Below are 144,179 nucleotides of genomic sequence, written 5' to 3' on the forward strand. Positions count from 1 at the left end.
GACAAGGTATGGCTCTCCGCTAAATATGTCCGCTTCCGTGTCCCTAGCTATAAGTTGGGACCACGCTATCTTGGTCCTTTCAAAATTTTGTGCCAGATTAATCCTGTCTCTTACAAACTTCTTCTTCCTCCTTCTCTTCGTATTCCTAATGCCTTTCACGTTTCTCTTCTTAAACCACTTATGATTAACCGTTTCTCTCCCAAATCTGTTCCTCCCACTCCTGTTTCCGGCTCCTCGGACATCTTCTCCGTCAAAGAGATTCTGGCATCTAAAAAGGTCAGAGGGAAAACCTTTTTTTTAGTGGATTGGGAGGGTTGTGGTCCAGAAGAGAGATCCTGGGAACCTGAGGACAACATCCTAGACAAAAGTCTGCTCCTCAGGTTCTCAGGCTCTAAGAAGAGGGGGAGACCCAAGGGGGGGGGGTACTGTTACGCCAAGCGCTCCGGGTCCCCGCTCCTCCCCGGAGCGCTCGCTACACTCTCCTCACTGCAGCGCTCCGGTCAGATCCACTGACCCGGGGCGCTGCGATACCGCCTCCAGCCGGGATGCGATTCGCGATGCGGGTAGCGCCCGCTCGCGATGCGCACCCCGGCTCCCGTACCTGACTCGCTCTCCGTCAGTCCTGTCCCGGCGCGCGCGGCCCCGCTCCCTAGGGCGCGCGCGCGCCGGGTCTTTGCGATTTAAAGGGCCACTGCGCCGCTGATTGGCCCAGTGGTTCCAATTAGTGTTATCACCTGTGCACTTCCCTATATCACCTCACTTCCCCTGCACTTCCTTGCCGGATCTTGTTGCCATCGTGCCAGTGAAAGCGTTTCCTTGTATGTTCCTAGCCTGTGTTCCAGACCTCCTGCCGTTGCCCCTGACTACGATCCTTGCTGCCTGCCCCGACCTTCTGCTACGTCCGACCTTGCTTCTGTCTACTCCCTTGTACCGCGCCTATCTTCAGCAGCCAGAGAGGTTGAGCCGTTGCTAGTGGATACGACCTGGTCACTACCGCCGCAGCAAGACCATCCCGCTTTGCGGCGGGCTCTGGTGAAAACCAGTAGTGACTTAGAACCGATCCACTAGCACGGTCCACGCCAATCCCTCTCTGGCACAGAGGATCCACTACCTGCCAGCCGGCATCGTGACATATAGTGTTTACCACTTTACAGAGTTTAGTATCATCTGCAAAGATTGCTACTTTATTATTCAACCCCTCTACAAGTTAAATAGATTTGTAAATTACTTCCATTAAAAAAATCTTAATCCTTCTAGTACTAATTAGCTGCTGAATACTACAGAGGAAATTCTTTTCTTTTTGGAACACAGAGCGCTCTGCTGACTTCATGACTACAGTGCTAACTGCGGACACCTCTGTCCATTTTAGGAATTGTCCAGAGCAGCATATGTTTTCTATAGGGATTTTCTTCTACTCTGGACAGTTCTTAAAATGGACAGAAATGTCAGCAGAGAGCACTGTGCTTGTGATGTCAGCAGAGAGCTCTGTGTTGCAAAAAGAAAAGAATTTCCTCTGTAGTATTCAGCAGCTCTTAAGTACTGGAAGTATTATGATTTTTTAATAGAAGTAATTTACAAATCTGTTTAACTTTCCAACACAAGTTGATAAAAAAAAAAGTTTTCCACTTGAGTACCCCTTTAACACCAGCAGGCATCTACTGACAACCAGGGATACTTTATGCCGCTTTATTTTGAGTGAATAAGCCTTAAAAATGGGCGAGATGTAATAGTTACCGCATGTCGCCATGACTAAGCCTTAAAAACACTCCTAATAGTTTTAGACGGGGGTTTAGAGGTGGTAGGCAGTGCTATAAACGCATTTAGGGGCTTATTTTAATGCCGGATCGAGCCGAACCAGATAGGGAATAAGATGTCTAGCAGCGGAGTACACCTTTAAAGGCACTCATTAGGGATATAGGTTGAACTTGATGGACTCTGGTCTTTTTTCAACCTTATGAACTATTACTATATACTTTGTTACTATGACATACTGTGCCCGCAGGATGAACCAATAAAACAAAAATAGTGAAAAATAACAGAAATAATAACAAAGAAGCTTATACTTATAACTTTCCTTATGATGTTTATAGAAATTACATGTTTAAATTCCCAATGAATTCAACAATAATGGTGGTGATTATGAGACGGGTTGTGAAGGACAGGTAATTCATTGTGAGTGTGTCAATCTGTACAAGCTGCTCTTTCCCCTGGGGTGGGATCCTGGGTAGGACGGCTGCTAATTGAAATGTGTTGGTGGCTGTTTCACGTCTCAGCTCCTGTTTCAGGGCAATTTCAAACCGCAGAGCTGATTGCTGGTTTCACATGGCAAAGGGAAAAAAAATCAATTGCAAATGCAGAGAGCATTAACCCATCCCTTCCAAGGATCATTAACCTCTGGACCAACCTGAGCTAATCACTTCCAAATAAATATTTAACTCTTTATCCAAACTATTGAACCCTGCCAGGCGGGCCTATAACATTCCTCCCAAATATGGAAAAACACTAATCAACAGGCTCCCCATAAGGGTCCATGTATTAAAAAATTTGCAGTTCACAAATAAGTTTCGCAGAATTAGTCTGGATTGACATGGCATTAATGCATTCTATGATAGCTCTACATGGACATCCAGTCAAAAAAGGGGCACTGAACTGCAGTGGGCCCATTCAACTAGTTACTTTCCTGACTCCAAATATGGCAATCAGAAACAAAACCCTGGATCAATGTTTCATCCCTATAAATCTAGAATCCATAATCTATAATGTTATTATTGTCTAGAAATATATCCAGGCTCTTTAGAACTCTTTAATTGAGTTCACCATGACCACCTCCTCTGTCAGAGAGGTCCATAGTCTCACTGCTCTTACAGTAAAGAACCTCCGATTGTGTTGGTTTAGATCTACTATACATAGTGCCCTGTCCTGTATTGGGTTAACCTCTTTGCAGAGCTTACTGTGATCTGCAAAGATTGTTACTTTACTATATTTGTCTATTTTGATTTCTTTTTTTTACGAAGCACTGTAATTTTTCCTGGGTAGGACAGGTGACATGTACTGGGGAGTTTACTTGATCCTGCTGTATTTTACCTGGCATTTCATTTTCCTCTGGAGAAGAATTTGTTAAATATATTTATTATCACCATCTATATTTGCTCCCTCTTTACGTTTAAAGCCAACACTTAAATTTTGTAGTATTTTTACAATTTATATAGTGAGGGTCTATTCCCACGTACAGGATTTAAAGCTGTGTTCAGTCATTTAGTTTACATTGAAATCTGCAGCATTAAATCATGTGAATTCAATATGCGCAGAATATATCCGTATTAGGGTACATTCATTCATACAGTGTCCTGCGCAGATTTAATGCACAGGATTTTCTGCTGCAAATCTCAATGTAAACTAAATGACTGAGCACAGCTTCTAATCCGCAGTTACAAATCTTGTGCATCAAATCTGCACAGCAATCCGCTGCTACGAGCAGACACAATGTGTGTTGCTGCGCACATGCCCAATATACAAGCATGCATCGCGGCTGCTCTCGACCTAGCTCAGGGAGCCGGGGGAGCGGCCACGATGTGTGCTAGTGCACAGCGCATGCGCAGTGTCTCTCATATTGCATTGTGTCTGCTCGTAGTAACAGATTGCAGCTCTGAGCAGGCACATCTAGAGGCACACTGGAGGGTACATCGTCGGCAGATCCGCTGTGCAAAATGTGCAGGAGATCTGTCCATGGGAACAAGTCCTAAGGGTCTATTCACGCATATAGTATTCTGCACAGATTTGGTGATCAGAATTTGAAGCTGTGTTCAGTCATTTAGTTTATATTGAAATCTGCAGCAGAAAATCCTGCGCATCTAATCCGAGGCAGGACATCGCTGTCGATCGCCATACGCTTACTGCAGTGTGACAATCCGTGCACATGGAAGAAGAAAAAGAATACCGGACCGGAGCTATAGCGACGCAAAGGGGGAAATGAAGGAAGGTGAGTTAATATTTGTTTTGGTCTTTTTTTTGCAGCCCGGCACAATGGGATGAAGATAATTTTTAGTTTACTACTCCTTTAAATTTTTAAAATAGGGGTCTGTCTATTACGTTACTTAACTCCCTTAGAAGGCAGGGGTGAATGCCATCTGGACCTGGTAATTTGTCTATTTAGATTTCATTTTTTTTAGGGAACACTGTACTTCTTCCTGGGTTAGACAGGTGACATGTACTGGGGAGTTTACCTTATCCCACTGTATTTACCTGCCATTTCATTTTCCTCTGGAGAAGAATGTGTTAAATATGTTAGCTTTTTCCATTTTTTTACCATTTTAACTTTTATTTTTTATATTTATATATTTAAAGAACATTTTACTCTCTTTGGCAATGAGTCTTTCAACTGTTTTGATAATTTAAACTTTCAAGATATTTCAATAAAACTGGCTAGGTGTCCTTAATTAATATCATGTAATATTGCATCTATTATAATAAATTCAGCCATCTTGAGACTTAGCTACACACGAGGGTAAAACCTCTTTTAAATCATGTATGTACCTTGATATTTGTAAATATTTACTAATACTGTCTAATTCTTAGACCGTGTTCATGTAAAATTTAAACAGTGTAAAGATGCGCTATATTTATGACAGTGGATCTGTTGAATAAATATTGGTGCATCTTAAAGGGATTATCCAGGAATAGAAAAACGCTTTCCGTCTGTCTCCAGGTTGGGTGGGCTTCTCAGTTCCATTGAAGTGATGGAGCCAAGTTGTAATACCACACACTACCTGGGGACAGACGTGGAGCTGTTTTTAAAAGAAATTAGCTCTGTTTTTCTATTCCTGGATAACCCCTTTAACATGGTCTAGTCTACACAATGGCTTTCTTGACACCAAAAATTTTAAACAATTGTAAACAAAACGCACTGTTGCATATTTAAGCCTAGGCCCTTTCCAATAAGCCATGCTCACTAGTACAGTGAGGTGCATCTTACTATTCCGTTTTGTTGCACTGTATATACTGCACTGTATGTTGCAATCCCCATGCTCCACAATTCTAGCAGAACAGCAAAATTAAAACAGGGCAACTGCATCTGTTTTGCTTGAGTGTTTCATTATAGAGAGACTGAACTGTTCTTACTCATCTAGTAAATTTTATTGGTAGGTTAAAGGGGTATTCCACTGGAAATAAAAAAAATTTTAATCAACTGGTGCCAGAAAGTTAAACAGATTTGTAGATTACTTCTATTAAAAAATCTTAATCCTTCCAGTACTTATCAGCTACTTATGATCCACAGGAAGTTCTTTTCTTTTTGAATTTCCTTTTTGCCTGACCACAGTGCTCTCTGCTGACACCTCTGTCCATTTTAGGAATTGTCCTAGGAGCAAATCCCCATAGCAAACCGATCCTGCTCTGGACAGTTCCTAAAATGGACAAAGGTGTCAGCAGAGAGCACTGTGATCAGGCAAAAGGGAAATTCAAAAAGAAAAGAACTGTAGATCATAACAGCAGCTGATTTTTTAATAGAAGAAATTTACAAATCTGTTTAACTTTCTGGCACCAGTTGATTTAATTTTTTTTTTTTCCAGTGAAGTACCCCTTTAACTAAAGCTTAGAAGGTTTTATATCTATCTATCTACCCATCTATCTGTATGTGGCTGGCAAGGATCATTGTATTGCATAACTAAGAAATTAATAAATGTGATCACGTCAATTAGTGACAGCATGGGATGGGACAGAAGCTATTATTTTTTATCTGATGAACACCTAATTAACTTCTCTATACGACTAAGAAAATTGGTGAGGTGTGCATTGTCCTGAGGTTATTGGTTGTTCCCGCCTATCAGTGGAAAAGGCTCTATAAGAAGGGAGTTAATGCCACAGGGAAAGCCACGGCCAGCTGGGCCTCCAACGTCTGCAATGAAGCCGAGGCAGCATGAAAAATGCGTAGCCAAGCGATAAGAATGGAATAATTTATGTTCCAAGAACACATTCACGCTGGCAAGGAGGAGAGCGCTGTGTGCCAAGGAAGCCTGTGAACACGTAATCTTTTATTACACAAATTATTAACGACCAGGAAATAAATGACTATGAGATCACATCAGGCTGCCAGCTCCCTTATTCTCCCTTTATAAGTATATATCTCTTGAATCTTCCCCATGATTTTACTTCTCTCTACTTGAGATACAACATTTTACCTCACCCTCCTCCTTCCTTCCTTATTTGGCAGAAGGATTATGGATCCTGATTCACAAATCATAGCCTGGCTGTGCCACGTCCTTCGTCGCCCTACACGCTGCCAGTTATTGTTTGGAACACAAGTGACGAGTCGTATTACTGCGCAGTTCCCACTCAGATGACATTGGTAGTCTCAATTAGAGTCTTTTCTGAAGATAATGCAGCTTACAGAGGACACTGTCATCAGGATCCACAGAGCGGTAATAACGTGAAAATAGAAGAATAGGAGACGTCAAGGATCAAAAAGAGACATGGATGATCACACAATGCTCAAAAAAAAGCATTGGACTGCCCCATAAGACTAGTAAAAAACATTACACATATACACATATGTTGATTTAATCTGTCCCCTATGTGTAAATGCTATGCTACCACCGAAATGTGCAAAACTATAGTAAGTAGTGACATAAAAATCACAACCAGTAAGCTGTAAAAGTAAGTGTTTGTAGGTATCTTGGACCCCTAGTCAGAAGAGGTAGTACCTCTCTCATCATGGGCCACAAAGGCTGTTCCTGGGGGGAGGGGGGAATGATTCGGGGAATCCTGTTTTACGTACTGTGCTTTTAATGTATGCCAACTGATCCAGGGATCAGGTGTATTTCCTGACATACTCAGTTCTGCATAATGCCATGTTGTCCGGGCGTTTGTTCCGGTTGTTGACTTTTATTTTGTTATGTATTGAAAAACTTAATAAAGATATATTAAAAAAAAAAAAAACAATCTGTTTCTATTATCTGTAATTTAATTTTTTTTTTAAATACATTTTTGTGCATTATTATGGGAGTAGCCATCTTGCTGCTTTCTACACAACATCATTGGATATGCAACAACAATTTGACTGCTTGTAGACTCCACTTGAGGGATCATCGATCTTCGATCACGAGAAGTTTTTTCACATGGGTTCTGTTGTGGATTTTGAATTGAAATCCACATAAATTTTGCATTTGTATCTGTCAATTCTTGGATGTGGATTCTATGCAGATTGCATGCTGAGTAGCCTGGATGCAGGTTGGATCCGCTGAATGGGGCTTAACTGCATCCAAAACCGCATCCTAATGCACAGCAGATCTAAAAGGTTGGATTGCATTAAAGGGGTACTCCGTCCCTGAGACATCTTATCTGCTATCCAAAGGATAGGGGATAAGATGTCTCACCGCTGGGGACCCCCGGCAATCTTGTATTCGCCACCCACCTGTTTGAGCTGCACGCCACGGTGCCAGCTCACAAACAGCCGGGTGGCGACCACAGGGCCGAAGTATCGTGATGTCATGACTCCGCCCCCGTGTGATGTCTCCCCCCCACCCCCGCTATGCAAGTCTATGGGAGGGGGCGTGACAGCCGTCATGCCCCCTCCCATAGACTTGCATAGCGGGGGCGGGGGGTGATGTCACACGGGGGCAGAGTCGTGACATCACGATACTCCGGCCCCGTGGTCGCCACCTGGCTGTTTGTGAGCTGGCACCGCGGCGTGCAGCTCAAACAGGTGGGTGGCGAATACAAGATTGCCGGGGGTCCCCAGCGGTGAGACATCTTATCCCCTATCCTTTGGATAGGGGATAGGATGTCTTAGGGCCAGAGTACCCTTTTAAAGACTTTTCAGATGGAAATATATATTGGGTGAACAATCCCCACCTTAACCATCAAGATATACTGTATTTAGTGATCTACTATTCTACCACTACACTGCCACTTTGGCACGTTCATCCTTGGCTCCCGCTCTGCTTTCTTCTGAGTCAGTGACACACCTTAAACACTCACTGTTCATAGGTCCCTGTGTCTTCCCTGCACACGTGACCTAGGGCAGTTACTGTAAAGGAGTACTTTCACACTCACTTTTACACACATCTATCACAACAGGCCCTAAAAATTAGCTATACACACCCCAAAACCAGTCCACACGCCCACACACCAAACTCTGCCACCACCTGTCACTACAACAGACAGGACACTTCCGTTCATGCACAGTTCTTACACTCTGCGCTCTAAAACACAAAAACCACGATAACATGTAGGAGCCACACTATACGGCTAGGTTCATTTAGAGCACACAAGGCCAGTAAAGTTATTAGCTTTAATGTACAAAAGGTATAGCACTTAGTTACAAAGAAGAAATAAAGAAATATACATTATAAGCATACAAAATATGCAAAACAGTTATCAAAAATAAACAAAAGGGATAAAAATGGAATAGTAAATACTTAATGTGGGTTAGGTATAGTCCTTAATCTGGTCCTGGGGCAAGAAAAAAATAGCTGGTACAAGTCTATTCAGAACTTGTACCCATTAAATGATGCTGGACCATTCCAGACCAGTCCAGCAGGGGGTTGGGTTAGGAGGCGTTTCCACCTCCTTCTTAGATCTGCCTTCTTCTCAATCTGTATTTTCAGCACCCCGCCTCCAAAACCATATTGCCCCCCAAAATTATATCCCCTGCCTATATTGACTACACATATGTAAGTAAATGAATATAGTCAAACAATAACCAAGTAATGGTGCAGTAATTCTTACGCGGAATCATACATTCAAGATGCCTTTCACAAATAACGTGTTCTAAGACACTATTTTTCTTTTGAGGTAGTCAAGTATCTGATCTCTCGATATTAGCTGATCACTGTTCTGAGTTTTGTCACCAAACAATGTGTTATACTCATGGAAAGTGTTTAGAAGACCACCATCTTTTGGCTAGATCCTATCTATAAGCATCTCAGAGAATGATACATAGAAAGTCACTGAACCATTTAGAAAGCTTTTGTGATATTGTAAAGGAATAAGCAGGTCTAGACCACCTCAGAGACTTGCTACAGATTACAGACATGATTATTATTATGTTGTGGATTCCTCTCATTCCACTTGCCATAGACCACAAGTATAACAAATTTGCCTTGATAGATTTTTCTTAAAGTGCCACAGCTTTGCCCATATGGAACAAACACTAAAAATGGGTGACCCTTTACCTCCATGTTCTCCACAGTGAGCATTTTATGTGACTATAGGTTCAGTCTCTATGCTCACCAGTTTTTTCGTTAGGCAGTTAGACCGGACATTTTTATGTCCTCCAAAGATCTGTGGCATTGGCCAACTATGTTCATATAAATCAATAACATTAATGTGTGGCCTTGTATACTCAAAAGAAGCCCTTACGGTGTGGCTCGTGCATGTTACTGTTTTAGTGTTCTAGAGCGCAAAGTGTAAGAACCTGTGCGTGAACTGGAGGGTCCTATCTGCTGTAGTGACAGGTGGTGGCAGTGTTTGGTGTGTGGTTGAGTGGACTGGTTTTGACGTCATTTTAGGGCCTACTGCAATAAGTGTGTATGCAATAAGTGAGTGTGAAAGCAGAGTACTCCTTTACAGTAACCGCCCTAGGTCATGTGTGCAGAGAAGACACGGGACCTATGAATAGTGTGTGATCTGAGATGTGTCACTGGCTCAGAACTGAGCAGAGCATGCTTAAGGGAGCTGAGTGTGGACAGATGATGATGATGGGGACAGAAGGACCAGGAATTTTGGATTTCAAATGCCCAACTCTTTTGGTCTTCCAGAGATACAGTGGGGAGAACAAGTATTTTATACTGATTTTGCAGGTTTTCCTACTTACAAAACATGTATAAGGCTGTACTTTTATCATAGGTACTCTTCAACTGTGAGAGACGGAACCTAAAACAAAAATCCAGAAAATCACATTGTAGGATTTAAAAAAAAAAAAAAAAAATGTATCTGATCACATACCAACCAGTAAGAATTTCGTCTCTCACAAACCTGTAATTTTTTCTTTAAGAAGCCCTCCTGTCCCCCACTCATTACTGGTGTTAACTGCACCTGTATAAAATACACCTGTCCACAAACTCAAACAGGCTCCAACCTCTCCACAATGGCCAAGACGAGAGAGCTGTGTATGGACATTAAGTATAAAATTGTAGACCTGCACAAGGCTGAGATGGGCTACAGGACAATAGGCAAGCAGCTTTGTGAGAAGGCAACAACTGTTGACGCAATTATTAGAAAATTCAAGAAGTTCAAGATGACAGTCAATCTCCCTCGATCTAGGGCTTCATGCAATATCTCATCTCGTGGGGCATCAATGATCATGAGGAAGGTGAAGGATCAGCCCAGAACTACATGGCAGGATCTAGTCAATGACCTGATGAGAGCTGGGACCACAGTCTACAAGAAAACCATTAGTAACATACTACGCCGTCATGGATTAAAATCCTGCAGCGCACGCAAGGTCCCCCTGCTCAAGCCACTGCATGTCCAGGCCTGTCAGAAGTTTTCCAATGACCATCTGGATGATCCAGAGGAGGAATGGGAGAAGGTCATGTGGTCTGATGAGACAAAAATAGAGCGTTTTGGTCTAAACTCTACTCGCCATGTTTGGAGGAAGAAAAAGGATGAGTAAAATACCAAGGACACCATCCCAATCATAAAGCATGGAGATGGAAACATCATTCTTTGGGGCTGCATTTCTGCATAGGGGACAGGAAGACTGCACCGTATTAAGGGGAGGATGGATGGGGCCATGTATCATGAGATCTTGGCCAACAACCTCCTTCCCTCAGTAAGAGCATTGAAGATGGGTCAGGGCTGGGTCTTCCAGCATGACAACGACCCGAAACACACAGCCAGGGCAACTAAGGAGTGGCTCCGTAAGAAACATCTCAAGGTCCTGGAGTGGCCTAGCCAGTCTCCAGACCTGAACCCAATAGAAAATCTTTGGAGGGATCTGAAAGTCTGTATTGCCCAGCGACAGCCCCGAAACCTGAAGGATCTGGAGAAGGTCTGTATGGAGGAGTGGGCCAAAATCCCTGCTGCTGTATGTGCAATCCTGGTCAAGAACTACAGGAAATGTATGATCTCTGTAATTGCAAACAGAGGTTTCTGTACCAAATATTAAGTTATGCTTTTCTGATGTATCAAATACTTATTTAATGCAATAAAATGCAAATACATTTTTAAAAAATCCTAAAATGCGATTTTCTGGATTTTTGTTTTAGATTCTGTCTCTCACAGTTGAAGAGTACCTATGATACTCTACATGCTTTTTAAGTAGGAAAACCTGCAAAAACGGCAGTGTATGAAATACTTGTTTTTCCCACTGTAATCCACTGCCAAAATTTTCTGGAAGTAGCTTATCCTTCCTCTCACCATATAGAATACACAAACATTTGGCAGTGCTGAACATTCATGTGTATGAAGGGATTTGAAGAGGAAACATCTATTGAAAGGGTATAGACACCTTCTGACGACAACCCAATAAAGCATATGGATGCCTATGTCCCAGAGCACAGTGCCTCTCTGATAGTAAAGCTCCCACTGTTGGTAAATCCCGTGTGACCACACATTACATGAATTGCCATTTACTTGACCATGTAATGTTACAGTATGTTCCTGCCCGTGGTTTCCCCGATGATCACAGCCGAATGCCAGGGGGGAGAGAAGACAGACCTGCAGTGATCAGTCTTTGTCAGACAATCCCTTTAAGCTTTCTTTTAAGAAGCTTTGCTTGTCCCAACGCTCTTCACCATTACCTTTTTTTTTAGCTACAACAAAAAATCAAGGAGAAAAAAAAGAATTAAATAAGAGAAAAGTCTATTGCGGTAATGCATTGTGCTTACTCAGCCTGTCAATGGAGAGACCTTTGCTTTGATGATGGTAGGATGGGCTTACAAGCAGCAAGGATGCTTAGGATCATTTGCAGTGCATACAGTAAAACAAATGGCGTGGGAAATGCATGAATGCCAAAATGCTCATATTTGTTAGGGCATTTTATATATAACTTCTGTGGTGTCTCATTAAACATGGCCTTTAAAGGGAATGGGCCATCAGAGAAGGACTAATTGCTTAATTCAAGTTTTATGCTAAACATATTTTTATAAGAATTTTTGGTTATTTTTTGAATTTTTGTTAATTTAATATCTATATTTTAAAATAATCATCAAACCTTGTAGTTTTCATTATGGCCTTTAAGCCATAATGGGAATACACTGGACTTGGTCTTCTCTAGACTTTGCTCTGTCTCTGACTACAACCTTCTCTTCTACTTCTATTCTGGACATTCTTATACACTTACAAAAATATATGCACCAAAAACACTAATCAACCCATAAACACTTTACAGTCTTCGTTGTCTTTATTCTCTTCTCTCCTCTGCCCAAAGCAGCAGCCAAAATTCAAACCTCCAGACACAGACAGCAGCAACCCTAGCACACACAAAGAACTCACTTTCTTCGGCAGTGCTCTAAGTGTGCAAAACATCTGTGGAGAAAAACCAAGACGTCAATTCTACACTATAAATTCATACTCAAAACCTGTCACTCTGCTCTTCACCTTACCAAATAAACTTATTTCACCTCCCTCATCTACAATCTAATAACCCAAAACAACTCATCAACACATTTAACTCTCTCCTTAGGCCTCAAATGCAGTCGCCAATCAATGACCTCCTATGATTTCCCTAGGCGAAAGCTAATTTTACTGCCCACTTGACCCCTTAATCTCCTAACAACTGGGGTGACACACTATAACTAACACTGGGGGGCATCGGGGGGGGGGGGGGGAGGGGTACTGGCTGCGAGAGGGTGGTTTGGAGGCTGGCTAAGTTTCTTGCGGCCGGCAGAGCAGCGCCCCCCTCAGGAGGGCGCTCTAGGCGGCTGCCTATCTTGCCCTGAATAGTGCAGATTCTATTCATTGCTATACTTCTTCTTTATCACTCTCAGTTTTTGAGCCAGTAACTGAGGATGAAGTCTCCAGGCTCCTCTCTTCCTCCTGTCCCACTACCTGCACTAGTGACCCTATCCCCCCAGTCTCCCTCTCTTCTGCTATCACCAGTCACTTAACTTACATTTTTAACCTCTCCCTCTTCTCCAGTATATTTTCCATATCTTTTAAACATTCTGTTATAAGCCCATTACTGGAAAAAAGAAAACATCTCTGGACCCGTCCTGCAAAGCTAGCTAACAACTTGACTCTTAGAACTCTTCCCAACAGTCTTTTCCCGCCTTATCACTCCTTGACCCCTTAAAGTCTGGTTTCCACTCCCTACACTCCACAGAAAAGGCTCTAACTAACGTAACTAATGATCTCCTGATGGCCAAATCTAATTGTAATTTCTCCATATTGATTCCCCCAGATCTCTCTGCAGATTTTGACACAGTAGATCACCAACACCTCCTCTGTAGACTCTGCTTCATTGGTCTTAAGCACTCTGCTCTCTCCTGGTTTTCTTCCTACCTTTGTGACCGCTCCTTCAGTGTCTCATTTTGTCCAGTCCTGAGTCTTCTCCTCTTTTCTCTCTACGCATTTCCCATTGGACATACTATCATTAGATTTGGTTTCCAGTACCATCTCTATGCTTATGACACACAGCCTATACCTCTTCCAATAATTTTATCACCCCTGCACTCCCACAAAATAACAGTGAATGTCTCTCTGCTGTCTTAATCATCATGTCCTACCTAGATCTAAAACAAAATCTTTCTAAAACTGATCATCTTCTATTTTCTCTATCGATTCATTGTCCTTAATTAAACATTTCCATCTTGGTTTGAGGTTCTACCATAAATCCCAGGCAGCAAGCTTGCTGTCTTGAAGTCATTCTAGACTCAGATCTGACTTTCTATCAGTATATTCAATTCCTTTTACGTTCTGGTCACAGGTACCTCAAAAGTATCTCCAAAATCTGCTTGGTTCTTACTACTAAAAAAGCTAAAACTCTCATCGTTGCTTTGATTCATTCTCGCCTTGACTGTTGTAACTCTTTACTAATAGACCTTCCCTTCTCTAAATTCTCCCCTCTCTAGTCCATCCTAAATGCGGCAGCCAGACTCACCTGACTCACCAGCTGACACCGATGTCTACCCCTATGCCAGTTGCTACACTGGTTACTTATTCAGTCTAGAATAGAGTACAAAATCCTCACTGTCACACACAAAGCTCTCCCCAATGCTGCACCTCCCTACATCTCATCCTTTATCTCTGTCTACCATTCTACATGTGCTCTCAGCTCAGCTTATCATCTAAAACAAACATCTTCTATAATCTGCACCTCTTCCTACCCTCTCCAAGACTTTCCTTGTGCTGCACTAGTTTTCTGGAATGTGATACCCCAAACCCTCAGACTTATATCCAACATATTTAAACCTGCCAAAAAGACACATCTCTTCTTGCAGACGTTTCCCTATATACAAAAATAGAGAAAAAGAAACACAGTTTGTATTTTGATCTACTTGCTTCCCAGCATAAATTCAAACACTAACAGGTTGTTAGTAAACATTTTGATCAAAAAGTATAAGCCCACTCGCCACATCAAGGCCACCTATTTAGAGGGGGTCCCTAACCCAACATTGGCGCAGCGTCGGGCGGCAGCCACCACCACCGCAACACCATGCCCACAGGGGGAGCGACCCAGTGACCAGGCAGCCCCACTGCTGTCCGACCAAGCCCCTGGCTCCGGGCCACACCACCCCCAGACAAAGCATCACAGTAACAATGACCGGCGCAGTGCAACCACACCAATGTAAATACCTACCAAGTGCTCCTTGCTTCTCTGGTAGGAAGCACATGGTAAGTTTTCACACTGATGTGGTTCTCTGTGGCGGCCATTGTTTCTGTGATGCTTTGTCTGTGGGGTGGTGCGGCCCAAAGCCACTGGGTCGTTCTCCCTGTGGGCACTGTGTATCGGAGGCAGTGGTCGCCACCCGGGGCTACGCCAGTGTTAGGTTAGGGACCCACTCTGACTAGGTGGCTTTGATGTGGCGAATGGGCTTTTACTTTTTGATCAAAATGTATACAAACAACCTGTTAGTTTTTTAAATTATGCTGAGAAGCAAGTAGATCAAAATACAAATGATTGATGTGAGGCTATGTTTCTCTATTTGTGTTGTTTCCCTATATACCTTTCCCATTTCCTAATTGGTCTCCATACTTTCACTTTGCTTCTTTTTCAGACCTCTGGGTCTTGGAGATATCGTAAGTGCCATATTTAGCAGTCTCAGCCAGTTCCTGTTCTGTAGGTAAAATTTCCTCACAGTCTCCTTAATATCATCATAGGCAGAGTTGAAGTGAAAGATAACACCAGTATGTAGATATAAAAAAAATATTTGTGGGGCAAAATTGGAAAACAAACACCATTTTGCAAATCTTAGGGGCTTCCAATTCTATGCAGAGCACTTTTCGGTAAAAATGACACCATATATTTATTCTCTAGGTCCATACGGTTACAATGATACCCAATTTATATAGGTTTTCTTTATTTTACAACTTAAAAAAAATTATAACTACATGCACCAAAATTAGTATGTTTAAAATTGTCCTCTTTTGACCTCTATAATTTTTTTTTTCCGTATATGGGGTGGTATGAGGGCTCATTTTTTGCACCATGATAAGTTTTTAATGGTACCATGATTGTTTTGATCGGATTTTTTGATACATTTCTATACATTTTTTTAGGGTAAACAAAGTGACCAAAAATACACAATTGATAGTGCCGTTTAATTAACCTAATACTTTTATAGTTCAGACATTAATGCACGCGGCGATACCACATGTTTATTTTTATTATGTTTATATATTTTTTATATGGAATTTGGGAAAAGGGGGGTGATTTAAACTTTTAATAAGGAAGGGGTTAATGTGTGTGTTTTTAAACTTTTTTAAACTTTTTTTTTATACTTTTAGTCCCCTTAGGGGACTTTTAGGAGGAATCATTTGATTTCTCAGACAGATCAATGTGGTTCCATAGAACCACATTGATCTGTGTGCTATGCACTTGATTGATAAAGCCTGGCCCTGCCAGGCTTTATCATTCACAGAGCAGCAGCCAACACAGGAACAGAGGTAAGCCCTCTGGCTACCTCAGAAGTGGATCGCCCCCCGCGATCTTGCTGCGGAGGGGCGATCCACCCCACTGGACCACCAAGGAGTAGTTAAATGTACCTTTAGATGCCGCTTTCAGCTTTGACAGCTGCGATCTAAAGGGTTAATAGCCAGACACGTCGATAGCCGCATGTCGGCTATCAACACCGGCCCTCACCTACAAGAATCAGCTGAGGGCTGGCCAGTATGAGGCGGGCTCGAGTCGGGAGCCTGTACCATACCCCGTTAATGACACAAGGTCATGTATACACGTCCTTGGTCGTTAACCAATTAAGGGGTTCAACATGCTCTGACCTTGTTGTTTTTTTTTTTTTTTTGCATTTATAGACTTTAAAAAAAAGTTTTGCTGCTTTTATCAAATTTTTACAGATTTTAGTAAGCTAAAGGCTAAAGCTGACCCCTCTGAAATTTATTTAAAATGCTATTTTCTTGTTGGTTATTGCCCTATTAACATAATTTGTCAGTCATGCGGGATTTAATTTTGATCGTTTATACTTGTTCCCCAATATGAATACATTTAGCAGTATAGTATTCAGTGTTGAATTAAAGATCTCTCATTTATCATCTGTATCAGAATTTGACAACCTCTCCTCCTAATCTATGTTCTGAAGTGCAGACCTTATCCCAGGGAAATTTGCCTTTTTAAAAGTAAAATGTTTTTGCCCTCCCCACATAATATAAGATCAGGCATGTTGGATTAGTCCGTCAATGTCCTATAACTGATTATTTTCCTCATGAGAGAAATTTCTTCATTTAACCTCAATTATCTCACATGATAAAATGATATGTGATGATGATGATGATGATTATGGGCCTAAACTCAAATGACTTGTCACTGTCCCTATGTGTATCATGGGCTGTGGGTGCATTTAGTGTGTTTTTTGTGGTGTGTTTAAATTTCACTGCTCAATGCAGCTATGTAAGTAACCACAATGCACTTGTGTCCCACTTTTGCAGCCCACAATTTATTTCTAGTGCGGTTTTGTAAGTGTATCAGCTGTTAACCCTTCTCCAAAGATATTGCAGTTCTGTAGTGTTCCTTGGTACAAGGTGGAGAATAAATGGATGATTGGAACTGCATAGAGGGTGTAGTAGTGGTTTGAATGATAAGTATGTTGTAGGAAAACATAATCGCCACAGACCCCACATTTACATTGCTGTCTAAGGGAATAAGATTTGACCTGTCACTTTAAAAAAAAGTAAAGTTGTCTAGTATTTTCTGTATACTTTGATATACCAGAATATAGAAGATTAAAAAAAAAAAAAAAAAGCATCTAAACATGTAAAAAAAGTGATCAGGAAATAGTGCAATAAGTAATACCCTATGATTCGGGTAATATAAGTGCTATAAGATTTGACCGCATGCTCTTTGTTTATAGCTCTATGGGTTTCATTGAACCAAAAGATGTGGCACTTTTGGCTGACAGGTCCTTGTTGTCAACAGGAAAACATTGGAAACTTAATCTCAAATCTCCTTTAAAGGGGTTATCCCCCATAAGATGATTTTAATACGTACCTGGAAGACAGTAATGGACATGCTTAGGAAGGATCTGCACTTGTCTTGGGGCTAAATGGCTATGTTGTAAGATTACCATAACACTGTGGCTAGCTTTTGTGAACTGGTATTTCCTGTTTCAGTTTTTTTTTTTTTTTTACTACAAATCCCATAATTCCATTTTCCTCCCTCCCAAACATCAGCCACCCCACCGATTGAAACATAAATGAGCTGCATCCATTCAAAAGACCTGTGGTTTTCAATCAGGGTACCTACAGCTGTTGTATTAGTTGCAGATTGATCTCTCTCCCACCAAGGGATCGCTCCACCCATTGAAGCAGACAGGCTCCCTGTCATCAGCTGACTAGTGAAGTCAGGTCTCGGCCGCATTGCAACCTGGGAAAAATCTGAGACAACAGTCATTTTGTATGCTGTTAAAAATAAATATTGGGGTTAAAATCACAGAAGAATTGTGAGAAAACCGTCATACACAGGAACAGACACTATATTATGAACTACACTAACTTTACATCCCCTGTAGCATAGTCATATAAATAAAAATCCTGGAATACCCCTTTAATGTTGTAACATGCTTACCTTAGATATCCTTATGTTATTAGTGTGTTGGCGATGCAAAGGACTTAGAAACTTTGGTAAATGAAATGCGTACCAGTGGGCATTATGGGCTTACATTTTTAGTATATGGCTTATGTCTTTAACACATTTTAACACATTTAAATCACTGTTGTCAAGACAAAAATCTTTTGCAGGATTTCCTTATAAAACAATACCTTTATTCCAGCTCCTTCCATGGGGCAAATGTATGTAAAAAAAAAGCACCATTTATGGCTAATATTGCAATATTGGTTAAACATAAGATTTTAACTTAAAGGGGTACTCTGGCGCTTAGACATCTTATCCTCTATCCAAAGGATAGGGGATAAGATGCTTGATCGCGGGGATCCCACCGCTGGGGACCCCCGTGATCTTGCATGCAGCACCCCAGTTAAAATCAGTCCCTGGAGCATGTTCGCTCCGGGTCTGATTACCGGCGACAACAGAGTGACCCTCGTGTCAGATTTCCTTACCGAATGGCTGAACTGTGTAACAAGACAATTGTAAGAACAAATATATGAAAACACATATCAATGTAATACATACAAAAAGAAGTTTGCGGCACTAGGCAATCTCTTGCAATTAAAACTTCTTTATTCAGGCATAGCTGGACAACATGGGAGGTGGAAAGAAACGCTGACAAGCACTAGTTTCGCGTCATGTCAAAGCATATGTCACATATGCAGGGAACGCCAGCACGTCAGGACATACAGATGGACCGCAAACGTCATCAGGGGGCTGACTTGTGAATAAATACAAGAAATAGCCTTCTCATACCACCTGCCTCCTCGAGCCGCAAAAGATTGTGAGACGAACGTCATCAGAACCTGAATGGAAATGCTTGACCTGGGGGGACCATATAATTAGGAAAAAAAGACGACAGAGCGCTGTAGCAAGTAAATGTAAAACTAGCATAATTCTTCATAATAGGCAGGATAGTTAAAAGTTAGTTAAGCCCAGAATACCCCTTTAAGGCTCCCCATATGCTGCAGCTCATTCTGGCCCCCTATATGCTCATTCAGGCCCCCCATATCGAGACAGTGACAGACAGTCCCATCAGACCTCAGATCAGACTAATAATGAATAAATAAATAAAACTTACCTCCTGGGGGTGTCGGGGTGTCCCGAAGTGAGCGCCTTCTCTGCTGGACTCCAACAGCCTACGCTGACAGTCCCGTGACCTGACTGTGTACAGCATCAGGTCATAGTGCGCGCTGTACGCAGTCAGTCTGGAGAAGACCAGGGAGGAGGGGGAGGCCGGAGAGGGAATTAGCACTTCTCAGAGCTGTGGTTAGTTCCTTTTGGGCCCTAGGCAAGCCCAGAAAATTGTGGGGAAAAGTAGGGGAAGGTAGGTAGGTAGCTGTTCTGTGGAAATTCTAAGTTTTCCACTTTTTGCTGTTTAAATATCTATATGGTGGCACTGGCAGGTGGTAGAAAAAAAATAGAGGCCTAGCACCTCATGCAACATTCAGCAGCAGCACATGCAGTCAGACAGTTACACCACTATACAAGGGACAGATAATACTGCAACACTATGACCACTACCAATACCACCATATAATGACGGAATAATATTACCATACTGATACAGAATAAAATTACTATACAGAGACATCATCACCATTATACAAGGGATAAATAATTTCACCACACCATGACCACTATCATTACCACAAGAGGGGCTGATGCACTGTAAGGGTGCATTTACACCACATTTTGTACATACGGGTGCCGGATCCGGCGGGGGGAGAGGCAAACTGGGCGCTCCCCTACCGGCATCCGTATGAACAAAACGTGGTGTGAATGCACCCTAAACTATAAACACTGTTTACCAACCAGGGTGATAAAAAAGCACATTTTATCTTGTATCTTTGACGGAACCAGTGATGGAGGCGCTTGATACAAGTGTGAACCCAGCCTTGCAATTATAGTACCATGGATGTTCAAAAAACAATTACATGCTTTCTCAAAGTCTCAAAGACACACACATCCATGTGTATGTATGTATATATATATATATATATATATATATATATATACACATACACACACCTGTACACAAGATACACACACACCTATACACAAGATACACACACACACCTATACACAAGATACACACACCTATACACAAGACACACCCATTTACACAAATATACATACACTAGCTATACAGTGGGGATCAAAAGTTTGGGCACCCCAGGTAAAAATTTGTATTAATGTGCATAAAGAATCCATGGAAAGATGGAAAAATCTCCAAAAGGCATCAAATTACAGATTAGACATTCTTATAATATGTCAACAAAAGTTAGATTTTATTTCCATCATTTACACTTTCAAAATAACAGAAAACAAAAAAATGGTGTCTGCAAAAGTTTGGGCACCCTGCAGAATTTATAGCATGCACTGCCCCCTTTGCAAAGCTGAGACCTGCCAGTGTCATGGATTGTTCTCAATCATCATCTGGGAAGACCAGGTGATGTCAATCTTAAAGGTTTTAAATGCCCAGACTAATCTGGCTTTGCCCCAACAATCAGCACCATGGGTTCTTCTAAGCAGTTGTCTAGAAATCTGAAACTGAAAATAGTTGACGCTCACAAAGCTGGAGAAGGCTACAAGAAGATAGCAAAAGTTTTCAGATGTCAATATCCTCTGTTCGGAATGTATTTATGAAATGGCAGTCATCAGGAACAGTGAAAGTTAAAGCAAGATCTGGAAGACCAAGAAAAATAGACAGAACAGCTTGCAGGATTGTGAGAAAAACAATTCAAATCCCATGCTTGACTGCACAATCCCTCCAGAAAGATCTGACAGACACTGAAGTTGTGGTACACTATTCCACTATAAAGAGATACTTGTACAAATATGGTCTTCATGGAAGAGTCATCAGAAGAAAACCTCTTCTACGTCCTAACCACAAAAATCAGTGTTTGAACTTTGCAAATGAACATAAAGACAAGCCTGATGCATTTTGGAAACAAGTTCTGTGGACCGATGAGGTTAAAATTTTACTTTTTGGCCAGAATGTACGTTTGGAGAAGAAGGGGAACAGAATTTAATCAAAAGAACCTCTGTCCAACTGTTAAGCATGGGGTTGGATCAATCATGATTTGGGAATGTATTGCAGCCAGTGGCACAGGGAACATCTCACGTGTAAAAGGAAAAATGGATTCAATAAAATTTCAGCAAATTTTGGATGCTAACTTGATGCCATCTGTGAAAAAGCTGAAGTTAAAGAGAGGAGGGCTTCTTCAAATTGATAATGATCCTAAACACACCTCGAAATCCACGGAGGATTACATCAAGAGGCGTAAACTGAAGGTTTTGCCATGGCCTTCACAATCTCCTGACCTCAACATAATTGAAAATCTATGGATAGACCTTAAAAGAGCAGTGCATGACAGACCGCCCAGAAATCTCAAAGAACTGGAAGACTTTTGTAAGGAAGAATGGGCAAAGATACCTCAAACAAGAATTGAAAGACTCTTGGATGGCTATAAAAAGCGTTTACAAGCTGTGATACTTGCCAAAAGGGGCAGTACAAGATGTTAACTCTGCAGGGTGCCCAAACTTTTGCAGACACCATTGTTACGCCTAGCGCTCCGGGTCCCCGCTCCTCCCCGGAGCGCTCACGGCGTCTTTCTCCCTGCAGCGCCCCGGTCAGTCCCGCTGACCGGGAGCGCTGCACTGTCTTGGCCGTTGGGGATGCGATTCGCACAGCGGGACGCGCCCGCTCGCGAATCGCATCCCAGGTCACTTACCCGTCCCGGTCCCCTGCTGTCATGTGCTGGCGCGCGCGGCTCCGCTCTCTAGGGCGCGCGCGCGCCAGCTCTCTGAGACTTAAAGGGCCAGTGCACCAATGATTGGTGCCTGGCCCAATTAGCTTAATTGGCTTCCACCTGCTCCCTGCCTTTATCTGACCTCCTCCCATGCACTCCCTGGCCGGATCTTGTTGCCTTGTGCCAGTGAAAGCGTTTAGTGTGTCCAAAGCCTGTGTACCTGAACTTCTGCTACCCATCCTGACTACGAACCTTGCCGCCTGCCCCCGACCTTCTGCTACGTCTGACCTTGCCTCTGCCTAGTCCTTCTGTCCCACGCCTTCTCAGCAGTCAGCGAGGTAGAGCCGTTGCTAGTGGATACGACCTGGTTGCTACTGCCGCAGCAAGACCATCCCGCTTTGCGGCGGGCTCTGGTGAAAACCAGTAGCCTCTTAGAACCGGTCCACTAGCACGGTCCACGCCAATCCCTCGCTGACACAGAGGATCCACTACCTGGAAGCCGAATCGTGACAGTAGATCCGGCCATGGATCCCGCTGAGGTGCCGCTGCCAAGTCTCGCTGATCTTCCCACGGTGGTCGCTCAGCAATCGCAGCAGATTGCCCAACAAGGACAGCAGCTGTCGCAGTTGACCGCCATGTTACAGCAACTTCTGCCTCTGCTACAGCAGCAACCATCTCCTCCGCCAGCTCCTGCACCTCCTCCGCAGCGAGTGGCCGCTCCTAACCTACGCTTGTCCCTGCCGGACAAATTTGATGGGGACTCTAAACTCTGCCGTGGATTTTTGTCTCAGTGTTCCCTGCATATGGAGATGTTGTCGGACTTGTTTCCTACAGAACGGTCTAAGGTGGCGTTCGTAGTAAGCCTTCTTTCAGGAAAGGCCTTGTCTTGGGCCACACCGCTCTGGGACCGCAATGATCCTGCCACAGCCACAGTCCAGTCCTTCTTCGCTGAAGTCCGAAGTGTCTTCGAGGAACCTGCCCGAGCCTCTTCTGCTGAGACTGCCTTGCTGAACCTGGTCCAGGGTAATTCTTCCGTTGGCGAGTACGCCATCCAATTTCGTACTCTTGCCTCCGAGTTATCATGGAATAACGAGGCCCTCTGCGCGACCTTTAAAAAAGGCCTATCCAGTCGCATCAAGGATGTGCTGGCCGCACGAGAGATTCCTGCCAACCTCCAAGAACTCATCCATTTGGCTACCCGCATTGACATGCGTTTTTCTGAGCGACACCAAGAGCACCGCCAGGAAAAAGACTTAGATCTCTGGGCACCTCTCCCACAGCATCCTTTGCAGTCTTCGCCTGGGCCTCCCGCCGAGGAGGCCATGCAAGTGGATCGGTCTCGCCTGACCCAGGAAGAGAGGAATCGCCGTAGAGAAGAAAATCTCTGTCTGTACTGTGCCAGTACTGAGCATTTCTTGGTGGATTGCCCTATCCGTCCTCCACGCCTGGGAAACGCACGCACGCACCCAGCTCACGTGGGTGTTGCATCTTTTGGTTCTAAGTCTTCTTCTCCACGTCTCACGGTGCCCGTGCGGATTTCTTCTACAGCCAACTCCTCCCTCTCAGCCGTGGCCTGCTTGGACTCCGGTGCCTCTGGAAATTTTATTCTGGAGTCCTTTGTTAATAAATTCAGCATCCCGGTGACCCGTCTCGTCAAACCGCTCTATATTTCCGCGGTCAACGGAGCCAGATTGGACTGCACCGTGCGTTACCGCACAGAACCCCTCCTGATGTCTATCGGACCCCACCACGAAAGGATTGAGTTCTTCATTCTCCCCAACTGTACCTCTGAGGTCCTCCTCGGTCTGCCTTGGCTCCGGCTTCATTCCCCCACCATTGATTGGACCACCGGGGAGATCAGGAACTGGGACTCTGCCTGCCACAGGAAGTGCCTCTCCCCCCCTCCCAGTCCCGTCAGGCAAGCCTCTGTGCCTCCCCATGGCCCCCGTCCTGGTGTCACACTGCCCCGTGCCAGGCCTCGCCCTCTGCCCTCCCTCCCCATTCCCACTCCTGCTGTACTGCCTGCCGTTGAGGAAACCCTCCATTCTTTCCCGGTGTCCTCATCCCAGGGGAGGCAGTTACCGGACAAAGAGAAGGGGAGACCTAAGGGGGGGGGTACTGTTACGCCTAGCGCTCCGGGTCCCCGCTCCTCCCCGGAGCGCTCACGGCGTCTTTCTCCCTGCAGCGCCCCGGTCAGTCCCGCTGACCGGGAGCGCTGCACTGTCTTGGCCGTTGGGGATGCGATTCGCACAGCGGGACGCGCCCGCTCGCGAATCGCATCCCAGGTCACTTACCCGTCCCGGTCCCCTGCTGTCATGTGCTGGCGCGCGCGGCTCCGCTCTCTAGGGCGCGCGCGCGCCAGCTCTCTGAGACTTAAAGGGCCAGTGCACCAATGATTGGTGCCTGGCCCAATTAGCTTAATTGGCTTCCACCTGCTCCCTGCCTTTATCTGACCTCCTCCCATGCACTCCCTGGCCGGATCTTGTTGCCTTGTGCCAGTGAAAGCGTTTAGTGTGTCCAAAGCCTGTGTACCTGAACTTCTGCTACCCATCCTGACTACGAACCTTGCCGCCTGCCCCCGACCTTCTGCTACGTCTGACCTTGCCTCTGCCTAGTCCTTCTGTCCCACGCCTTCTCAGCAGTCAGCGAGGTAGAGCCGTTGCTAGTGGATACGACCTGGTTGCTACTGCCGCAGCAAGACCATCCCGCTTTGCGGCGGGCTCTGGTGAAAACCAGTAGCCTCTTAGAACCGGTCCACTAGCACGGTCCACGCCAATCCCTCGCTGACACAGAGGATCCACTACCTGGAAGCCGAATCGTGACAACCATTTTTTTGTTTTCTGTTATTTTGAAAGTGTAAATGATGGAAATAAAATCTAACTTTTGTTGACATATTATAAGAATGTCTAATCTGTAATTTGATGCCTTTTGGAGATTTTTCCATCTTTCCTTGGCTTCCATTACTCTGCATATACCTATGGGGAACAGGGGGAGGGGGGGTTACTCTGAATATATCTATGGGGAAGATGGGGGGGTGTTACTCTGCATATACCTATGGGGAAGAGGGGGGGTTACTCTGCATATACCTAGGGGGAAGAGGGGGGGTTACTCTGCATATACCTATGGGGAAGAGGGGGGGTTACTCTGCATATACCTATGGAGAAGGGGGGTGTAACACTGCATATACCTATGGGAAAGAGGGGGGGATGTAACTGCATATCCCTATGGGAAAGAGGGGAGGGGGGTAACTGCATATACCTATGGGAAAGAGGGGGGGGTAACTGCATATACCTATGGGAAAGTGGGTGATGTAACTGCATATATCTATGGGAAAGAGGGGGGTGCAACTACATATACCTATGGGAAAGAGGGGTGAGGGGGGTTACTCTGCATATACCTATGGGGAAGGGGGGGTTACTCTGCATATACCTATGGGAAGAGGGGGATTTACTCTGCATATACCTATGGGGAAGGGGGGTGTAACACTGCATATGCCTATGGAGAAGTGAGGGATGTAACTCTGCATATACCTATGGGAAAGAGGGGGGATGTAACTGCATATACCTATGGGAAAGAGGGGGAGGGTAACTGCATATATCTATGGGAAAGAGGGGGGGGGGGTAGCTGCATATACCCATGGGAAAGAGGGGGGGGGGTTTACAGTGCATATACCTTTGGGGAAGAGGGAAGGTGTAACTCTGCATTTACCTATGGGGAAGAGGGGGGTGTAACTCTGCATATACCTATAGGAAAGAGGGGGGATGTAACTGCATATACCTATGGGAAAGAGGGGGGGGGTAACTGCATATACCTATGGGAAAGAGGGGGGGTGTAACTGCATATACCTATGGGAAAGAGGGGGGTAACACTGCATATACCTATGGGAAAGAGGGGATGGTGTATCTGCTTATACCTATGGGAAAGAGGGGGGGGGGGGGGCGGTAACCCTGCCTATACCTATGGGGAAAGGGGAGGAAAGGGGGGGTAACTCTGCCTATACCAATGGGGAAGATGGGGGGGTGGTGGTAACTGCCTATACCAATGGGGAAAGGGGGGAACTCTGCCTATACCTATGGGGAAAGGAGGAGGGGGGGTAATTTTGCCTATACGTACGGGGAAAGGGTGGGGGGTGGGGGGACTCTGCTGCCTATACCTAAAGAGAAATGGGGGTTAACTCTGTTCCTATACCTATTGGGAAGGGGGTTTAACTCTGCTGCCTATACCTATGGGGAAGGGTGGGGGGCTAACTCTGCTTCCTATACCTTTGGGGGAGGGTGGTTAACTCTGCTGCCTATACCTACAGGGAAGGGGAGGGGTTAACTCTGCTGCCTATACCAACAGGGAAGGGGGGCTACCTAACTTTATACCTGGATGCCTAACTACTTACCTACATACCCAGCTACCTAACTATGTACATACCTGGCCTTCATACATGGCTGCCTAACTACCTAGCTAGCCCCATACCTACCTAACATGTCACCTACCTACATATCTGGCTTCCTGATCTACCTACCTAGTTACCTATTTACCTGGCTACCTAACTACATGCCCTTTTACTGGGCAGGACACCAAGGAGGGCATTATTACAGTTTGTGGGTCTATAGATGGGAAGATTGTGTAGAGGAGGGGAGAGCATTGGAAAAATGCAGAGTCTGACATGTTTTCCCTGCAGATGTTAAGAGATCCACATAGCGGTCTTATCCGGACGGAGAAGAAAAGGAAAGAGGACACCGCTGATCAGAAAAGATGTAATTGTGAGTCCCAAAATGTAACTGTAATCGCTTATATGGTGCACACAGGATGTGTATTCCATATAAGCGATTACAGTTACATTTTGTGCCAAACAAAGGGTCCGCCCCAGGTGCCAAATGCTCTAGGTATGCCCCTGTGCTGCACATCCTATAATGCCAGGCTGGGCAGCCAGGTAGCCCCCCTCCACTACCCTAGTTGTTTTCCTTTATGATATGACTAATAGTCTTACTCTGAGGACGTCTTCTGCCTTTGTTGTTGTTCCTCCTCCTCCTCACTGCTGCTGCCGCTCAGCACCAGGTTCTTCGGGGCTCCGTCTGTGTGCTGTAGTAAAGTGCAGCCTCTGCGCTCACTAGTATGAAAGGACAGTGGGCCCCTGTGCATCTGAACCAGCTGTACAAGCGATATGTCTGCTCTGATGGTGGGGTATGGCATAAACAAATGATGAAGATAGGATTCAGGAGTTGAAGCAATTGTGTGATGAACAGGAACAAACTTAAAAAACTGGCCATTGCCAGCTATCCTCAAACCTTTCCCTAGATCTATCTTTGAACACTGACCCTGACACCAGACACTACTGATCCAAAATGTCCCTGCAAATAATTGTAATAAAAAACCTTAATCTGCAAAACTGACTCTGATAAAAACAACAGGTGGATCCTAGAACCCGAAAAGCGAACCTGAATAAATAATGAAACTAAAGCAATAGGACAATTGGAATATGGACTACACAAGGATGAACCAGGACACACTGAACAGACTGGGAACAAAACCAGACTAGAATAAGGTACTAAAGGTATACAAGGAATACTGGGTTCAAATGTTCAAAAAAGAGGCTAACTAAACAGAATCTCCTACTTCAAACATGTTCGGAGCAGATCTGCACTAATAGCAAAGCTAATTCTCCAAACACGAACATTAAAAGCCAAGATTTAAAAAATAAAGCACAGGTTATAATGATTCTTTACCTACAAAAATGTATATAATTCAGCTTGGCTACTTTTACACTATAACATACTACTTGCAGACCAGTCTGCACATTCCATGTTACAGGTTACCTTTAACAATTAGTCATTGGTGTTTTTCAAAAACAGCTAAATTCTCCCTATTTTATTTTAAGTATAAAAAATACTATAAAAAAGTCTTTAATATAGACAAGAATAGTGACATATGGAACAAATAGCTTTATTAACCTTTTATGTTATTTAACACTTGGTTGTAAAATTAACCAGTTAAAGGGTACCTCTCATCAAAAAAACTTTTGATATATTATAGATTAATGTATGCAGAATAACTTTACAATTGCATGTTATTAAAAAAAATAGGCTTCTTTCTATTTAATTTTCCACTTTGAAGAAATGACCACTAGGGGTCTCCCTACCAGTCCTGGCAGCAAGCATTTCAGACTCATGCTGGAGTCCTAAACACTACGAGCTGCCAGTCTGCTTTGTTCACAAAGGAGAACACTCAGAGCTGCCAGCCTGCTTTGTTCACAGCCTGTTTGGCTGTGAACAAAGCAGGCTGGTAGCTCTGAGTGTTTAGGACTCCAGCATGAGTCAGAAATGCTTGCTGACAGGACTGATCTGGAAAAATACAATAGAAAGAAGCATATTTTTCATTAACATGCTATTGGAAAGTTATTCAACATTCATTAATCTAAAATATATCAAAAGTTTATTTGATGAGAGGTACCCTTTAAAAACAAAACAGTAAGTAAATGAATCCCATTAGAGTAATATGTAAGAAATTGAAGACTTAATGGCATTGTGAACTGTGTCTAAACTGTACAAAATGTCCTATAGTGTCAGTGTTAAAGGTAGAACATATTTTTTAACATCAGTGTTGAGGGTTAGCCAATGTCATTTTCTACATCTACCACAGTAGTGCACCTAAATTCCTGTAATATCCCCCACTGTAATGACTTCAGGTGGGGCTGCTAAGCATTCTTTGGGCAGACAGAAGGCCTGCTTCCGATGTCTTCTAGAAAGAATAACATAGGAGACAGAAGTTCATACAAAGGAGAGACAGGTCAGGTTCCAAGGGATGAGACAGAGACAAAGGCCCACATTTATCATTGCAGTGCAAGTGAAGCATTTTTTTACACCTTTTTTTGTGTGCTGGTAATGTGTAAGAACACCAAATTTATTAAAAGATAAAAGAGCTTTGATAAATTTTGTGCAGGTCCACATTTTCTGAAATTTCTGTCTACACATACACCAAAAAGCTACACCATGTCTGGGCTGGTGTAGTTTTAGAGACTTTTCAGTGGCTTTGCGCCTTTTTTTGCTACTTTTTACAAAAAGGCGCAATGATAAATCCCTTCCATATCATGTCTATTGCCAAAATCAGTGGATTGCAACTCAAAATCAGTGGATTGCAACTCAAAATCAGCAGAAATGTGTAAACAAAAAGGGGCAAAAAAGGCGCAAAAAACCCTGCTTGCGCCTTTTTTACCCCTTTTTTAGACACAAAAAACAGTCTAAAGACAATGGTAAATGTGGGCCAAAGTCCAGTAAACAGTCAGGGTCAGGAATGCAGAATCCGGAACACGGGATCAGCAGACAGACAGAGACCTTAGCAGAACTGAATAAACAACCCTGCTAAGGCATAAGGGCAACAGGTGGAGCAGGTTTATATAGGGAGTGCCAGGTAGGGATTGTAGGAGGATTTTTTTAGTAAGTGCACACTGTCTCTATAAGATCCAGCCAGTGCTCGTGCATGGACTCTAGAGGACAGAGCAGGAACTGCAGCAGGAGACACTACAGAGCAGCAAGACCAGGAAGCACGGCAGATACATTGCATGTCGGCTGATGCTGGTAAGGACCAGGACACATGGAACACTTGTGGTTGTCTACACTATCCAGTCTGTAGTGCAAGTAAGTCCTTTAAGTGGCAGACTTCATTGGCAGTGGTAGCAGTGTAGCATGCTGGCTGGCCAAGACAGAAGAAAAAAGTATTCTCCCAATAGCAAGCAACATCATGTCCTTCTTGTAGGTGTCCACAAAGTCTCTTATCTCCAGAGCTTATCTAAAATAAGAAGTCCATACTGCAGGGAGAGGTCTTTGCTTAGACGATAAGTAGGATCATGGTGGTTTTTTTTTTAGCTCTCCTGATTGGTAAAAAAAGGTGTACCATAAATGTGTGATTTAGACAGTATATATACTATACAGTACATCTTATGCACCAAGTCATTTTAAAAACCTTAACATAAAAAAATTACTGAGCATCTGATCTATGGAAGTCACATCACCAAAAACATAGAATTGAGCCCTACAATGTGATGACCGGGTCACTAAGTCATCAGGGAGATAGATTAGATATATTCATGCTTATAATTTCCTAAGATACAATATTAAATCTAATAACATTACTACTTACAGGCAGTAACTTTTTTTTTTATAATAAAAAATCACAATGTGGAGGCAGAATAATTATATCCGGACAGCAATACATACAACAATATAATAAATGGTTTAAAGTAAATTTTACTAAGTCAACAATTTTTTTTACTTCACAAAGAATGCTTGGCTAAATGATTCCTGTTTCCTTGCTTTTTGCAGTATATGAAAGATTGTTTTAATAGAAATTAAATTGAATTTTCTATTTTATTAATGATCATATAAAATGTATTGGGCAGGATGAATGTTAAATCCATCGTTGTAATGGCAACAAAACACCCCAGCTCTGTCCTTAAAAGAGTTATGAGGTGCAGGACACCTTATCCAAAGGAATCCCGGGGGAGAAGTCCCAGAGGTCCCCCCCCCCCCCCCCATGATCTCTTGCATAGTACCCCGCTCTCCTAGTGCATACTGCTCTGTGCTAGTAGACTGTCATCACCTGTGAAAAGCTGGGGAAAACAAGCCCCCTCCATGCATCTCAATGGAAGAGGTGGAGATAACCCCAACAGACCTCCCGCGATCAGACACATTGGGGGAGATTTATCAAAACCTGTGCAGAGGAAGAGTGGTGCAGTTACCCATAGCAACCAATCAGATCGCTTCTTTCATTTTCCACAGGCCTCTAAAGAGGCCTGTGGAAAATGAAAGAAGCAATCTGATTGGTTGCTATGGGCAACTGCACCACTCTTTCTCTGCACAGGTATCCTTTGTAAAGGGGTAACATGTCCTACACCCCACAACTCCTTCAAAGTGGGTTTTCTGGTGTCAATTTATTTTTTTTGCAGAGGAGTGACAGCGACCAGGGCTGTCCAGATGGTAGTAGCACTAGAACGGGGAGATCTGTATCAGTTCTTCTTTGTTTTTAAGCTTCCCTGTGACAAAAAACAACCTTTTTAAATGTTTTCTCAGGGTTAAATACATATACATATATATATATATATATATATACATATATATATATATATATATATATATATATGACTTTCTAAGGTGTAAAAACAGAAAACAATCAATACTGGCCTACTCCAGACCCGTGCCCCACCTCAGGCAGTGATTGTCTGAGCAAACAGTTCTTGTGAGGACAATCATTTTATGGTTTTGATGAACATTTCTTGGTAAAATGAAAGGTGTCATTACAATGTACAATTGGTCCAATTGTACATTGTAATGACACCTTTCATTTTACCAAGAAATGTTCATCAAAACCATACATTTATTTTTGGCATGACATTGAAAAAAATCCTGCAATGCACTTACATTTTATTTTTAATCTGTAGGTCAGACTGTTTTTTTTTTTGTTTTTGTTTTATTGTTTTTTTTTTTCATTGAGGGAGGAGCTACTTTAAATATTTTGAAAAGCATGCTGTAGAAAAATGTGGTCATAATGGGGAAGGTTCCTCCTCAGGATGACTTCATCAGCTTGCTAGACTCTTCTATCTTTTTACATTCTCCTCAGTCCCTAGAACAGGGTCCCATCTTGTTCTACATAACATGGTTCACTTATATTCTTTCAAGCCATGACTCCTTCAGCAAGATTTAGTAGCAGACTGTACTGCACCCTATGGCATGGGCTGGGCTCTATTGACATGAAGCATGACATCTGATGTACACAAAAGTTGACAACTTTCCTCCTTTGGCTCCTTTTACTCGAGTAATTACTCCTGAATTCTCCGCTACAAATTAATGCCCATCTCCTCTGCCCATTGACTTTAATGTTTTTTCCACTGTCCTGTTCACACTGCGGAAATTCTGCTAGCAGAATTACAACGCTGAATTCCGTTCCGCTTGAAGAATGAGCATGTTCATTCTTCGAGCGGAATCCGCTAGCAGAGATCAATAGAAGTCAATGGTAAAAAAAAGATTCCGCACGACATTGTTTTTGCACGGAATTTGCGTGCAATTTGCACAGAATTTGCGCACAATTTGCATGCAGAAATGGCTGAAAAACCCTTCACTTCTTTCTCCCCCATTTCCGCGTGCAATTCCGCGCAAATTCCGCGCAAATTTTGCGTTAGAAAATGTTTTTCCGCCCGTAAATTTTTCTGCGAGAATTACTCTTGATTTACTCAGTGTGAACATAACCTTTGGCTCCCTTCTTTCCTCCAGTGAGTGGCACATTGCTCCCCTGCCCTGTATTCAATCAGCAGATTCTCCAGCATTGTGAGAAAAGATCCACATATGGCAGCTACCCATATTTCTCTGGCTTCATCCTGTCCTCACATGACCACTGGAGTCAATCAGCGGCCTGCTCAAAAAGCTAGACACCAGTCAGAATGAGAGGCAGTCTATATAAAGAGGGTAACTGTACATATTTTAGGCTATGATGGCATTGCAAATCAGTCACAGAAAAACATGGTCTTTATGGGGTGTTCTCTCCAAGTAAGGGGGTTCTCCCCAAATAGATTGTCTTCTGGGGAGGCTTAAATGGGCACTCTCATTAAAACAAATTTTTGCTATTGCACTCCTTATGGTAAATAAAAAATATTTCTAATATACTTTGTTTAAAAAAAATGAAGTTTTCTATGTTTTATTTGTGCTTAAAAAAGCTCAAGAGCACATTTTCCCCCATCTCATACACAGACTTTCAAGTGAAGCCCAAACACAGGAAGTGCAGCCTGGAGTGCTGAGGGGGGTGTGTCCAACCAACAGCATATGGCAGTTAAGTGTGAGAGGAGCTATGATTGGATGCGGCTGGACACACCACCCTCAGCACTCTAGGCTGCATTTCCTGTGTTTGGACTTCGGTCCAAAATCTATGTATGAGATGGGGGAAAATGTGCTCTTGAGCTTTTTTAAGCACAAATAAAACATAGAAAACTTCATTTTTTTAAAACAAAGTATATTAGAAATATATTTTATTTACCAAAAGGAGTGCAATAGCAAAAATGTGTTTTAATGAGAGTGCACATTTAACTGTATTAACTTTTATATATATATATAGATAACACAATATACACACATATTTATCACTATTTAAATCTGATGAAATACTTTACTTATTTAGTGATGATTTTGAATCACATTTTTTTCTATACCAATATCCATAGTTCCTTTCAAAATACTACTGGTTTCCTTCGGAAACAAACTATGATTTCCCATCTCCCCAGTTACATATGTGTACACATTCGGCTCTTAGTCTGATCTCCCACAATGCACTACACTATAAGAATAAGAAAGCGGACATTCTCTGTAAGTATGTAAGAAGTTATATAGGGTGAAATTAGTACAATATATTTAAAGCAAATAGAGAATCATTTTTTAGGCTAGAATTATTCTATATAAAAAGTAAGTACATTTGTAAGTACATTGCATTACTAACTTAATCTGAGTTGCAGCTAGAGATGAGCGAACTTACAGTAAATTCGATTTGTCACGAACTTCTCGGCTCGGCAGTTGATGACTTTTCCTGCATAAATTAGTTCAGCTTTCCGGTGCTCCGGTGGGCTGGAAAAGGTGGATACAGTCCTAGTAAAGAGTCTCCTATGACTGTATCCACCTTTTCCAGCCCACCGGAGCACCTGAAGGCTGAACTAATTTACGCAGGAAAAGACATCAACTGCCGAGCCGAGAAGTTCGTGACGAATCGAATTTACTGTAAGTTCGCTCATCTGTTGCAGCCTTTGCTAAATTACATTCACAATTCTATAGGCTTCAGAGCTGAAATCTCCAATTCTTCCTTGCCTGACTCAGAGACATCCTACGAAATGTAGTGTTTACACCATGTACTGGAATCTGAGTTAGGACAACCTACTTTCCAGTTTCTATATAGTAGTTCTGCTAGTGACGAGTTTATATAGACTACAAAGGATGTTAAAAGACGAGCATATCCTTCAACTTTAAAGTAATTACATTATCACTCAACATTATACGTAGATGTATTTTCACATGCACTTTCAAAGTTTCCCCTACGTAGACTCTCCTCCTATGAGCTGAAGCCAAAAGCCACTCTCAGTATGTCTCTCAGCATTGGATGAATAAAGTTTTAAAGAGGTACTCTCTGCCCCAGGGTTCGGAACATTTTGTTCCAAACTCTTGGAGCAGCTGGTGGGGGTCCTGCTGTCACGGCCACACCCTTCGTGACATCACACCACACCCCCTCAATGTAAGTCTAGTGGAGGGGGAGTGGTGGCCGCCTCATAGACTTGCATTAAGGGGGTGTGGTGAGACGTCACAAGGGGCATTGCTGTGACGTCACAACCTCCGTAGCCGGCACCCCACGTTCTAAACGAACGCTGGGTGCTGCACAGAGATCGCGGCGGTCCCTGCTGCGGGACGCCCGTGATCATACATCTTATCCCCTATCCTTTGGAGATGTCTAGGGGCGGAGTACCCCCTTAAATGGTAGATTATATAAACTTTCTTTAAAGGGGTACTCTGGTGGAATTTTTTTTTTTAATCAACTGTTGCCAGAAAGTTAAACAGATTTGTAAATTACTTCTATTAAAAAAAATCTTAATCCTTCCAGTACTTATTAGCTGCTGAATACTACAGAAGAAATTAATTTCTTTTTGGAACATAAGTTCGCTCATCTCTACTGACATCTCTGTCCATTTTAAGAACTGTCCAGAGTAGGAGAAAATCCCCATAGCAAACATATGCTGCTCTGGACAGTTCCTAAAATGGACAGAGATGTCAGCAGAGAGCACTGTGGTCATGATGTCAGCAGAGAGCACTGTGTTCCAAAAAGAAAATAATTTCCTCTGTAGTATTCAGAAGCTAATAAGTACTGGAAGGATTAAGATTTTTTAATAGAAGTAATTTACAAATCTGTTTAACTTTCTGGCACCAGTTGATTAAAGAAAATTAAAAGTTTTCCACCGGAGTACCCCTTTTAGGCAGTGTTTCCTGACTAGGGTGCTATAGCTGTTGCAAAACTACAACTCCCAGCATGCCCGGACAGCCGAAGGCTGTCCGGGCATGCTGGGAGTTGTAGTTTTGCAACAGCTGGAGGCACCCTGGTTGGGAATCACTGCCTTATGGCAAAGCCCTTACAGTCTTGTATACAACCTGATGCAGTTTGCAAACTACAACTGCTGATATATATTGTAAATGATACATATTGCCAGCATTTAGAAGAATTAACAGGATTCTCCATGACCTTGATCCTGGGGACTTACAGCTACAGACAGGACATTGTTTTCATAAAGCACATCCATGGAATATGAATGCACTGCATGGAAATAGGGTCAAGGCTAAATTACAGTTCATGTAAGGGAAATAGTATGCAGTAGTAGTAGGTAAAGCCGTTTCCATTCAATATACTGACCCAGATTTGTCCAAGACAAAACAATCACAGATTAACTTTCATTATACCAGCGCTTGCTAAAATAGGAAAGCTGATAAATCTGAGCCTATACAAATATATGAACATTGAAATTGGAACTCCGAGAAGGAGAAGTCATAGAATTATGGAAATTACAGGGTCCATAGAATCCTCAGAAACTTTGGAGAAATTGCTGTATCCCTGCTTCCCTACTCAAATCAATGTAATGCCGAGCTGTTAGTATAAAGACCAGAGGGGTCCAGCTACCTTACGATATGCCACCCCACACTATAATTCCTGCAGGAGAAACTGTGTGATTTTTTCTGTGAAGGCCCTTTTTGCGGCATTACGGCTAAAATTGTGTCATTAGAGAGCCGTAGTGTAAGGTCAATGGGACACCTGTAGCTGGAAACCTGTATCATAGCCCAATGTCATGCAAGGGCCTTCTGATGGATTGTTTAGACACTGTTCAACACCATAGGCTTAAAGGGTTACTCCGCTCCCCAGCGTTCAGGAATTCAATATTCACATTGAGTTCCTGAATGCAGTGCGCGGGCTTCTGTGTTCAGACCCGCCTCCTCATGACAGCCTGCCCCCTCAATGAAAGTCTATGGGAAGGGGGCGTGATGGCGGTCACGCCCCCCCATAGACTTGCATTGAGGGGGCGGGACGTGACATCACGAGGGGGTGGGCGTGAACACGGAAGCCCGCACACAGCGTTCAGGAACTCAATGTTCTGGATGCTGGGGAGCGGAGTAACCCTTTAAAGGGGTACTCCAGTGGAAAACGTTTTTTAATGAACTGGTGCCAGAAAATTAAACAGATTTGTAAATTACTTCTATTTAAAAATCTTAATCCTTCCAGGACTTATTAGCAGCTGTATGCTACAGAGGGAATTCTTCTCTTTTTGAATTTCTTTTTTGTCTTGTCCACAGTGCTCTCTGCTGACACCTCTGTCCATGTCAGGAACTGTCCAAAGCAGCATAGGTTTGCTATGGGCATTTTCTCCTGCTCTAGTCAGTTCCTGATACGGGCATCAGGTGTCAGCAGAGAGCACTGTGGACTAGACAAAAAAAGAAATTCAAAAAGAAAAGAATTTCCTCTGTAGCATACAGCTGCTAATAAGTACTGGAAGGATAAAGATTTTTTAATAGAAGTAATTTACAAATCAGTTGATTTAAAAAAAAAAAAAAAGTTTTCCCCTGGAGTACCCCTTTAATATGTGATGTTCAATTTCACTTGTAGTATGGAATGGATCACTACCATTCTTCTAATCTGCCGATTGATCTGTACAGAGGTTTATTTATGCGCACCTTATTCCAGTTCATCATTGGTCTTCCAACTACAAGGACGCAACATTGAAGAGTGCTGACACCTCAGCCAATGATAAAGTAATAAACTAAGCTCAGTTAAAGGATTCAGTACCTCAGTTTGCGAAAAGTGGCGATGCCTAGTACATCAACAAACAGGAGGCATAACACAATCATACTGTACTGATTTGATCCAATTTCTGGAGTTTCAAGTAATTAAAAATCTTTTAATCCGGCTTTTATACGACTAATGCCCCTCCCCATGACACATATTAGAAATAGGTGCGTGAAAATGGGATAATTTGCAGATTTTGACAACAGCATTTCCATCTTGTTGTTGCAATTACAATATTGAGGAGTATATAGGAAGGGAAGTACAGAAAAGACGGGGGTTCTGTATCCCAAGCGCTACTGTTAAATGACACCGATAGGCCAGAAGGTACACAGGATGCTTTTTATTCGTACAGATGCCGCCAGTACACAGGAACCTCCACACAGGATGCCACAAACTTAATATTGTGGACCTGAGGAAGGGGTGAGAGCATGCCGAAACGCATTGTCCAGTTGTACCTTTTATGTACGAATAAAAAGCATCCTGTGTACCTTCTGGCCAATCGGTGTCATTTAACAGTAGCGCTTGGGATACAGAACCCCCGTCTTTTCTGTACTTCCCTTCCTATATAGCCTTTCTGTTGCCCTGCCCTGGGCACAACGGATAAGGGGGTACCAAGCAGCAAGCTGTTACAGTCCACCCCACACCACTCCAGAGTTGCGCCATATACGCCGCACTGCTTCTAGAGGTCAGTACCACTACACAGGTGTGGTGGTGGGATTCCTTTGTCTCTCTTCTTCCTTATCAAGAAGTATAAAACCTACTACGCCAGAGAGCGCCCCGTATTTTTTTCTTCTTTCCTCCCTCTCCAATATCGAGGAGTGTATATATGATAAAGTTCTGTGCTTTGGATGCTGAAAGGTATATAAATGTCGGGGTATGCATGGGGTGCTGGCCTGTCTTTGCTACAATTACTTTGGATAGGGGATAAGGGGATAAGATGTCTAGGGGCGGAGTACCCCTTTAAGGATCTCCACTTAAAATCATTTTGAACGTACAAGATTGTGCACATCTAATAGAGACTGGTCAAAAGTTCTGATCATTTGGGTTCTGGATGCTAAATCCTTCTCACTGCTGGAGATCGACAACATAGATTTTCTTCAAAATACGTCTACTGCAGCGAGGAGACAGCAGGGAGAGAAAGCATTCTGCTAAGTGCTTCTCTCTGCTTGTTATAGCGATCAGAGGGGGTCTCAGCATCCAGACCTCAACTGATCAAAAGTTTTGATATCTTTATGACTTTAAGACTAGAAAGAGGAAAAGTGCAACAGTGAATAGATAATAGATATGAAAAGATAGGCAAGGGAAAAAAAACAGCAGAAAGGGTTTAATTACAAAATAAACGTATTTTACATGAACAGCGTCACGCTAGTCTGAGGGCTGAATTTAGTATTGCAGTTCACCCTCATTCATTTGCTTTAATCAGATTATAGGACACTGTAACATTAGTTATCACTCTGTTTTCTTGCAGTTGATATATAGCTGAGGATGCAGCAATGATAACGTTTTTATAAATGTAATACATTATATATAACACTCTGTTCACATTGTACATTGTCTCCATTGCAGATTCTGTCATATTTAAACCAAAAGATTTCTGTTTTACCATGAAAACAAATGGCACCTCAGCAGAACCTAATGGACCCTATTAGTGATGGCGATCCATTAGGTCCAATTGATATCTGTTGTTGGATGGATCGAGCAGGGTGTTGTAGCTTCCATGATAACAAAAAACACAACACAGTTGTGAACAGAACCGTAGCATAATTTAGGCATAAAATTGTGTGTTGTATTTGGAATTGCGTGCAAGTTTTGCATTTGAGTTTTGCTCTCACGCTATACGGAAGTTAAATGGGCACTGTCAGATACCAAAACTTTTGATATGTTGTAAAGCATGTATAACCAATAGGTTTTGCAATTGCTTTCATTAGAAAATTCTCAGTATTTCATACAGAAAAAGTCAGTCAAACAACTGCCCCCCCTGCCTGCTTGGACACATACTAGTCCTGCTGTGTCCATGCATCATCACCTATGTCATGGACACACTTCCTTGATTGACAGCTGTGAGCGCAGGGCTCACAACTGGAGGTAAAATCCTCCCACTGTCAGCTTGTGTCCCGCTACTGTCAGTGAGGACAAGCTGGGAGTTGTAGTTTTGCTAATGCTAGGGGAGATGTGAGCAGACAGCATACTGAGGGAGGGGGCGGAGACCTGCACAGTGAGGCCACGCCCCCTCCCTTTGAGAGGAATTCAGACTAGAGAGCTAAATTTAAAGTGTAAAAAAATAAAAAAATAAAGGTGCTAGACACATAAAAATGATATGCACATGGTCAGGATTAGGTACTGAGTGATATATTTAAAAAAAAAATTTGTTGGATCTGACAGGTACACTTTAAGGATAGGTTAATGGAAACCTAAAGCCTGGAGATGTATAATAGGATTCCATATACTATCAGATGTTCTCTCCACATTACACATTCCTTCTCCACCTCCGCTTCCTCACATTGACAGCAATAGGAGACAGGCTTTCCTCTCTTTGCTGTGTGTATATGTGTCACATCACTTGCTGCCAGGGTGAGCAGGTGGCGAAGGAGGTTAGAGGCAGATAAACTCTGTAAAACCTTTCCAACCAAATGATTCACTAACAAATATACACTACTACCTGATAAATATTCTTAACAGCCTAGAAGTGTATTATCCTTAATCAAAAATATAAAAAGTACATAGGCCGACATTTATCATTGTCTATAGACTGTTTTTTGTGTCTAGAAAAGGCGCAAAAAAGGTGCAATCAGGGTTTATTTGCGCCTTTTTTACGCCTTTTGGATTACACATTTCTGCTGATTTTGAGTTGCAATCCACTGATTTTGGCAATACACATGATATGGAAGGGTTCTATGAACTGCGACTTTTTGTGAAAAGGTGCAAAAAAGGCGCAAAACCACCAAAACGTCTCTAAAACTACACCAGCCCAGACTTAGCTTAGCTTTTAGGTGTATGTGAAGAGTGACATTTCAGAAAATGTGACCTGCACAAAATGCTCTGTGACCATTTAATAAATCTGGTTCTCCTACACATTACCAGCACACACAAAAAAGGTGAGAAAAATACTTAACTTACACCTACAATGATAAATGTCGCCATAGACACCTCGGCAATGTATCTGTATTACACGTGTTGTTGTATTCCTGTACTTTTTGTTCTCTCAGTAGTTTGGCTAAGCATGTATGTTTATTGCCATAATAAGAAGGGGATAAGCCACTGCCATACACCTCCTGCTCACCTCCTAGGAGAACAAGGTTCGGGTCATATTAACTGCCTAAGGCTTGAGACCCTTGGCTGTACAGCATTTAATATGAGTCCTGAATTGTATCGATATGTGACAGCCAAATACACAATACTGAAGACATATCCACTACATATCAACTTTCTATTATGGTGCAGTATCGGTACTTTCTGAAGCACTTCTGTGTCTGGTACAACAATGAAAGGCCCCTTTTTTTCTACTGATTGGTCCCAAAGGATAGAGCCCCTCCCAGATCACCTAATAATGGCCTATCCAAGGAATAAGTCATTAATGTAAATTTCTGGAAAACCCCTTTAAATTGACACTGTCACTTCCAAAAAACTTTTGATAAGAGAGACATGTCAAAACCTTTGATTAGATCCCCACTGATTGATAGAATGAGCTGGGAGAAGTGCACGCTAAGCATGTTCTTTTCTAGCTATCTCAACAAAACTAAGACTGCAACTGAGGCCTCCAGTAGTACTAGTCTATGGGCCCAGGACTTTGCGAGGAGAGAGAAGGGTGAGGCAGTGCTCAGATCTGTGCTTCTCCCCACATGTTCAAGCGATTGTTGGGGGTCTAAACACTTAGCCTCCCCTAACAGATGAAAACTTTGAAGGTTCTTGGAAGTAACAGGTACATTTCAAGTTTGTAGGTTATTTCCTAAATATTTATTAGCAAACTGCTGAAATAGCAATTTCCTACTGGTATTGTAGGAATGCCTGCTATAAGAAGTGTCTACAAATATAGCAGGCCCACATTTGGAACATCAAATTTGTCTGTAACATATATGATATTAATTATTAGAACACTGTATAAAACATCCCATTTCATGTAGGTGTATAGTGAGAAGTGAGTTATTTTTACAGCAGTGTTTTAGATAGAAGCATAACAATAGGGAATCGCTAGGGGTACTCCGGTGGAAAACTATTTTTGTTTTTAAATCACCTGGTGCCAGAAAGTTAAACAGATTTGTAAATTACTTCTATTAAAAAATCGTAATCCTTCCAGTACTTATTAGCGGCTGTATACTACAGATGAAATGCTTTCCTTTTTGGATTTCTCTTCTGTCACAAAGACATTGCTCTCTGCTGACCTCTGCTGTCCATTTTAACTTTCTGGCACCAGTTGATTTAAAAAAAATAAAAAAAAAGTCTTCCACCGGAGTACCCCTTTAAGCATATTCCCCACACACACACACACACACACACACACATATATATATATATATATATATATATAAAATCACTGAATTGGATTTACATTTCTTTGCTCTTCTGTAATGTTCACTAAATATGTTGCATAAAGAGAAGCTGTCATTAGGTTCTCACAGATATTTTTGCATTACTGCGTGGAACATTGTGCACTTTATAAGTAGCCAAACAAAAATGATGTAGGGTTCGGAGCGATTTCCACATTGTACAGCTTCACTTTGTGTAACACTTGATTCTAGCGTAGCTGTAGTCAGCACAGCCTGACTGGGACTGAGCAAGTGTGAGAGTCATTTCATTGTGTTCACGCATGGTGTTTTTAAGCCTTTTTTAGGCAATTTTTTGCTTGTGTTGTTTATGTAGAAACAAAAGGAATGTTAAAAGTAACACTTTATCTAGATTTCATTCACACATTACTTTTTTAATGTTGTATTAACTTGTCATGTTTATGTGTCCTGCCTATTTAAAGAGCATTGTGCATTTTTTTTCCCCACTAAAAAAAAACATCAGAATAAAATATGTGTACACTTTTATTTAGACTTGTTCACTAAGAGCAGTTTTGGTGCAGTTGCTACATACCTGAAGTGGAAAACTTTCCATTTGAAAGTTACTTCATTAAGTTTCTCCCACTTTAATATTAGACGCAGGGCCACAAGCTGGCAAATGGTACTGCCATATAGTGCCCAGAGCACAGATAAAGCACAAAGATCCATGCAAAACCCCACAACCAAGTAAGGCTGGCCTGGGTTCACATATGTCCGGCGGCCGGCATAGATTTCCTCCAGCGTGCACCGGTAGGGAAAATGATGCCAGAACTGATCCCATTGATTTGAATGGGACAGTTCACAATCATCCAGTGTCTAAATTTTGATGCTGGATGGTTGGACAAGTTGGACGGCACTGGGCAGGGGAACGCAGCTTGTGTTCCCCTGTCTGGTGTCCAGAAACAATGGAGGCCGGATGCCATACAACTGATGCACGTTGTCATCAGTTATGGTATCAGTTACGTTGAGATCTTGGCTGAGTTCGTCTATGCTGAATGCCAGACATATGTGAACCCAGCCTAACTTGATCAAATTTTTCTATGCTTTCTTTTAGCCATAACCTGTAGTGGAGCCTCGTCAATGGAATATTACAAAGTGAAAACATATTCCACAAAAACAACAAAAACATCCCAAAAACTGTAACCTCTCAGTATGAAAAGTAGTGAAAATTAACATAAGGTGAAGAATAGTAAACTAGTAAAAGCAGAAAGGAAGCTTCAATAACAGACATGAAAAGGATATAATGATATCTAAAGCTATATCCTTCCTAAGATCCAAAGTCAAAGTGTTGACATATGAGACAGAGTATCCTTGCGGTATTATTTGCCAAGGGGTCAGTAAGATTTGCAATACGGAACCCTCTATTCCTGATGCTCTATCATTTCTGTGCTTGTTATAAAGTACACACCGTGCAGCACATAGTGACTAAGAACAGCAGTCTTGGGATTAATACTTGGCAATATCTCATGCACAAAGATATTAACTCATACGTTCAATGCTTCTTTTACAATAGAGAACAACTTTCCAGCAGTTGTCAAGATGGCGGCAAAAGCTGCATCACCATTCTTCTGTGATTTCCTATTGGTGCTTATACCACAACATAAGGACTAAGAGAACCGAGATGTAAAAAGGCAACAGCAGTAACAACATCAATGCATTGCAGATACTCCACACTACAGTGTTAATATAGTAGTGTAAGGGGAATAGTAGTGCCAGAAAAGCAATAAGATCCACATGTGGTGTCCCAGCACCAAAGGCTGTCCTGTGGGCTGGGGATCTCCTCAGACATGTCTGCTGCACATGTGTTAGGCCCACTGTAAAAAAATTTTTATTATGTTTTCATATGTTCCAGCACTTTATAACATCTACTGTATTCATTGTGTATTATGTAATGTATGTAATATACCTTTAAGAGAGAGAGAGGAGCAGTGTTAATCAGGTGACCCTGCCTGCCCAATGGAAACCCCTAAATTGACCAGTATACAAAGTGTAGGGAGGAGGAGTTACCCCAGTTTGTGCTGAGCTACAGTTGGAAAGGAGGTGGAAGTCATGTGTGGAGAAATCCTAAGGGAAGCCTAAGAAAATATCTTCTCAAGTCAGCCCCCCATTCTGCATGAGTTCCCCCGTACAGCGGTGAGTCAAGCCCTGGCGGTGATAGCAATAGGACCTTGCAGCTCTCTGTTTCAAGTCTAAAATCTTTATTAATCAAGTTGGTGAAAAGCACCATAAGTCCTAGCAAGGCAACAGGGCTCCCAAGGGTTCCACTGCATCCCTTCTATTCCGCTTTGTACTGTGTGTAATACCATCTGCAATTGCTCAGTAAAAGGCAGTAATCCATAACCCGACATTTCTCACCATGATGCGAGAGGCTTCCAGCACAGATGGGATCCCCAGCCTCCACCTTACTATGTCATACAGGAAAAAATGTGAGCCATAATAATGCCCACCACCAGTTATATTGTCCCAGTTCCAGGTGGCAAAAGCCTGCTGTTTTCGTTTTAGGTCTTTGCTAGTTGCAGGTTTTCAGCCTTTGTAGGACTTTGAGAGTAATGCCCCAGGACTGCTACACCTTATGTTTACAAGTTCAAGACATGTCCCTGGCATTTAGCCAAGAAGAAACCACTACGCTTGTGTACCCGGTACTATACCGTGAACTCTTTAAGCTTTCCTCTACCTACAGGGAGGAGTTGCCCCAGTTGGAGTTTAGTTCCAGTCTGAACTACAGTGTGGAATGGAGGTGGAAGATTTGTGTGGTGAATACTGAGGGAAGCCTAAAGAAAATATCTTCTCAAGTCAGCCCTGCCATTCTGCCGCCAGTCAATTCACACTATAGTGAAAGCACTGACGCCTGTCAGTAGTCTTTTGTAAATACTGTCACTGATCATTTCGCAATCAAGTGTAAATACCATGGATTGCCAGTCCCTAGTCTAGTGTGAACGTAGCTGCCAGTCTGCCCACAGTCTAGTGTGAATACTGCCACTGGTTAGTCCACAGTCTAGTGTATGAATACTGCTGAAGGCCAATCCCCAGTCTAGCGTGAAAGCTGCTGCCAGTCTGTCCAAGTCTTATGTGAATGCTGCCACCAGTTAGTCCAGTTTAATGTAAACACTGCCACCAGTGGAGGGACTTTAGATTGGCAGGTGCAGGAGATCAGGGTAGGCGAGTATGGTTTATTTTGTATTTTTGCAGCCCCCAGACTAATTTATAAAAAGAAAAAATGGTCTCCCTTTTTATTGACATACAGGGATCAACCATGTGATTAAAGGGGTATTCCAGGAAAAAACTTTTTTTTATATATATCAACTGGCTTCAGAAAGTTAAACAGATTCGTAAATTAGTAGTGGTAGTAAATTAGTGGGATTTATTCCCCCACCCCTCTGCTTCCCACCATGCATCTGATGAAAGGTCACATGACCTGAAACATGCTTGGCGCTGATTCCTGGAATTTTAAACGTTTGTCTTATTGAAGTCTCTCCATGTTGATGATTTTACGTGATTCCAATAAAGGTGAAGTTTCTTAATCGCTGGCATCTACCTGCTTTCTTCAGATTTGTAAATTACTTCTATTAAAAAATCTTAATCCTTTCAGTACTTTTGAGCTTCTGAAGACAAGGTTGTTCTTTTCTGTCTAAGTGTTCTCTGATGACACGTGTCTCGGGAAATGCCCAGTTTAGAAGCAAATCCCCATAGCAAACCTCTTCTAAACTGGGCGTTTCCCGAGACACGTGTCATCAGATAGCACTTAGACAGAAAAGAACAACCTTAACTTCAGAAGCTCATAAGTACTGAAAGGATTAAGATTTTTTTAATAGAAGTAATTTACCAATCTGTTTAACTTTCTGGAGCCAGTTGATATATAAAAAAATTTTTTTTCCGGGAATACCCCTTTAATATTGCCTTCCTTATATTGTATACGTCTGTTATGCTGTCCATTAATATTGTATAAGTCCATTATTAGGCCATTATCCTGCTAAAAAGAGGCCACTGCCATTAGGGAATAATTCTGCTATGAAGAAGGGTTCCTGGTCTGCTCCAATGTTTAGGTGGGTGATATGTATCAATGATATATCCACATGAATGCCAGGACGCAAGGTTTCCCATAAAAACATTGGCCAGAGAATCACTGCCTCTGCTCTCTTGTCTTTTTCCCATAATACATCCTGGTGCCATCTCTTTTCCAGGTATGTGACACACACACATCCGGTTGCCCACATGATATGTAAAGAAAACATGATTCATCACACCAGGCCATCTTCTACTACTCCATGGTCTAGTTTAAAAAATCACAAGTGCCCATTGTAGATGCTTTTGGTGGTGGACAGGGGTCAGCATGGGAACTATGATCAGGCTTTAGCTATGTAGCCACATATAGAGTAACCTCTGATGCCCTGTGTGTTCTGACACTTCTCTCAGAAGCAACTCTTGAGCAACTTGTGCAACAGTTGTTCTTCTGTGGGATTGCATATGACGGATTAGCATCATTCCCGAAGTGCATTAATAGGGCTTGGGACCCTATGTTTCTACAGTTGTCCCTCAATTCCAAGCGGACCATCGTTTGTTGAAACCATCGAATGTTGAGGGATTCGTACCAAGGATGCTCAATCATACTCACATGTTCCCGCCGCTCCGGCCTGTCAGTTCACTGCTCCTCTGATGCCGTATCACTACGTTGCCACTGCCCTGCACCATCGTGGGACGGCATGATCGGCGACATCATGATGGCGACGAAGAGCAGCGGCAGCAGAGGAGAGGCGAAATGACGAGCCCGAGTGGCGGGGACATGTAAGTATCATTCAGCGGGGCACATGGGGAACATTTAACAGCTATCAGGCAGCTACCGGATATCCGTTTTTGCGATGGCCCCAACACACAGAAGCATCATATGTTGAAAATGTTTGTATGTCGGGGTCATCGTATATCGGGGGACCACTGTATTGCTATGATTCTTTTGCTAGCCCATGTTTACTGCCTCCAATACAATATTCACATCTCACCCCCACCCCCTTCTTGGCAAGCACCATTGTCATAACATACCCAATGCTATTCATATGAATGCATATTTTTGTGTTTTAACCTCTTCAGGACGCCGGGCGTATGCATACGCCCTGCATCCCGAGTCCTTAAGGACGTGGGGCGTATGCATACGCCCATGGGAATTCCGGTTCCTGCCGCTAGCCGGTTGGGGACTGGACCGGGATGCCTGCTGAAATCATTCAGCAGGCATCCCGGCACATCGCCGAGGGGGGTCCTGAGACCCCCCCATGTCGGCGATCGCAAAAAAACGCATGTCAATTCAGAAATGAGATTTTCTGCAATTCCGGGCTGATCGGGTCTCTGGTGACCCGATCACCCGGAAAATAGGGATGATCGGAGCTGACAGTGACATCCCCGATCATCCTGAGGGATAGGAGCGAGGTCGCAGTGCTGCGATCTCCTCCTATCCCTTGCCATTGGTCAGAACTAATTCTGACCAACGGCAGTGCAGGACAGTGGGTTGCCATGGCAACCCCCCTGTTCTGCCCACCCCTGGATGTCGGGCAGAACGGGAGGAGAAGATGGAGGCCGGTACCTGGCCAGAAGATGGTGTGGGGACCGCAGATCGTCGCTGGAGACGGGCGCAGGTAGGGAAACAACGGTGGGGGGGGAGGAAAGGAAGGGGGCAGTAAGCGATATTTACTGTTGTCCTTCCTAGTGGGTGCCAAACTGCAACTCCCAGCATGCCCAGACAGCCAAAGGCTGTCTGGGCATGATGGGAGTTGTAGTTTTGCAACATCTGGAGGGTCACAGTTTGGAGACCACTGTTACAGTGGTGCCCAAACGGTAGCCCTCCATATGTTGCCAAACTACAACTCTCAGCATGCCTAGACTGCCCAGGCATGCTGGGAGTTGTAGTTCTGTAACATCTGTCCCTTCAGATTTTGCAATTTTCATGACATTTTTGAAAATTGCTGCTATACTTTGAAGCCCTCTAATTTTTCCAAAAAGTAAAAATATGTCCATTTTATGATGCCAACATAAAGTGGACATATTGTATTTGTGAATAAAAATAAAATGTATTTGGAATATCCATTTTCCTTACAAGCAGAGAGCTTTAAAGTTAGAAAAATGCAAAATTTTCCAAATTTTCATGAAATTTTGGGATTTTTCACCAAAAAAAGATGCAAGTAACGACGAAAATTTACCACCAAAATAAAGTAGAATATGTCACGAAATAACAAACTCAGAATCAGAATATTTAGTAAAAGCGTTTTAGAGTTATTAATGCGTAAAGCGACGGTGGTCAGAATTGCGAAAAAGGGCTCAGTCCTTAAGGTGAAAAAGGGCTGCGTCCTTAGGCTAAGTTTCCACTTGGTTTTTTTTCTGGCAGTTTTTGGAATACTGCCACTGCAGTTTTTGAGCCAAAGTCAGAAGTGGATCCATAAGGGAGGAGAAGTGTAAGTCTTTCCTTTATATGTCCTATTCCTTTTGAATACATTTCTGGCTTTGGTTCAAAAACTGCAGTGGCAGTTTTCCAAAAACAGGAAACTTAGGATTAAGGGGTTAAATGCTTGTGGAATAATGAATTAGAGGAATGGAATGCATTTCTACGAGGGATTGCCATGGTATTGCAATGCAGTTATTGGCAGCATGGTTTTTACAGGCGAATCGTTTAAAAAAATTGCATCGCTAAATTACGATTATTTGCGGTAAAAATGCAGGCTGCTTTTCCCACCATTTTTTCCCCCCCTGACTTTCAATATGCAATAAACTGCACTTTGGAAACCCAGCCCTATTGTTATGACTGTTCAGTGCATGCTGGAAGAAAATTATGACAGTAAGAATGTTGGGTTTTTACTAACAGGATTCCTCTCTATTTATTATGGGGATTCACAGAGTTACAAGTTGGGAACATTTTCTGACCAGCTATTTCTAGGTGGAAATTTTCTGCCATTTTTCACAGGATTTCCTTTGAATTCAATAGTAATTAGGTTGGGTTGTGAAACCACGCCCCCTTTCAGGATAACCACGCCCCTTTTCAGGATAACCATGCCCCTTTGCAACATACCACACCCCTTTTTGGCTTTTCACAGTGCTATGTCTTGTTTGTGAGATTTTCCTGCCGCACACTGGTGCAGACATATCACAGACACAATGCACCAAAATAACTTTGAATAACCCGACAAAAAACTAACCCATCTCAATGTGTGGGTGGGTGCTGGCTCTCCTAAACAGCTGACATCTGCTGCCAGTTGTGACTGTGGCATCTGAGGGGTTAGACCAATGTTTCTCAACCAGGGTGCCTCCAGCCCTTGCAAAATTACAACTCCCAGCAAGCAAAATCTCATTGAAATGAATGGAACTCTGCTGCAGCAGAATTTCTTTGCGGACATAGCGTAACATAGCCGCACTCAGACATTACTTCTGTTTTAGAATTTGTTTTTTTAAATTGCTATAAAAATTTTTACAAAAAAGGTATATTAAGTTTTAGTGATGAGCGGCACTGCCCATATTCGAATTTGCGATATTTTGCGAAAATATAGACGAATATTCGTCCTATATTCGTGAATTTCGCGTATTTGATATATTCGCATATGCGAATATTCACATATGCGAATATTCGCATATTTCCGTATTCCAGGAAGAAAACAGTGAGGGGGTGGGCAACTTTACTATTGGTTGCTCGGGATGTTGTTGATAACCTCTGACAAGTGTATTTGCATCATTCTAATTGGGCCACAAGTGTAAAGAAGGAATATGCGAATATGTGGAAAAAAGTGAATATTTGTAATTTTGAATATATAGCGAATATATTCTCAATATTCGCAATAAAAATTCGAAATGCGAATATTCGCGCCCAACACTATTAAGTTTCATAATAATTTCAAAATTCAAAACAATTCCCCCCTTTTTCATATTTAATTTAATAAACAAAAAAGATTGTAAAATATAACATTCTTTGTTCCCCATGGTTAATGCTATAGAAAAAGCTAAATAAATAAATAAATAAACAGTGTCAGAGTTACTGCTATTTGGTCACCCTTATCTTTAACCCCTTAAGGACACATGACGTACTGGAACGTCATGTGTCCGCTCCCGATCTATAACGCGGGGCCACGGCGTGGCCCCCGCGTCATAGCGGGTCGGGCCCGGCTAATAACAACGGCCGGGACCCGTGGCTAATAGCGCGCGGCATTGATAGCTGTGCCGCACGCTATTAACTCTTTAGACGCGGCGTTCAAAGTTGAACGCCGCGTCTAAAGTGAAACTGAAACCATGCCGGTTAGCTCAGTGGGCTGTTTGGGATAGCGAAATCGTGGCATCCCGAACAGCTTACAGGACAGCGGGAGGGTCCTTACCTGAGATTCAGGCATGATCAGTCAAGCGGCAGAATCATCGATCACTGGTTTCTTATGAGAAACCAGTGATCAATGTGAAAGATCAGTGTGTGCAGTGTTATAGGTCCCTATGGGACCTATAACACTGCAAAAAAAAAGTGAACAAAAAAAAGTGAATAAATATCATTTAACCCCTTCCCTTTTAAAAGTTTGAATCACCCCCCTTTTCCCATAAAAAAAAAAAACACAGTGTAAATAAAAATAAAAATAAACATATATGGTATCACCGTGTGCGGAAATGTCCGAACTATAAAAATATATTGTTATTAAACCGCACGTTTTTTTCCAATTAACTGTCACCAGAAAGATTTCATTCAGATTTTTAAATTACTTATTTAAAGTGTACCTGTCATAAAAAAAAAAAAAAAAAAATTTGTCATTTTCTAAAGACATGTCAAATGTTCAGACTGTGACCAATCACTAGAACAAGCGTGGAGAAAAGAACGTGGCTGAGCGCGTCTCTCCCTGCTTTCTGTCTATGGGGCCATAATGGGCCCATAGACTTGTATTATGTGCCTGTTTCAGTCATGTGGTTTAGAGCCGGGAGAGAACGCTCTGTGCACTACCTTTACCTAACCATCAGTTGTCGCGTGAACATGATCAAAACTTTTAATGTCTCCACAACATATCAAAAGGTTTTTTAACTCTGTCTATTTGAAAACTCAAGTCTTGCAGTACTTCATCAGGGGCTCAATGTAATGTATTCTTTCAAATCTGGCACAATGTTCCCTGCTGCCACCTCTGTCCGTGTCAGGAACTGTTTAGTCCCTGAGTTGGCAGCAGAAAGCACTGTGTCCTACTGGAAAGGACTACATGACTTCTTGTCATCTGTAATCTTTCTAGCACCCCTTGATTTGACAATATTTTTTCGTCTCAGAAGTAACCTTTTAATAAATATGCTGAAAAACTGTTATCCTATTTAGATGGAAAATGTGTAAATGATAATAATAAATATTATTATGTGGTATGGGGTGTGATGCAGGGCAGATGGAATTACCCTAGGGGCAGATGGCATCAACCCCATGTATTCGTGATGCCAGGGCGTGGTTTATCCTCAATACCACCCAAAGGTATACTGCTGGATCCTGGGCTAGGCACGGGGGCAATAACGAATCCGACGCCAAGTTATGGAACAATGGTAGCTTTACTGAGTGACAGATGGTAAGTCTATACACTGTAGCCAGGCCCAAGGAGGTGACCAGTGACTTCAGAGACCTTAAGGGCTTTCTGGGACTTGCAGTGGTTTTGGACAATTTCGTGCAAGCCATGTTGACTTGTTACCTTCTGGGTAACAATCACATGACAACTCACATGACAACTGGTGATCACATGTTAACCTTTCTTAAAGGGGTATTCTGGGCAAAAAACATTTTATCCCCTATCCAAAGCATAGGGGATAAGATGCTGGGACCCCCCGCGATCTCCCTGCAGCACCCACATTCTATGCAGGAGCTGCGTCTCCAGTTTCGGAAACCTCTGGTTTTCCGGGACTGGGGACGTGATGTCAGGCCATGCCCCCTCCAGTCATGTCTATGGGAGGGTGCGTGATGGCCATCACGCTCCCTCTCATAGACATGAATGGAGGGGGCGTGGCGTGATGTCACGTCCCCAGTCCCAGAAAACTCGGAGTTTTCCAAAACTGGAGATGCAGCTCCTGCATAGAATGCGGGTGCTGCAGGGAGATTGCGGGGGTCCCAGTGGCGGGCCCCCCGCGATCAGACATCTTTTGCCTGACAGGGCAGCATGGGTACGGTGTAACAACTCCCGCACTGGGCCACCACAATTAATTTAAAAAAAATGCAAACACAGTCATGACATTTCATTTATGTCATCTACACTATGGGGGTATTTATGAAAAGCAATTTTTTTCCACAAAATGTTTTACAAATTTTTACACATGATCCAGGTGATATTTATTTATTTATTTTTTTTGCTGTTTTCTACACCGTTTACCAAGTGGGTGTGACTTTTATTTGAGGGGCATATATTTGCATGAATGAGGCAAAGCCACCCCGGCTGGTGAAAATATAATAGAAGTCTCAGACAGAGATTTCTCCATCTGGTTCCCATGCGCCCAAATTTATCAATCCAGTGAATTCTTGCACTGGTAATTCTTTGCTTTAACAAACCCCCAATAAATCTGCACCAAAATCCACATGATGTGAAGCAGACATTATGTGGTATATTTTTGTATTGAAATGCTGGAAGGGTTAGGCTATGTGCACATTTAGAAGGGAATTCATCCTTGTCTGTGGAAAATAAGTTATTTTTTCTGCCATTGCCTGTGCGTACATCATATGTGCTTGTACCAAATTTATCAAAAACTTTTATAACTAGTTTAGTCACTGTCATTTGAACAAACTATTGCATAGATCAATAGTACAAGCGAATATAAGAAACTTTGTAATGTTTCTTATTAGACAAAAATGCTTCTTTCTCCTGTTATTAAACCTTTTCCCCTCCCTCTTCCTCCCTCCTCCTACTGCTCAAATCATATTCTCTGAAAATCAGCTTAGATTTGTCCTGTGTCTATAAGATAAGTAATAGAAGACTATGGAGGGGGGCGGGAGGAGGGAGCGCCACCCACCAGCTCTGGGAGAACTGCAAATTATAGTTGAAGTCTGCAGAGCAGAAATCTGCCGAAAAATACAATATACAGGTTATATAATGGCCAGAAATAGGGCTGCCCCTCATGTACACACACAGGACACCTTATCCCAAAATCTAAGAACGCTTTACCAGCTTAGATCTAAATAAGTTTTAAAGTGTGGTCAAATCTGGAGTAAGATTGATAAAAAATCAGCAGCAATTTTAAATTGTTGCACTTGATAAATCAGCTGTCACTGCAAAAGTTAAAGCAAATTTGACTTCATCCTAAGATGTCATGATAAAATAACCTAAGTGGAAATTTGTTTTTGCATAATAACTGGCTTCAGAAACAGATTTGTAAATTACTTCTATTAAAAAATCTTAACCCTACCAGTACTTTTCAGCTGCTGTATGCTACAGAGGTAGTTAAGTTGTTCTTTTCTGTCTGATGTGTCAGGAATTGTCCAGAGTAGGAGCAAATACCCATATCAAACCTCTCCTGCTCTGGACAGTTCCTGACATGGACAGAGGTGTCAGCCGAGAGCACTGTGGTCAGACTGGAGAGAACAACTCAACTTCCTGTGTAGCATACAGCAGCTGATAAGTACTGGAAGGATTAAGATTTTTTAAGAGAAGTACTTTAAAAATCTGTTTAACTTTCTGGCACCAGTTGATTTGAAAAATACATTTCACCAGAGTATCCCTTTAAATAGTGTAGGAGATAAAAAGTGGCAATGCTTTTGCAAAAAATCTGCGTAAATATATTAACCCCTTGCCGCAAAATGCCGGGTTTATACGGCGCTGCGGCAAGGGAGGGTAATGAAACGAGCTCAGGGGATGAGCTTGCATCATACCCGCACGGTCCCGGCTGCTTACAGCAGCCCCGACCCGTGGCTAATGCCGGACATCGCCGTTCCGGCAGATGTCCAGCATTAACTCTTTAGACGCAGTGATCCAAGTTGATCACCACCTCTAAAGTGAAAGTGAAAGCTTCCTGGCTGCTCAGTCGGGCTGATCGGGACCATCGCGGTAAAATTGCGATGTCCCAATCAGTTAGGACGTAGTAGGAGGATGCCTTATCTGCCACCTGCGCATCCGATCGGCGATTGAATACTCCAAGCCTGAAATCCAGGCTTGAGCAATCAACTGCCGATAACACTGATCAATGCCTTGCAATGCAATGGAAGTAAGCAGTGTAATGAATCAATGTACTGCATGTTATAGTCCCCTATGGGGACTATAATATTGCAAAAAAAAAGTGGGAAAAAAAAAAATTAATAACGATGATTTAACCCGTTCCCCCTTTTCCCATAAAAAATAACCCAAACTGTGTAAATAAAATTAAAAATAAACATATGTGGTATCGCCACATGCGTAAATGTCCAAATTATAAAAATATATTATTAATTAAACCGCTTAGTCAATGGCGTATGCGCAAAAAAATTCCAAAGTCCCAAATAGCGTATTTTTGGTCACTTTTTATACCATAAAAAATTAACAAAAATCGATCAAAAAGTCTGATCAAAACAAAAATAGTACCAATAAAAACTTCAGATCACAGCGCAAAAAATGAGCCCTCATATCGTCCCGTACATGGAAAAATAAAAAGTTATAGGGGCCAGAAGATGACAATTTTAAACGTATACATTTTCCTGCATGTAGTTATGATTTTTTTCAGAAGTACCAAACCTATATAAGTAGGGGATCATTTTAATTGTATGGACCGACAGAATAAAGATAAGGTGTCATTTTTACCAAAAAATTTACTGCGTAGAAACAGAAGCTACAAAACGGAAGCCCCCAAAAGTTACAAAATTGTGTTTTTTCTACCATTTTGTCGCACAATGATTTTTGGGTACATTGACTTGATGTCATTACAAAGTAGAATTGGTGGCGCTAAAAATAAGCCATTATATGGATTTTTAGGTGCAAAATTGAAAGGTTTATGATTTTTAAAATGTAAGGGGGAAAAAACGAAAGTGCAAAAACGGAAAAACGCTATGTAAATAAGGGGTTAATATCTGTATTTTCAGCTTTAAAAAGAAAAATGGCTTTTTTTTTTTTATGAAAAAACTGCTGAAAATGTGATCAATTTTTTGAGCAGTTTTTTTTCCAGAATTTTTTTTAAGTTGCTTCTTATGCTGCTTTTCAATTTCAGTTCAATAAAACTAAAAAAAGAAAAAACATCCCAGTGAGAGCCTTACAGTGAAATCTATATGGGAAGAAACATCCATTGGTAATGGGATTACAGGATCTGGGTAGGTTGTTATACACTGTTTCCATAATTCCCATAGAAGGGAATAGGAGTTATGGAGATAGAGTAGATCAGTGTGCTTCTATGGGATTTACGGAATCTGTATAGTACTTGGTTGCATAATTCCAGTCACCCCTGTCCATTGAATTCTGACAGTATTTCTGTTGTCAGGATGATGGTCTGAGATGGGGTCTTGATTTATGGGGAGGGTAACATTGTGACTGTCATGTCATTTTATGTATAAGGTTATATGTAGGAACATGCTGCACTCCAGTGGGTCTGGTATACTATCTGCTATGGAGGATAGGTAATGTTTATTATGTTACACGTCCTGCATTATAAATAATAAGGCTAAGTTCACACACTGAGGATTTAGGTGCAATTCCATCATGCGAATGTTTTGCTGTGGTTTCTATTAGGGCTGGGCGGTATACCGGTTCATACTGAATACCGAAATTTTAGTGCTGCGCGATATTAATTTTGACCCATACCGCAATACCGGTTTGGCCCCTCCCCCTCGGGAATTAATTAATTATCAGCCCAGTGCTGCGCTGTCCCCACATCGGGGAACTAATCATATGTGACCCGCGAGTGCTGTTCTGCCCCCCCCCCCCCCCCCCAATTAATTATCAGCCCAGCCCAGCGCTGTCCCCATTGGGGTAAATACTCACATATCACCGGCAAGCGCTGCCCTCCTTGTCCTTCTGTTTGTTGCGGCCGCTGGCGCTGAAACTTTATACCAGTGGTCTTCAACCTGCGGACCTCCAGATGTTGCAAAACTACAACTCCCAGCATGCCCGGACAGCCAACGGCTGTCCGGGCATGCTGGGAGTTGTAGTTTTGCAACATCTGGAGGTCCGCAGGTTGAAGACCACTGCTCTATACTGTGCGGTATCGGGGCTGCAAAAAATAAACGTTTACTCACCTCCCGTTGGTCCGGTACCGGCCTCACCTGCTTCCTGGGGACAGGTACGTCGGAGAGACGTCAGCCTATCACCGGTCGCAGCGATGTTCCGCCTCGGCCGGTGATAGGCTGAGCCCACCGTCATGTAAGAAGCCGGCCAGAGCTCCTTACATGCATGACAGAGTGCTCAGCCTATCACCGGCCGAGGCGGAACATCGCTGCGGCCGCTGATAGGCTGACGGCTGTCCCACGTTCCTGTCCCCAGCGTTAGGCAGTGCTAGGCTGATAATTAATTTGGGGGGTGGGGGGGGGGAGAGGGGAGGAGGAGGAGGAAATAGTGTTATATACCGTGGAACTGCCAAAAGTAAAAAAAAATACCGTGATACACACATTTGGTCATACCGCCCAGCCCTAGTTTCTATTACACACACATAGCCTACTGTATCTACTCTATATATCTGCCTGTTATAATACACGTCAATTATCCTGACAATTGTCCTGACAGTAAGGCTAGGTTCACACTACCGAATCTCCGGGCAGAGAATTTCCACCTTGAGATTCCGAGTGCGGCCAGTGCCGACTGAATCGGTTGGCGCTAGGACCGTGCGGACACTGCAGTCTCCAATAGACGCCATTTTTCAGGCAGAAATTTCCAAGTGGATTTTCCGTTCACAAATTCCACTTCCCAAATTCCGAAGTGTGAATTTGTGAATCTGATGCACTGTGCACATGGATTTACCTGTGGATATTTCAATTCCGGACTCCGCTTAGGCCTGTATTGCCATCAATGGAGACTGTGCATGTGTGAGCGGTCTGAACGCTGACTGGATCAGTTCTGCCGCCTAAATAAATCCTAAGGGTATGTTCACATGGGCGTATTTCCCGCTGCAAGTTTGTTTGTTGAAAATCCACCACAGACCCTATTGACTTAAATGGGGTCTGTGGCGGAGGTCCTAGGGTACGGTCCCACGTAGCATATACCATTTTCTGCAGCTGATTTGGAGATGGTTAGGAAAATACGCAGCAGCAGATACGTAGCAAAATATGCGGCATATACGCTACTTGGGACTGTACCCTGACCGTACCCTAAGACCCGGTTCTACATTGAATCGTATTAAAATCAATGTAATGTGCTGTGGAATTTCCAAAACCTGCAGCGGGAAACTCGCAGTAGATACCTCCTAGTAAACGTGCCCTTAGGGTATATTCACACAGAACTGAAATGCTACAGATTTGGGGTGCCTCCAGCTGTTGCAAAACCACAACTCCCAGCATGCCCGGATGGCTTTTTGCTACCCAGGCATGCTGAGAGTTGTAGTTTTACCCTGGTGAGTAAACACTGCCTTAGACCCCATACATATTTGGCAAAAGTGACTGTAAATGCAGGGCTTCATTCTTGACTATGCAGTGGATGAGATTTATAAATGATGGCCCTGATTTATCAATCAGCCTGAAACCCTAATTGTCTGTTTTTTTCCCATAGCAACCAATCACAGCTCAACTTTCACTGTACAAGAGTTCGTTAAGACGTGAAAGCTGAGCTGTGATTGGTTGCTATGGGAAAAACCAGTCAATTAGGGTTTCAGGCTGATTGATAAATCAGGGCCTGTGTCTTTCTTAACCTCTTGAGGATGAAGACACCTGTCCGCCCTTGTCCCACTCCCCTTCGGGTCATAGCGGGGTGGTCTATCTGCCGCCGGGTCCTGTGGCTAATACCAGACATCACCGCTCACAGTGATGCCCGGCATTAACCCCTTAGATGCCTCAATGAAAGTTGACTTTGGCATATAAAATGTTAAAAAAAAACACTTCCCGGCTGCTCAGCAGTGCTGATCAGGACCACCGTAGTTTCACCCGATCAGCTGAGAGGACGGCGGGAGGGCCCCTACCTGGCCCCTTGCCATCTGATCGATGATCTGATGCTCCAGCCAGCCAAGGCAGACTAGAGCAGCAGAGCATCGATAACACTGATCAATGCTATGCTATGCTATGGCGTACCATTGAACAGTGTATGAAATCTGAAGATTGCATCTAATATAAAATTGTGTAAAAAAAAAAAAAGTTCATAAAAGTGATTTAACCCCTTCCCTAATAAAAGTTTGAATCAACCCCCTTTTCCCATTGAAAAAAAATAATGTAAACAAAAATGAACATAAACATGTGTGGTACCGCCGCGTGCGTAAATGTCTGAACTATAAACATATATCATTACTTTAACCGCATGGTCAATGGCGTATACGTAAAAAAAAAAAAAAATTTGAGAATTCCTGAAAGTACCGTATATATACTCGAGTATAAGCCGACCCGAATATAAGCCGAGGCCCCTAATTTCACCCCCAAAACCCAGGAAAAGTTATTGACTTGACTATAAGCCTAGGGTGGGAAATACATCATCCCCCCCTGCCATCATCCCCCCCTGTCATTAACACCCCTGTCATCATCACCCTGTCATCATCCAGACCCCCGCCATCATCACCGCCTGTCATCATCCCCCTCGTCATCATCACCCTGTCATCATCCCCCCCCCTTCATCATCACCGCCTGTCAATCCCTTCATCAGTTGTCTTCAACCTGCGGGCCTCCAGATGTTGCGAAAATACAACTCCCGGCATGCCCGGACAGCCATCGGCTGTCCGGGCATGCTGGGAGTTGTAGTTTTGAAACATCTGGAGGTCCACAGGTTGAAGACCACTGCGGCCTTCGTCATCATCCAGACCCCCCTTTAGTTTTCTACTCACCTCCCCTCGGTGGGAAGGAAGGGTGAGCTGGTCTGGGCCATCTTTGCTGCAGGGACCGTCCGGTGGGGAGGGTTAGTCGTTCCGGGCTGTCCATCTTCACCGGGAGGCCCTCTTCTCCGCTCCGGGCCGGCCCCGGACTAGTGACATTGCCTTGACGACGATGCACAGGGACGCTGCCACACGGACGTCCCTGTGCGTCGTCGCAACGTCACTAGTCCGGGGCCGATGGCTGTCTGGGCATGCTGTGAGTTGTAGTTTTGCAACATCTGGAGGTCCACAGGTTGAAGACCACTGAGAAGGCATTGACAGGCGGAGAGTTCACTCGAGTATAAGCCGAGGGGGGCGTTTTCAGCACGAAAAATCGTGCTGAAAAACTCGGCTTATACTCGAGTATATACGGTATGTAGATAGCATACCTTTATTTGGGTTGGCTTATGTAAGATGGCATATATTCGGCGATATGTAGGAATTGGCAAAGTGGGAGTATATCTGCAGTAAAGCAGGGTCCCAGTGAGGATGAATGCAGGCTAATAAGTTAGGTAAAGTGCTGGCATGATGTCATTGCTATGGAAAGGGGAGCAGACTTACTTGGATATCCGATGTGTGGAAGCTGTGAACCGGCTGGCGTGGTGACACTAAGTGCCCGCCCAGTCCTTTTTATGGTATCCTGTCGCCGAAGCGCGTGCAGAGTGAGGTCACTTCCGCTCCCACTACATCACTCAAAGTCGAGAATTGCAAATTTTTGGTCACTTTGTATACCCTAAAAAAATTATAAAAAGTGGTCAAAAAGTCCCATCAAAACAAAACTGGTGCCGATAAAAACTTCAGATCACGGCGCAAAAAATGAGCCCACACATATCCCTGTATACTGAAAAATAAAAAAGTTATAGGGGTCGGAAGAGGACATTTTTAAACACACTAATTTTCGTACAAAAGGTTATATTTTTTTTTAAAGAAGTAAAGCAAAATAAAACCTATATAAGTAGGGTATCATTTTAATCGTATGGACCTACAGAATAAAGATAAGGTGTCATTTTTACCGAATGGTGCACTGCCTGGAATTGAAAGCCCCCAAAAGTTACAAAATGGTGTGTTTTTTTTCAATTTTGCCCCACAAAAATGTTTTTGGGGGGTTTTGCAGTAGATTGTGTGGTAAAATTATTGATTTAATTAAAAAGTAAAATTGGTTGCGCAAAAAACAAGCCCTCATATAGGTCTTTGGATGGAAAATGAAAAGCGTTATGATTTTTAAAAGGTGTGGAGGAAAAAAAAAACTAAAGAAAAAATTACATCCTAAAGCAAGTTCTGAGGTGATTTCTCATTTGTGAAAAATCTATCAAAGTCTGTGGCCGTTTTGATATAATTGGCGCACATGAGCCAAAAATACAGAAAAAAAATAAAAAGCTGTAAAGTGGCTGCACACAGACACATATAGATACATCTTCCCCTTAGAGTGTGTTCACACAGGACTGAAATCTGATTTGTGGCAAATTTTTCCAATTAATATTAGGTTTACACTACGTTATAGCCCCCGTATGTTGTATCCGTGACAACCTGACGAAAACGTAATGCTGACGTATACTGTTAATAGGAGCAACAGACCTCATTGATTTCTATGGCCAAACTATGAGCTTTTTACAGGAGGCTTAAAAGTGCTGGCCGCTGCGCTTTTGAGTCTGCTGTAAATAGTGCATAGGTCCTGAATGGAGAGTTCAGCCATAGAAATCAATGTGGAACAGAATCCTATTGAAAACAATGGAAGACTGCTGCACCGGTATTTTATAAGCTACATTTTCCACGTGGAAGTTGTGAAATGGGGCCTTAGAGTATGTTCACACATGACTAAAATCAGGGCTCAAGTCCTGCAGAAACGCATGGGAAATGAGTTCCTGCACTTTTTACACAGCAGGAATACCATTCCCATTAGCAGGACCAGCCCTTGACTGGAGATTTTGGATGAGTTCCCACACTGTTTTTCCCAGGACTAGACCCCGGACTAAAATCCAGCAGACATGTTGAGGATTTGCCGCAGATTTGTTGCAGCTTTTCCCAAATAACTGCAGCATTTCAGTCCGGTGTGAACTAACTCCTATACTAAAAAACAGTAAAATCCTGTACATAAAAGTGTCTTTGCACAGCTGATATAGGCGCACACTGGTCTGTACTCTACATGGCCACTTTACAGACAATTTCTTCTTAGTGAAATGAATTAAAAGTGTATAGAAAAGTGACATTATCGGGCTGCAGCTATATATCTCCCATAATGACTGTTCAGACTGTGCGGCGATGACGGAGGAGATGACAGGCAGTGCCCTGATCTCTGTACCAGGGCCAGGCTGGGCACTCTGATGACTCCTAGCCGGAGACATTACTCTGACAGGTATGTGGGAGGTTATATTATTGGCAGCCTGTCCCTTCTGTCTGTCTGCAGCTGGCTCCAGGCTCGGGGGTGGGATGTGCTGATTTTCCAGTGGGTATTTGTTAGGTCAGACGCTGCTCTCTCTCTCCGGGTTATTTATTACCTCTCTCCCCCGGCGGCAGAGCTGCGGCTCCGGGGCTGCTGCCAACAACCGGCCCTGGATGGGGCCCCGTGTAGGGGGGATGGCGAGCAACGACGGACGCTCCTCCGCAGCCTTCGTCTCACAGGCGCACAGCACGGGGAAGATCTGCAAAGCCTCGACATATGTATGAAGAACTGCGGCATATGTATGAAGGGCTGCGACATGTATGAAGGGCTGCAACATATGTATGAAGGGCTGTGACATATGTATGAAGGGCTGCAACGTGGCATATGTATGTATGAAGGGCTGCGGCATATGTATGAAGAACTGCAGCATATGTATGAAGGGCTGCGGCATATGTATGAAGAACTGCGGCATATGTATGAAGAACTGCGGCATATGTATGAAGGGCTGCGACATGTATGAAGGGCTGCGACACGGCATATGTATGAAGGGCTGCGGCATATGTATGAAAGGCTGCGACATGTATGAAGGGCTGCGACGCGGCATATGTATGAAGGGCTGCGGCATATGTATGAAGAACTGCGGCATATGTATGAAAGGCTGCGACATATATGAAGGGCTGCGACGCGGCATATGTATGAAGGGCTGCGGCATATGTATGAAGAACTGCGGCATATGTATGAAGAACTGCGGCATATGTATGAAAGGCTGCGACATATATGAAGGGCTGCGACGCGGCATATGTATGAAGGGCTGCGGCATATGTATGAAGAACTGCGGCATATGTATGAAGGGCTTCGACATGTATGAAGGGCTGCGACGCGGCATATGTATGAAGGGCTGCGGCATATGTATGAAGGGCTGCGGCATCTGTATGAAGGGCTGCAACTTATGTATGAAGGGCTGTGACATATGTATGAAGGGCTGCAACGCGGCATATGTATGAAGGGCTGCGGCATATGTATGAAGAACTGCAGCATATGTATGAAGGGCTGCGACATGTATGAAGGGCTGCAACGCGGCATATGAATGAAGGGCTGCGGCATATGTATGAAGAACTGCGGCATATATCTATGAAAGGCTGCGACATATATGAAGGGCTGTGACGCAGCATATGTATGAAGGGCTGCGGCATATGTATGAAGAACTGCAGCATATGTATGAAGGGCTGCGACATGTATGAAGGGCTGCGATGCGGCATATGTATGAAGGGCTGCGGCATCTGTATGAAGGGCTGCAACATATGTATGAAGGGCTGCGGCATCTGTATGAAAAGCTGTGGCATCTGTATGAAGGGCTGCGACATATGTATGAAGGGCTGCAACATATGTATGAAGGGCTGCGGCATATGTATGAAGGGCTGCGGCATCTGTATGAAGGGCTGCGACATATGTATGAAGAACGGCAACATCTGTATGAAGGGCTGCGGCATATGTATTAAGGGCTGAAACATATGTATGAAGGGCTGCGACATATGTATGAAGGGCTGCGGCATATGTATGAAGGGATGCGACGTGGCATATGTATGAAGGGCTGCAGCATATGTATGAAGAACTGCGGCATATGTATGAAGGGCTTCGACATATGTATGAAGAACGGCGGCATCTGTATGAAGGGCTGCGGCATATGTATGAAGGGCTGCGACATATGTATGAAGGGCTGCAGCATATGTATGAAGGGCTACGACATATGTATGAAGGGCTGCAACATATGTATGAAGGGCTGCGGCATATGTATGAAGGGCTGCAGAATATGTATGAAAGGCTGCGACATATGTAGGAAGAACGGCAACATCTGTATGAAGGGCTGCAACATATGTATGAAGGGCTGAAACATATGTATGAAGGGCTGCGACATAAGTATGAAGCGCTGCGACATATGTATGAAGGGCTGCGGCATATGTATGAAGGGCTGCGGCATATGTATGAAGGGCTTCGACATATGTATGAAGAACGGCGGCATCTGTATGAAGGGCTGCAGCATATGTATGAAGGGCTGCGACATATGTATGAAGGGCTGCAGCATATATATGAAGGGCTGCGACATATGTATGAAGGGCTGTGACATATGTATGAAGGGCTGCGACATATGTATGAAGGGCTGCGGCATATGTATGAAGAACGGCGGCATCTGTATGAAGGGCTACAGCATATGTATGAAGGGCTGCGACATATGTATGAAGGGCTGCAACATATGTATGAAGGGCTGCGGCATATGTTTGAAGGGCTGCGGCATATGTATGAAGGGCTGCGACATATGTATGAAGGGCTGTGACATATGTATGAAGAACTGCAACATCTGTATGAAGGGCTGCGGCATATGTATGAAGGGCTGAAACATATTTATGAAGGGCTGTGACATATGTATGAAGGGCTGCAACATATGTATGAAGGGCTGCGACATGTATGAAGGGCTGCGGCATATGTATGAAGGGCTGCAATGCGGCATATGTATGAAGGGCTGCGGCATATGTATGAAGAACTGCGGGATATGTATGAAGGGCTGCGACATATGTATGAAGGGCTGCGACGCGGCATATGTATGAAGGGCTGCGGCATATGTATGAAGAACTGCGGCATATGTATGAAGGGCTGTGACATATGTATGAAGGGCTGGGGCATATGTATGAAGGGCTGCGACATATGTATGAAGAACTGCGGCATCTGTATGAAGGGCTGTGACATATGTATGAAGGGCTGGGGCATATGTATGAAGGGCTGTGGCTAATGTATGAAGGGCTGAGGCATATGTATGAAGGGCTGAGGCATATGTATGAAGGGCTGCGGCATATTATGAAGAACTGTGGCATATGTATGAAGGGCTGGGGCATATGTATGAAGGGTTGCGACATTTTGTATGAAGGGCTGCGACATATGTATTAAGGGCTGCGACATATGTATGAAGAGCTGCGACATATGTATGAAGAGCTGCGGCATCTGTACGAAGGGCTGTGACATATGTATGAAGGGCTGCGACATATGTATGAAGGGCTGCGACATATGTATGAAGGGCTGCAGCATCTAATGCCTCTACCCGTAATTTAGTAGAAAGAATATGCAAAAGATTAAGGATTTTTAATAGAAGTAATTTACAAATCTGTTTAACTTTCTGGAGGCAGTTGATATATATATAAAAAAGTCTTTTCCTGGAATACCCCTTTAACTCTTTCAGGTGCAGCCAGCATTTTGTTACGCAGCATTACTTCGGCCCATATTTTACACATGGCAGGCACAACTTTTATACGGTTCACGATGGCAGACAGTAAACGTTTCTTCACCTCCCCCTCTATTTCACAAACGCCAACATACAAGTTTCACTGACAAAGTCCTGTACACTTTCTGGCACCATTTCGGTCGCTCGTGCATTTTTCTCTGCAATACTGTTGTGCGTTTTCCTCTGCAATACTGGACCCAGTTCAGATTGGGGGGGTACTTTTTGCATAAGGCGCACACCCGTATCCTGTTCGTAGGACGCCAAAGTTGTGGTGAGGGTGTGATGAACAGCAGATGTTATTACCCTAGGGGCAGATGGCATTAACCCCTTGTGTTCGTGATGCCAGGGCGTGGTTTCCTCTACACCAACCGAGGTATGGCCGCTGGTTCCTGGGCTAGGCGCTGGGCAAATAATCACTCTGATGCAAAGTTACGGAACAATGGTAGCTTTACTGAAGTAGACAGATGGAATAGTCTTTACAGCTAATAGTCTTTACAGAGTTATGCCCAAGAAGATGATCAGTGACTTAAGGAGACTTGCGGGCTCGCTGAGACTTGTCGTGGATTTGGACTGAATTATGCTGACCCACGCTGATTTGAGCAGACGACTGACTTGACTATGACTGACTTGACTTCACCCCTGTGATTGCTTACCAGGCTTTGACATTCATCTGAAGGGGCACTTGGTGATGGAAGTGTAGCTGCATGGTTAGACCTTAGGTCTCTTCAGGACACCAGACTCTCTCAGGTCTTGACTGTACTGTACTCAGCAGACTCTAGACTGAACTAGCTCCTCCCTTGGTTTATAAGGGAGCAATTTGGAATAGAGTCCACCACAAAGGACAGAAAGGGTTCAGGAGAGCAACTCCTGTACTGGGCCACCACACATGAAGGGCTGCGGCACCTGTATGAAGGGCTGCGGTATATGTGTGAAGAACGGCGGCATATGTATGAAGGGCTGTGGCATATGTATGAAGGGCTGCGACACCTGTATTAAGGACTGCGGCATATTTATGAAGGGCTGTAGCATATGTATGAAGAATTGCTCACCTGTATGAAGGGCTGCGGCATATGTATGTAGGGCTATGGCACCTGTATGAAGGACTATGGCATATGTATGAAGGGCTGCATTTGTATGAAGAGCTGCGGCACCTGTATGAAGGACTGCGGTATATTTATGAAGGGCTGCAGCATATGTATGAAGAATTGTGGCACCTGTATGAAGGGCTGCGGCATATGTATGAAGGTCTGTGGCACCTGTATGAAAGGCTGCGGCATATGTATGAAGGGCTGCGGCATCTGTATGAAGGGCTGCATATGTATGAAGAGCTGCGGCACCTGTATGAAGGGCTGCGGCATATGTATGAAGGGCTGTGGTACCTGTATGAAGGACTACAGCATATGTATGAAGAGCTGCGGCACCTGTATGAAGGGCTGCGGCATATTTATGAAGGGCTGCGGCTTATGTATGAAGTGCTGTGGCATAAATGTTGAAGGGCTACGGCACCTGTATGTAGGGCTGTGGCATATGTGTTAAGAACTGCGGCATATGTATGAAGGGCTACGGCACCTGTATGTAGGGCTGTGGCATATCTGTGAAGAACTGCGGCATACCTATGAAGGGCTGTGGCACCTGTATGAAGGACTGCGGCATCTGTATGAAGGGATGCAAGCGTTTTCTTGCCTAGGACTTGTGCACAGAAACAATAATCAGTCAAGTTACAGGTCTAATAAGAAATACAGACGAGGTCTGACTAGACAATATCAATGTTCCTTTCATATAAAAAGGCACAAGTTTTGTTTGACATTCTTTATTGACCTGAAAAAAAACCAACGCTGTTTCAGTTATGTTTACACACAACTTAATTTTTGTCATTTTTTTGGTCTGAAATTTTTTTGGTTTAAATAATAATGTCCCAGATTTATCAAACTGCGTGAGAGAAAAAATAGAGTGATTTTCCCCCAGCGACCAATCACAGCTCAGCTAACGAGCTCTGGTAAAGTGAAAGATGAGCTATGATTGGTTGCTGTGGGAAAATTACTCTCACTGTCTGATAAATCTGGGCCCATGAGTTTTAGTCTTGGCGTTTTTCCTCTGCTTTTTTTTCATTATTATTAGTCATGTGCTTCTTTTATCCTTTTATTATGTGACTTTATTGAAGAATTGGGGGGGGGGGGGGGGGGGTAGATGTTGGAAAAATTTTAAACCCACACTTTGTGTTTTCTTGGGAGAAAAAATGCTAAGATTCCCTGAAGAAAAAAATGTCAAATTTTTGCTGCAATTTTTGAAAAACTGCCACTGAGCCCAAATACGCCAAAGAAGACTGATAAAACACAAAAGTAAGAAAAGACAATTGGGTTTGGCATTTTATAATTCCTTATTGATGTTCAGATAACATTTGGACGATGCGTTTTTTGCTTTATCAAAAAAAAAAAAAAAAAAAACGCCATGTGCCAATTTGGGAAACCAACCTTATTTTAAACTTCCAAGATGCAGTTATTGTGGCTTTAAAAAAAAAAAAAATTGGGTTTTAGCATGGTGATATCATTAACTATATATATAGTAAGGGTACGGTCCCACGTACCGCTTACGCAGCGTATTTCACGCTGCACAAATCTGTTGCTGCAGCAGGAAATACGGTGCGTAATCCCCGATCACCATACACATAGGGCTATACCGGCGTGCAGCCCTGCCTCCAAAACTCACTGCACACACATGGCTGCTGCCGGAAAGCCCTGTGTGTATGGTGATCAGGATTACACAGCGCATTTCCCGCTGCAGCAGCTGATTTTGCGCAGTGTGAAATCCGCTGTGTAAGCGGTACATGGGACCATACCCTAATAGTTCATACATTTCTGCACACGTATATACTTAATGGGGGACATGTATCAAAGATTTTACCCCTGTTTTGTGTGTATTTTTTTGCGCAAAACTTTGCGCAAGCCCTTTTTTGCGCATTTTTTTGCACACGTTTTGGTAGAGCATGTCCTCCAGATGTGGCCTAATCGGGGTACCTTGGAGTGACATCTATAGTACACATGGATTTATTAACTGCATACTTTTCCTTTACACCAAAAATTTTGCCGCAAGAGCTGTTTTTTTTGCGCAAATATAAGCCATCTTGGACTTAACGTAGCAAGATGCTCTAAATCATCGATTCTATTTTCCAAAGAGTGGATTGAGGAGATTACTATATTTAGCTTTATGAAGCTCATTGCGCTTGATTGATAAATTTAGCGCTTCTGCGCATAATTTAGAATTTGGGAAAAGGGGTAAACTGCTTCTACCATACACAAATAATGATACATGTCCCCCAATATGTTTATATATTTATTTATTTTACATTTCTTTTATTAGTATAATTTATTGATTTTATTTTTTATTGGGGGAAGGGCTTTTAACTTTTTAAAAACATATTACTTTTTTTTTCTCATTAAAAGTTTTATTAGGCTTAAATACTAACAGAAACATGAAGAAAAAACATAAAACAAGCAGTGATATGCACACCGCCCAGTTGGAAGCAATTAAAGGGGTTATCCAGTTTTGGAAAATGTATCCCCTATCCAAAGGATAAGAGTCAGATCGAAGGGGTCCGACCACTGGAACAGGTCACAATGTAGTTTATGGCTCCGTTTAACCGATGCATAAAAATGTTGAATGTATTTATAGAAACCTCTAATGCGTGGGGCTCCAGCAGGATGCAAAGAGGTGGGAAAAGGAGGAGGTGGCCGGAGGTCGGGGCCACAGCCAAGGAAGCATCGATAATAAGAGTGTATATTTATCACGAGTACCCCAATCTTGAAGGGAAAGTTATGTAGAAAGTCTAATAAACGAGCATGAATAGCAGCCAAGTAGTACAATTGGCAGTTTAGCCACATCCCCAGCCTCCATTACTTTTATTTTATTTTTTTTGTAAATTTTTTTTATTAAGTCCCCACTATTTGTAGCTATTGATTGCTATTACTGTTTGATGGATGTTTTGGTAAAACATTGATTAGTGGTATATGCAATGTATTTATACAGCCTGTCATAAGGCAGACCATACAGATTTATTGCAGCATGGAGGTGGAAAGGAGGCCTCCGGCTGTCATCTTGACTGCGGGTGGTCCTATAGGTCCCCTTAAAGGGGTACTCTGGCGCTAAGACATCTTATCCCCTATCCAAAGATAAGATGCCTGATCGCGGGGGTCCCACCGCTGGGGACCCCACGTGATCTTGCACGCAGCACCCTGTTACAATCAGTCCCCGGAGCGTGTTCGCTCGGGGTCTGGTTACTGGCGATCACGGGGCCGGAGCATTGTGATGTCACGGCTCCACCCACGTGTGATGTCACGCTCCTCCCCCTCAATACAAGCCTATGGGAGGGGGCGTGACATTGAGGGGTGAAATATTTTTTCACATTTTTCACATATTGGAGTTTTTCCACAAAAAAATGCTGCATGAATCAACAAAGATTCATGACTAATATTAAGTACAATATGTCCCAAAAAAACAATGTCAGAATTGTGTCGCTAAGTAAAAGCATGTCAGAGACAGAGGACAGATTTGAAAAATTGGGCCCGGTCATTAACCCCTTAAGGACTCAGGGTTTTTCAGTTTTTGCACTTTCGTTTTTTCCTCCTTACCTTTTAAAAATCATAACCCTTTCAATTTTCCACCTAAAAATCCATATGATGGCTTATTTTTTGCGTCACCAATTCTACTTTGCAGTGACATTAGTCATTTTTACCCAAAAATTCACAGCGAAATGGAAAAAAAATCATTGTGCGACAAAATCGAAGAAAAAAAAGCAATTTTTTAACTTTTGGGGGCTTCCGTTTCTACACAGTGCATATTTCGGTAAAAATTACACCTTATTATTATTCTGTAGGTCCATACGGTTAAAATGATACCCTACTTATATAGGTTTGATTTTGTCGTACTTCTGGAAAAAATCATAATTACATGCAGGAAAATTTATACGTTTAAAAAGGTCATCTTCTGACCCCTATAACATTTTTATTTTTCCATGTACAGAGCGGTATGAAGACTCATTTTTTTGCGCCGTGATCTGAAGTTTTTATCGGTACAATTTTTGTTTTGATTGGACTTTTTGATCACTTTTTATTCATTTTTTAATGGTATAAAAAGTGACCAAAAATAAACTTTTTTGGACTTTGGAATTTTTTTTCGCGTACGCCATTGACCATGCAGTTTAATTAATTATATATTTTTATAGTTCGGACATTTACGCACGCGGCGATACCACATATGTTTATATTTTTTTTACTTACACTGTTTTATTTTTTTTATGGGAAAAGGGGGGTGATTCAAACTTTTATTAGGGAAGGGGTTAAATGACCTTTATTAACACTTTTTTTTTTTACTTTTTTTTTGCAGTGTTATAGGTCCCATAAGGACCTATAACACTGCACACACTGATCTCCTATGCTGATCACTGGAGTGTATTAACACGCCTGTGATCAGTGTTATCGGCGCTTGACTGCTCCTGCCTGGAGGATCAAAAACCGAGGAGGCAGGTAAGGGCCCTCCCGGTGTCCTGTAAGCTGTTCAGGATGCCGCGATTTCACCGTGGCGGTCCCGAACAGCCCGACTGACTAGCCGGGATACTTTCACTTTCACTTTAGAAGCGGCGGTCAGCTTTGACCGCCGCTTCTAAAGGGTTAATACCGCACATTGCCGCAATCGGTGATGTGTGGTATTAGTCGCGGGTCCCGGCCGTTGATGAGCGCCGGGACCGATGCGTTGTGATGTGATGCGCTGGAGCCGGCGCAGGACGAAAATATACGTCCTGCGTCGTTAAGGGGTTAAAGGGGTACACCGGTGGAAATTCTTTTTTTTTTAAATCAACTAGTGCCAGAAAGTTAAACATATTTGTAAATTACTTCTATTTAAAAATCAAAATCCTTCTAGTACTTATCAGCTTCTGTACACATATACAGCGGGTGAAATAGGTAGTGAACATTTTATCATTTCTCTCACAAAATATATTTTCACTAGTAATCCATATATACAAAGAAACCATAAATAAAAACAAGCTAGGGGAATTAAAGGGGTTATCCAGGAAAAAAAATTTTTTTTATATATCAACTGGCTCCAGAAAGTTAAACAGATTTGTACATTAGACAATAGTAGAAAGAGAGAGCACACCATGTAGCTAAGCAGATAGATGTAAACATACAATACCGCGAGGTACGGTATTATTTGGGAGTGTCCGGACCCGAAACAATCAGTAGGCAGCACCTGCGGGGTGCACACGCAAGGTAAAGTATCAATATCTACAACAAAAGAGAAAAGCGTGCACTCACCGACGGTAAACAGCTGCAGGCCCAAGGTCCGGGATCACCACGGCATAAACAGAGACGATGAGGGGCGCTCAGAGGCTACGCCGGCTGTTTCGGACGTAGGAACGTCCTTCTTCCAGCCTCAAGAAAGACGTTCCTACATCCGCAACAGCAGGCGTAGCCTCTGAGAGCCCCTCATCGCCTCTGTTTATGCCGTGGTGAACCCGGACCTTGGGCCTGCAGCTGTTTACCGGCGGTGAGTGCACGCTTTTCTCTTTTGTTGTATAGATTTGTACATTACTTCTATTAAAAAATCTTAATCCTTTCAGTACTTATAAGCTTCTGAAGTTAAGGTTGTTCTTTTCTGTCTAAGTGCTCTCTGATGACACGTGTCTCGCGAACCACCCAGTTTAGAAGCAAATCCCCATAGCAAACCTCTTCTAAACTGGGCGGTTCCCGAGACACGTGTCATCAGAGAGCACTTAGACAGAAAAGAACAACCATAACTTCAGAAGCTGATAAGTACTGAAAGGATTAAGATTTTTAATAGAAGTAATTTACAAATCTGTTTAACTTTCTGGAGCCAGTTGATATATAAAAAAAAAAAGTTTTTCCTGGATAACCCCTTTAAGTTATGTGTATTAATGTGAAATGACACATGGAAAATTTTGTGAACATATGTAGAAAGTGAGGTGCAAAAAGTTGGGATTACACTCTTTGTTAAACCCTTAAGGACGTTTCCGGTTTTACCTTAAAGGGGTACTCCGGTGGAAAACATTTTTTTTTTTTTAATCGACTGGTGCCAGAAAGTTGAACAGATTTGTAAATGACTTCAATTTAAAAAGATTAATCCTTTCAGTGCTTATAAGCTGCTGTATACTACAGGGAAGTTCTTTTCTTCTTGAATTTTTTTTCTGTCTGACCACAGTGCTCTCTGCTGACACCTCTGTCCATGTCAGGAACTGTCCAGAGCAGGAGCAAATCAGAAATGTCAGCAGAGAGCACTGTGGTCAGGCAGAAAATAAATTCTAAAAAATTCCCCCAAAAAATGTACTAGTAATGAAATGTTACAAGCTTTTATTGCTAAAAGAAAGCGGAAGAAACTCTGGGCAATAGAATGAGAGTCTTAACTGACTAAAGTAGTAGGTTCGAGACATACCGTATTTGTTTTTTTTCTTTTTTTGGGGGGCGGGGGTTCTCGCTCTTGGAGGTAGGGTGGGAAAATAAAGTTTGGTTTATTATCGGTTTAACGTTAACGATATGTTGGCTTGTGAAGAAGTCAGATTTTGTCATTTTAGGGTATATGCAATATTTGCTGCTACGAAGAGTATTATTTTACAAGGCTGTGAATATATTTCTTTCTAGCATATTTAAGAGATACATACTCTGCATTTCTATGAATTCTCTCTTAATTGTTTATCAAAGACTGACTAATATATGCTTTGTTTGTTTGTTGTTTTTAGAAATAAAGAATTGTGAACTGTGAACATTCCTTAAGAATAAAAAAAGGGAGAATGGCCCGCATGTCATGCACTATGCCACATATTTACAAATAGATTTCTGCCAGTTCTTCTCCCAAAAAAGAGGTACGGAGGTACGTCAGGGTCAACCTGTCATAACTCAACAGCTGAATTGTGAATAAAGCTTGTCATATCGATAAATAAAACTAGTGTCCTCTTGAGGCTGTTTTTTTTTGTATTGTTTTGTTTATTTTATTTTATTTTATTTTTAAACAGTGTTCACATGTTAGCTGAGAGTCAATAGGGAAATGTAAAGTACCAAACCTACTGTTACGCCGAGCGCTCCGGGTCCCCGCTCCTCCCCGGAGCGCTCGCTTCACTCCCTCCGCTGCAGCGCTCCGGTCACGTCCTCTGACCCGGGGCGCTGCGATCCTGCTGCCAGCCGGGATGCGATTCGCGATGCGGGTAGCGCCCGCTCGCGATGCGCACCCCGGCTCCCCTACCTGACTCGCTCCCCGTCTGTTCTGTCCCGGCGCGCGCGGCCCCGCTCCCTAGGGCGCGCGCGCGCCGGGTCTCTGCGATTTAAAGGGCCACTGCGCCGCTGATTGGCGCAGTGGTTCCAATTAGGGTTTTCACCTGTGCACTTCCCTATATTACCTCACTTCCCTTGCACTCCCTTGCCGGATCTTGTTGCCTTAGTGCCAGTGAAAGCGTTCCTTGTGTGTTCCTTGCCTGTGTTTCCAGACCTTCTGCCGTTGCCCCTGACTACGATCCTTGCTGCCTGCCCCGACCTTCTGCTACGTCCGACCTTGCTTCTGCCTACTCCCTTGTACCGCGCCTATCTTCAGCAGCCAGAGAGGTGAGCCGTTGCTAGTGGATACGACCTGGTCACTACCGCCGCAGCAAGACCATCCCGCTTTGCGGCGGGCTCTGGTGAAAACCAGTAGTGGCTTAGAACCGGTCCACTAGCACGGTCCACGCCAATCCCTCTCTGGCACAGAGGGTCCACTACCTGCCAGCCGGCATCGTGACAGTAGATCCGGCCATGGATCCCGCTGAAGTTCCTCTGCCAGTTGTCGCTGACCTCACCACGGTGGTCGCCCAGCAGTCACAACAGATAGCGCAACAAGGCCAACAGCTGTCTCAACTGACCGTTATGCTACAACAGTTGCTACCACAGCTTCAGCAGTCATCTCCTCCGCCAGCTCCTGCACCTCCTCCGCAGCGAGTGGCCGCTCCTGGGATACGCTTATCCTTGCCGGATAAATTCGATGGGGACTCTAAGTTTTGCCGTGGCTTTCTTTCCCAATGTTCCCTGCATCTGGAGATGATGTCGGACCTGTTTCCCACTGAAAGGTCTAAGGTGGCTTTCGTAGTCAGTCTTCTGTCCGGAAAAGCCCTGTCATGGGCCACACCGCTCTGGGACCGCAATGACCCCGTCACTGCCTCTGTACACTCCTTCTTCTCGGAAATCCGAAGTGTCTTTGAGGAACCTGCCCGAGCCTCTTCTGCTGAGACTGCCCTGTTGAACCTGGTCCAGGGTAATTCTTCCGTTGGCGAGTATGCCGTACAATTCCGTACACTTGCTTCAGAATTGTCCTGGAATAATGAGGCCCTCTGCGCGACCTTCAAAAAAGGCCTATCCAGCAACATTAAAGATGTTCTGGCCGCACGAGAAATTCCTGCTAATCTACATGAACTTATTCACCTAGCCACTCGCATTGACATGCGTTTTTCTGAAAGGCGTCAGGAACTCCGCCAAGATATGGACTCTGTTCGCACGAGGCGTTTCGTCTCCTCGGCTCCTCTCTCCTCTGGTCCCCTGCAATCTGTTCCTGTGCCTCCCGCCGTGGAGGCTATGCAGGTCGACCGGTCTCGCCTGACACCTCAAGAGAGGACACGACGCCGTATGGAGAACCTCTGCCTGTACTGTGCTAGTACCGAACACTTCCTGAGGGATTGTCCTATCCGTCCTCCCCGCCTGGAAAGACGTACGCTGACTCCGCACAAAGGTGAGACAGTCCTTGATGTCTACTCTGCTTCTCCACGTCTTACTGTGCCTGTGCGGATGTCTGCCTCTGCCTTCTCCTTCTCTACAGTGGCCTTCTTGGACTCTGGATCTGCAGGAAATTTTATTTTGGCCTCTCTCGTCAACAGGTTCAACATCCCAGTGACCAGTCTCGCCAGACCCCTCTACATCAATTGTGTAAATAATGAAAGATTGGACTGTACCATACGTTTCCGCACGGAGCCCCTTCTTATGAGCATCGGATCTCATCATGAGAGGATTGAACTTTTGGTCCTCCCCAATTGCACCTCGGAGATTCTCCTTGGACTTCCCTGGCTTCAACTTCATTCCCCAACCCTGGATTGGTCCACTGGGGAGATCAAGAGTTGGGGGTCCTCTTGTTCCAAGAACTGTCTAAAACCGGTTCCCAGTAACCCTTGCCGTAACTCTGTGGTTCCTCCAGTAACCGGTCTCCCTAAGGCCTATATGGATTTCGCGGATGTTTTCTGCAAAAAACAAGCTGAGACTCTACCTCCTCACAGGCCTTATGATTGCCCTATCGACCTCCTCCCGGGTACTACTCCACCCCGGGGCAGAATTTATCCTCTCTCTGCCCCAGAGACTCTTGCCATGTCCGAATACGTCCAGGAGAATCTAAAAAAGGGCTTTATCCGTAAATCCTCCTCTCCTGCCGGAGCCGGATTTTTCTTTGTGTCCAAAAAAGATGGCTCCCTACGTCCTTGCATTGACTACCGCGGTCTTAATAAAATCACGGTTAAGAACCGCTACCCCTTACCCCTCATCTCTGAACTCTTTGATCGCCTCCAAGGTGCCCACATCTTCACTAAATTGGACTTAAGAGGCGCCTATAACCTCATCCGCATCAGAGAGGGGGACGAGTGGAAAACGGCATTTAACACCAGAGATGGACACTTTGAGTATCTGGTCATGCCCTTTGGACTGTGCAATGCCCCTGCCGTCTTCCAAGACTTTGTCAATGAAATTTTTCGTGATCTGTTATACTCCTGTGTTGTGGTATATCTGGACGATATCCTAATTTTTTCTGCCAATCTAGAAGAACACCGCCAGCATGTCCGTATGGTTCTTCAGAGACTTCGTGACAACCAACTCTATGCCAAAATTGAGAAATGTCTGTTTGAATGCCAATCTCTTCCTTTTCTAGGATATTTGGTCTCTGGCCAGGGACTACAGATGGATCCAGACAAACTCTCTGCCGTCTTAAATTGGCCACGCCCCTCCGGACTCCGTGCTATCCAACGCTTTTTGGGGTTCGCCAATTATTACAGGCAATTTATTCCACATTTTTCTACCATTGTGGCTCCTATCGTGGCTTTAACCAAGAAAAATGCTGATCCCAAGTCCTGGCCTCCTCAAGCAGAAGACTCCTTTAAACGACTCAAGTCTGCCTTTTCTTCGGCTCCCGTGCTCTCCAGACCTGACCCTTCCAAACCCTTCCTATTGGAGGTTGATGCCTCCTCAGTAGGAGCTGGAGCTGTTCTTCTACAAAAAAATCCTTCCGGGCATGCTGTCACTTGTGGTTTTTTCTCTAGGACCTTCTCTCCTGCGGAGAGGAACTACTCCATCGGGGATCGAGAGCTTCTAGCCATTAAATTAGCACTTGAGGAATGGAGGCATCTGCTGGAGGGATCAAGATTTCCTGTTATTATCTACACCGACCACAAGAACCTCTCCTACCTCCAGTCGGCCCAACGGCTGAATCCTCGCCAGGCCCGGTGGTCTCTGTTCTTTGCCCGATTTAATTTTGAGATTCACTTTCGTCCTGCCGATAAGAACATTAGGGCCGATGCTCTCTCTCGTTCCTCGGATGCCTCAGAAGTTGATCTCCCTCCGCAACACATCATTCCACCTGACTGCCTGATCTCCACTTCTCCTGCCTCCATCAGGCAGACTCCTCCAGGAAAGACCTTTGTTTCTCCACGCCAACGCCTCGGAATCCTCAAATGGGGTCACTCCTCCCATCTCGCAGGTCATGCGGGCATCAAGAAATCTGTGCAACTCATCTCCCGCTTCTATTGGTGGCCGACTCTGGAGACGGATGTTGGGGACTTTGTGCGAGCCTGCACTATCTGTGCCCGGGATAAGACTCCTCGCCAGAAGCCCGCTGGTTTTCTTCATCCTCTGCCTGTCCCCGAACAGCCTTGGTCTCTGATTGGTATGGATTTTATTACTGATTTACCCCCTTCCCGTGGCAACACCGTTATTTGGGTGGTCGTTGATCGATTCTCCAAAATGGCACATTTCATCCCTCTTCCTGGTCTTCCTTCTGCGCCTCAGTTGGCTAAACAATTTTTTGTACACATTTTTCGTCTTCACGGGTTGCCTACGCAGATTGTCTCGGATAGAGGGGTCCAATTCGTGTCTAAATTCTGGAGGGCTCTCTGTAAACAACTCAAGATTAAATTAAATTTTTCCTCTGCATATCATCCCCAGTCCAATGGACAAGTAGAAAGAATTAACCAGATCCTGGGTGATTATTTGCGACATTTTGTTTCCTCCCGCCAGGATGACTGGGCAGATCTCCTTCCATGGGCCGAATTTTCGTATAACTTCAGGGTCTCTGAATCTTCCTCCAAATCCCCATTTTTCGTGGTGTACGGCCGTCACCCTCTTCCCCCCCTCCCTACCCCCTTGCCCTCTGGTCTGCCCGCTGTGGATGAAATTTCTCGTGACCTTTCCATTATATGGAGAGAGACCCAAAATTCTCTCTTACAGGCTTCTTCACGCATGAAGAGGTTCGCGGATAAGAAAAGAAGAGCTCCCCCCGTTTTTTCCCCTGGAGACAAGGTATGGCTCTCCGCTAAATATGTCCGCTTCCGTGTCCCTAGCTACAAGTTGGGACCACGCTATCTTGGTCCTTTCAAAATTTTGTGTCAAATTAATCCTGTCTCTTATAAACTTCTTCTTCCTCCTTCTCTTCGTATCCCTAATGCCTTTCACGTCTCTCTTCTCAAACCACTCATCCTCAACCGTTTTTCTCCCAAATCTGTTCCTCCCACTCCTGTTTCCGGCTCCTCGGACGTCTTCTCGGTCAAGGAAATTTTGGCTGCCAAAAAGGTCAGAGGGAAAAATTTTTTTTTAGTAGACTGGGAGGGTTGTGGTCCTGAAGAGAGATCCTGGGAACCTGAGGACAACATCCTTGACAAAAGTCTGCTCCTCAGGTTCTCAGGCTCCAAGAAGAGGGGGAGACCCAAGGGGGGGGGTACTGTTACGCCGAGCGCTCCGGGTCCCCGCTCCTCCCCGGAGCGCTCGCTTCACTCCCTCCGCTGCAGCGCTCCGGTCACGTCCTCTGACCCGGGGCGCTGCGATCCTGCTGCCAGCCGGGATGCGATTCGCGATGCGGGTAGCGCCCGCTCGCGATGCGCACCCCGGCTCCCCTACCTGACTCGCTCCCCGTCTGTTCTGTCCCGGCGCGCGCGGCCCCGCTCCCTAGGGCGCGCGCGCGCCGGGTCTCTGCGATTTAAAGGGCCACTGCGCCGCTGATTGGCGCAGTGGTTCCAATTAGGGTTTTCACCTGTGCACTTCCCTATATTACCTCACTTCCCTTGCACTCCCTTGCCGGATCTTGTTGCCTTAGTGCCAGTGAAAGCGTTCCTTGTGTGTTCCTTGCCTGTGTTTCCAGACCTTCTGCCGTTGCCCCTGACTACGATCCTTGCTGCCTGCCCCGACCTTCTGCTACGTCCGACCTTGCTTCTGCCTACTCCCTTGTACCGCGCCTATCTTCAGCAGCCAGAGAGGTGAGCCGTTGCTAGTGGATACGACCTGGTCACTACCGCCGCAGCAAGACCATCCCGCTTTGCGGCGGGCTCTGGTGAAAACCAGTAGTGGCTTAGAACCGGTCCACTAGCACGGTCCACGCCAATCCCTCTCTGGCACAGAGGGTCCACTACCTGCCAGCCGGCATCGTGACACCTACACAGTGTTTTTTCTTTTTTGCAGTTTTTTAACCATTCATTGGTGTGTTTTTTTTTTTTTTTTTGGCTCAATGGCAGTTTTAAAAAATGACAGCATGGTGGTGAGACTATGGCTTATTCTTAGGGAATCTTGGTGGTTTTCTTCCATAGACTTCTATGGGAAGAAAAAAAGTTGTGCAAAAATGTAGCCTAAAGTAGGAAACACAAAGGGCATTTATGTTAAGAAAATATGCCCCCAAAAACATTATATATGTATTTAGGCTCTGCGGCAGTTTTTCGAAATCACAGCATGCTCTGAGTATAGTGGGGGGGGGTTTCAAGCCATTTGGCACGCACAATGCATTTGGCCTTAAAGAAGTACTCCGTCCCTAGACATGTTAAGATAGATAGTGCATAACATGCCTGACAGAAAATCCGGCCTGTGGCGTGGTGTGACTTCACCAACATGGAAGCCCCATTCTTCTGTGTTTGGAATGCTGCAGTGCCGGCCCGTGGATCCCCGTCAATCAGACATGTTATCCTTTGGATAGGGGATAACATGTCTAGAGGAGGAGTATCCCTTTAACAAGTCTAATCCAAGCATTCCTTTGTTGATATTCTATGGTGCGTTATCTCCATAACTGTACATTTACACTTTCGTATTTTGCTGCCGATTTTCTATTGCTGATTTTCCTACCCATTGACTTTAACATTCAACCATAAAAACTGCTTTTGTAAACTGATTGATATTTATTGCATTGCAAGCTCATTCCAATAATTAAGAGAGAAAAGAAAAGTAGAGGCTAAAAAAAGGGATAACATAGGTGACTATCTCCTTTGTAGGACATCTGTAGGACATCTTACTCAAGCCCTCCTAATTTTTGCACTAATTCATCTTTCCTGTGAGTCATCAGAAGCAGTGAAAATAATAAAAGCAGTGAAAATAATAAAACATGTGTTGACACATGGTAGTGCCCGTAACAGTGGCCATGTTTTATCATAACTTTTTATTAGAGGGGCGTGACCGTGATGTCATGAGCCTTCGCCCTGCATCTCCAGTCATCCGGCACGGAAGGAAGTTTGCTCCTGGCACCGGATGTCTGGGGTGCCGCAGCAGAGATTGCGGGGGTCCCCAGCGGCGGGACCCCCGCTATCAGACATCTTATCCCCTATCCTTTGGATAGGGGATAAGATGTCTAGGGGCAGAGTACCCCTTTAAGTTTCAGTGACAGCTTCAGCACCCCCATAAGAACAACCCTAATTTATTAAATAAATATTTACCTTAACATACATGATTTCACCCTGCTTTCTAGGAGATGTCTACACGTGGCTAATTCCCTGGGAATTTTAGTGCAGTAATGCAAATGATCTTCTTTGGAAAATCTGCAACATTTCCAGTCCATGTACTGTACCATACAAGTGACACATGTGAGCAATAAAGGGTCAGCAGTGAGTACTCTACTGCATCATTTGGACTCCTGCCCTATGGGATGTTCTAGTAGGAGTTTAGAAAGGCATTCTCTTATTTTGAGTTTTTAAAGGCTTGTGTGGGGACTAAATTTACATGATAATATGACCAGGTTGGCCCAGAATAAGCAGAGGTTTCTATGAATAAATGCTTATAATGAATCTCTCACAATATGGTATATCAATCTACTCAGCTCCTCCTGCTATATATCATGATGCCTGCAGACTGGACTGCATTTTTAGTGTGACAGGTTCCCTTTAAAAATCTGTATTCACAAGCCCCAATTTTCCCCTGTCCCTGATCCGACATGCCCAGTCCCCTCTGCTCAGCAATTCCTGGTCATAACACAAGGAAATGCACTGTTCGGCAATCTGTGATGTCCAGCATAAGCTGTGGGTCCAGTTTGCTAAAGAAGGGCCCACCGGGTATGAAGCATGCTCAGCAGAGGGAGCAGTCGCAGGACGTACATGTATGTCCTGCATCCTTAAAAGGTTAGCTCCCTCTGCAGAAGGCAAAAGGCAGGAGCAACAGCAGTTTGCACATCTGGTATTTGAACCTGACATGACTAGTCCACCACTGCCTGCTGACTGTAACTACTACCAGTCCACCACTGCCTGGTGTGTGCTGGTTACAGCTACCTCTAGTCCACCACTGTCTGCTGTGAGCTGGCTACTAACACTATCACTATTCCACCACTGTCTGCTGGCTACAGCTTCCAGTAGTCCACCAATGCATTCTGGCTGCTGGCTAATACAACTATCACTAGTCCACCACTGCCTGCTATCTTTTGGCTAAAGCTACTACTAGTCCACCAATGCCTGCTGTGCACTGGTCACTACAACTATCACTAGTCCACCACTGTCTGCTGGTTACAGCTACCACTAGTCCACCACTGCCTGCTGGCTACAGCTACCACTAGTCCTCCAATGCCTGCTGTGTGCTGGCTACTAAAACTATCATAAATCCACCACTGCTGTTACGCCTAGCGCTCCGGGTCCCCGCTCCTCCCCGGAGCGCTCACGGTGTCTCTCTCCCTGCAGCGCCCCGGTCAGTCCCGCTGACCGGGAGCGCTGCACTGTCATGGCCGTCGGGGATGCGATTCGCACAGCGGGACGCGCCCGCTCGCGAATCGCATCCCAGTCACTTACCCGTCCCGGTCCCCTGCTGTCATGTGCTGGCGCGCGCGGCTCCGCTCTCTAGGGCGCGCGCGCGCCAGCTCTCTGAGACTTAAAGGGCCAGTGCACCAATGATTGGTGCCTGGCCCAATTAGCTTAATTGGCATCCACCTGCTCCCAGGCTATATCTGCTCTCTGCCCCTGCACTCCCTTGCCGGATCTTGTTGCCTTGTGCCAGTGAAAGCGTTTAGTGTGTCCAAAGCCTGTGTTACCTGAACTTCTGCTATCCATCTTGACTACGAACCTTGCCGCCTGCCCCGACCTTCTGCTACGTCTGACCTTGCCTCTGCCTAGTCCTTCTGTCCCACGCCTTCTCAGCAGTCAGCGAGGTTGAGCCGTTGCTAGTGGATACGACCTGGTTGCTACTGCCGCAGCAAGACCATCCCGCTTTGCGGCGGGCTCTGGTGAACACCAGTAGCCTCTTAGAACCGGTCCACTAGCACGGTCCACGCCAATCCCTCGCTGACACAGAGGATCCACTACCTGGAAGCCGAATCGTGACTGTAGATCCGGCCATGGATCCCGCTGAGGTGCCGCTGCCAAGTCTCGCTGACCTTCCCACGGTGGTCGCTCAGCAATCGCAGCAGATTGCCCAACAAGGACAGCAGCTGTCGCAGTTGACCGCCATGTTACAGCAACTTCTGCCTCTGCTACAGCAGCAACCATCTCCTCCGCCAGCTCCTGCACCTCCTCCGCAGCGAGTGGCCGCTCCTAGCCTCCGCTTGTCCCTGCCGGACAAATTTGATGGGGACTCTAGATTCTGCCGTGGATTTCTGTCTCAGTGTTCCCTGCATATGGAGATGTTGTCAGACTTGTTTCCTACAGAACGGTCTAAGGTGGCGTTCGTAGTGAGCCTTCTTTCAGGAAAGGCCTTGTCTTGGGCCACACCGCTCTGGGACCGCAATGATCCTGCCACAGCCACAGTCCAGTCCTTCTTCGCTGAAGTCCGGAGTGTCTTCGAGGAACCAGCCCGAGCTTCTTCTGCCGAGACTGCCCTGCTGAACCTGGTCCAGGGTAATTCTTCAGTGGGCGAGTACGCCATCCAATTTCGTACTCTTGCTTCTGAATTATAATGGAATAATGAGGCTCTCTGCGCGACCTTTAAAAAAGGCCTATCCAGTCGCATCAAGGATGTGCTGGCCGCACGAGAGATTCCTGCCAACCTGCAAGAACTTATCCATTGACATGCGCTTTTCTGAGAGACATCAAGAGCTCCGCCAGGAAAAAGACTTAGATCTCTGGGCACCTCTCCCACAGTCTCCGTTGCAACCTACGCCTGGGCCTCCCGCCGAGGAGGCCATGCAAGTGGATCGGTCTCGCCTGACCTAGGAAGAGAGGAATCGCCGTAGGGAAGAAAATCTTTGTCTGTACTGTGCCAGTACCGAGCATTTCCTGGTGGATTGCCCTATTCGTCCTCCACGTCTGGGAAACGCACGCACGCACCCAGCTCACGTGGGTGTGGCGTCTCTTGGTTCTAAGTCTGCTTCTCCACGTCTCACGGTGCCCGTGCGGATTTCTCCTTCAGCCAACTCCTCCCTCTCAGCCGTGGCCTGCTTGGACTCTGGTGCCTCTGGGAATTTTATTCTGGATTCTCTGGTGAATAAATTCCGCATCCCGGTGACCCGTCTCGTCAAGCCGCTCTACATTTCCGCGGTCAACGGAGTCAGATTGGATTGCACCGTGCGTTACCGCACAGAACCCCTCCTGATGTGTATTGGACCCCATCGCAAAGTGATTGAGCTCTTCGTCCTCCCCAACTGTACCTCTGAGGTCCTCCTCGGTCTGCCATGGCTCCGGCTTCATTCTCCCACCCTTGATTGGACCACCGGGGAGATCAAGAACTGGGACTCTGCCTGCCATAGGAAGTGCCTCTCCCCCCCTCCCAGTCCCGTCAGGCAAGCCTCAGTGCCTCCTCATGGCCCCCGTCCTGGTGACACACTGCCCCGTGCCAGGCTTCGCCCTCTGCCCTCCCTCCCCATTCCCACTCCTGCTGTACTGCCTGCCGTTGAGGAAACCCTCCATTCTTTCCTGGTGTCCTCTTCCCAGGGGAGGCAGTTACCGGACAAAGAAAAGGGGAGACCTAAGGGGGGGGGGGTACTGTTACGCCTAGCCCTCCGGGTCCCCGCTCCTCCCCGGAGCGCTCACGGCGTCTCTCTCCCTGCAGCGCCCCGGTCAGTCCCACTGACCGGGAGCGCTGCACTGTCATGGCCGTCGGGGATGCGATTCGCACAGCGGGACGCGCCCGCTCGCGAATCGCATCCCAGGTCACTTACCCGTCCCGGTCCCCTGCTGTCATGTGCTGGCGCGCGCGGCTCCGCTCTCTAGGGCGCGCGCGCGCCAGCTCTCTGAGACTTAAAGGGCCAGTGCATCAATGATTGGTGCCTGGCCCAATTAGCTTAATTGGCATCCACCTGCTCCCAGACTATATCTGCTCTCTGCCCCTGCACTCCCTTGCCGGATCTTGTTGCCTTGTGCCAGTGAAAGCGTTTAGTGTGTCCAAAGCCTGTGTTACCTGAACTTCTGCTATCCATCTTGACTACGAACCTTGCCGCCTGCCCCGACCTTCTGCTACGTCTGACCTTGCCTCTGCCTGATCCTTCTGTCCCACGCCTTCTCAGCAGTCAGCGAGGTTGAGCCGTTGCTAGTGGATACGACCTGGTTGCTACTGCCGCAGCAAGACCATCCCGCTTTGCGGCGGGCTCTGGTGAACACCAGTAGCCTCTTAGAACCGGTCCACTAGCACAGTCCACGCCAATCCCTCGCTGACACAGAGGATCCACTACCTGGAAGCCGAATCGTGACAACTGCCTGCTGTCCGATGGATACTAAAGCTATTATCATGCATGCTGGCATCTTCAAGTATCACTAGTCCACCACTGCCTTCTGTCTGCTGGCTACTACAATTAGCAGCACTGTCTGTTGTACACTGGATACTACAACTATCATTTACCACTCCTTCAATGCCTGCTGTCTGTTGGCTACAACTACCACCAGTTCATTGCTGTCTTCTGTCCACTGGCTACAACAACCACCAGTCCACCACCCTTGGTGCAGCTACTACCAGCCCTGCCTACAGATAAACAAATCATGACCCCCCCCCCCCCCCCAAAAAAAAAGGGGTTATTTGGGGGGGATTTTACTAAATAAGCTATTTGTTCATCACTATTTTGGGAGACCTATTCTGTTGCAAAAAAAGTGAGTATTTTTTTGAATGCTTGGGAAAAGCCTTCTGATACCTCCACGTGCATTGTCAGCAGGCATTTGCCAACAAAGTGATACATTGTGAACCTTTATTTTAATAATAATAAGCATACAAAATACGCCAGTGCAGTGTGTTTTAAAAAAAGCTGTTAGTTATCAGGGTTTACCGCATGAAAAGTGGCGGCGATGACAAGTAGTTCTGACTATTATATGCAATCGATAATGTACAATGTGCATGGATTCAGAATTCTTAGACAGTGTTATACACAAATTTTTACCTCTTCAGGACGCAGGGCGTATGGATATGCCCTGCTTTCCGAGTCCTTAAGGACGCAGGGCGTATCCATACGCCCGTGGGAATTCCGGTCCCCACCGCTAGCCGGTTGGGGACCGGAGCCGGATGCCTGCTGAAATCGTTCAGCAGGCATCCCGGCATATCGCCCAGGGGGGTCATTATGCCCCCCCCATGTCGGCGATGGCCGCAGATCGCTGGACAATTCAGTCCAGCGATCTGCGGCGATTCCGGGTCAATCGGGTCTCCAGTGACCCGGTGACCCGGAATTACTGGCTGATCGGGGCCGTCTCTGACGGCCTTGAAGAGCCATAGCCAGCAGGGGTGAGGTGGCACTGCTGCCACCTCACGATCGCCCTTATTCATCGGCCGGATTACCGGCCGACCAATCAGAGCGCCTGCTGCGGGTGTCACTCCCGCAACCCGCTCCGCCCCTCTTCCGGAGGACGTGAGCGGGTGCGGGACGTGCACCCCGGGAGCTGGGGACCCCGATCCCCGGCGTCAATGTTGGGATCGGGGCCCCAGGAGCGGCGGCGGCGGGACTCACCTGTGTGCCGGCAGCAGCAGGAGGTGAGTGACAGCCTCCTGCTGTTGCTTAGCAACAGCTCCCAGCATGCAAAAAGGGCATGCTGGGAGCTGTAGTTATGCAACAGCAGGAGGCAGACAACCACAACTCCCAGCATTCCCTTATGGGCATGCTGGGACTTATGGTTTTGCAACAGCTGGAGGCACATTTTTTCTATGGAAAAGTGTACCTTCAGCTGTTGTATAACTACAACTCCCAGCTTGCACAAACAGCTAAAGTACATGCTGGGAGTTGTAGTGGTGCATCTGGTGGTTGCATAACTACAACTCCCAGCATGCCTGTTGGCTGTCGGTGACTGCTGAGAGTTGTAGTTTTGCAACAGCTGAAGGCACAATGGTTGTGAAACTCAAGAGTTTCTTTTTACCTAACTCAGTGTTTCACGACCGGTGTGCCTCCAGCTGTTGCAAACTACAACTCTCAGCAGTCACCGTACACCATGCACCGTACATGCTGGGAGTTGTAGTTTTGCAACAGCTGGAGGCACACTGGTTGTGAAACACTGAGTAAGGTCACAATCTCAGTGATACATAACCAGTGTGCCTACAGCTGTTGCAAAACTAAAACTCTCAGCATGTACAGTCTGTCAGCGCATGCTGGGAGTTGTAGTTTTGCAACAGCTGGATGCCCCCCCAATGTGAATGTACAGGGTACACTCACATGGGCGGAGGTTTACAGTAAGTATCTGGCTGCAAGTTTGAGCTGCGGCAAATTTTCTGCCGTAGCTCAAACTGCCAGCGAGAAACTACTGTGAAACCCCGCCCGTGAGACTGTACCCTAAAAACACTACACTACACTAACAAAAAATAAAATAAAAAGTAAAAAACACTACATATACACATACCCCTACACAGCCCCCCTCCCCAATAAAAAAGAAAAACGTCTGGTATGCCACCGTTTCCAAAACGGAGCCTCCAGCTGTTGCAAAACAACTACTCCCAGTATTGCAGGACAGCCGTTGACTGTCCAAGCATGCTGGGAGTTTTACAACAGCTGGAGGCACCCTGTTTGGGAATCACTGGCGTAGAATACCCCTATGTCCACCCCTATGCAATCCCTAATTTGCACATGCACATGGTGCTCTCACTTTGGAGCCCTGTCGTATTTCAAGGCAACAGTTTAGGGTCACATATGGGGTATCGCCGTACTCGGGAGAAATTGTGTTACAAATTTTGGGGGGTATTTTCTGCTTTTACCCTTTTTAAAAATGTAAAATTTTTGGGAAAACAAGTATTTTAGGTAAAAAAATATATATATGCTGTGCTGGCACCATAGGGGCTTCCTAAATGTGACATATCCCCCGAGCAAAATTTGGTCTCAAAAAGCCAAATATGACTCCTTCTTTTCTGAGCATTGTAGTTCGCCCGTAGTGCACTTCAGGCCAACTTATGGGGTACCTCCATACTCAGAAGAGATGGGGTTACAAATTTTGGGGGGTATTTTCTGCTATTAACCCTTGCAAAAATGTGAAATTTGGGGGGAAACACATTTTTGTGAAATTTTTTTATTTATTTTTTTACGTATGCAAAAGTCGTGAAACACCTGTGGGGTATTAAGGCTCAATTTATTCCTTGTTACGTTCCTCAAGTGTTCTTATTTCCAAAATGGTATGCCATGTGTTTTTTTTTTTTTTTTTTTTTTTGCTGTTCTGGCACCATAGGGGCTTCCTAAATGCATAGGGGCTTCCAAAAAACATTTCAGAAAAACGTACTCTCCAAAATCCCCTTGTCGCTCCTTCGCTTCTGAGCCCTCTACTGCGCCCGCCGAACAAATTTACATAGACATATGAGCTTTGTGCTTACTCGAGAGAAATTGGGCTACAAATATAAGTATACATTTTCTCCTTTTAGCCCTTGTAAAAATGCAAAAATTGGGTCTACAAGAACATGCGAGTGTAAAAAATGAAGATTGTGAATTTTCTCCTTCACTTTGCTGCTATTCCTGTGAAACACCTAAAGGGTTAAAACGCTTACTGAATGTCATTTTGAATACTTTGGGGAGTGTAGTTTTTATAATGGGGTCATTTGTGGGGTATTTCTAATATGAAGACCCTTGAAATCCACTTCAAAACTGAACTGGTCCCTGACAAATATCGAGTTCGAAAATTTTGTGAAAAATTGGAAAATTGCTGCTGAACTTTGAAGCCCTCTGATGTCTCCAAAAGTAAAAACATCTCAATTTTATGATGCAAACATAAAGTATACATATTGGAAATGTGAGTAAAAATAAAAAAATATTTGGAATATCCATTTTCCTTACAAGCAGAGAGCTTCAAAGTTAGAAAAATGCAACATTTTCAAATTTTTCATAAAATTTTGGGATTTTTCACCAAGAAAGGATGCAAGTTACCACAAAAACTTAATGTTAAGCCACACATACTTTTAAAGTAGAGCAGATGGAGTAAAAAGACAAAAAGTAGCAAATTTTTTGTGCAAAACGAGGGCTTGCACATGTCCTGGATTTACCATGCTCTTTCCCTGTGGAATTTGCATAGAAATTGTGACATTATTCATCCCCACGTATTTAAAATATGCTACAATATAGAAAACTATGTGTTGCCGTTCACAGTGTAAACTATGGTGCATATTTATGGTGCAGATTCCCACTGAAAACTATGAGATGCGCTTCGAATGAAGTTTTTAGCATGTAAAATGCACCAAAATGCTATCTAAAAAACATTATGGGAATATGACCCAAGAGTCATCCTTGTCCAACATGGCCTCATCATCTGTATGTTTGGTAAATGATATGGTTATTGAAATAGTGTATGTTTACCTTGTTTCCCCCAAAGCATTTGTTTCAGTGTAATGTATCCTGTCATAGGCTATTACTGCACATTAATGGTAATTATATCTTTCGACACAGCAGGCGCCACTTTATACAGGATGGAGATAAAACGAATATTTCTTATTAATTCTCTATATTTTACTTAATTGCAGCTGTCTGCACCGTAAATACAATGATGTTGTCAATTCATGTGAGGTTCCGAAGTGCCGTGTCTGTGGGGAAAGTGCTTTGGGCAACTGATACAAATACTTATGTGTAAGGTACATTTGTGTAGACAGACATGTAGATTTATAAGTCGTAATGAAGCGTGTAGTTCTGCCAAGTATCACCCAGGCAGATTGACAGTGTCACAGTGGAAATCGCAGTGGAAATCCTAAATGGTACTGTGATTGCACACAGCTTTTAACACTCTCTGGTGTTATGAAAGTTACCACTGCAGGGGGCTATCCTTTTGCCACTGGAGCAGTGTTTTTCAACATGATTAAAAGGAGATTTGCCAACATTTGGAGGGATTCTTTGTATATTATCGATTGCATATAATAATCGGAATCACTTGTCATCGCCCCCACATTACTCTGTCTCTGTACAATTGTACTGTATAATAAAATTATGAAGGAAGGATTTCCACAGAAGGAATGGAATCCCAACACTCCAATTATTGGTCCAAAAGATAAAAACTTGAAAGCTTTATTAATCCATCTTAAAGATAAAAATCAAAGGGTGCAAAAATACATAAAAACAGCAGAAACAGACGCGTTTCGGGAGGACTCCTTATGAATGGTCCTCCAGAAATGTGTTGGTTTCTGAAGTTTTCATGTATTTTTACACCCTTTCATTTATATTTTTAAAATGGAATAATAAAGCTTTTAAGTTTTTATATTTTGGACTGATGATTGGAGTGATGGGATCCCATTCTCTCTGTGAAAATCCTTTCATCAGCTTCTACCTTGTGTTCGGCAGCAACGCCCTGTGCACCTGATCAGTAGACTTGGAGAGACAACATGAAGGAGTGAGCGGAACGTTTTCTTTTTAAAAATGATGTAGCATGACTGGGCTGCGTATGATAGGCTTGATACAGGTAGCAAATGTATTCCTGCCTAAAGCTGTCATCTAAGGGTGGTTGATAAATTTGTGGTAGACATCAAAACATCCATTTCAACAATATAATATTACAGTTCGTATAACATTACGGCTTAGTTTAGAGAACATGTTAGTTTGCTTTGAACATTGACTAATGATCCAGAAAAACGAAGGGTGGGATACATGGATGTGGCTTATACAGTCTATTGCAGTTATGGGACTGAATGATCTAACTTCAGCAGTTATCCAACAGTAAACACTTAAAAATTCAATAATATTTTGTGATGTTTGATAAACACACTTGGTGGTGATTTACTAAAACTGTCTAAAGGGGCATTCATACAACGTTTTGTGCCTCTGGGGCCAGATCCAGCCGGAGAATGTCAAAACCGTCTGCAGCTGTATCTCTGCCGGACCCCATTTAATCCGGTGAGCCAAACAGGGTCAGTTAGAGACTTAATTCGGGCCATTTTTCAACCATATGTTTTCTAACATGCTGGTGTAGCCCCAATTTTCTGTGCGGACATTCCAACAACAGCGGAGGGCTGGCGAAACATGCCAGCGCTATCAGTGATCGGAAGTGCTCTGTCCCAGACGGCAATGCATTTCTGTGTGGACTCCGCAGAAAGAACAGACATGTCTATGCTTACTGCGGACTCTAGCAATGGGATTTCCATCACACAAAACATCTGCCACGGAAATTCTGCTGTGTGCACAAGATAGCATTGGGATGCAAGAGTTTGTTTAAGCCGCCAACAAATTGACCTAATGCAGCTTTTGCCGCGGACTGAAATCTGCAGAGGACTGCAGTTTTTAGTCTGGCCAAAAGCCAGATATACGGTATTTAGAAAATATTGGAGTCACGAGCTCACTTCGTTCAGCTACTTGGATTAAATCGGGTACAGCACGGATCCAACAGGGTGGTTTTGAAATTCTCCCACCAGTTCCTCCCCTAGAGGCAAAAAACCTGGTGTGAATTCACCCTCATTCTTACACTATACAAACTAACATGGCCAGATTTGGCACAGTGTTTCATATATCTGGCACATCCGTAGACTATTTAGTTCAAGTTTGCACAGTCAAATCTTTGTTTAAACCAAGTATATGTTGGTCTACTTTATACCACAATTGTGTGTCAAAATTGTGGCACATTTTTGGTGTACAGCATCACAAGAGAACCATGTCCCTTACCAACAAAGTCACAACCCTTTCTAGATGAACCACACCTCATACGCGGATGAGACGTGCATCATCAAGGTCAATTTGTTGGTGCAAATGACTCTAGAATTCAACGGCATTTTGCAATTGTATATCTGTTACTTTCATTACTTCTCTTATTCTAAATTTAAGTTATATTGTGGTTTCCTCTTCATTTATTTCTAAAGCTACATCCATTGTTCTGATGTCTTTCTGTTACCAAAGAGCAGAGCATTTTAGGGACCGAAGTTGAAATTCACAAGAAAAAGTAAAGGAATACTTTAGAATTACCTGCATTGATAATATATAAAATGTGGTCTGATTGTTATCTTAGTCACATTTATAGCTAAACAACACATTCAATAAACATCCACAGCGCAGGGAAAAATGTAAGTGGACCTATGACTTTAATAACGTGACACGTCTGCTGGGCTAATATACCAAATAACACAAAAATATATGACACTGTGTTACGCCGAGCGCTCCGGGTCCCCGCTCCTCCCCGGAGCGCTCGCTTCACTCTCCCCGCTGCAGCGCTCCGGTCACATCCTCTGACCCGGGGCGCTGCGATTCCGCTGCCAGCCGGGATGCGATTCGCGATGCGGGTAGCGGCCGCTCGCGATGCGCACCCCGGCTCCCGTACCTGACTCGCTCTCCGTCTGTTCTGTCCCGGCGCGCGCGGCCCCGCTCCCTAGGGCGCGCGCGCGCCGGGTCTCTGCGATTTAAAGGGCCACTGCGCCGCTGATTGGCGCAGTGGTTCCAATTAGTGTGTTCACCTGTGCACTTCCCTATATCACCTCACTTCCCCTGCACTCCCTTGCCGGATCTTGTTGCCATTGTGCCAGTGAAAGCGTTCCTTGTGTGTTCCTAGCCTGTGTTCCAGACCTTCTGCCGTTGCCCCTGACTACGATCCTTGCTGCCTGCCCCGACCTTCTGCTACGTCCGACCTTGCTTCTGCCTACTCCCTTGTACCGCGCCTATCTTCAGCAGCCAGAGAGGTGAGCCGTTGCTAGTGGATACGACCTGGTCACTACCGCCGCAGCAAGACCATCCCGCTTTGCGGCGGGCTCTGGTGAAAACCAGTAGTGGCTTAGAACCGGTCCACTAGCACGGTCCACGCCAATCCCTCTCTGGCACAGAGGATCCACTACCTGCCAGCCGGCATCGTGACAGTAGATCCGGCCATGGATCCCGCTGAAGTTCCTCTGCCAGTTGTCGCTGACCTCACCACGGTGGTCGCCCAGCAGTCACAACAGATAGCGCAACAAGGCCAACAGCTGTCTCAACTGACCGTTATGCTACAACAGTTACTACCACAGCTTCAGCAGTCATCTCCTCCGCCAGCTCCTGCACCTCCTCCGCAGCGAGTGGCCGCTCCTGGGCTACGCCTATCCTTGCCGGATAAATTTGATGGGGACTCTAAGTTTTGCCGTGGCTTTCTTTCCCAATGTTCCCTGCATCTGGAGATGATGTCGGACCTGTTTCCCACTGAAAGGTCTAAGGTGGCTTTCGTAGTCAGCCTTCTGTCCGGAAAAGCCCTGTCATGGGCCACACCGCTCTGGGACCGCAATGACCCCGTCACTGCCTCTGTACACTCCTTCTTCTCGGAAATCCGAAGTGTCTTTGAGGAACCTGCCCGAGCCTCTTCTGCTGAGACTGCCCTGTTGAACCTGGTCCAGGGTAATTCTTCCGTTGGCGAGTATGCCGTACAATTCCGTACTCTTGCTTCAGAATTGTCCTGGAATAATGAGGCCCTCTGCGCGACCTTCAAAAAAGGCCTATCCAGCAACATTAAAGATGTTCTGGCCGCACGAGAAATTCCTGCTAATCTACATGAACTTATTCACCTAGCCACTCGCATTGACATGCGTTTTTCCGAAAGGCGTCAGGAACTCCGCCAAGATATGGACTCTGTTCGCACGAGGCGTTTCTTCTCCTCGGCTCCTCTCTCCTCTGGTCCCCTGCAATCTGTTCCTGTGCCTCCCGCCGTGGAGGCTATGCAGGTCGACCGGTCTCGCCTGACACCTCAAGAGAGGACACGACGCCGTATGGAGAACCTCTGCCTGTACTGTGCTAGTACCGAACACTTCCTGAGGGATTGTCCTATCCGTCCTCCCCGCCTGGAAAGACGTACGCTGACTCCGCACAAGGGTGAGACAGTCCTTGATGTCTACTCTGCTTCTCCACGTCTTACTGTGCCTGTGCGGATGTCTGCCTCTGCCTTCTCCTTCTCTACTGTGGCCTTCTTGGACTCTGGATCTGCAGGAAATTTTATTTTGGCCTCTCTCGTCAACAGGTTCAACATCCCGGTGACCAGTCTCGCCAGACCCCTCTACATCAATTGTGTAAATAATGAAAGATTGGACTGTACCATACGTTTCCGCACGGAGCCCCTTCTTATGAGCATCGGATCTCATCACGAGAGGATTGAACTTTTGGTCCTCCCCAATTGCACCTCGGAAATTCTCCTTGGACTTCCCTGGCTTCAACTTCATTCCCCAACCCTGGATTGGTCCACTGGGGAGATCAAGAGTTGGGGGTCCTCTTGTTCCAAAAACTGTCTAAAACCGGTTCCCAGTAACCCTTGCCGTAACTCTGTGGTTCCTCCAGTAACCGGTCTCCCTAAGGCCTATATGGACTTCGCGGATGTTTTCTGCAAAAAACAAGCTGAGACTCTACCTCCTCACAGGCCTTATGATTGTCCTATCGACCTCCTCCCGGGCACTACTCCACCCCGGGGCAGAATTTATCCTCTCTCTGCCCCAGAGACTCTTGCCATGTCTGAATACGTCCAGGAGAATCTAAAAAAGGGCTTTATCCGTAAATCCTCCTCTCCTGCCGGAGCCGGATTTTTCTTTGTGTCCAAAAAAGATGGCTCCCTACGTCCTTGCATTGACTACCGCGGTCTTAATAAAATCACGGTTAAGAACCGCTACCCCTTACCCCTCATCTCTGAACTCTTTGATCGCCTCCAAGGTGCCCACATCTTTACTAAATTGGACTTAAGAGGCGCCTATAACCTCATCCGCATCAGAGAGGGGGATGAGTGGAAAACGGCATTTAACACCAGAGATGGACACTTTGAGTATCTGGTCATGCCCTTTGGCCTGTGCAACGCCCCTGCCGTCTTCCAAGACTTTGTCAATGAAATTTTTCGTGATCTGTTATACTCCTGTGTTGTTGTATATCTGGACGATATCCTAATTTTTTCTGCCAATCTAGAAGAACACCGCCAGCATGTCCGTATGGTTCTTCAGAGACTTCGTGACAATCAACTCTATGCCAAAATTGAGAAATGTCTGTTTGAATGCCAATCTCTTCCTTTTCTAGGATATTTGGTCTCTGGCCAGGGACTACAGATGGATCAAGTTTTCCTGTTATTATCTACACCGACCACAAGAACCTCTCCTACTGTTACGCCTAGCGCTCCGGGTCCCCGCTCCTCCCCGGAGCGCTCACGGCGTCCTTCTCCCTGCAGCTCCCCGGTCAGCGCTGACCGGGAGCGCTGCTCTGCCATGGCCGTTGGGGATGCGATTCGCACAGCGGGACGCGCCCGCTTGCGAGTCGCATCCCAGGTCACTTACCCGTTCCCGTCTCCTGCGGTCATGTGCTGGCACGCGCGGCTCCGCTCTCTAGGGCGCGCGCGCGCCAGCTCCCTGAGACTTAAAGGGCCAGTGCACCAATGATTGGTGCCTGGCCCAATTAGCTTAATTGGTTCCCACCTGTTCCCTGCTTATATCTAGTCTCCTCCCTTGCACTCCCTTGCCGGATCTTGTTGCCTTAGTGCCAGTGAAAGCGTTCTTTGTGTGTTTATACCCTGTGTACCAGAACTATTGCTATTTCCCCTGACTACGAACCTTGCCGCCTGCCCCCGACCTTCTGCTACGTCCGACTTTGCTTCTGCCTACTCCCTTGTACCTCGCCTATCTTCAGCAGCCAGAGAGGTGCCGTTGCTAGTGGATACGACCTGGTCACTACCGCCGCAGCAAGACCATCCCGCTTTGCGGCGGGCTCTGGTGAAAACCAGTAGTGTCTTAGAACCGGTCCACTAGCACGGTCCTCGCCATCCCTCTCTGGCACAGAGGATCCACCTCCTGCCAGCCGGCATCGTGACAGTAGATCCGGCCATGGATCCCGCTGAAGTTCCTCTGCCTGTTGTCGCCGACCTCCCCACACTGGTCGCCCAGCAAGCCCGACAGATTGCCCAACAAGATCACCAGCTGTCGTACTTGACCACCATGACTCAGCAACTCCAGTCGCAGCTACAGCAGATACAGTCTCAGCTACAGCAGCAGCAACCATCTCCTCCGCCAGCTCCTGCACCTCTTCCGCAGCGAGTGGCCACTCCTAGCCTCCGCCTGTCTTTGCCGGACAAATTTAATGGGGACTCTAAGTTTTGCCGTGGCTTCCTTTCCCAATGTTCCCTGCATCTGGAGATGATGTCGGATCAGTTTCCTACTGAAAGGTCTAAGGTGGCTTTCGTAGTCAGCCTTCTGTCTGGAAAAGCCCTGTCATGGGCCACACCGCTCTGGGACCGCGATGACCCTGTCACTGCCTCTGTACACTCCTTCTTCTCGGAAATTCGAAGTGTCTTTGAGGAACCTGCCCGAGCCTCTTCTGCTGAGACTGCCCTGCTGAACCTGGTCCAGGGTAATTCCTCCGTTGGCGAGTACGCCATACAATTCCGTACTCTTGCTTCTGAACTATCCTGGAATAATGAGGCTCTCTGCGCGACCTTTAAAAAAGGCCTATCCAGCAACATTAAGGATGTTCTGGCCGCACGAGAGACTCCTGCTAACCTGCATGAACTCATTCATCTAGCCACTCGCATTGACATGCGTTTTTCTGAGAGGCATCAAGAGCTCCGCCAGGAAAAGGACTTAGATCTCTGGACACCTCTCCCACAGTCTCCACTGCAATCTGCGCCTAGGCCTCCCGCCGAGGAGGCCATGCAAGTGGATCGGTCTCGCCTGACCCTGGAAGAGAGGAATCGCCGTAAGGAAGAGAATCTTTGTTTGTACTGTGCCAGTACTGAACATTTTCTGGTGGATTGCCCAATCCGTCCTCCACGTCTGGGAAACGCACGCTCGCACTCAGCTCTCGTGGGTGTGGCGACTCTTGATGCCAAGTCGGCTTCTCCACGTCTCACGGTACCTGTTCGGATTTCCACTTCAGCCAGCTCTCCCCTCTCAGCCGTGGCCTGCCTGGACTCTGGAGCTTCTGGGAATTTTATTCGGGACTCCTTTGTGAATAAATTCCGGATTCCGGTGACCCGTCTTGTCAAGCCACTCCACATTTCCGCGGTCAACGGAGCCAGGGTGGACTGTACCATACGTTTCCGCACGGAGCCCCTTCTTATGAGCATCGGATCTCACCACGAGAGGATTGAACTTTTGGTCCTCCCCAATTGCACCTCGGAAATTCTCCTTGGACTTCCCTGGCTTCAACTTCATTCCCCAACCCTGGATTGGTCCACTGGGGAGATCAAGAGTTGGGGGTCCTCTTGTTCCAAGAACTGTCTAAAACCGGTTCCCAGTAACCCTTGCCGTAACTCTGTGGTTCCTCCTGTATCTGGTCCCCCTAAGGTCATTAAGGACTCTGCCTGCCACAGGAAATGCCCCTCCCCCCCTCCCAGTTCCATCAGGCAAGCTTCTGTGTCCCCTCATGGCCCTCGTCCTGGTGTCACACTGCCCCGTGCCAGGTCCCGCCCTCTGCCCTCTCTCCCCATTCCTACTCCTGCGGTTCTGCCTGCCGTTGAGGAATCCCTCCATCCTTTCCCGGTGTCCTCATCCCAGGGGAGGCAGTTACCCGATAAAGAGAAGGGGAGACCTAAGGGGGGGGGTACTGTTACGCCTAGCGCTCCGGGTCCCCGCTCCTCCCCGGAGCGCTCACGGCGTCCTTCTCCCTGCAGCTCCCCGGTCAGCGCTGACCGGGAGCGCTGCTCTGCCATGGCCGTTGGGGATGCGATTCGCACAGCGGGACGCGCCCGCTTGCGAGTCGCATCCCAGGTCACTTACCCGTTCCCGTCTCCTGCGGTCATGTGCTGGCGCGCGCGGCTCCGCTCTCTAGGGCGCGCGCGCGCCAGCTCCCTGAGACTTAAAGGGCCAGTGCACCAATGATTGGTGCCTGGCCCAATTAGCTTAATTGGTTCCCACCTGTTCCCTGCTTATATCTAGTCTCCTCCCTTGCACTCCCTTGCCGGATCTTGTTGCCTTAGTGCCAGTGAAAGCGTTCTTTGTGTGTTTATACCCTGTGTACCAGAACTATTGCTATTTCCCCTGACTACGAACCTTGCCGCCTGCCCCCGACCTTCTGCTACGTCCGACTTTGCTTCTGCCTACTCCCTTGTACCTCGCCTATCTTCAGCAGCCAGAGAGGTGCCGTTGCTAGTGGATACGACCTGGTCACTACCGCCGCAGCAAGACCATCCCGCTTTGCGGCGGGCTCTGGTGAAAACCAGTAGTGTCTTAGAACCGGTCCACTAGCACGGTCCTCGCCATCCCTCTCTGGCACAGAGGATCCACCTCCTGCCAGCCGGCATCGTGACACCTACCTCCAGTCTGCCCAACGGCTGAATCCTCGCCAGGCCCGGTGGTCTCTGTTCTTTGCCCGATTTAATTTTGAGATTCACTTTCGTCCTGCCGATAAGAACATTAGGGCCGATGCTCTCTCTCGTTCCTCGGATGCCTCAGAAGTTGAACTCTCTCCGCAACACATCATTCCACCTGACTGCCTGATCTCCACTTCTCCTGCCTCCATCAGGCAGACTCCTCCAGGAAAGACCTTTGTTTCTCCACGCCAACGCCTCGGAATCCTCAAATGGGGTCACTCCTCCCATCTCGCAGGTCATGCGGGCATCAAGAAATCTGTGCAACTCATCTCCCGCTTCTATTGGTGGCCGACTCTGGAGACGGATGTTGTGGACTTTGTGCGAGCCTGCACTATCTGTGCCCGGGATAAGACTCCTCGCCAGAAGCCCGCTGGTTTTCTTCATCCTCTGCCTGTCCCCGAACAGCCTTGGTCTCTGATTGGTATGGATTTTATTACTGATTTACCCCCTTCCCGTGGCAACACTGTTATTTGGGTGGTCGTTGATCGATTCTCCAAAATGGCACATTTCATCCCTCTTCCTGGTCTTCCTTCTGCGCCTCAGTTGGCTAAACAATTTTTTGTACACATTTTTCGTCTTCACGGGTTGCCTACGCAGATTGTCTCGGATAGAGGCGTCCAATTCGTGTCTAAATTCTGGAGGGCTCTCTGTAAACAACTCAAGATTAAATTAAATTTTTCTTCTGCATATCATCCCCAGTCCAATGGACAAGTAGAAAGAATTAACCAGATCTTGGGTGATTATTTGCGACATTTTGTTTCCTCCCGCCAGGATGACTGGGCAGATCTCCTCCCATGGGCCGAATTCTCGTATAACTTCAGGGTCTCTGAATCTTCCTCCAAATCCCCATTTTTCGTGGTGTACGGCCGTCACCCTCTTCCCCCCCTCCCTACTCCCTTGCCCTCTGGTCTGCCCGCTGTGGATGAAATTTCTCGTGACCTTTCCATCATATGGAGAGAGACCCAAAATTCTCTCTTACAGGCTTCATCACGCATGAAGAAGTTCGCGGATAAGAAAAGAAGAGCTCCTCCCGTTTTTTCCCCTGGAGACAAGGTATGGCTCTCCGCTAAATATGTCCGCTTCCGTGTCCCTAGCTACAAGTTGGGACCACGCTATCTTGGTCCTTTCAAAATTTTGTGTCAAATTAATCCTGTCTCTTATAAACTTCTTCTTCCTCCTTCTCTTCGTATCCCTAATGCCTTTCACGTCTCTCTTCTCAAACCACTCATCCTCAACCGTTTTTCTCCCAAATCTGTTCCTCCCACTCCTGTTTCCGGCTCCTCGGACATCTTCTCTGTCAAAGAGATCTTAGCCTCCAAAAAGGTCAGAGGGAAAACTTTTTTTTTAGTGGACTGGGAGGGTTGTGGTCCTGAAGAGAGATCCTGGGAACCTGAGGACAACATCCTAGACAAAAGTCTGCTCCTCAGGTTCTCAGGCTCTAAGAAGAGGGGGAGACCCAAGGGGGGGGGTACTGTTACGCCGAGCGCTCCGGGTCCCCGCTCCTCCCCGGAGCGCTCGCTTCACTCTCCCCGCTGCAGCGCTCCGGTCACATCCTCTGACCCGGGGCGCTGCGATTCCGCTGCCAGCCGGGATGCGATTCGCGATGCGGGTAGCGGCCGCTCGCGATGCGCACCCCGGCTCCCGTACCTGACTCGCTCTCCGTCTGTTCTGTCCCGGCGCGCGCGGCCCCGCTCCCTAGGGCGCGCGCGCGCCGGGTCTCTGCGATTTAAAGGGCCACTGCGCCGCTGATTGGCGCAGTGGTTCCAATTAGTGTGTTCACCTGTGCACTTCCCTATATCACCTCACTTCCCCTGCACTCCCTTGCCGGATCTTGTTGCCATTGTGCCAGTGAAAGCGTTCCTTGTGTGTTCCTAGCCTGTGTTCCAGACCTTCTGCCGTTGCCCCTGACTACGATCCTTGCTGCCTGCCCCGACCTTCTGCTACGTCCGACCTTGCTTCTGCCTACTCCCTTGTACCGCGCCTATCTTCAGCAGCCAGAGAGGTGAGCCGTTGCTAGTGGATACGACCTGGTCACTACCGCCGCAGCAAGACCATCCCGCTTTGCGGCGGGCTCTGGTGAAAACCAGTAGTGGCTTAGAACCGGTCCACTAGCACGGTCCACGCCAATCCCTCTCTGGCACAGAGGATCCACTACCTGCCAGCCGGCATCGTGACACACTGTTTGTATAATGACCCTTTGTAGTGATTATAACAGAATCATGGTCATCATGGTAACATGTCACATGCCTTTTTTTCCCGTCTCCTTCAACCACACCACCAATTATTAGTGACTACTATTTTTAAATGCTGATACATCAGTGCCCCTCAGTCGTAAATGAGAGGAACAGGAGAAAGTGAAGAAGGTGTTTGGCTCTTCCATACAGCAAAACCATAACTATGAGATTGCTGTGTGATAATTAGTGTTGCTCGCGAATATTCGCAATGCGAATTTTATTCGTGAATATCGCATATTCGCAAATTCGCAAATATTCGCGACTATAGCACTATATATTCGTAATTACGAATATTCTTTTTTTTTTTTTCACAGTACATATCACAGTGATCATCCCTCTCTGCTTCCAGATTGTGTGGTGTAAAGAAGGCTCTAATACTACTGTGTGAGACTGGCGAGCGAATTTTCGCATATGCGAAAATAAACCACGAATATTACGAATATGCGAATTTAGCGAATATATGACTAATATTCGTCCATATATTCGCGAAATATCGCGAATTCGAATATGGCCTATGCCGCTCAACACTAGTGATAATATGCCACCCTTAAAGGAGATATCCAGTGGTGAAAAACGTATCCCCTATCCTAGGGGTGTTGAGTACTGACAGGCTGAGCCCCCACCGCTTCAACCTCTGCAGCAATGCTGGCAGCACTTATATGTCTACTTTTCAAAAATAATCTCTGGATATGACGCTAAGCATGTGTACCTAACTTCTTTGGTCGACAATGGCGAGGCCTGTTCTGAGTGAAACCTGTCCTGTGAAACTGTTGTATGGTCTTGCCGATCGTGCAGTTTTAGGGTCTTGGCAAACTTCTTATAGCCTAGGCCATCTTTATGTAAAGCAACAATAATTTCTTTCAGATGCTCTGAGAGTTCTTCATGAGGTGCCATGTTGAACTCCCAGTGACCAGTATTAGAGAGTGTGAGAGCGATAACACCAAATTTAACACACCTGCTTCCCATTCACACCCCAGACCATGTTACACTAGTGAGTCACATGACACCAGGGAGGCAAAATGGCTAATTGGGCCCAGTTTAAACATTTCCATTTAAGGGTGTAATCACTTTTGTTGCCATGATTTTGATATTAATGGCTGTGTGTTATTTTGAGGGGACACAACATTACACACTGTAATACAGGCTGTACATTCACTACTTTACATTGTAGCAGAGCGTCATTTCTACAGTGTTGTCACATGAAAATATAGAATAAAATATTTACAAAAATGTGAGGGATGGACTCACTTATGTCATATACTGTATGTGTCAATAATATCATATATCCAACATTCATGTTCCCAGCTGTAATATATGGGGAGTTGAATGTATATGACAAACGGTAGGGAATAGAGGAACTGTATAACTTTACTGCTATCTGTCCTTTTGTCAGGATTCCTGCTGTCCCTGCATTGATTTATTTATTAGAACTTTAAATCTTTCTTTTTCTCAAGTTTTTGCCAGAGGACACTACAATTTCTCTGTTCTCTTGGAATAGGATCTCCCAGAGGACAAGGGGTTTTATCTACAGAACTGCCCTGACACTGAGAGGCTCATGTGAAAGACGCTGAGATGGAGCTGCGGGGGAAAGCAATTTAATTTCCAAACATATAGAGACTGCAGGTTTAGAGGGCCGCATGTAGGTATGGAATGATTAGTCATATCAATCTATAATTCCTCCCAGATAGCATTCCTTTCTTATTTTGAGGTGTATCGATTTATTTTGACCCCTAAATATTATTAACACCAAAAGCTTTAATATGTTACTTACATTGTTCATACTAGTTTTGAAAGAGAGTTAATTATTTTCCTATTGGGACATAACCCCTTCTAGACTGGGCCGGTTTCTCTACCTTCATGACTAAAGATAAAGGAGAAAAAGAAAAAAAGAGACACGTGTCCCTGGTGAAGTACTTCCAAAATAGGTGAAGGGGTAAAGGAACAAGAACACTTACCCCCTTTAGTTGCGCTGAGAGCACAACATCTGTGAACGTTTCTCATATGAAAGATATGCCAGGTCCTGCAGGATCCATTCCTTCCGAACCAGAGCCCTGCTAGTTTGGTCAGATAAGTCAGTAGAAAAATACGAACTACTGGATTGCGAGATCTTGACTGGATTAAATTCAATCGATGCTTCCGAAATTCATAAATAAAACTGTTTATTGATAGCACACTTAAATGCGTTTCTGGTCTGGATGAGGCCCTTCATCAGGAAAGAGCTTAAAGTTCATGTACTCTCCTGATGAAGGGCCTGATCCAGACCAGAAACGTGTTGAAGTGTGCTATCAATAAACAGTTTTATTTATGAATTTCGGAATCATCGATTGAAATAATCTAGTCAAGATCCAGCTCTCCAGTAGCTCCTATTATTCTCTTACCTTCATGACTAGACATATTTATTTATTTTTTATTTTTTTACTACATGCAGATTAGAACTCTATAAAGTTTCTTCTCATTATGGTTATTGGAATCATTTTATATTTTTATATGTGCTGCAGGGCTTTATTTTTATGTTGTTGTAATTTTTCTGAAATAGAATTTTTGTAATAGCAGGAAAAAGTGTTGAAAATGTTTTTATTTTATTTGTGTCCACTTTCCATTATGGTAATTTTTATATAGAGATTATAGACACTGGGCAGGACCCAAAACCGGTTTAGGTTGTATTTTTCTAATTGTCTTTCTTAATTTTTAGTTTTTTTGTTGCAGATTTCCCTTTGAACTAGAGCTGACAGGGTTTAAAGGGGTACTCCACCCCTAGACCACATAGAAGTCCGTGACGTCACGACCCCACCCCCGTGTGACGTCACGCCCCATCCCCTCAATGCAAGTCTATGGGAGGGGGCGTGAAGGCCGTCACGCCCCCTCCCATAGATTTGCATTGAGGGGACGGGGCGTGGAGTCACACGGTGGCGGAGTCCTGATGTCACGGACTTCTGTTCCGGTGGTCGAGACCCAGACCCTCAAGCGCTTCCGGAGCAGAAACAGGTGGGTGCCGCATGCTACATTGCGGGGGTCCCTAGCGGCAGGACCCCCGCGATCAGACATCTTATCCCCTATCCTTTGGATAGGGGATAAGATGTCTAGGGGTGGAGTACCCTTTAAAGGGGTACTCCGCCCCTAGACATCTTATCCCCTATACAAAGGATAGGGGATAAGATGTCAGATTGCCGGGGTGCCGCTGCTGGGGCCCCCGGGGATCGCTGCTGCAGCACCCCGCTATCATTACTGTGCAGAGCGAGATCACTCTGCACGTAATGACGGGCAATGCAGGGGCCGGAGCATCGTTGCGTCACGGCTCTGCCCCCTCGTGACGTCACGGCCCACCCCCGTCAATACAAGGGGGGGTCATCACGCCCCCTGCCATAGACTTGGATTAAGGGGACGGACCGTGATGTCATGATGGGTGGAGCCATGACGTCACGCTGCTCTGGCCCCTGTATCGCCCGTCATTACGCACAGAGCGAACTCGCTCTGTGCAGTAATGATGGCGGTGTGCCGCAGCGGCGATCCCCGGGGTCCCCAGCAGCGGGACTGCGGCGATCTAACATCTTATCCCCTATCCTTTGGATAGGGGATAAGATGCCAGGGGCGGAGTACCCCTTTAAAGGAAGCCACCATCTTTCTCTGATAGCTGTCCCTCCTCTCCTGCAGAATTATAATTCCCGTGCAGCTGCAGACTTTGCAAGGATGTTCAGAAATGTCCTTGCAGAGTCACTTGCTGACTGTATGTATTAAAACCATATGGCGGTCCACAAGTTGATATACACAGAACAATTGTGTTGAGTAATTAAAGCTGGATATAAGATTTTGTTGGAAGATCATATTGATATTATTATAACTGGCAAACAATCTACTGTTAATAGGACATGAAGACCAAAGAGCAACAATCTGGTCATTTGGCAGAGATGTTGGAATACACATTTGGTCAAGCTAAATGTGTTAATAGGAACTTTGTGACAGACAACTATGAACCTATTAGTCAGTCATTTTGAAAAAGGATAAATCCATGCAGTTCAGCCTGTCATATCTACAGGAAGTAAAAAAAAAAAAACGTATGAGGTGGTAGTTGGATTTCCTAATTTTAGAAAGAAAATTTTTCCCAACTCCAATAGAAAAATATAAAAAAAAAAAAACTCTGGATCAACGCCAGAGCAGATATCCAGATATCCTGTAATATTACGGTACATCTTTTCATAAAGACATTGAGACCCCATGTAGGTTTGTTATTAAATCAACTGTGGTAGCGGGGTGTGATGAGGGAAGATGTTGTTACCCTCGGGGCATATGGCATTAACCCCTTGTATTCGTGACACCAGGGCGTGGTTTAGCCTAAAACCATCGAAGGTATACCGCTGGATCCTGGGCTAGGCACAGGGGCAATAAAGACTCAAACGCCAAGTTACGGACAGCGGTAGCTTTACTGAGGGTAGACAGGTGGTAAAGTCTATACAGTTCAGCCAAAGCCCACGGAGGTGACCAGTGACTCAGAGACCTTAAGGGCTTGCTGGGACTTGTAGTAGGACTGGACAATTGAATGCAGACCACGCTGACTTGACAGATGACAGGGACTTGACTTGACTCATAAAGCTGTGACTTTATCTTACTTGACTTGATGATGGCTGCAGGACTTGACTTTGAGGCCTTCAGCACTCTGGACACACACACTAGGCGACTGCACTGGACCTCAGCAGGAAGCAAGAGCTAAGAGAGAGAAGCTCCACCCAGGGCTTATATGGGGGAGACTAGCAGGGAGTCCATAGGTCACTCTTGGGATCACCTGGTGACTGGTACCTCCTGGGTAACAATCACATGACATAACTCTTAAAGATACAACACATTTTATAATACAATACACTGCAGAACATATGTACAGGGGGAGGGGGGGGGGGCAGGTGCAAGGGGCCCCGGGGACACTGAAGGAGGCTGCCTGACTGGGAAGAAAAGGTACAGGGTAACATCTCCCATACTGGGCCACCACACAACTATCACATACTGGTGCAATGGTATAATTTGTCTAGTCAACAAATCCTTCTCTTCTCTGGCTATAGATGTAGTCATTGCCCTCTTGTTATGTTTACAGGCCCTGGTATAAAAATCGTTATATAAAAGACAAATATTTGCATTGGCATTTGATATATGTGTACATAGCAGTTACTATCATTCAGTTCTTTCTCCAAACTAAATAATCCTAATTTTGCTATTTTCTTTTGACACTGCATTCTCTTAATGACTTGCTTGCCCTGATTGAAGCCTCATAGGTATACTTTCCATGTACACATGTGCCTAAAGTCATGCATTATATCTTCTATGTGGTCTGATTAGTAATTTGTACAGTATAGGGTTAGAACTATTCTCTTGTAATGTGTCCTATGCCCTCTTTGATAGCCCTTATGACCTTGTATGTTTAGCAGTAGCCATCACTGGTTTCTGCAATTAATTTTGCAATCCCTCCAACAAATACATGTTCAGTTTTTCACGTTTATCCTCTAACCTATAATTGGATTTCACTAGCTAGACTGCTCGGAGGAGTCTTAGGAATCTTACCGATCTTCACTTTTAACCCCTGCAAGGTGGGTATCCCAGTCAGATTCCCAGGTTGCAAAAAGCTTGTAGCAGAGACAGATGTCACCAGAAGTTGTCAATGGAATAGTAGTCAGTATGAATGATCAAGAGGATAAGACAGAACCAGTCTCAGGATTCAACACCAGCAAAGGAACACAATAACCAGGTAACAAAATCAGAGGGTGAGACAGAAGCATAAAGTCAGGATGAGGAAAAGAGTCAGTAAGGCTAGGGTCACATCACGATTTAACCATCCGATTATCGGACCGTAAAATTGGACGAAATCGGATTGCAAAAAATCGTATATGTGGTGTCCCAGCACCGTATTTCATACTGTGCCTTGGTTATTAGTCCCCATAGTCAGAGGGGGACATGTATCAATAATGGTGTAGCAATGTGTGATTTTATGTATGTTTTTTTTGCGTCAAATGGAGCATATTTGCGCCAAAATAATCAATTGTCGTAGGCAAGTTTGTAATTTTGGCACAAATGTAGCCCTACAAAAGGCGCAGACCCCAGAATTCCAGGCAGTAAATCTGACTTTGGGACGTTCTATTGTTGTAGCTATTTTCTCTGTCACTTTATTCATGGTGTAGATTTGCGCCTAAATGAAGGTATTTGCACCTAAACTTGCGCCAAATCGAAAAGTCGCAATTAATGAATTCCAGACCAAAGAATGATTGTAACTGAAATCACGACTAACAAAGTGAAATCAGTGATTTTGTTCTAAACCATTTGGTGCAATTGTTTGTCGCAAAAAGTGACATAAAAGGAAATTTGAGACAAATCACAGTAAAAAAAACAGGGTAAAATCCTTCATACTTACCCCCCAGAGTCTCTAGGACTGTCGGGGTTCGCTTCACTAATTAGCACCTAGTCACCCCTTAGTAACTTGCTATTTATGAATATTATCATTGTAAACATGTATATGGTGTTACTCACTTGTTTTAGCGTCGCAGGACCTGCGGGTCATGTGACTTGGTTCAGAACTCTATGGTATGTTGAAGGACCTTAGGTGGTTCTTGAGTGACGTGTTCTCCCATAATGCCGTGTAACGGTGAGTGACAATTGTTTTGGACCAATCCAAAACGGCCCGCCCCTGCCCATATAAGGGAGCTGCGGCCATTAATCGCTCTCTTGGGTTGCTGACTCTGAATGAGGTAGGACCTCCGCAACTTTCTAGTACGTTTATTAGGCCAAAGCCTTGCGGCCTTGGCCTATACCACAGCGGTTATAGATATATAATTCCCCGCTACTCTCCGCAAGATCACTGGACCTAAACGCACCCCTAAATCCAGCGGATCTATGCAACGGAATCTTTCTAAAGCTAAATTGAGCTTACCTGATCTCAACCAACTGTCAATTGCTGCTCAGATACAAATAGACTTTGTTATCTGGACTGTTATTGCTATTGCCTGCTTCAGAAAATCTTCAGGAAAAGTTCCTGCAAGTTTCAGTTGACAGTGGTTGTGGACAATCCATTTATTACGCATTCACCTATCGTTCTTGGGAAGGGTGGCGATAGGCCCAGCACCATTACAGTATTTAACCCTCACCCTGGCGTCACGAGTGACAAGGGTTAACAGCGCCCTTTATAATTCAGGACAGCAACACCCCAACTACCCTATACCCCACCAAGGCACCAAAATCGTATGTAAAAATTTCTTTGCTATACGATTTTAAAATCGTATAAAATCGTACAGATGAAAATTCCATCTGATTTTCAATAAAAATCTGATCCTGTTTTTAAAATTAATATGTATGCCAATGGCGATAAAGTTAAGTGTATGTGTTTTGAAGTCTACTGCGCATGCATTCTAAAAAATCGTGTGCGATTAATCTGATAGAATCACACAGTCACACGATTCCGTGCGATTTACATAGATATAATTAAAAAAAAAATCGGACACAATTTTGATCAGATTTAGAATCTGGACGGAAAATCGTGGTCACCCACGATTTTACCTCCAATCTTAAATCATGCAAAATCGGATGCGGATCAAAAGTGATGCATTTGTTGTCTATCATTAATGAATGGAAGTCAATGGATACGACTTGGCATGCAGATTTGTATGATTTCAAAGTAAAAAATCGTGAGAAGAAGTAGGATGGTAAAATCGTGATGTGAATGCACCCTAACCAGAAACAAATAGCCAGTAAAGGATTGTACCATAATCTTCAGGTAAGGAGTCTACAGTAGTCAGTTAAAGAGATACTCTAACCTAAATCTTTTTTACACCATTAGCTAGGATTTACAAAGTTATATAAGACTCCCAATTACCTCCATTGCCTTCTGTGTAAGGATCCATGTGTTTCTGTGTATCCGGAAGTGCAGCCTCCCTCACAGCATTATGACTTTCGTTCCACAGTATGTGCGTGCCAGCGGCCATTTCTGAAACGATACGTCATCGTTTCTCCTTTCCTCCCCTCAGTTAGCCCTCCCCATCCAGTGCGCCTATGTGACGCCCCAAATTGCATATTCATAATGCTGTACGTTTACTCAGCCGGCTTTCGCTGGGCTGAGTAAACGCCTATTTAACCTTCCTCCTATCATCTGGCGAGTCGCGCACATGCGCACTCGCCAGCATAGAAGGACCAGACATGTGATTTTGTTCAACCAGTAATATAACAGATAGTTACGCCGCCGTAACTGTCTGTTATAGTCACAAAGCATCCTACACCAATACTGCAGCGGAGTATTGGCGGAGGCAGAGTGGGAGGAGATAGCGTAGTGGCAGGGGGTGGGGATCACAAGAAGGGGAGGCAGCTTGGGGCGTTACATATTATAATTTGTGGGGTAGGGAACAGGAGTGAGGGAGGGGTTGGGAGCGGAAGAAGAGGAGTAAGCATGCTGGGAAAACGTCATTGCTGATGTCAAGGCCATGCTTACAGTACCCGGAAGTGAGCAAAATTACCGGGGAGGATTGCAGTATAACGGCTGGACCGATTTTGCCGAGCAGGACCTCTGATGAAAGGTATTGAAGAGCACTTCGCTATGGTGCCTTTTTTTTTTTATATCAGAGTACTCCTTTAAATAGGCAATGTGTATTAGTTGCCCCATGAAGCGGATTCTGCCATGAGAAGGGGAGGTGAACTATAGCTGAAACCAGAAAGGCATTTTGGCCCAGATTTATGAAATAATGTCTACGGTAGAGCTATTTTCCATGTTTATTTGGGTGGTGGGTTTGACTAGCGGGCATCTTATTTATCAAGAAGGTGCAGCAGGATGATGAATTTTGCGCAGCTCTGCTGTGGTGGGAAAAGCTCTACCACATACACTTTTTCTAGATGCTTGTGAGGGAGGGAAGTAGACACTTTCCCGGGTCCTGAATTTGGCAGGTTAGGTGTTTTTACTTTCACAGAGCTGCCGGGACATTTTTACTTGCATTTTAGACACTACAATCAAATTTGATTGCAGTGTCTAAGGGGCTAAAGCCGGGCATCACCATGATCGGTGATGTCTGCCATTAGAGATGGGTCCTGGTGGCAGATAGTCGCCAGGACCACCCAGCTATGAGCTCAGCTCCTGAGCACGTGTCATAGAAGAGGAGTGGGACACTGTCGTCCACAAGAGGTTAAATGTTGAATTGTGGAAGGTAGAAATGAATTTCCCTTGTTTTTTGCACAGATTTTCCGTGCAAATTTCACGCAAAAATGTGTTCGGCAGAAAAAAAATTTACATTGCGGTCTATGGGGATTTACACGCGGATTATGCATGAAGAAAGAACATGTTCATTCTTCATGCAGAACGTGCGGAAAAAAGGAATCTCCGCAGTGGAATTTTTAAGCGGGAATTCCTCGCCAATTCCTCAGTGTGAACATATACTTAAATTTTATTTACCCCTTCTCTTTCCGAGCCGCCTGCCACCACAAATTCCTTGTAATTTTATATTGTCCTTTCTTTGTCAATAACACTGTAGAAATTAGTATAAACAGCAGATGTGAACATTTTACTTTAAATAGAAGTAATTTACAAATCTGTTTAACTTTTTGGCACCAGTTGATTTAAAAAAAAAAAAAAAAAAAAATGTTTTTCACCAGAGTACCCCTTTAAGAGTAGATTAATCTAGGTAGGTGAGAATGCCCTCATCTCCTTGTATGGTCCAATTCAAATAATAGTCACCGGGTGGATTCAGGCTGGAATTCCACTTGTTTTTTGGGGGAGGAAAAAACGCAAATTCTGCCGCATGGCATTTTTTTGGCCAAAAAACGCTACAGCCAAATGTTAGCTGTAAATCAATGAGAAATCGCTAAATTATTTTTCGACTTGGTGTTTTTTCAGTTTGGTGGTTTTTTTTAAATCCTTTAGGCGTTTTTTCACTTTTTTGGGGGCGTTTTTCAGCTCCTTGGCAGTTTTGCAAAATCGCAGCATGTTGAGCCTATGGCGTTTTTTCTCCCATAAATCGTGGTGTTGTTCTCCCATAGAAGTCTATGGGAATAAAAAAAATGCCAAGAAAAACGCCATGTGGGTTTTAACTTTGGCATTTTTGCAGGCGATTTTTATTCTTTTTTGAATCCTTTTTTAATAAAATTTCGAAGGGTACCATTAAAAAATAATAATAAAAAAGATACAATAGTGATGGAAAAATTTTTATTTAACAAAGTTTATCTTTTTTATAACAACATTTTTATAAATTTTTAAACAGGGATCAATCTATGTGTGCAGACAGGGCACTAAAAATGTAGCCGGCAATAATAAAAATGTAGTGTGTGTGTGTTTTTCCCTTTTTTTCTTTATTTTTTAGGTGGTACTACTACTCCCAGCATGGAACACGCACTGTTCCATGATGGGAGTAGTAGTACCTGTACTAATTGACAGATCACCCCGGGTCCGTTGCGATCCTCTGGTATAATTTATAGATGCGGCTGGCCGCTCTTCTATGGTCCCCTGCACTGACGTATATATACACATATTCATATTTCCCACAGAGAGCTGTGATTGGCCAGATGGTTCCAGCCAATCCCAACTCTCTGTGGGAAATATGAATATGTGTATATATACGTCAGCGCAGGGGACCATAGAAGAGCGGCCGCCGCATCTATACATTATACAGGAGGATCACAAGGGGTGTCAGGAGTGACACCTGCTGTGATCTTTCCTTAACTGCAGGTACTACAGCTTCCAACATGGAGCAGAGTGTGCCTCATGATGGGAGTAGTAGCACCTGCAGTTAAGGAAAGATCACAGCAAGTATCACTCCTGACACCTGCTGCGATCCTCCTATCTATTGCAGAGATGTGGAGGGACTTTCTCCTGCACTCCGCATCTCTTCACTATACTCCGGCCGGCAGTGATATGAATAGAACATCACTCATTCATATTTCCCTCTGAGAGCTGTGATTGGCTGCAACCATCCGGCCAATCCCCACTCTGGGCAGAAAATATGAATGAGTGATGTTCTATTCACATGACTGGTCGGAGTACAGAGCAGAGATGTGAGCGAGCCACTCCACATCTCTGCTATATTATGGACGATCGCATTGGGTGTCAGGATTGACACCCAGGGCAATATGTCTATTAGTACAGGTACTACTACTCCCATCATGGAGCAGTCTTATCCATGCTAGGAGTAGTAGTAGTACTACCTAAAAAAAAATTAAAAATAGAGAAAAAAAAGTGAAGCACACATACAAAGATGAAAATTCATTATAAAAAATAAACATTTCCTTAAATATCTTTTTGCCCATCCCTACTGCATACTTTTTTTTTTGTACCCAACACATTTTGAAAAAAACGCCAAAGGGGCCAAAAATGCTATTTCAACTCAAATGCAAAAATGCCAGAAAAAACGTCAGAAGCAGGAAATTGCACTGGCGTTTTTTCTGTGAAAAGAAGGGGGGGAAAAACAAGTGGAATCCTAGCCTCAACCTGGTAAATTATAGCTCATTTTCAATCAAACAATACTAAAGCTGAACACTTTAAGCTGAACATTTTCCACTACTGACACCTGAGCTAGCACATAAACAGATAACTATTTTATAGCAAATATTTAGCAGGCAGGTACCCCCGTGGTATATTTTCCCAGTGTTTAGACTGGTCAGTGGCATATACACAGGACTCCTGTAGGAACATGTTTGTAACGGCTGGAGGTGTGGATCCACTGTACCTGTGTGGACGATGACATTAGCCGCACCAGGGAGTGGAGTCTAAGGAGCCGCTGGTTTTCACCAGAGCCCGCCGCAAAGCGGGATAGACTTGCTGTGGCAGGCGGCTCCCAGGTCGCTACCCCTGGCACGACTCGTCCACAAAGGCAGCAGAAGTGATAGGAGGAACGAAGGTGTTACGCCTAGCGCTCCGGGTCCCCGCTCCTCCCCGGAGCGCTCACGGCGTCTCTCTCCCCGCAGCGCCCCGGTCAGTCCCGCTGACCGGGAGCGCTGCACTGTCATGGCCGTCGGGGATGCGGTTCGCACAGCGGGACGCGCCCGCTCGCGAATCGCATCCCAGGTCACTTACCCGTCCCGGTCCCCTGCTGTCATCTGCTGGCGCGCGCGGCTCCGCTCTCTAGGGCGCGCGCGCGCCAGCTCTCTGCGACTTAAAGGGCCAGCGCACCAATGATTGGTGCCTGGCCCAATTAGCTTAATTGGCTCCCATCTGCTCCCTGCCTTTATCTGACCTCCTCCCATGCACTCCCTTGCCGGATCTTGTTGCCTTGTGCCAGTGAAAGCGTTTAGTGTGTCCAAAGCCTGTGTACCTGAACTTCTGCTACCCATCCTGACTACGAACCTTGCCGCCTGCCCCCGACCTTCTGCTACGTCTGACCTTGCTTCTGCCTACTCCCTTGTACCGCGCCTATCTTCAGCAGCCAGAGAGGTGAGCCGTTGCTAGTGGATACGACCTGGTCACTACCGCCGCAGCAAGACCATCCCGCTTTGCGGCGGGCTCTGGTGAAAACCAGTAGTGGCTTAGAACCGGTCCACTAGCACGGTCCACGCCAATCCCTCTCTGGCACAGAGGATCCACTACCTGCAAGCCGAATCGTGACAGTAGATCCGGCCATGGATCCCGCTGAGGTGCCGCTGCCAAGTCTCGCTGATCTTCCCACGGTGGTCGCTCAGCAATCGCAGCAGATTGCCCAACAAGGACAGCAGCTGTCGCAGTTGACCGCCATGTTACAGCAAATTCTGCCTCTGCTACAGCAGCAACCATCTCCTCCGCCAGCTCCTGCACCTCCTCCGCAGCGAGTGGCCGCTCCTAACCTCCGCTTGTCCCTGCCGGACAAATTTGATGGGGACTCCAGACTCTGCCGTGGATTTTTGTCTCAGTGTTCCCTGCATATGGAGATGTTGTCAGACTTGTTTCCTACAGAACGGTCTAAGGTGGCGTTCGTAGTAAGTCTTCTTTCAGGAAAGGCCTTGTCTTGGGCCACACCGCTCTGGGACCGCAATGATCCTGCCACAGCCACAGTCCAGTCCTTCTTTGCTGAAGTCCGAAGTGTCTTTGAGGAACCTGCCCGAGCCTCTTCTGCTGAGACTGCCTTGCTGAACCTGGTCCAGGGTAATTCTTCCGTTGGCGAGTACGCCATACAATTCCGTACTTTTGCTTCTGAACTATCCTGGAATAATGAGGCTCTCTGCGCGACCTTTAAAAAAGGCCTATCCAGTCGCATCAAGGATGTGCTGGCCGCACGAGAGATTCCTGCCAACCTCCAAGAACTCATCCATTTGGCTACCCGCATTGACATGCGTTTTTCTGAGCGACACCAAGAGCTCCGCCAGGAAAAAGACTTAGATCTCTGGGCACCTCTCCCACAGCATCCTTTGCAGTCTTCGCCTGGGCCTCCCGCCGAGGAGGCCATGCAAGTGGATCGGTCTCGCCTGACCCAGGAAGAGAGGAATCGCCGTAGAGAAGAAAATCTCTGTCTGTACTGTGCCAGTACTGAGCATTTCTTGGTGGATTGCCCTATCCGTCCTCCACGCCTGGGAAACGCACGCACGCACCCAGCTCACGTGGGTGTGGCATCTTTTGCTTCTAAGTCTTCTTCTCCACGTCTCACGGTGCCCGTGCGGATTTCCCCTACAGCCAACTCCTCCATCTCAGCCGTGGCCTGCTTGGACTCTGGTGCCTCCGGGAATTTTATGTTGGAGTCCTTTGTTAATAAATTCAGCATCCCGGTGACCCGTCTCGCCAAACCGCTCTACATTTCCGCGGTCAACGGAGCCAGATTGGACTGCACCGTGCGTTACCGCACAGAACCCCTCCTGATGTCTATCGGACCCCACCACGAAAGGATTGAGTTCTTCATCCTCCCCAGTTGTACCTCTGAGGTCCTCCTCGGTCTGCCATGGCTCCGGCTTCATTCCCCCACCCTTGATTGGACCACCGGGGAGATAAAGAACTGGGACTCTGCCTGCCATAGGAAGTGCCTCTCCCCCCCTCCCAGTCCCGTCAGGCAAACCTCTGTGCCTCCTCATGGCCCCCGTCCTGGTGTCACACTGCCCCGTGCCAGGCTTCGCCCTCTGCCCTCCCTCCCCATTCCCACTCCTGCTGTACTGCCTGCCGTTGAGGAAACCCTCCATTTTTTCCCGGTGTCCTCATCCCAGGGGAGGCAGTTGCCGGTCAAAGAAAAGGGGAGACCTAAGGGGGGGGGTACTGTTACGCCTAGCGCTCCGGGTCCCCGCTCCTCCCCGGAGCGCTCACGGCGTCTCTCTCCCCGCAGCGCCCCGGTCAGTCCCGCTGACCGGGAGCGCTGCACTGTCATGGCCGTCGGGGATGCGGTTCGCACAGCGGGACGCGCCCGCTCGCGAATCGCATCCCAGGTCACTTACCCGTCCCGGTCCCCTGCTGTCATCTGCTGGCGCGCGCGGCTCCGCTCTCTAGGGCGCGCGCGCGCCAGCTCTCTGCGACTTAAAGGGCCAGCGCACCAATGATTGGTGCCTGGCCCAATTAGCTTAATTGGCTCCCATCTGCTCCCTGCCTTTATCTGACCTCCTCCCATGCACTCCCTTGCCGGATCTTGTTGCCTTGTGCCAGTGAAAGCGTTTAGTGTGTCCAAAGCCTGTGTACCTGAACTTCTGCTACCCATCCTGACTACGAACCTTGCCGCCTGCCCCCGACCTTCTGCTACGTCTGACCTTGCTTCTGCCTACTCCCTTGTACCGCGCCTATCTTCAGCAGCCAGAGAGGTGAGCCGTTGCTAGTGGATACGACCTGGTCACTACCGCCGCAGCAAGACCATCCCGCTTTGCGGCGGGCTCTGGTGAAAACCAGTAGTGGCTTAGAACCGGTCCACTAGCACGGTCCACGCCAATCCCTCTCTGGCACAGAGGATCCACTACCTGCAAGCCGAATCGTGACAGAAGGAAGGGATGTACTCAGATTCGGGGACAGGCAGGTAGGACAGGGCTGGCAGCAAGGAACTGTGGTCAGGAAACGTAGCAAGAAAACTGGTACACGGAATAGCAGATAACACAGGGAACGCTTTCTCTAAGGCAACAGGGCACAAAAATCCGGCAGGGAACGGGAGGAAATGCAGGGTTAAATAGGGTCAGTTCCAGGGAAACACCAATGAGTGGTGCACTGGCCCTTTAAATCTCTGAGGGAGGACAGAGGAAGCAGGAAGACGGCGGAGCAGGTGAGAAACGGTGGACCGAGTGTTATCGCATTGCATCATGGGAAGCGCATTGCGGTCCGTGCAGGGAGTAGGGCAGAGAGTGCGCCCACGGCCAGCGGCGCTACACATAACAATGTTTATCATTATACTGCGCAGTTACCTCTGCTTTATCATCAATGAATAAGTGCCAGTTTTCTTTTGCCAATTGACATGCCGGAATTTAACCAGTGTAAATGAAGAGAAGATAAAATCAGTGATGAATGATAAAACCGTCACCGAATTTTCCAAGATCATTCTGCCATAAGAATTAGTTTTTGGCAAAATAGTTGGTTGCACCATATGCAGTAAGCATAAGAATTACTATCTAACGCATCACTGTCATGAGAGTTGTCGCTCGGCAGTAATGACTAGTGTTGCTCGCGAATATTCGCAATGCAAATTTTATTCGCGAATATCACATATTCGCGAATTCGCGAATATTTGCGAATATAGCGCTATATATTCGTAATTCCAAATATTAGTTTTTTTTTTGTTTTTTTTTTCACAGTACACATCACAGTGATCATCCCTCTCTGCTTCCAGCTTGTGTGGTGTAAAGAAGGCTCTAATACTACTGTGTGAGACTGGTGTGCGAATTTTCACATATGAGAAAATTTGCATATGCTAATTTTCGCATACGCGAATTTACGCTTATGCTAACTTTTGTATATGCGAATTTCCGCGTATGTTAATTTTCGCATGCGCGACTTTTCGCATATGCGAAAATAAAACGAGAATATTACGAATATGCGAATATTCGCGAATATATAATGAATATTCGTCCATATATTCGCGAATATTCGCGAATTCGAATATGGCCTATGCCGCTTAACACTAGTAATGACACGCTTTTCACTAAAGTGTAGTTTTTTCCCCAAATTTACCATTTTTACAAAGGGTAATGGGAGAAAATGCCCCCCAAAATGTGTAACCCCATCTGGAAATACCTCATGTAAGGACGTAAAATGCTCTGCGGGCGAACTACAATGCTCAGAAGAGAAGGAGTCACATTTGGCTTTTGGAAAGCAAATTTTGCTGAAATGGTTTTTGGGGGGCATGTCGCATTTAGGAAGCCCCTATGGTGCCAGAACAGCGGAAAAAAACACATGGCATGCTATTTTGGAAATTACACCCCTTAAGGAACGTAACAAGGGGTACAGTGAGCCTTAACACCTCACAGGTTTTTGACGACTTTTTGTTAAAGTCTGATGTGTAAATGAAAAAAAAATAATTTTCACAAAAATGCTGGTTTATCCCCAAATTTTACATTTTTACAAGGGGTAATAGGAGAAAATGACCCTCAAAATTTGTAACCCCATTTCTTCTGAGCATGGAAATACCCCATGTGTGGACGTCATGTGTGGAAGTCAAGCCCCCCGGGGTGCCAGAGCAGTGGACCTCCCCACATGTGACCCCATTTTGGAAACTACACCCCTCACAGAATGTAATAAGTGGTGCAGTGAACATTTACACCTCACTGGCATTTGACAGATCTTTGGAACAGTGGGCTGTGCAAATAAAAAACTACATTTTTCTTTTTCACGGACCACTGTTCCAAAATGTTGTCAGACACCTGTGTGGCGTAAATGCTCACTGTACCCCTTATTTCATTACATGAGGGGTGTAGTTTCCAAAATGGGGTCACATGTGGGGGGTCCATTGTTCTGGCACTATGGGGGCTTTGTAAACAAACGTGGCCTTCAATTCCGGACAAAATTTCTCTTCAAAAGCCCAATGGCGCTCCTTCTCTTCTGAGCAGTGTAGTTCGCCAGCAGAGCACTTTACATCCACATATGGGGTATGTTCTTACTCAGAAAAAAATGGGGTTACAAATTTTGGGGGGCTTTTTTCCTCTTTTCCCTTGTGAAAATGAAAAATTTAGGGTAACACCAGAATTTTAGTGAAATTTTTTTTTTCATTTTCCCATCCAAATTTAATGATAATTCTTCAAACACCTGTGGGGTTTTAAGGCTCACTATACCCCTTGTTATGTTCCGTGAAGGGTGTAGTTTCCAAAATGTAGTCACATGTGGGCATTAATTTTTTTGCGTTTTTGTCAGAACCGCTGTAATATCAGCCACCCCTGTGCAAATCACCAATTTAGGCCTCAAATGTACATAGTGCGCTCTCACTCCTGAGCCTTGTTGTGCGCCAGCAGAGCATTATACGCTCACATATGGGGTATTTCCGTGCTCAGGTGAAATTGCGTTACAAATTTTTTTACACTAACAGGCTGGTGTAGCCCCCAACTTTTCCTTTTCATAAGGGGTAAAAGGAGAAAAAGCCCCCCAAAATTTGTAGTGCAATTTCTCCTGAGTGCGGAAATACCCCATATGTGGCCCTAAAGTGTTTCCTTGAAATACGACAGGGCTCTGAAGTGAGAGAGCACCATGCGCATTTGAGGACTACATTAGAGATTGCATAGGGGTGGACATAGGGGTATTCTATGCCAGTGATTCCCAAACAGGGTGCCTCCAGCTGTTGCTAAACACCCAGCATGCCTGGACAGTCAGTGGCTGTCTGGAAATGCTGGGAGTTGTTATTTTGCCACAGCTGGAGGCTCCGTTTTGGAAACACTGCCGTACGATACGTGTTTCACTTTTATTGGGGGGGGGGACAGTGTAAGGGGGTGTATATGTAGTGTTTTACCCTTTATTGTGTGTTAGTGTAGTGTTTTTAGGGTACATTCGCACTGGCGGGTGAAAAATTTGCCGCAGCTGAAACTTGAAGCAGAAAACTCACTGTAAACTCGCCCGTGTGAATGTACCATGTACATTCACATGTGGAGGGGCAAACCTCCAGCTGTTTCAAAACTACAACTCCCAGCATGCACTGACAGACTGTGCATGCTGGGAGTTGTACTTTTGTAACAGCTGGAGGCACACTGGTTGGAAAACCTTCAGTTAGGTTCTGTTACCTAACTCAGTATTTTCCAACCAGTGTGCCTCCAGCTGTTGCAAAACTACAACTCCCAGCATGTACTGATCGCCGAAGGGGAGATGTAGTTATGCAACAGCTGAAGGTACGCAACTACAACTCCCAGCATGCCAAAACAGCTGTTTGCTGTTTGAGCATGCTGGGAGTTGCAGTTTTTCAACATCTGGAGGGCTACAGTTTAGAGACCACTGCACAGTGATCTTCAAACTGTAGCCCTCCAGCTGTTGCAAAACTACAAATCCCAGCATGCCCAAACAGCTGTCTGGGCATGCTGGGAGTTGTAGTTTTGCAACATCTGGAGGGCTACACTATACAGTGGTCTCGGACTGTAGCCCTCCAGATGTTGCTAGGCAACTCACCAGCTTCCATAGTATCCAGGGAGCCGCAGCCGCATAGCCGTCTTCTTCTGCCGCCGATCGCTGCCTGCTGCCGCTGCCGATGGGTAAGTGGACTTTGGCGCCGATCCCTGTTGATTTCCCCTACCGGCCCCACCTATTGTTGGTGGGCAGAACAGGGAAACCGAAAGTTAACCCCCCCCCCCCCGCCCGATCTGCTATTGGTCGTCGCTTCTTGACGACCAATAGCAGGAATAGGAGGGGTGGCACCCCTGCCACCTCACTCCTATCACTTCAGGGGGATCGTTTGTGTCTTGGACAACCCCAATCCCCCTTATTTTCCGGGTCACCATGGACCCGTATGATCCGGGTTCGGCGCAAATCGCCAGTGTGAATTCGCTGGCGATTTGCGGTGATCGCCGACATGGGGGGGGTCTCAGGACCCCCCTGGGCATTTGCACGGGATGCCTGCTGAATGTATGTATGTATGTTCCACAAAAACTTTCAAACGGCTAAAGATATTAACATGAAACTTGGCACACATGTTACTTATATGTCAACTACAAACATAGGATAGGTGATTTAACCCTTACTCACCCCCATTTGGCAGGGGCGGGGCTTATGTTTAAAGTCCCATGCAAGTCTATGGGAAATATATGTTACTGCATAACTTCCAAACGGCTGGAGATATTTCGATAATACTTGGTCACATGTTACTTATATGTCCACTTAAAATATAGGATAGTTAATTTAACCCTTAACTACCCCCATTTGTGAGGGTCAGGTTTTTTTTTTTTAAGTCCCATGCAAATCAATGGGAAATGTATGTTCCCATATAATTTCCGTACGGCTGGAGATATTTCATTACCTGGTACAAATATTACGAGTCGGGATATGAGGACAGGATGGGAGGTCGGGATAGGAGGTCGAGATAGGAGGTCGGGATAGGAGGACGGGATATGAGGACGAGGTAGGAGGTCGGGATAGGAGGTCGGGATAGGAGGACAAGATAGCAGGACGGGATATGAGGACGGGATAGGAGGTCTGGATAGGAGGTCAGGATAGGAGGTCGAGATAGGAGGATTGCATAGGAGGATGGGATAGGAGGTCAAGATAGGAGGTCGAGATATGAGGACAGGAAAGGAGGTCGGGATAGGAGGACGGGATAGGAGGTTGAGATAGGAGGTCGGGATAGGAGGTTGGGATAGGAGGTAGGGATTGGAGGACGGGATAGAAGGTCGAGATAGGAGGATGGGATAGGAGGACGGGATAGGAGGTCGGGATAGGAGGACGGGATAGGAGGTCGGGATAGGAGGACGGGATAGGAGGACGGGATAGGAGGTCGAGATAGAAGGACAGGATAGGAGGTCTGGATGTCGGGTTGGGATATGACAACAATATATGAGGACTGCATATGAAGTCAAAAGCTTCCTCCTTTGTTTATTTTCCTCCCCAAAAAGGATTAGGAAGGAAAAACCGGGCAATGCCAGGTAATCAGCTAGTTATATAATACAACATAATTTATTGAAAAAGAAAGGGAATCAGATATAGACAAACAGGGAGTTGGGGAGGGGATTCATAGTGTGAATTTTCTCTCCACGACTCTCGCTTCTATAAATAGGCTTCTCGGTGCGCTAGTGAGAGAATGTCTGTCCGAAGGGCACACCGTGTCCTGCCTCAAGAGCCCTGGAGATGCATTTCATGGCAGGAAGCTCTCAAGGCATAGCAGTGAAACCTTCTGTGTCCAACTGCGCGGCGAGAGTTCTGGAGAAACAGATGGAGACAGAGCAAGCAGGCGGAAACCAAGACATGAAATGTTCTGAGAAAAAAAATCTTATTTGCAGGATGATTGTAGTTTACATATATGTACCTGCAGATTTAATATTATTGTGTGCGCAAAAGGTAGTGTGGGCATCATTGCATCACAGAGCTCTTTGAAGGAGTACTCCAGCCCTAAGACATCTAATCCCCTATCCATGATGCCTGATTGTGAGGGTCCCGCCGCTGGGGACCCCCACAATCTTTCATGCAGCACCCCGCTATCATCAGCCTCCGGAGCGAACATGGCTCCGGGTCTGATGAATCACAATCATGGGGCCGGAGTATCGTGACATCACGCCCCCTCCCATAGACTTGCATTGAGGAGGCGGAGCGTGATACTCCGGCCCCATGATTGTGATTTATCAGACCCGGAGCCATGTTTACAGCGGGGTGCTGCATGAAAGATTACGGGGGTCCCCAGCGGACATCCTTTGATGTCTTAGGGCCGGAGTACCCCTATCTGCCACCGGACCCGTGTCTAATGCTGGACATCACCGATCGTGTTGATGCCTGGTATTACCCTATTAGACAACGCGATCAAAGTTAATTGCGGCATCAAAAACGAAATTAAAATGATCCTGGCAGGTCAGCAGAGCTGATCTGGATCATTGTGGTAAAACCGCGAGGTCCCGATCAGCTGAAAGGACAGTGGGAAGGCCCTTACCTGCCTCCTCTGTGCTCGATGCTCCAGGAAGCCTCAGCAGCCTGGAGCAATCGAGTACAGATAACACTGATCTATGTTATGCTATGGCATAGCATTGATCAGTGTATGCAACCTAATGATTGTATGTAATAGTCCCCTATGGGGACTGAAACAGTGTGAAAAAAAAGGAATAAAAAAGTTAATATATTGTCAATTAACCCCTTCCCTTTTCCCATTTAAAAAAAAATATATAAGGGGGTGATATGTAAACAATCACCCCGTTTTCCCATTTAATAAACTTAATAGGTGGCATCGCCACGTGTGTAAATTTCTGAATTATAAAAATGTAATGTTAATGTAACCGCACGGTTAATGGCGTATACGTAATACAATTCCATAGTCCATTATTACATATTTTTGGTAATACACAAAAATACTTTAAAAAATGTATACAAAGCGATCAAAAAGTCCCATAAAAAAAATGGTACCGATAAAAACTTCAGATCATGGTGCAAAAAATTACCCCTTATACAGCCCCCTACACAGAAAAAGAAAAAAGTTATAAGGGAGATACTTGGGGTGACGGACATGGTCCGTCACCCCTAGTATCTCCTGTGCTAGTCCGCTCCTCCACAAGATGTACCTGTATCTATATATATAAAACTCAATGGCCCACATTTATCATTGTCTTTAGACAGTTTTTTTGTGTCTAAAAAAGGGGCAAAAAAGGAGCAAACAGGGTTTTTTGCGTCTTTTTTTTGCCCCTTTCTGCTGATTTTGAGTTGCAATCCACTGATTTTTGGCAATACACATGATATGGAAGGGTTTTATCAACTGCGCCTTTTTGTGAAAAGAAGCAAAAAAGGCGCAAAGCCACTGAAAAGTCTCTAAAACTACACCAGCCCAGACATGGTGTAGCTTTTTGGTATATTTGTAGAGAGAAATTTCAGAAAATGTGACCTGCACAAAATTTATCAAATGTCCTTAGACCATTTAATAAATTTGGTTCTCCTACACATTATCAGCACACACAAAAAAAAAACGTGTAAAAAAATGCTTCACTTAAACTACAATGATAAATGTGGGCCAATGTGTGTATGTGTGTATGTATGTTCCACAAAAACGTCCAAACGGCTAAAGATATTAACATGAGACTTGGCACACATGTTACTTACATGTCAACAACAAACATAGGATAGGTCATTTAACCCTTACTCACCCCCCCATTTGCCAGGTCGGGGTTTTTGTTTAGTCCCATACAAGTCTATGGGAAATATATGTTACTGCATAACTTCAAAACGACTGGAGATATTTCGATAATACTTGTTCATATGTTACTTATATGTCAACTTAAAATATAGGATAGTTAATTTAACCCTTAACTACCCCCATTTGTGAGGGTCGGGGTTTTTGTTTAACCCCTTAAGGACCGGAGGTTTTTCCGTTTTTGCATTTTCGTTTTTTGCTCCTTGCGTTTAAAAAATCATAACTCTTTCAAATGTACACCTAAAAATCCATATGATGGCTTATTTTTTGCGCCACCAATTCTACTTTGTAATGACGTCAGTCATTTTGCCCAAAAATCTATGGTGAAGCGGGAAAAAAAATCATTGTGCGACAAAATTGAAAAAAAAACGCTGTTTTGTAGGGCTTCCGTTTCTACGTAGTACATTTTTCGGTAAAAATGACACCTGATATGTATTCTGTAGGTCCATACGATTAAAATGATACCCTACTTATATAGGTTTGATTTTGTCGGACTTCTGGAAAAAATCATAACTACATGCAGGAAAATTAATACGTTTAAAATTGTCATCTTCTGACCCCTATAACTTTTTTATTTTTCCGTGTATGGGATGGTATGAGGGCTCATTTTTTGCACCGTGATCTGAAGTTTTTAACGGTACCATTTTTGCATTGATAGGACTTATTGATCGCTTTTTATTCATTTTTAAATGATATAAAAAGTGACCAAAAATGCACTATTTTGGACTTTGGAATTTTTTTGCGCGCACGCCATTGACCGAGCGGTTTAATTAATGATATATTTTTATAATTCGGACATTTCCGCACGCGGTGATACCACATATGTTTATTTTTATTTTTATTTACACTGTGTTTTTTTTTTTATTGGAAAAGGGGGGTGATTCAAACTTTTAATAGGGGAGGAGTTAAATGATCTTTATTCACTTTTTTTTTTCACTTTTTTTTTGCAGTGTTATAGGTCCCATAGGGACCTATAACACTGCACACACTGATCTTCTATGTTGATCACTGGTTTCTCATAAGAAACCAGTGATCAACGATTCTGCCGGATGACTGCTCATGCCTGGATCTCAGGCACTGAGCAGTCATTCGGCGATCGGACAGCGAGGAGGCAGGAAGGGGCCCTCCCGCTGTCCTGTCAGCTGTTCGGGATGCCGCGATTAGCCGCGGCTATCCCGAACAGCCCGACTGAGCTAGCCGGGAACTTTCACTTTCACTTTTAGCCGCGCGGCTCAGCTTTGAGCGCGCGGCTAAAGGGTTAATATCGCGTGGCGCCGCGATCGGCGCTGCGCGCTATTAGAGGCGGGTCCCGGCTTCACTATGACGCCGGGCCCGCCATGATATGACGCGGGGTTACTGTGTAACCCCGCGTTATATCGGAAGAGCAGGACCAAGGACGTACCGGTACGTCCTTGGTCCTTAAGGGGTTAAAGTCCCATGCAAATCAATGGGAAATGTATGTTCCCACATAATTTCTGTATGGCTGGAGATATTTCAATACCTGGTACATATATTACTGGTCGGGATAGGAGGTCGGAATAGGAGGTCAGGATAGGAGATCGAGATAGAAGGTCGAGATAGGTGGTCAAGATAGGAGGTCAAGATAGGAGGACCGGATAGTCGGGATAGGAGGTCGGGATAGGAGGTCGAGATATGAGGATGGGATATGAAGACAAGATTGGAGGTGGAGATAGGAGGACGGATAGGAGGACGGGATCGGAGGACGGGATAGTTGGTCGAGATAGGAGGATGAGATAGGAGGTCGAGATAGGAGGTCGGCATAGGAGGTCAGGATAGGAGGTCGAGATAGGAGGTCAAGATAGGAGGTTGAGATAGGAGGATGGGATATGAGGATGGGATATGAGGACGGGATAGATGGTCGGGATAGGAGGTCGGGATAGGAGGTTGAGATAGGAGGTCGAGATAGGAGGACGGGATAGGAGGACGGGATATGAGGACGGGATAGGAGGACGGGATAGAATGACGGGATAGGAGGTCAGGATAGGAGGTCGAGATAGAAGGATGGGATAGGAGGTCGGGATAGGAGGTCGGGATAGGAGGTCGAGATAGGAGGTCGAGATAGGAGGTTGAGATAGGAGGATGGGATATGAGGAGGGGATAGGAGGAAGGGATAAGAGGTTGGGATAGGAGGATGGGATAGGAGGATGGGATAGGAGGTCGGGATAGGAGGTCGCGGTATGAGGACGGGATATGGGGTTGGGATATGACAATAATATATGGGGATGGGATATGAAGTCAAAAGCTTCCTCCTTTGTTGATTTTCCTCCCCAACAAGGATGAGGAAGGAAAAACCGGGCAACACCAGGTACTCAGCTAGTAAGGAATAAAGAAGCTCTGTTCACAAAAATAACCAGTCAGTGCTCCGTTTCTTTTTAATCTTCTGTTTGGATATTCATTTTAAAAAGATGTTCAGTGGTTAGCAGTGTTGTCTTACAACATTTGGGTCATAGATGTACATTTTACCAAGGGCCATATTTGTATGGAGTTCCTATGCTCATGTTTGCCTAGGTTTCCTCCCACACTCCAAAAAGATAGTTATTGGCTTCCTATGAAATCAATCCCTGTTTGTGTTTGATAAAGAGAAATTAGGATTGTAAAATACATTGAGGATATGGATTCATGTGAGTGATGATAATTTTACAGTCGTAGTACATTTTAGTGGAATATGTTGGTGCTTAATAAGAAATGGAAAATAAATATGAATAACGGTAAGATTTTGCAAGAATTTATTGTAGATAAACTGTTCTCTCGGTGGGAGAGATTTATCAAAACCTGTCCAGAGGAAAAGTTGCCCAGTTGCCCATAACAACCAATCAGATCGCTTCTTTCATTTTTAACAAGGCCTCTGTAAAGTGAAAGAAACAATCTCATTGGTTGCTTTGGGCAATTGGGCAACTTTTCCTTTGCACAGGTTTTGATAGATCTCCCCCTATATGCACAGGATATACCATAAATGCTTGATAGAGGTGGGGCTCACCCCGGGGACCTACACCTACCTTCACTGTCCACCGTATTTAGACTGATCAGGAAAGGGGCCAGGATTACAGTAACAGGCAGGCTCACTGTATTCTGCTGTTTTCAAAATTGCCATAGAATTCCAATAAAAAGTGTAGCTGTTTTCACCCCACCTGGGTGCTACACCAATTGGCTCATCTCACCTTTCTGGAGATAGATGCGAGTTCTGAAGGTGGGACACTTGGATATGCCATACATGTCTACGATGAGAATTGTAAGAACTGGAAGGGTTGACCCTCCCTGAGGTTTGGCTTGGTCTGGTTGCTTGGCTATTCCCTAGCCATTCTGGGCTGAGCATTCAAGTCTAGCTCACTCTGTTTTAGTTGGCAGTGAAATAACTAGTTTCTAGTCACCAGCATCGTTGCTCTCTGAATTTTTGTATATTGATCTCAGCTCTGCTTTTTGACCTTTCTTCTGCTTCTATCTGTTGCTAAATCAGCCTGTCTGACTATGATTTCAATGTATGTGTGTTTAGTTTTATTTCTGTTAGTTTTGTGTGCCTCAAGCTGTTCCCCGACCCCTACGATATTGTAATTTCTTATTTTGACTCTGTCAGTCCATGCACGTAGTTAGGTAGGGACCATCTTCGTGGTAGTTGACCCGTTGTTTAGGACAGGTATGCAAGTAGGCAGGGACAGAGGATGTGGGCAAGATAAGGCTGCACTCTATCCCTGCCCAACGTGACAAGAATATCCCCTAAAGTAAAATTAACTTTGTAACTGGTGATTGGCCATGATTATCGGTATGGCCGATATTATCGGCCGATAATCACGATTTTGGGCATTATCGGTATCGGCAATTATCTTGCCGATAAGCCGATAATGCCCCGCCCCCCGCACCACAACCGCCACCCCCTCGACCCGCCGCACCGCACCCCCGAACCACCGCACCGTGTCGCACCCCCCACCGTGATTCGGTATACCGGTATGGATTTTTTCCCATACCGCTATACCGGTCGGGCCTCTCCCCCACCCTCTGAGTCAATAAAAAAATTAAACTTACCCGTAATGGGGGTGGTCCAGGCCATCCTTCCTTCATGTAGTGTCCGGGGGCGTTCCGGGTGGAGGGTGGTCCGGGCTGTCCTTCTTCTCCCACGGTCTTCTTCTCCACTCCGGGCAGGCTCCGGCCTAGTACGCTGCATAGACGCCGCTACGCCGTGACGTCAGGTGCGTCGCTGCGCACGGGCGTCACTGCGCAGCGACGTCTATGTAGCGTACTAGGCCGGAGCCTGCCCGGAGTGGAGAAGATGACCGCCGGAGAAGAAGGACAACCCTCCACCCAGAACGCCCCCGGACACTACAGGAACGATGGATAGATGGCCCGGAGCACCCTGGCATGTAGGGGAGAGAAGCGGGTGGTGGCGGCGGCGGTCTATGGCCCCGCAAAAGACACTGTAGATCATTGATTTAAAGCGCCCGCTTTAAATCAATGATCTGCAGCGGTGTCACAGGGGGTTAAATAGCCGATAACTTATACCGGAATATCGATATAAGTTATCGGCTATCGGCCCTAACCTGCACCGATTATCGGTATCGGCCCTAAAAAAACGATATCGATCCCTAATACTTATCTGGCCACAGGAGAGCACCTACTCACAAGTCTTCCTCCATTCTACCATACTTATATGAATTTGAGATGGTGCACACTGTTATTGCTAAAAAGGGCACTGTTTGGACTAATCATACTGGCTCTATGTTGTGGGTTGATTTACAGTGCATTACTATATATGACAGTGGTATATGTGGTGGGAGGGGGCGGGGTAAGGCACCAAAGGCCATTTTTCCTTGGCTAGGGTATTTAGGTACAGGCCCCTGCTGAACGAAGGCCAAGCTACAGCTCTGATACTGTAGATTGCTTGTGAGAGGGAAGAAGGATGTTATTAATATGGTCTGTTTGCAAGCTATGTGTGATTAAAGGAGACAAACAGTAGCAGAGAGTCAAGGATCAAAGCAAGAGAGGTTACATCACAGAAGCAGCCCTGGTCTAAGAAAAAACCTGATGATGAGAATAATGACAAGCTGCTGGACTAAAGGTTGAAAAGGAGAGGGGATTACATTTACAAGTAAGTGATATGTAAATTGTAGCAACACTAGTAATTTTACAAGGGGCAGTTGCCTAAAACTTTTTGGGTGGTGAGAGATCAGGAAAAGACTTGATTTACCTTTCAGACACAGACCCTCTGAAAAGTCATTAATTCAAGTTTGAAGTCATTGTTTCAAGTTACATATGTACGATAATATTTGTATTACAAGATGGACTCTAGATGTAGTCAATCATTAACTGTATCTTTCTGCAGAATAATCCAGACGTAGAAATTTCCTGTTCATAAAATGCATAGTTATTCATTAAATGATGTGACCAATATGAGTTAGGACCAATATGAGTTCACATTTGTTCAAGCAAGACCGAATTGGAAGCAATTGCCCACTTTTAATGCAAACTGCCCTGGGTATCCAACTCATCATCCCACTATGTCCTACATTAACCTGAGAGCTGAGAGGTCAATTGCGATGCAGAAATGTCCCAATCATTACTAGTTTTGAGATGCAGTTGACAACAGGGCATTATTTCTCTACCTATGGTTGCATGGAGCTATATTGAAAATCAACCTGAGTTTCGGACTAGATATCCTTAATCATAGCACATAACTCAGTAAATGCAGGTCAGTTCGAATATTTCATATGGTTTAACAATAACTAATAAAATCGTAAGCACTCTGTAGAACAATATGGGGGAGACATCAAAACCTGTGCAGAACAAAAATGGTGTTGTTGCCCATAACAACCAATTGAATTGTTTCTTTAATTTTTCAGAGGCCTTTTTAAAAATGACAGAAGCAATCTGGTTGGTTGCTATTGGCAACTGAACCACCTTTCCACTACACAGATTTTGATATATATTTTTTTTAATATTGTATACAAGTGTTCATATCAATTACTGATTATCCGCATAAATACCCAACAGAATTGCTATGGACAAAATATAAAACAGCATATATTGTTTCATAATTACTAAATTTATAAGGTTGAAAAAATTATTCAAGTTCAATCTAAAACGCTACTGCGTTGATCCAGAGGAAGGCAAAAAAAAAACCTATGGACATCACATTTCATACAGGCAATAAGGTAGGTGATATAAAATGTTGTTGTAACTCTTTATTATATATTCTTTAGTTGTTAGGGTGAATTGGTATCAATGGCTATTTCACAGCAATTTGAACCTAAATCCATAGGGAAACCAGACAGGGGAATATGCACCATATTTCACAGATTTTTCACTAAGAAAACAGCCCCCCCCCCCCCCCCCCCCCCCAAAAAAAAAAAAGAAAGACAACAACAAAACTATACTCACCCTTCAGCAATGATGTCTGGACATGTGACTGAAGTAGCCTATGGTTGACATGAATATAGAAAAAGCAAGTTTCAGCCCCTTGATCTTGACGCTGAGAAACCTGGTTGCCTGATCAGAATTACCGTATTTTTCGTCCTATAGGACGCACCGGCGTATAAGACGCACCCAATTTTTAGGGGCAAAATCTAAAAAAATTAAGATTTTGAACCCAATAGTGGTCTTCAACCTGCGGACCTCCAGATGTTGCAAAACTACAACTCCCAGCATGCCCGGACAGCCGTTGGCTGTCCGGGCATGCTGGGAGTTGTAGTTTTGCAACATCTGGAGGTCCGCAGATTGAAGACCAGTGCATAGGAGGTAATACTCACGTGTCCCCGCCGCTCCGGACCCGTCACCGCTGCCCTGGATGTCGCTCCTTCACTGTCGCCGTGTCCCCGTCGCTCCGGAACGTCTCTGCTGCCGGCCGGGTATCCTCTCTCTCCGTCGCCGTCATCACGTCGTTACGCACGCCGACGCACGTACGCGACGACGAGGAAGAAGAGCGCCGGCCATACAGGGGATCCCTGAATGGAGAAGACACCGAGGAGGCAGGTAAGGTCCCTCCCGGTGTCCTGTAAGCACTAACCCGGCTATTCAGTCGGGCTGTTCGGGACCGCAGCGATTTCCCCGCGGCAGACCCGAACAGCCCGACTAAACAGCCGGGTTAGTGTCACTTTCCCTTCAGACGCGGCGGTCAGCTTTGATCGCCGCGTCTGAAGGGTTAATACAGGGCATCGCCGTGATCGGTGATGTCCTGTATTAGCCGCGGGACCCGGCCGTTGATGGCCGCAGGGACCGCCGCGATAGGGGTGTATTCGCCGTTTAAGACGCACCGACTTTTTCCCCCCAGTTTTGGGGAAGAAAAAGTGCGTCTTATACGGCGAAAAATACGGTAAACTTCTCCCTTTTTTTTTTTTCACCAGCAAAAATGCCAGAAAAGCACCAGAAAAGCTGGCACAGATGGTGCATTTTTGCTGATGTGTGAAATGTGTGCCAATTTTGTACCCTGTACCCTGTTTTTCACTGCCTTCAGTGTACCACTCTGTGGGTTGGATGCTGAGTGCTCGGTCTACAGAGTGTAAGAAGGGAAGTATTGATGCACAGCATCACTACTACCCTTCGCTGGCCATATAGTATACAGCGATGCATAGCGCACCACTGTATACTATACAGAAGCTGGGACTCACATTTGTGGTAGCGAGGTGTGAGGTGCAGGACAGATGTTGTTACCCTAGAGGCAGATGGCATTAACCCCTTGTATTCGTGAAGCCAGGGCATGGTTTAGCCTATAACCACCCGAAGGTATGCGCTGGATCCTGGGCTAGGCACGGGGGCAATGAAGACAACGACGCTAAGTTAGAGACAACGATAGCTTTACTGAGGGTAGACAGTTGGTAAAGTCTATACAGTTCTGCCAGGGCCCAAGGGGGTGACCAGAAACCTTAAGGGCTTGCTGGGACTTGTTGTACGACTAGGCAATTTAGTGCAGGCCTGGTTGCTTGACAATTTGACAGAGACTGACTTGACTGATGACTGACAATGCTGCAGGTTTAGCTTACTTGCACTTGACTGTGGCTGCAGGACTTGACTTGAAGCCTCCAATACTCTTTACACACACACTAGGCACGACTAACCTCAGCAAAGACTTGGTGTAAAAGAGACAGAGGCTAGCTCCTCCCATGCTTTTATGGGGGAAACTAGCAGGGAGCCTATAGGTCACTCTTGGGGTCAGCTGAAACTGGTACCTCCATGGTATAACTTATTAAAGGTACAATACACAGCATAATGCATAACATATTTACAATGGGGAAAACACTGCAGGGGGCCCTTGGGACACTGAGGGACATTGCCTGATAGGTACAGGGGTAACACCATCCCGTACTGGGCGACCACACATTACTATACTGACGAGAGTCCCTGCTGCTAGTAGAGCTGAGCCGTGCCTGTACAGCTAATGCTGAACAGGAGATACAGTATACCTTGTATATCTCTTGCCCAGCAATAATTTACAGTAAAAAAAATAAGTATGATGCGCCAGCCCAGCAATGAAAGAGTTAACTGGTGCTGCTGAGCAGCCTTAAATGAACCAAACCATTTTTCATGTTTTTCATTTCTTCTCACTTCAGATCCGTGTATCCTGTGGACTACGGCAGATTTGTTAAACTACATCGATGACCTCATTTTTTTCCTTTAAATAAAATGGTTAATGAGGGCTTGTGGGGGAGTGTTTTTTTTTTCATAAAATATTTTTCCCAATGTCATATTTTTTCAACTTTACTTTTCAGGCTTAGTAGTATAAGCCATCTCATAGACCATTACTAAGCCAGGGCTTAGCATTAGCCCCAAAAACAGTTAGTGCTAAACCCCATTATTACCCCAGTACCCACTGCCAAAGGGGATTTACGAGAAGAGCCGATACCAACAGGCCCTGAGTTTCAAAATTGGCACTCCTGGGCCTAGGCCATAACAGGCTGATGTTATTTAGGCTGTGGAGGGCTAATAACAATAGTCATCGCCCACCCTGGTAACATCAGGCTGTTGCTGCTTGGTTTGTATCTGGCTGAGAATGAAAATACAGGGAACCACACTTTTTTTATTTTTTTTTATTATAAAATAAAATAAATAAATATATAAAAATGCAGGTAGTTCCCCATATTTTCATTCTCAGCCAGATACCAACCAAGCAGCAACAGCCTGACATTATCACAGTAATGCGGGGTTAGCGCTAGCTGTTTTTGGGGCTAATGCTCAGCCCAGTATTAGCACTGGACTTGGTTTCCATTACTAAGCCTTAAAAGTAAAAAAAAAAAAATACACAATATGTTGCAAAAAAAATATTTAATAAAAAAATAAATAAAAACATTTTGTTGAAACAACAAAAAAAAGGGACAGTCATTGAAGTAGTCCATTGAATACACCACTAGTACAGGATAAACTGATCTTAAATGAGAAGAAGAAAGGACTATCTGGGCATGCTGAGAGTTGTAGTTTTGCAACAGCAGGAGGCACACTGTTTGGAAAACACTGCCCTAAACACTGGCTAGAAAACACTGCGCCAGAGGCTCGTGACGTGACGGCCATCATTCCCCCTCCGTGACGTCACGAGCCTCCACCCTGCATCGCCAGCCATCCGGCATGGAGCGAAGTTAGCTCCGTGCACCGGATGTCTGGGGTGCCGCAGCTGAGATTGCGGGGGTCTCCATCGGCAGGACCCCCGCAGTCAGACATCTTTGGATAGGGGTTAAGATGTCTAGGGATGGAGTACCCCTTTAATTGGTGGATATATTTTCTTTTGGACTTTAATTTGGGTTTAATTTTTTCCACCAAAGTCCATCTATGTAAGGGATGTTTTAAAAACTCGCTGAGTTCATGTCGGAAGTAGGAAGAGTGATGAGTAGGGGGCCCAGGTAGGTAAGTATGCTTTTTATTTTAACAGTACCTGAGCAATTTATGGACATTTTGATATGCCCTGATAACCACTTTAAGAATTATAATTGTTTAGGTACATACTTAAGTACATACCCAGTTGATATGGTCTACAGATATTAAAGTTGTATTTTGGTTCCGTGTGTGGTACCTCACTCTTTCCCAGTCAAGACATGAACAAAAATATTCAGTATCAGACTGGTTGATTTATGGCTATGCCCAGGTTCTCTCCTGGCTGTAACACTTCAGTTAGGTTATTAACGTTCCCAACAAGATATGTGTACAGCTGTTCATGGGACCCTTTTCGTCTGTAGCCTGCTTTTGCCTCTCTGTCCTGAATTTAAAGTAGCCACATGAATATCCATACATCGGCATCAGAAGTGAAGGAGTATATATATGAACATAGAGGGTTTAAATTTAGCTTCTGCCCGGTGCTTTATTGTCAGATAGGTAGGCAGCGCACTGTCTACCACCTAATCATCTTCAGTCAAGCATGCAGATGCTGACAGGCTAGAGCCTGCTCTGAATCATTTGTCTTTAATTCACTTGTGCGGTTTGTTCACAGTCCACATCATATCTAAGGGCTTGGGCACACAAGCTTCTTTTATTTTATTTATTTACCGTATTTTTCGCTGTATAAGACGCACTTTTTCTTCTCCAAAACTGGGGGGGAAAAGTCGGTGCGTCTTATACGGCGAATACACCCCTATCGCGGCGGTCCCTGCGGCCATCAACAGCCGGGACCCGCGGCTAATACAGGACATCACTGATCGCGGTGATGCCCTGTATTAACCCTTCAGACGCGGCGATCAAAGCTGACCGCCGCGTCTGAAGGGAAAGTGACACTAACCCGGCTGTTCAGTCGGGCTGTTCGGGACCGCCGCAAATTCACCACGGCGGTCCCAAACAGCCTGACTGAATAGCCGGGTTAGTGCTTACAGGACACCGGGAGGGACCTTACCTGCCTCCTCGGTGTCTTCTCCGTTCAGGGATCCCCTATATGGCCGGCGCTCTCCTTCCTCGTCATCCCCTCATCGCGTACGTGCGTCGGCGTGCGTAACGACGTGATGGCAGTGACGGAGAGCAAGGATAACCGGGCGGCAGCAGAGACGTTCCGGAGCGACGGGGACACGGCGACAGCGATGGAGCGACATCCAGGGCAGCGGTGACGGGTCGGAGCGGCGGGGACACGTGAGTATTACCTCCTATGCAGGGGTCTTCAATCTGCGGACCTCCAGATGTTGCAAAACTACAACTCCCAGCATGCCCGGACAGCCAACGGCATGCTGGGAGTTGTAGTTTTGCAACATCTGGAGGTCCGCAGGTTGAAGACCACTATTGGGTTCAAAATCTTTATTTTTTTTAGATTTTGCACCTATAAATTGGGTGCGACTTATAGGACGAAAAATACGATATGTACACTGTTTCAGAAGTCAAGGAGACACATAACCTTTCCAAACTAAGACAAACATTAAAAACTTATTAAGATTATTGAAGTTTATTGTGCCTAACCCTACAGTCTAACATAACATATGTCTACTCCGTTAATAGGGGACCCGATTTTTCTGTCTCCCAGTCTGTGGTTTCATGGTATCGTCCTTCTTCCTTTGTCTCCTCCAGTCTGTGCTGAAGAGAATATTTAATGTTCCTAATTGCTACTAATAATTTTATAAACCAGGGACAAATGAAGATGCAGGAAATGAACAATAACAAGCTGCGCTGTAATAGAAATCTCATTGTTTAAAAAAAGAAAAATGCATAAACCTAAGCGCCCAGTAAGGTGATGATTTTTCTTGAAGTTGGTGACTTTTTTTTTAATGCAGTTGTAATAACGTTAAGGTGTCATACACACAGCAAAGTGTGCACAGAGTCTGAACGGCAGCCGAACTGAGGAGCTGTAGGCACTCCATGTGTCACCGTATGGTGCTTCCATATGCCACCATATTACAGAGATATTCACTCCAGGGAACAGCGACTAGGAAAAAATACCTCAATGCTTCTAGGAAAAATTTATTAATCAGGCAGAGAAACATCTGAATGCCTTTTTATGAAAGGTTATATGGCTTTGCAAAGATATGGCCCCCATAGACTTCAATGAGTTTCATATTACGGCTCCATATAAGTTGAGGCTTATATGGTCGGATTTCAACTGCTTTGTTTTTCTGAACAGAGAAGATTGTGAGGATGGCATGGGTTGACCCCTGTTTTAAAATATTCCAATATAAGGTTGTTTTCCCTATCCATAGGGAATAACAAGCTGATCGGTAGGGGTCTAACTACTGGGACCCACACGGATTTCGAGAATGGGAACAATATTCTCCTGTGGAGTGAATGTTGCACACTGTGTGTGTGTATCCAGCACCCCCTCCTCTATGGGGCCTGCCAAACATTTCCAAGTTCAGTGGGGATCCCAGCGGTTGGACACCCACCAATCAGTTTGTTATCCCCTATACCAGTGATGGCGAACCTTTTTGAGCACGAGTGCCCAAACCGTAATGCACGCCAACTTTTTTCCCCTCAAAGTGCCAGCACAGCAATTAAATCAGAATACTGAGGTTTAAGGTTAGAAAAAACAATTCATACAGTTGCCATAACTAATTAACATCTTTAGTTTTAAAAGAAGAACACAAGAACTGTGCTGTGTGTTTGAGGGGTGCTCTGTGAGGGTCTGCTGTTTTTGTGTAGGTGTGTGGGGGGGGAAGGGGTGCTGTGTGGGGTAGGTGCTGTGTGTGTGTGGGGGGATGGGGTGCTGTGTGGGGTAGGTGCTGTGTGTGTGGGGGGATGGGGTGCTGTGTGGGGTAGGTGCTGTGTGTGGGGGGGATGGGGTGCTGTGTGGGGTAGGTGCTGTGTGTGGGGGGGATGGGGTGCTGTGTGGGGTAGGTGCTGTGTGTGTGGGGGGGATGGGGTGCTGTGTGGGGTAGGTGCTGTGTGTGGGGGGGATGGGGTGCTGTGTGGGGTAGATGCTGTGTGTGTGGGGGGGGGGGATGGGGTGCTGTGTGGGGTAGGTGCTGTGTGTGGGGGGGATGGGGTGCTGTGTGGGGTAGGTGCTGTGTGTGTGGGGGGGATGGGGTGCTGTGTGGGGTAGGTGCTGTGTGTGGGGGGCTGGGGTGCTGTGTGGGGTAGGTGCTGTGTGTGTGGGGGGGGGGATGGGGTGCTGTGTGGGGAAGGTGCTGTGTGTGGGGGGGATGGGGTGCTGTGTGGGGTAGGTGCTGTGTGTGGGGGGGGGGGGGGGTTAGGGGTGCTGCAGGTCATTTATTTTTAATAAATTTAGAAATGCTCATTTATTTATTTTTAACAGTTATTCCCCCCCCCCCCTCCTCCTCTCTTCTTCTTACCTTTGGAGAAGGAGGGGGAGGACACAGTCATATGATGGGGAATATAGACTATATGAGAGGCACCAGCTATATGAGGGGTACTGCTATATGAAATTCATGTAGCCCATGTTTCCCCTCACGTAGCCCATGTTGCTCTCTTACTGCCCCTCTCCCCTTCTCCTACAGCCTCTGTCCCCCCTCATACAGTCTTTGTCCCCCCTCATACAGCCTATGTTCCCCCTCATACAGCCCCTGTCCCCCCTCATACAGCCCCTGTTCCCCCTCATACAACCTATGTTCCCCCTCATACAGCCCCTGTCCCCCCCTCATACAGCCTATGTTCCCCCTCATACAACCTATGTTCCCCCTCATACAGCCTATGTTCCCCCTCATACAACCTATGTTCCCCCTCATACAGCCCCTGTCCCCCCTTATACAACCTATGTTCCCCCTCATACAACCTATGTTCCCCCTCATACAAACTATGAGTCCCTGTTCCCCCTCATACAACCTATGTCCCCCCCTCATACAGCCCCTGTTCCCCCTCATACAACCTATGTTCCCCCTCATACAACCTATGTCCCCCCCCCTCATACAACCTGTCCCCCCCCTCATGCAGCCTATGTTCCCCCCTCAGAAAGCATGTTTCCCCTCAAACAGCCCCTGTACCCCTTCATACAGTCCCTGTCCCCCCTCGTACAACATATGTTCCCCCCTCATACAGTCCCTGTCCCCCCTCATACAACCTATGTTCCCCCCTCATACAGTCCCTGTCCCCCCTCATACAACCTATGTTCCCCCTCATACAGCAGCCCATTCCCTTCATACAACTAATATTCCCCTTGTCATTATTAAATATTTGAATATGAAATAGGGAGGAATATTGGGTAAAGCACAGGAGGCTCGTGATGTCACCACTCGTGACCGTCACACCCCCTCCCATAGACTTGCATTGAGGGGGCGTGGCTGTGATGTCACGAGTGGGGCATGACCGTGACATCATGAGCCTCCGCTCCACATCGCCAATCATCCAGCACGGAGTTCACTCCGTGCACGGATGTCTGGGATGCCGAATAGGGGATAAGGTGTCTAGGGGCGGAGTACCCCTTTAATGACTGTTTATCACAATGTAAGATATGAAATATAATTTTCCTTGCTACCAAATTAATTCTGTTGATGATCATGTATTATGCCATCTAAAGCTCGCACAGGGGGATTCTTGGGGGAAGATGACCTTTTGTGATCTCCATGTGCACAGTATGGTACAGTGTTGTGGAAATGTATTTGATCACTAGATCTCTTGTATTTATGCTAATTTGTTACATTGTTACATGTTGCAGAATTAATTGTTCCATCAATTATAACAAGTTGTTCGTGTCTTGCAGAAGCAAAGTAGGCCAAGACCATTGCGCTTCAACCACCATGTCTGACTGCATGTATGAAGTTCTTATTGTGGAATACAGTAGTATTTGTGCTCTACCAAATGGATCTATGGCTTTCAAACATTTCTACCTTCAACTCATTACTTTAAAGAATAATATCCCAAAAGTTCTACGTAAAACACAAAGCTGTTTTCTGGCTAATGCAACATCAACTTTTTTTTCTTTTTAATTGTTTGCACCTTGCAACTCTTTCATGTATAAAATGTTTGCCCAGAGACTTTGCTATTGTAGAATCATGTACATTGACCCTAACTGAGACAGTTGAGGGCTGCAGTGCTTATTTTTTGGGCTGTTTTAGTTACTAGATGAGTCGCTGACATGTTTTGAAGGCCAGCCACTCGTGGGGAGGCTCACCACTAATGCAAGTTTTCAGCATTTGTGAATAACAATTCTCACCGTGATTCGCGAGACCCAGAGTTTTAACAATGGTTCTATAACCCTTTGCAGAGTTGTATATATGAATGACTAGCATATACATATATATATATATATATATATATATATATATATATATAGAAGGAAAGTTTCAGCACAGGGAGGCCCTCAGTGTGGTGCAGGTATTCCCCAGCTTGACAGGCCGGATATACACAGTGTTCCTTTCAAGAAAACAGCCCCAATCACTGGGTCCGGATTACATGCAGGTTAAGATTCTTTATTGCATTAGAGCATGGGATGCAACGTTTCGGCGTTACAAGCCTTTGTCAAGCATAGTGAGACAGTGAAATACAACAATCTTAAATAGGTGACCAAAGAACATGATTGGTAAAAGCACATCTGTGTATCATTAGTGTATCAGCAGTGGAAAAACCCACTGGTGATCATTGGTTAAAACAAAGACCATGTGACATAATGTTGTCAAAAAATATAAACATATTGATATCTCATGTGATAACATTCGTATAAAGTGTTCACTTAGCATACCGCAGCACAGGGGGCTCCATTGCTGTATATCAGGATTCCGATCTTTTTCAGATCTAGCAAGAAGCCGCGATCGATCGGGGTCCACGCTTGCTGGTGTCGTTTGTAAACAACAGCTCTGCACCTGCGTGGACTTCCCCGTACGATCTTGTGAGTTCCTAAAAGGATCAACTGCGCATGCGCGAACTTGTGACGCGCAGGGCAGTCCCTGTGCATAGGAATCACCCAAAAGGGATTCCCCAATGCATGCGCATAATGTGTGCATCGCGCGTCCGTCCTGAATCAGGTGCGGGAGACCCGCTGCCAAGTACTGACAGCCGGTGTCTCGCTTTATGTCTGACACGAGACGGAATGGTATCCCTGGGAAATATAATACATATTGAATATATAAAACAGGGGATCTGTACTCTGATGTGTTCTGATGTTTTACTTGTATGTTCTTCCATGGAGCTCCCGGTGCTGCGAATGTTCAAGTGTTTCAAGGTGTTATAAATGTGAAGAGTGGCCTAAAAAATACAATAAATAAAACATTTAAAAACAATGCCTTGCGTTGTTTAAAAGTTGTCTGTGCATAGTCTGAACAGGTACCAAAGATGCACGAAAGAAGAAACAGGGAAAACAAAAAAGAAAAAGGGATATAAAGAAACAAAATGAAGAATAAGATAAAAAAAATTAATTAAAAAAAATTTAAAAGGGGGGGATGAAAGCAAAAACAGAAAAAGGAAAAGAAGGGAAAAATAAGTGTGAAGGGGGGGGAAGGGGGGGGAAGGGGAAGAAAATGAAAAGAAATGAGGGGGAAAAAAATGAATATTTAAAAAAAGGGGGGGGGGATGGATAGAAAATAGGAATGGAAAACACAGCCAAAGGCGAAGAAAGACCACAGTGGGGAAGAAGAAGAAGGGGAAAGAAGGGAAGGGGAAGGAGAGGAAGGGGAAGGAGAGGAAGGGGAAGGAGGGGGAAAGGAAAGGGGAGAAAATAGAAAAGGGGAGTGAAATAGAAGAGAAAAGATAAGAAGAGAGAAGAGAGAAAAAGTTAGGTAGAGAAATAATACTTGGAAAAGAAACAGATAAAGAGTAAGGCCCAAACTATGACATATACGGTTTGAGACTGAAATCAATGTTCAGTCCATGTGGATACAAAGTGTTAAGTTTATGTATCCACCGGAGTTCTTTCTGTTTAAGTAACCTTTCCCGATCGCCCTAAAAGGAGGGATGTGGTCAATAATTCGAAAACGTAGTTGGCTGATGTTGTGGCCCATTTCTAAGAAGTGTTTGGGAATAGGATGTTCTATCTTGCCAGTGCGAATTGATGACTTATGTCCGTTGAGTCGGATCCGGCATTCATTTGTTGTCTCGCCCACATAATAGAGCCCACAAGGGCATTGTAGGAGATAGACCACAAACGACGACCTACAAGTGTACCTATCCTGTATTTTAAAGGTATATCCAGTTTGGGGATGTTTAAAAGTATCTCCTTTAATGATACTATTGCAGTGGCTGCAACCCAGACAGGGAAAATTACCCCTCCTGGGTCCCAGCCACATGCCTTTCTCCTTTAACCCCATTTTTTGGCTCCCGATGTCCGATTTTACTAGTTGATCTTTATAGTTACGGCCTCTCCGATAGGCCATGACTGGAGTGGCGGTCAAATTGGTGGTGCGTTGAATGATGTTCCAATTCTGTTTAATAATTTTAGCTATCTGGCTGCTCTGTGTGCTAAATGTAGAAACGAAAGGAATTCTATCGTCCCTTTCTTTGGGGGAGGATTGAAGTAACTCCGTTCTGTCCTTTTTTGCTAAACTGGCTCTGTGTTGAACTAGCAATTTATGGGGATACCCTCTCTTTTTAAACTTCTCACACATCTTATCTAACCTGCCCTCCAAATTTTTGGGGGGCGAGACAATCCGTTTCACCCTCAAAAATTGGCTCCAGGGCAGGGACTGTATCATAGATCTAGGATGAAAACTGTCATAGGTTAATAAATTGTTTCTGTCGGTTTCCTTCGTGTACAGATCAGTAGTAAGTCTGTTACCCTGAAGGAAAACTGTTGTGTCTAGGAATTGTAGCGAAGTGACTGAGTGAACCATGGTGAATTTTAACTCAGGATAGATATTGTTAAGTTCTTCCAAAAAGGAGTACAGTTCCACCTCCGTACCTGTACAGATCACAAACATGTCATTGATATATCGTAACCACGTATGTATGTGTCTGAACAGGGACAAGGAGTAAATGTGTGTAACCTCTACGTCTGTCATATAGAGGTTAGCGTAGCTTGGTGCTTTTTTATTTTTTTTATTTTTTTTTTATTTTATTCTTCATTTTGTTTCTTTTTATCCCTTTTTCTTTTTTGTTTTTCTTGTTTCTTCTTTCGTCCATCTTTGGTACCTGTTCAGACTATGCAGAGACAACTTTTTAACAACGCAAGGCATTGTTTTTAATTGTTTTATTTATTGTATTTTTTAGGCCACTCTTCACATTTATAACACCTTGGAACACTTGAACATTCGCAGCATCGGGAGCTCCATGGAAGAACATACAAGTAAAACATCAGAACACATCAGAGTCCCTGCTTTATATATTCAATATGTATTATATTTCCCAGGGATCCCATTCCGTCTCCTGTCAGACTTAAAGCGAGATACCGGCTGTCAGTACTTGGCAGCGGGTCTGCCGCACCTGATTCAGGACGGACGCGCGATGCGCACATAATGCGCATGCATTGGGGAATCCCTTTAGGGTGATTCCTATACACAGGGACTGCCCTGTGCGTCACAAGTTAACGCATGCGCAGTTGATCCTTTTAGGAACGTTCTGTCAGCCGGAACTCACGCGATCGTACGGGGAAGTCCACAAAGCCGCAGAGCTGTTCTTTACACCAGCAAGCGTGGACCCCGATCGATCGCGGCTTCTTGCTAGATCTGAAAAAGATCGGAATCCTGATATACAACAATGGAGCCCCCTGTGCTGCGGTATGCTAAGTGAACACTTTCTACGAATGTTATCACATGAGATATCAATATGTTTATATTTTTTGACAACATTATGTCACATGGTCTTTGTTTTAACCAATGATCACCAGTGGGTTTTCCCACTGCTGATACACTAATGATACACAGATGTGCTTTTACCAATCATGTTCTTTGGTCACCTATTTAAGATTGTTGTATTTCACTGTCTCACTATGCTTGACAAAGGCTTGTAATGCCAAACGTTGCATCCCATGCTCTAATGCAATAAAGAATTTTAACCTTCATTTAATCCGGACCCAGTGATTGGGGCTGTTTTCTTGAAAGGAACACTGTATATATATATATATATATATATATATATATACTGAAGTGTATGTGCTGCTTTTTGAAACATTCTATAATTCTTCACATTGCCAACCAGGTGATGTTCAACATGTCTGTCAGTAGTCTTGCCTGGGGGTGGCTGGTGAAATAGAACCTGATTGTCCATTGAATTTGTTTAACAGGCTGATTTAGTAGCTAAGGAGGCAGCTACTTTTTCACATTGGGCCAGGTGGGGCTAAATAGGGTTATTTTTTGAGGATCTTAAAAATGCAAGTGATGCAAAAAGAGAAGAAATTGGCAAGGGGGCAAATACTTTTTTACAGCACTGTATATGGGCAGGGGTTAGCCAAATGGAATATCTCAATCATGTTAATTTTTTCCTAAAAAAAAAAAAAACAGTACAATTTATATTTTCTTTGGCTACTTACATAGTATTTCACAGAATTTTAGGTTAATTGTGTAGTGCATTTAAATTGTTCTATGTGCCTGAAGATAACGAAAGCTATAACTGCGTGTCTTATTAAACATCATACCCTGTAACTGTCCCCAAAAAAAGACCACATTCCAGATACTGTCACGATTCGGCTGGCAGGAGGTGGATCCTCTGTGCCAGAGAGGGATTGGCGTGGACCGTGCTAGTGGACCGGTTCTAAGTTACTACTGGTATTCACCAGAGCCCGCCGCAAAGCGGGATGGTCTTGCAGCGGCGGTAGTAACCAGGTCGTATCCACTAGCAACGGCTCAACCTCTCTGACTGCTGAAGATAGGCGCGGTACAAGGGAGTAGACAAGAGCAAGGTCGGACGTAGCAGAAGGTCGGGGCAGGCAGCAAGGATCGTAGTCAGGGGCAACGGCAGGAGGTCTGGAACACAGGCTAGGAACACACAAGGAAACGCTTTCACTGGCACAATGGCAACAAGATCCGGCGAGGGAGTGCAGGGGAAGTGAGGTATACATAGGGAGTGCACAGGTGAACACACTAATTAGAACAACTGCGCCAATCAGTGGCGCAGTGGCCCTTTAAATCGCAGAGACCCGGCGCGCGCGCGCCCTAGGGAGCGGGGCCGCGCGCGCCGGGACAGGACCGACGGAGAGCGAGTCAGGTACGGGAGCCGGGGTGCGCATCGCGAGCGGACGCCACCCGCATCGCGAATCGCATCCCGGCTGGAGGCGGTATCGCAGCGCACCCGGTCAGTGGATCTGACCGGGGCGCTGCAGTAGCGAGGATGTTGCGAGCGCTCCGGGGAGGAGCGGGGACCCGGAGCGCTCGGCGTAACAGTACCCCCCCCCCCCTTGGGTCTCCCCCTCTTCTTGGAGCCTGAGAACCTGAGGACCAGACTTTTGTCTAGGATGTTGTCCTCAGGTTCCCAGGATCTCTCTTCAGGACCACAGCCCTCCCAATCAACCAAAAAAAATGTTTTCCCTCTGACCGTCTTGGAGGCCAGTATCTCCTTCACGGAGAAGATGTCAGAAGAACCGGAAACAGGAGTGGGAGAAACAAGTTTGGGAGAGAAACGGTTGATGATGAGTGGTTTAAGAAGAGAGACATGAAAGGCATTAGGAATACGAAGAGAAGGAGGAAGAAGAAGTTTGTAAGAGACAGGATTAATTTGGGACAAGATTTTGAAAGGACCAAGATAGCGTGGTCCCAGTTTGTAGCTGGGGACACGGAAGCGGACATATTTAGCGGAGAGCCATACCTTGTCTCCGGGAGAAAAAATGGGGGGAGCTCTTCTTTTCTTATCGGCAAACTTTTTCATGCGAGATGAAGCCTGTAAAAGAGAATTTTGGGTCTCTTTCCATATGGTGGAAAGATCACGAGTCACTTCATCCACAGCGGGCAAACCAGAGGGCAAGGGAGTAGGGAGGGGGGGAAGAGGGTGACGGCCGTACACCACGAAAAATGGGGATTTAGAAGAAGATTCAGAGACTCTGAAGTTGTACGAGAATTCGGCCCATGGTAGAAGATCTGACCAGTCATCCTGGCGGGAGGAAACAAAATGCCGTAAATAGTCACCCAGGACCTGGTTAATTCTTTCTACTTGCCCATTGGATTGAGGATGATAAGCAGAAGAGAAGTGTCACGATGCCGGCTGGCAGGTAGTGGATCCTCTGTGCCAGAGAGGGATTGGCGTGGACCGTGCTAGTGGATCGGTTCTAAGTCACTACTGGTTTTCACCAGAGCCCGCCGCAAAGCGGGATGGTCTTGCTGCGGCGGTAGTGACCAGGTCGTATCCACTAGCAACGGCTCAACCTCTCTGACTGCTGAAGATAGGCGCGGTACAAGGGAGTAGACAGAAGCAAGGTCGGACGTAGCAGAAGGTCGGGGCAGGCAGCAAGGATCGTAGTCGGGGGCAACGGCAGGAGGTCTGGAACACAGGCTAGGAACACACAAGGAAACGCTTTCACTGGCACAATGGCAACAAGATCCGGCGAGGGAGTGAAGGGGAAGTGAGGTATAAATAGGGAGTGCACAGGTGAACACACTAATTGGAACCACTGCGCCAATCAGCGGCGCAGTGGCCCTTTAAATCGCAGAGACCCGGCGCGCGCGCGCCCTAGGGAGCGGGGCCGCGCGCGCCGGGACAGGACAGACGGAGAGCGAGTCAGGTACGGGAGCCGGGATGCGGATCGCGAGCGGGCGCTACCCGCATCGCGAATCGCATCCCGGCTGGAGACGGTATCGCAGCGCACCGGGTCAGTGGAGCTGCCCGGAGCGCTGCGGTAGCGAGAGAGAAGCGAGCGCTCCGGGGAGGAGCGGGGACCCGGAGCGCTCGGCGTAACAGTACCCCCCCCCTTGGGTCTCCCCCTCTTCTTAGAGCCTGAGAACCTGAGGAGCAGACTTTTGTCTAGGATGTTGTCCTCAGGTTCCCAGGATCTCTCTTCAGGTCCACAGCCCTCCCAATCCACCAAAAAGAACCTTTTTCCTCTGACCGTCTTGGAGGCCAGTATCTCTTTCACTGAGAAGACGTCAGAAGAACCGGAGACAGGAGTGGGAGAAACTAATTTGGGAGAGAAACGGTTGATGATGAGTGGTTTAAGAAGAGAGACATGAAAGGCATTAGGAATACGGAGAGAAGGAGGAAGAAGAAGTTTGTAAGAGACAGGATTAATTTGGCACAAGACTTTGAAAGGACCAAGATAGCGTGGACCCAGTTTGTAACTGGGGACACGAAAGCGGACATATTTAGCGGAGAGCCATACCTTGTCTCCGGGAGCAAAAATGGGGGGAGCTCTTCTTTTCTTATCGGCAAACTTTTTCATGCGAGATGAAGCCTGTAAAAGAGAATCTTGGGTCTCTTTCCATATGGTGGAAAGATCACGAGTCACTTCATCTACAGCGGGCAAACCAGAGGGCAAGGGAGTAGGGAGGGGGGGAAGAGGGTGACGGCCGTACACCACGAAAAATGGGGATTTGGAGGAAGATTCAGAGACTCTAAAGTTATACGAGAATTCGGCCCATGGTAGAAGATCTGCCCAATCATCCTGGCGGGAGGAAACAAAATGTCGTAAATAATCACCCAAGACCTGGTTAATTCTTTCTACTTGTCCATTGGATTGAGGATGATATGCAGAAGAAAAGTTTAATTTAATCTTGAGTTGTTTACAGAGAGCCCTCCAGAATTTTGACACGAATTGGACGCCTCTATCCGAGACTATCTGTGTGGGCAACCCGTGAAGACGAAAAATGTGTACAAAAAATTGTTTAGCCAACTGAGGCGCTGAAGGAAGACCAGGAAGAGGGATGAAATGTGCCATCTTGGAGAATCGATCAACGACCACCCAAACAACAGTGTTGCCACGGGATGGGGGTAGGTCTGTAATAAAATCCATACCAATCAGAGACCAAGGCTGTTCGGGGACAGGCAGAGGATGAAGAAAACCAGCGGGCTTCTGGCGAGGAGTCTTATCCCGGGCACAGACAGTGCAGGCTCGCACAAAGTCCACGACATCCGTCTCCAGAGTCGGCCACCAATAGAAGCAAGAGATGAGTTGCACAGATTTCTTGATGCCTGCATGACCTGCGAGATGGGAGGAGTGACCCCATTTGAGGATTCCGAGGCGTTGGCGTGGAGAGACGAAGGTCTTTCCTGGAGGAGTTTGCCTGATGGAGGCTGGAGAAGTGGAAATCAGGCAGTCAGGAGGAATGATGTGTTGCGGAGAGAGTTCAACTTCCGAGGCATCCGAGGACCGAGAGAGAGCATCGGCCCTAATGTTCTTATCGGCAGGCCGAAAGTGAATTTCAAAATTAAATCGGGCAAAGAACAGAGACCACCTGGCCTGGCGAGGATTCAGCCGTTGGGCAGACTGGAGATAGGAGAGGTTCTTGTGATCGGTGTAAATAATAACTGGAAATCTTGATCCCTCCAGCAGATGCCTCCATTCCTCAAGTGCTAATTTAATGGCTAGAAGCTCTCGATCCCCGATGGAGTAGTTCCTCTCCGCCGGAGAGAAGGTCCTAGAAAAAAAACCACACGTAACAGCATGCCCGGAAGAATTTTTTTGTAGAAGGACCGCTCCAGCTCCTACAGAGGAGGCATCAACCTCCAATAGGAAGGGTTTAGATGGGTCCGGTCTGGAGAGCACGGGAGCCGAAGAAAAGGCAGACTTGAGCCGTTTAAAGGCGTCTTCCGCTTGAGGAGGCCAAGACTTGGGATTGGCATTTTTTTTGGTTAAAGCCACGATAGGGGCCACAACGGTAGAAAAATGTGGAATAAATTGCCTGTAATAATTGGCGAACCCCAAAAAACGTTGGATAGCACGGAGTCCGGAGGGGCGTGGCCAATCTAAGACGGCAGAGAGTTTGTCTGGATCCATTTGTAGTCCCTGGCCAGAGACCAAGTATCCTAGGAAAGGAAGAGATTGGCATTCAAACAGACATTTCTCTATCTTGGCATAAAGTTGATTGTCACGAAGTCTCTGAAGAACCATACGGACATGCTGGCGGTGTTCTTCTAGATTGGCAGAAAAAATCAGGATATCGTCCAGATATACAACAACACAGGAGTATAAG

General features: G+C 45.3%; 1 long non-coding RNA gene across 1 annotated transcript; it reads right to left on the minus strand.

Annotated features, from left to right (window-relative positions):
• Nucleotides 1-18,790: 18,790 nt before the first annotated feature.
• On the minus strand, nt 18,791-60,757 carry LOC130294050 (uncharacterized). The gene is made up of 3 exons (XR_008848370.1): nt 60,728-60,757; nt 58,794-58,965; nt 18,791-19,042 (listed from the first exon to the last, which is right to left on the minus strand). It is a non-coding gene; the product is annotated as an uncharacterized LOC130294050 (long non-coding RNA).
• Nucleotides 60,758-144,179: the final 83,422 nt, after the last annotated feature.

The sequence above is a fragment of the Hyla sarda genome, chromosome 10 (assembly GCF_029499605.1).
Source record: "Hyla sarda isolate aHylSar1 chromosome 10, aHylSar1.hap1, whole genome shotgun sequence".
In the NCBI taxonomy this organism is placed as follows: domain Eukaryota; kingdom Metazoa; phylum Chordata; class Amphibia; order Anura; family Hylidae; genus Hyla; species Hyla sarda.